At 43.5% G+C, this 144,179-nt stretch overlaps 1 protein-coding gene across 1 annotated transcript; it reads left to right on the top strand.

Annotated features, from left to right (window-relative positions):
• Nucleotides 1-45,270: 45,270 nt before the first annotated feature.
• LOC309563142 (neurotrypsin-like) lies at nt 45,271-117,787 on the top strand. The gene is made up of 15 exons (XM_082267468.1): nt 45,271-45,571; nt 69,162-69,207; nt 74,119-74,361; nt 75,900-76,038; nt 79,477-79,649; nt 79,792-79,939; nt 90,785-90,963; nt 97,727-97,868; nt 98,098-98,303; nt 98,935-99,076; nt 102,147-102,346; nt 105,742-105,820; nt 109,731-109,853; nt 113,082-113,359; nt 117,012-117,787. The coding sequence occupies exons 1-15, from the start codon at nt 45,500-45,502 to the stop codon at nt 117,320-117,322; spliced, it is 2,481 nt and encodes an 826-aa protein (XP_082123594.1). The 5' UTR covers nt 45,271-45,499; the 3' UTR covers nt 117,323-117,787.
• The last annotated feature ends 26,392 nt before the right edge of the window (nt 117,788-144,179 follow it).

The raw sequence follows: 144,179 nt of genomic DNA, 5'->3' as shown, positions 1-144,179 counted from the left end.
TGGCGGGAAGGAAGGAACAGTGTCAGGCGCCGCACCACCCCAAGGCCTGCCCTGTCCTGCAAGGTAAGTGAAGTGACTGAGTGACTACTATGCCACATTGCCACCAGCTGCAAAAAATAATCCCTATTTTGACAGTCAGTCACACAGATTGGCCTCTACAACAACGTTGTGTCCCACTTTGAAGCTCACTAGGATCTTGGGAAGAAGAAGTTGTTTAGCTGTAAAATTGCCATGAGAGCCTCAGCCTTGAAGATCCCAAGATCCTAGAATGGACATTGAATTCCCTGAGTGAGTACTGTCACTGATCCGATCCCCCCCAGCCCTGTCACTGATCCGATCCCCCCCCTCCCAGCCCTGTCACTGATCAGATCCCCCCCAGCCCTGTCACTGATCCGATCCCCCCCCAGCCCTGTCACTGATCCGATCCCCCCCAGCCCTGTCACTGATCCGATCCCCCCCAGCCCTGTCACTGATCCGATCCCCCCAGCCCTGTCACTGATCCGATCCCCCCAGCCCTGTCACTGATCCGATCCCTCCCCTCCCAGCCCTGTCACTGATCAGATCCCCCCCAGCCCTGTCACTGATCCGATCCCCCTCAGCCCTGTCACTGATCCGATCCCTCCCACCCAGCCCTGTTACTGATCCGATCCCCCCCCAGCCCTGTCACTGATCCGATCCCCCCCAGCCCTGTCACTGATCCGATCCCTCCCAGACCTGTCACTGATCCGATCCCTCCCCAGCCCTGTCACTGATCCGATCCCTCCCCAGCCCTGTCACTGATCCGATCCCTCCCAGCCCTGTCACTGATCCGATCCTTCCCCAGCCCTGTCACTGATCCGATCCCCCCCCCAGCCCTGTCACTGATCCGATCCCCCCCCCAGCCCTGTCACTGATCCGATCCCTCCCAGCCCTGTCACTGATCCGATCCCTCCCCAGCCCTGTCACTGATCCGATCCCTCCCCAGCCCTGTCACTGATCCGATCCCTCCCAGCCCTGTCACTGATCCGATCCCTCCCAGCCCTGTCACTGATCCGATCCCTCCCCAGCCCTGTCACTGATCCGATCCCCCCCAGCCCTGTCACTGATCCGATCCCTCCCAGACCTGTCACTGATCCGATCCCTCCCCAGCCCTGTCACTGATCCGATCCCTTCCCAGCCCTGTCACTGATCCGATCCCCCCCAGCCCTGTCACTGATCCGATCCCTCCCAGCCCTGTCACTGATCCGATCCCCCCCCCAGCCCTGTCACTGATCCGATCCCCCCCCCAGCCCTGTCACTGATCCGATCCCCCCCCCAGCCCTGTCACTGATCCGATCCCTCCCAGCCCTGTCACTGATCCGATCCCTCCCCAGCCCTGTCACTGATCCGATCCCTCCCCAGCCCTGTCATTGATCCGACCCCCCCCAGCCCTGTCACTGATCCGATCCCTCCCAGCCCTGTCACTGATCCGATCCCTCCCAGCCCTGTCACTGATCTGACCCCCCCCCCCAACACTGTCACTGATCCCATCCCTCCACCCAGCATGGCCACTGATGCCACCCACCACCAGCATTGCCACTTATCCCATCCCCTCCATGCTGCCACTCCTCCCCTCCCTCCACACCGACACTACTCCCCTTTCCTCCCTCCCTCCATACTGCCTCCCTCCACGCTGCCACTCCTCCCCTCCGTCCACACTAACACTACTCCCCTTTCCTCCCTCCTTCCATGCTGCCTCCCTCCACACTGCCTCCCCTCCCCTCCCCTCCACGCTGCAACTCCTCCCCTCCCTCCACCCACCCACTCTTCCCATCCCCTCCCTCCACCCACCCACTCTTCCCATCCCCTCCCATCCCCTCCCTCCACGCTGCCACTCCTCTCATCCCCTCCCTCCACGCTGCCACTCATCCCACTCCCCAAGCACTGCCACTGATCCCATTCAATTCCCCCAAGCACCCCCACTCATTTCGTCCTCCAGCACAGCCACTGATTCCACCTTCCACGTATTGTCACTCATCCTATCCCCCCCTGCACTGCCACTGATCCCACCATCCCTCCACACTGCCACTGATCCCATCCAATCCCCCCCAGCACTGCCATTAATTCCAACCCCCCCCCCCCCAACACTGCCACTAATTCCATCCCCCCAGTACTGCCACTGATCTCATCCCCCTCAGCACTGCCACTCATCCCAACAACCAACCAGCACTACCAGTCATTTCACCCTCCTCTCGTACTGTCACTTATCCTATCCCCCCACACTGCCATTTATTCCATCCTACCCTCCACACTGATCACATCCAATCTCCCTCGACATTCATTACACCCCCCCCCCCCCCAGTACTGCCACTGATTCCACCCCCCCCCCCCCCAGTTCTGCCACTGACCCCATCCCCCAAGCACTGCCACTGATTCCATCCCCCCCTCCCCAGCACTGCCACTTAATTCTTACCCCTCCCTCCCTCAGAACTGCCACTCATTCCTCCCCCCCAGCACTGCCACTCAATTCACCCCCCCCTCCCAGTACTGCCACTGATTACACCTCCCCCTCCCTAGCCACCAATGGGTTAGTGCTAAAAATGTGCAGTAACCTCTAGCAATCAGTGAGCAGTGACTGTAGCATGCTAAATAGAACTAAAAGAACTAAAAAATAAAAACATTGAGAAACTGGTAGCTGTCATTATTTGTAATTTGGTTTAAATAAAAAAAAAAAAGGCTGCTCAGTCTAAAATGCCCAGGCCTATTTTTTGTCCCAGTCCGGGCCTGTACTTATATATATATTATTATTTTTTCTTCTTTTTCCTTTTTCCTTTGTCACTCTGGAATGTTCCAGCCCTCTTGGCTAGCACATACTCTTCTTTTCGATCTTTCAATAATAATTATAGAACTAATATATTAACTGGTCCCTTTTTAAAAAACATCTATCCCTTCTTCTTATTTATCTAGTAAATATGGAGTGATTACCCTCACTACTACATGCTCATATAGGTGCCAAAATACGGTGCTTTCCACAAACGCACAACAGTCCTCTTCGTTAAAAAAAACTCCCCTACGGAATTGAGATTTATGCCTGACTATTACTGTACAGGTATGTATGTTTTCCCCCCCCTCTGTTTACCATATGTACCACTTCTTTATATCTTGGTGACAATGTAATTACGGGGTGGGTCCCCACATATGCCTCGCTTTTGGTAATCCCCGGCGCTTGATCTCCCCCAACCGAATACCTCCTTGGATGCTAGATGCAACTTAAGACTCAATGATATATTGTGTTGATATATCTATACAAAAAATATAAGGACCTATTTAAAATGCAATATATGTGTATATTTTTAACTAAGTGGAATAATGGACACGGTATTATGAAACATCATAAATAATGTTTTCTCTTACGTCCTCCGACAGTCGCCGCCCCTTCATATTCATCACCAATGGGTTATGTCCTCTTATCCGTAGGAGTAGCTAGGCAATAGAATATGTTAGTACAAAAGACTTTTAACATATCCCCACCCCCAGGGGGTGGTCCCCTCAGTACATAACCCTCCACTTCCTGTAACCAAACCAGTTTCATTTGTCTAGCTGTCAGGAGTGGCTGGATGTTTCTGTGCTGGGACACCTTGTCTCAGCTCTCTTTCCTTTCTTTGGATTTTATTTGAGTTTTTTCTCTCTTTCTTGTTAGCTGTTATTTTATCAGCGTTAGTTAGTTCTTCGGAAGAAGAGGATCATGCGGGCTGCGTCTCGGGCTGACCCCCCTGGTCGCAGGTTGTGGGTCAGTGGTTTCTCAGCCCGCCATCGAGCGTTCAGTCAGGTATCGCTCCTGAGTTTTCTGAACGACCCATCCCTGTGTCGTGCAGGGATGCCAGGTGGGGTGGCTACCTCACCGGACGCTGTGCGGTTTCTCAACCCACCTTCTGATGCGTCCTAGATGCGACTCTCCCTGCCTTATGTTCAGCGGTTTGTTCGCCTGTGCGGGTTCCCCACGCCATGTTAGAGGTAAGTGTATGTATGTGGGGACCTGTCTGTCTGGGGGGTGTCAGTCTGGGACTGTGTTACCTTACCCTGTGTTCACAATGTTCCTGTCTCCCTATCCCTCATGTTGCATGCTGTGGGCTGCAGGAGGGGGGGGTTGTGCTGCACTCTGTGTCAGTCTGTATGTGAACGGCTGTGTGCTGTGGGGCTTGAGTTTCTCATGCTTGGGGCACATTACAGCGCCGCTGCGGCGGTTTAACATGCTTCCTTTTGCTGGGCAATTTGGATGTTTTTTTACTTCACCCTCATGGGGTGTGGGAGCGGCGGTTTCGGCGCCAAACGGCGCCATTTTGGCTGCGATCGCTCCGGCCGCATGTTTTACATGCATGGTGGCCATTTTCTTGTAGCCTCCATAGGCTTTAATAGAGCGCCCTGTATACCAGCACTTCCTTTCCTTCAGGAGCACCGCAGGCAGCAGCAGCAGCAGCGATCTCCAGGTTCATTTCCCTCTATTCCCTGTATCCTGCCTAGGTTTAATTGTCCCTGTGGGGGTCCCTTGTGTGGGGTGTTTGTGTGCAGTGGGCTACGATCGCAGCGCTCTCTTAAAGGGGCGGTCACCCATTTATTTTACTGCTACAGGGGCATGGATTCTCAGGAAAACAAATTTCCTACAACTTTAGTGGGAAGCCAGGGGTCTGCACTCTCCCCCCCTGGGGGGGATTTGGCTGCGATTGTGGCTAGCCTTGCGACTCAGGTGCAAATGCTGGTGGCTGCTCAATCCACAAAAAGGCCCAGAGTTTCAATTTCCTCTGATTCGGAGGGTGATGGTGCTGGGGCTGATGTGGCTGGGGTCTCCTTATCGGGGTCCCGTTCCTCCCTGGACCTTGTCGGGTCGGAAATGGAGGCTGAGGTGGAGGGGGTTGATAATTCTCCCCCTGGCTCGTCTGAGGAGCTTGCACTCATGGATGAATTGGTTGCTTCTATCAAGCAAACACTGCGGTTAGAGGAAGAATCATGTCCTCCAGCTGCCTTGGCGGCTTATGGGACGCAGAAAAGGCGCAAAACGTCGCAGGTGTACCCCTGCACTGATGATTTCCAAAACGCTGTGAAAGAACAGTGGCGTAATATACGCAAGCCTTTTGCTGTACCTAGTAGGTTTAAGCTACGCTATCCCTTTACGCCTGCTACTGATGAGCGCTGGTGTATTCCACCGCCGGTGGATCATGCGATAGCGGTTTTGAACAAATCCACTGCGATTCCGGCTGAAGACACCCCGGTGTTCCGGGATGCCACGGACAAGAGGATGGAATCTCTTGCCCGTCACACCTATTCTATTATGGGTTCTATGTTAAAAGCCTTATTTGCTTCTCTTATGGCGGCCCAAGCGGTCGCGAGCTGGACGCAGGTGCTTAGGCGGGTCCTGGTGGCTGATTCTGCCCCCCAGGCGACTTTGGATATGGTGGATCAAATCCACCAGAGTGTCATGTACTTGTGTGATGCGGACCTGAATATGGTTCCGTTGGCTGCACGTGTACACAGTGTGGCGGTGTTAAATCGCCGCCTGGTTTGGTTGAAGTGTTGGTCTGTGGATCAATCTTCCCGTAAGACTTTGGCCAATCTGCCTTATGATGGTTCTCGCCTTTTTGGCGAATCCTTAGATGCACTAATTAAGGGAGTCACGGGTGGTAAGAGCACGCTCTTGCCCCAATCCCACAAGCCCAAGGCGGCTCCTGGTAAGAAGCATGCTTCCTTTCGACCCCATCAGGGGTCCTTTCGTGCCTTTCGGTCACACTATAGGGGCAAGCCGTCAAAGGGTCAAGGCTCCCACAAGAAGCCGTGGGCTGGTAAGCAAAAGTCCGGCCAATCCGGTTCTGCGGCCCACAACAGTGCGGCCTGAAGGGGCGCCCTCACCCGAGTCTGGGGTGGGGGGACGCTTGCTCGCTTTCTCTCGGCCATGGCTGTCCCGGGTTCGGGACAGGTGGGTTCAGGAAGTCGTTCGATCTGGTTACAAGATCGAGTTTCTCTCTCGGCCCGAAGAGCAGATTTTTTCCCTCAAATCTTCTGTTATCCCCGGAGCGTTTGCGGGACCTGCGTCTAGCGGTGCAGGACCTGAGGGCTCAGGGTGTGGTGGTCCCGGTGCCTCATCGGGACAGATTTCGGGGGTTCTATTCCAATCTGTTCACCGTGCCCAGGAAAGAGGGCAAGGTACGTCCGATTCTGGACTTGAAGGCGCTGAACCGCTTTGTGCGGGTGCGCAAATTCCACATGGAATCCCTGCGGTCGGTGGTGGCTGCCCTGGTTCCGGGGGAGTTCATGGCTTCCATCGACTTGAAGGATGCGTATCTTCACATCCCCATTTTCGAGGGTCACCAGAGGTACCTTCGATTCGCCATAGCGGAGGATCATTACCAATTTGTGGCTTTGCCTTTCGGTCTCGCCTCGGCTCCGAGGGTGTTCACCAAAGTGCTGGCTCCGGTTCTGGCCTTGTTGAGAGCCCAGGGCATATCGGTCCTGGGATATCTGGACGATATTCTGGTTCGGTCTGCGACCAACCAAGGTCTGGTGAAGGATCTGTCCGTCACGTTGCAGACTCTGCAAGAGTTTGGTTGGACGATCAATTTCCCAAAATCAACATTGTGCCCGTCAGTCCGCCTCCCATACCTGGGAATGATTCTGGACTCTGTCCAGGCGAAGGTCTTCCTACCGGACGACAAACTCAGGACTCTTCAGGAGGGAGTCAGGTCCCTCAGGGACAATCAGTTCTCGTCCATTCGGACGTGCATGCGGTGTCTGGGATTGATGGTCTCGGCTTTCGAGGCGATTCCCTTCGCTCAGTTTCACACTCGGGGTCTCCAAGCGGAGATATTGTCCAAGTGGGACGGGCGACCGCACTCTCTGGATCTTCAGATATCCTTGAGTTCTCAGACCAGAAGGGATCTTCTGTGGTGGCTTCGGTCCCCCTCAGTGTCGGGGGGCAAGTCTTTTCGCCCCCTTTCGTGGACGGTGATCACCACGGACGCCAGCCTGTCGGGCTGGGGTGGTGTTCTGGGCGTTCTGTCCGCCCAGGGTGTGTGGTCGAAGGAGGAATCCTCCCTTCCGATCAACGTTCTGGAACTGCGAGCGATACTCCTCTGTCTTCGTCGTTGGACGGACAGTCTCCACGGCTGTCCGGTCAGGGTGCAGACGGACAATGCCACGGCGGTGGCTTACATCAATCACCAAGGGGGCACCAGGAGTGCCCAGGCGGCTCGAGAGGTGGCTGCGATTCTGTCTTGGGCCGAGACGCATGTCCCGGCAATATCAGCAGTTCACATTCCGGGAGTGGAAAATTGGCAGGCGGATTATCTGAGCCGCCAGACCCTGGACCAGGGGGAATGGTCCCTTCACCCGGATGTCTTCCAGATGATGTGCGCGAAGTGGGGTCTTCCGGAGGTAGACCTGTTCGCGTCTCGTCGGAACAACAAAGTTCCACGGTTCGTGGCAAGGACGCGCGATCCTCGGGCAGACGCGTCGGACGCGTTGGTTGCCCCGTGGCATCAGTACCGACTGATGTATGCGTTTCCACCGCTTCAATTGCTGTGTGCAGGGGGTACGTCATCTGATCCCTCCTAGGAAGGACCCTCTACCCCCTTGGGACTTGAATCTAGTCCTGTCTGTATTGCAGCGTGCTCCTTTTGAAAGGATCAGGGAGATCTCGCTGTCCTTGTTATCCAAGAAGGTCGCCTTTTTGGTGGCTATCACTTCGGCTCGTCGAGTGTCGGAGCTGGCAGCCTTGTCCTGCAAGTCTCCGTATCTGGTTGTGCATTTGGACACGGTGGTCTTGCGACCTAACCCTTCTTTTCTTCCAAAGAGGGTTTCGGACTTTCATCTCAATGAGGATATTGTCCTGCCTTCGCTCTGCGCGAAGCCTAAGCATCCGACGGAGGTGCTGCTTCACTCCTTGGATGTTGTCCGGGCGATTAGAGTCTACTTGAAGTCGACTGAGTCTTTTCGCAAGTCGGATGCCTTGTTTGTTCTTCCGGAAGGTCCTCGGAAGGGCATGACGGCGTCGGCTTCTACCATCGCCAAATGGATCAGACAGACCATTGAACAGGCCTACGCTTTGAAGGGGAAAGTTCCCCCTGTACCTGTGAAGGCGCACTCTACCAGGTCTCTGAGTACGTCTTGGGCCTGTCGTCATGGGGCCTCTGTGGCCCAGGTGTGTAAGGCGGCGACTTGGTCGACCGTTCACACTTTCACAAAATTCTACAGAGTAGATGTTCAGGCATCGGCTGATGCTTCCTTTGGCCGCAAGGTTCTTAGTGCGGCTGTTCCCTAGAGCCCTTGTTGCGGGTTCTTTGACTGTTTGGGACTTTTGTTTTTTCCCTGGGTTTTCTTGCTCCTGTTGAGCGAGTGTTTTGTTCTTATGCCCAACTGGTTTCCTTCCTTTGGTAAGGTTCCTTTCTCTGATGGGGAGACGGCGTTGCCTTGGGCGCGGCTGCGTTCTTCCCACCCCTCATGTTTACACTGCTTTGGGACATCCCATTGGTGATGAATATGAAGGGGCGGCGACTGTCGGAGGACGTAAGAGAAAACGGAATTTTTGTAAAATCTTACCTGTAAAATTCCTTTCTCTGAGTCCTCCGACAGTCGCCGCCCCAGCCCCTCTTTTGGGGTTTTTCATGTACTCTCTACTGCTATTTCACTGAAACTGGTTTGGTTACAGGAAGTGGAGGGTTATGTACTGAGGGGACCACCCCCTGGGGGTGGGGATATGTTAAAAGTCTTTTGTACTAACATATTCTATTGCCTAGCTACTCCTACGGATAAGAGGACATAACCCATTGGTGATGAATATGAAGGGGCGGCGACTGTCGGAGGACTCAGAGAAAGGAATTTTACAGGTAAGATTTTACAAAAATTCCGTTATTTTCATGCAACATGTCTAAACAGTATTGTTCTTTACACAGACAAACGAAATGATATGCTCCAGATGAAGCTTTTCTCCTAAGAAAGCGAAACATGTCGAGCAAAGGTCAAATATTATATGGTGGAAGTTAATTCACACTCTCAGTTGATCCCACGGACCGACACCTTGTCTATTTTGGTGTCCGCCGGTGGTTTTTGTCTGATCGTGAGTGAATAGTCCTGAGAATGATATGACTACTAATTGTTCTGTACTTTAAGATGTATGTAAGCCATTGTTCTTAACTGTATGTATTAAGATACACCATAGTATAGACCATCTATGGGTCTGGTTTGGTTCTTAACACATAATTATATGCCTGTACTTTTCTTTGGTTTTAAATATGTTTTGAATAAAATAATTTGTTTTTTAAGAAAACATTTGTGCCCGAAATCCTTGTTTCCCAGTCCTCTCACTCACACAGCCATTAATGTCTAAACCGCTGGCAACAAAAGTGGGTACACCTGTAAGTGAACAAATACAAATTGGGCCTAGTCAATACTTTGTGTGGCCACCATTATTTTCCAGCACTGCCTTAACCCTCTTGGGCATTTAGTTCACCAGAGCTTCACAGGTTGCCACTGGAGTCCTCTTCTACTTTTCCATGACACCATGGAGAGCTGGTGGATGTTAGAGACCTTGCGTTCTTCCACTTACCGTTTGAGGAAGCTTCACACATGCTCAATAGGGTTTGCTCCAGAGACATGCTTGGCCAGTCCATCACCTTTAACCCTCACCTTCTTTAGGAAGGCAGTGGTCGTCTTTGGAGGTGTGTTTGGGGTCATTATCATGTTGGAATACTGCCCTGCAGCCCAGTCTCTGAAGAGAGGGGGATCGTGCTCTGCTTCAGTACAGGCGGCCCCCGGGTTACAAACAAGATAGGGACTGTAGGTTTGTTCTCAAGTCTAATTTGTAAGTCGGAACGGGTACATTTTTTTTTTAAGTGTAGCCCCAGCCAAAAGAATAATTTTTACGTTTTTTTTTGGATAGCATAGGGAAGGATTAACACCCCTGTACCATTTGTTTTGCTGTCTGTACAACTGTTCAGAAGATTTCACCTCACTTTCTGTCCCTATGATAGCTGAATTTTGAAAATTTTGGGTGGTTGTGGAAACAAGGATTAGTGATAAAGCTTCAGTGGAGACACCATTTTCCCCATGATGACTCTCACAGGGGTGAATTTCCCTTTCTAGGGCTAGATTTCTTCTCACTTCCTGTTGTCTCCCTCCGTTTGTAAGTAGGAGTCATTTGTAAGTCTGATGTTTGTAACCTGGGGACTGCCTGTATGTCACAGTACAGGTTGGCATTCATGGTTCCCTCAATGAACTGTAACTCCCCAGTGCCGACAGCACTCATGCAGCTCCAGACCATGACACTCGCACCACCATGCTTGACTGTAGGCAAGACACACTTGTCTTTATACTCCTCACCTGGTTGCCGTCACATACGCTTGACCCCGTCTGAACCAAATATGTTTTATCTTGGTCTCATTAGACCACAGAACATGGTTCCGGTGATCAATGTCCTTAAGCCCCGTACACACGTACCGATTGTCGGCCGAACGATCGGCCGTCTTTTGTCCGGTGCTGTTTTGTTGGTTGAAAAGTGCTCAAGACTGCACACGAATTTTGTCGGCCAACAACAACCAACTACAGAAGTGATGTCATGTTCTGGTCTACTTTTCGTGTGTTTTTTCTTCACTGAGCATGCCCAGTCTTGATCATCACATTTTTGTCGGCCGACATCTGTACTGACTGACGAACAATCGGCCGTTCTTTGTTGGCCACCAAAAATTTTAAAGCATGCACACCAGATTTTGTTCGGCCGAAAAGTCGGTTGTCGGAAGCATCATACTAACAAGCCGACAATCAGCCGATCGGAAGTTGGCTGAATATTTACGGCCAACAATCGGTACGTGTGTACGGGCCTTTAGTCTGCTTGTCTTCAGCAAACTGTTTGCAGGCTTTCTTGTGCATCATCTTTAGAAAAGGCTTCCTTCTGGCACGTCAGCTATGCAGACCAATTTGATGCAGTGTGCGGCCTATGGTCTAAACACTGACAGGCACACCCCTCACCCCTTCAACCTCTGCAGCAATGCTGGCAGCACACATACGTCTATTTCCCAAAGATAACTTCTGGATATGACGCTGAGCATGTGCACTCAACTTCTTTGGTCGACCATGGCGAGGCCTGTTCTGAGTGGAACCTGTCCTGTTACGCCGCTGTATGGTCTTGGCCACTGTGCTGCAGCTCGGTTTCAGGGTCTTGGCAATCTTCTTATAGCCTAGGCAGTCTTTATGTAGAGCAACAATTCTTTCTTTTTTTCAGATCCTAAAAGAGTTCTTTGCCATGAGGTGCCATGTTGAACCTCCAGTGACCAGTATGAGAGTCGTAACATAAAATTTAACACATCTGCTCCCCATTCACACCCGAGACCTTGTAACCCTGAGTCACATGACAACGGGGAGGGAAAATGACTAATTTGGCCCAAGTTGGACATTTTTACTTAGGGGTGTACTTACTCTTTTGTTGCCAACAGTTTAGACATTAATTGCTGTGTGTTGTTATTTGGAGGGGACAGCAAATTTACACTGTTATACAAGCTGTACACTCACTACTTTACATTGCAGCAAAGTGTAATTTCTTCAGTGTTGTCACATGAAAAGATATAATAAAATATAATATGCTGCACCTACTTATATTCTAATGCGCAAAATAATCCGAATTCCCCAGTGTGGAATGTGCATTTTTTTTTTTTTATTATTCTATACAGATCCAAATCTGAATTGAGCGCGCAGGTGGACGTTACTGAATGTGTTTGCATTAACAGGATAAACCTGAAGATTACAGGTGGTTCGAGTGTGTGTCTGAAGAGGTTCACTATACAAACACTTTCAGACTTTTTTTGTGTTTTTTTTTTTTTTTTTTTTTTTTTCAATTTTATTTATGGTTTGCATATGCACTCAGGATATGTATTCTAAGCACTGGCTATTGAGCTACAGAATATTAGTAGGCACACTGTGTAAGTAGCAGAGGGGGTTGTTCAGTTTCAGCTGCTTTGGTGTTAAAGAAAATAGGTGCACTAGATGGGCAACAATGAGACGACCACCAAAACAGGAATGGTCTTACAGGGAGAGGCCACTGACCCCCCACCCCCCCTCCTACCCTTTTTCTGACTGTTTTCACTAGTTTTGCATTTGGCTAGTTTCAGTGTCACTACTGGTGTAGCATGAGGCGATACCTGGACCCTATAGAGATTGCACTGGCAGTTCAATTCCTCCAGGATGGCACAGTAATACGTGCCATCGCCAGAAGGTTTGCTGTGTATCTCAGCATAGTCTCAGGAGCATGGAGGAGATTCCAGGAGACAGGCAGTTACTCTAGGACAGCTGGATGGGGCCATAGAAGGTCCCAAACCTAAGAAGGAACCCAGCAGCAGAACCAGTATCTGCTCCTTTGTGCAAGGAGGAAGAGGATGAGCACTGCCAGAGCCCTACAAAATGACCTCCAGCAGGCCACTGGTGTGATTGTCTCTGTCCAAACAATCAGAAACAGATTTCCTGAGAGTGGCCTGAGGGCCTGACATCCTCTAATGGGCCCTGGGCTTACTGCCTGGCACCGTAGAGCTCGATTGGCGTTTGCCATTGAACACCAGAATTGGCAGGTGTGCCACTGGCGCCCTGTGCTTTTCACAGATGAGAGCAGGTTCACCCTGAGCACATGTGACAGACCTGAAAGGGTCTGGATAAGCATTGGAGAACCTTTATGCTACCTTTAACATTGTTCAGCATGACCCCTTTGGTGGTGGGTCAGTGATGGTCTAGGGAGGCATGTCCATGGAGGGACACACCTCTACAGACTAGACCAGGGGTGTCCCAACTGCAAAGTATGTTCCTCCAGCTGTTCAGGAACTACAGTTCCCATCATGCCTAGTTATGTCAGTTTTAAAATGCCTCATGGGAATTGTAGTCCCTGAACGGCTGGAGGGCCATAGTTTGGACACCTCTGGGCTAGACAATGGCACCCTGACTGCCATTGGGTATCTTGATGAAATCCTTGGACCCATTGTCAGACGCTACACTGGTGCAGTGAATCTTGGGTTCTACCTGGTGCATGACAATGCCTGGCCTCATGTGGCAAGAGTATGCAGCCAGTTTCTGGAGGATGAAGGAATTTATACCATTGAATGGTTCCCCCCCCCCCCCCCCCCATGCTCGCCTGACCTAAATCCAATAGAACACCTCTAGGACATTGTTTCGGTCCATCTGATGTCATCAGGTTGCATATCCATCTGTTTAGGAGCTCAGTAATGCCCTGGTCCAGATCTGGGAGGAAATACCCCAGGACACCATCCATCGTCTCATTAGGAGCATGCCCCGACGTTGACATGCATACATACAAGCATGTGGGGGCCATGCAAACAGTACCAGTTTGAGTTGCTGCGATGAAATTTTAGCTAATTGGGCTAACCTGCTGCATCATTTTTTCACTTTGATTTTTTGGGTGTCTTTGATGGAAATTAAAACCTACAGAGAGCTGATTTCATACAATGTTGTATCCTTTCGTTCCTAACACATTACCCAGTCCATGTCAGTATAGATACCCAGCATGATATTTTTCCCTATTGAGATATGTGTTCCTTTAATTTTTTTGAGGTGTGTAGATAGATATCTATCTCGTTTGATTAACTGTTTTATTGTGGGAACACAAGTTTGTTTGCAGTCACTGTTTTATGTAATCATTGATTTTATTTTATTTGGATTCACACTTATGATATAAGAACATTTGTTAGAGGGAACCGTGGGATTGTCACAACTTAGTTTTTAACTTTGAGTTTAAATCAGTTAAATTATACTTTTCAGGTACATTAAAACAAAGGGTGTGTGAATGCATGCTATGTTTCTTTTCTTTCTTTTCTTTAGAATGTAACAGCCTGAGTAGAAACGCCCGTTTCCTGCCAGCATGCTGTTGGCAAGGACCTTTTACTCTGTTTGGAAGCAGTGGCTTCTCGGCATGGATCTGACACCCTAGCTAGAAATTGCCAATAATTTATGCTCATGCTCAATGCTGATTGTAGAACTCTAGCTTTTACTCAGATTTTTTTTTTTTTTTTTTTTTTTTTTTTTTTATCATGCGCTATAAACAAAAAAAGAGCGTCAATTTTGTAAAAATAACAATATTTTTCAAATTCTTTTTATATGAAATTCCCAAAAAAAAAAAAAAATGTAAAAATCTAAATTTTTTTTAACATTTTCGGCCAATTTGTTTTATGCTACATATGTTTGGTAAAAAAAATTGCAAAAAGCGTATTTTGATTGGTTTGCGCAAAAGTTATCGTGTTTACTAACAAAGGGAAAGATTTTTGTCATTTTTGGTGTTGTTTTTTTTTTTTATCGAGTAATGGCAGCAATCTGCGATTTTTGCGCGACTGCGGCGGACAGATCGGACCCTTGACTGACATTTTTGACACTTTTGGGGATACCAGTGACATTACTGCAGTAATCAGTGCTATACATATGCACTGTTACTGTAAAAATGACACTGACAGGGAAGGGGTTAACTGTATTGGAGAGGGAGGGGTTAAGTGTGTCCTAGGGGCGTGTTTCTAACTGTGATTGGACATGGCTATTAGTGTAAAAACAGATCAACGGTCCTACATAGTAGAACCGTCTGATCTCCATTTTTACACAGGGGAGAATGACATGCGGCTTGTTTACATTAGCCGCCTGCCTTTCTCCCTTCCCGGCGAATGATCGCGAGTGACCGGCGGACATCGGGTCCGCCGGTCACACGCACTGACTTGTTAGGGAATGGGGCGGGCGTGCGCCCGCTATTGGCTCACAAGCCAGTGACAGGCTAGTGACGTACCAGTACGTCACTTTGCCTGGCCGGGGCTGACCGCCACAGTATATGTACTTGCGGTCGGAAAGTGGTTAAGTTTGATATAATAGAGTTGGAATCTGCCTACAGTAATGACTGTTTTAGCTGCGCATTATGGGAATAATAAGTGTGTTTAAAGCAGCTGATGAAGGGATTATGTAGGTACCACTGTGTTTACCTACTTGCAAAATGTAAAACATTCACTTCCAGTCCAAATCCTTGTGCATCATTCCAACTTGAAAAGCATAAAGTAAACAACATTATAAACAGTATGCAAATTACAATGGTAAAATGACTTCTATTTTAACAAGCTTATTCTTTCTTTGGATTTCACAACTGCCAGCCTAAAAAAAAAAAAAAATAATCTTCCTTTACGAAATCCTAACTGACCAAACCTTTTACTAGTTGATAGAATCAAGGAAGCCTATTTGAGGTTAAAGCGGAGTTCCACCCAAAAGTGGAACTTCCGCTTTAGGGAGTCCTGACCCCCCGACAGGCCACATTTGGCATGTCATTTTTTGGGGGGGGGGGGAGCGGGTACCTAGTTTTGACAGGTACCCGCTCCCACTTCCGCTCGGAGCGCTGCGGCACCCTGAGCGGAAGTTCTCCTCTCCCCCTTCCTCCCTGCAATCTTCTGGGACACGTCAGAGGTCCCAGAAGATTGCTGGCCAATCACGGTGCGCAGCGCGACTCGCGCATGCACAGTGGGTACCCGACTGTGAAGCCGCAAACTGTAACAACCGGGTGCCCACAGCAGTGATGCCGGCGCCGAGGGAGAGGATCGAGGCTTCGGGCGGCCGCATCGCTGGACCGTTGGACAGGTGAGTAAATGGCTGGAACTCCGCTTTAAGGTTGGCTCAGGGATATTGGGTTAAAGATTGCCATGCTCGGCCCTATTGAGGGCTTCTTTTACACCAGCAGCATTTGGCAGCATAACCTAATGCATGAACAAGGCAATGTTGCCTTATGTCCTGTGGCTTCAGTTCACATTGCTGTGGTGTGTTGGAAAAAGTGTAGAACGTGTTGCATTTTTGCTCATTGGTCTGCTATAAGGTAATGCATTGCAACACGCTGCACATTATCTTTTTTTTCAACATGTAAAGCTTATGTGATTAACATCGCATTGAAGCACTTGAGCGTTATCAACCAGCTTATGTTTTTATAGCCTCTCCTTGGAAAATACTATTGCCAGTAATAGTATTACTTAATGGCAATTTATAATTTTGTTAATTTGTGTTGCTACCTCGCTGCAGATCTGTGCTAGCAAGCCAGGGGGCGCCACAGTAAGCAAATAGTCTTTAGTTATTCTGTCACTGGCATTTTTAGCAGTGACTGGACTGCTAGTGTGACATAGAGGAGTGAAAGAGCCACACGCAGTAAAAAAACAGTTTTTCTTTTCTAGATTCTCTAATCCTCTTTATTACTGCTCTATTGTTCAGGACCCACACGCTTGGTTTTCTTACTGAAATCCCAAATCGTAGGGATTATTCTATTTATTTACACATGGCACATCTAAGGTTTGTTTTTTATCTCCTAACCTGTTCCCATTTTGGATCCAATGTATAGAGGTCATTTTACTTTACCACCTCAATACTGGCCACTTTCACCGCCTTCCTTCCCAGACCAATTTTCAGCTTTCAGTGCTCTCGCACTTTGAATAACAATTACTCAGTCATGCTACACTGTACCCGAATGAAATTTTTATCATTTTCTTCACACAGATAGAGCTTTCTTTTGAAGGTATTTTATTCACCACTGGCTTTTTTATTTTGCTTTGGATATTTAGAAGCATAAAGAGTGAGAATTTTGGAAAAAGAACAATATTTATTTCTACTTTCTATTTAAAAAGAAAATCACATTTCGTCATAAATTTAGGTCAGAATGTATTCTGCTACATGTCTTTGGTATAAATAAATAAATCAATACAATAAGACAATAAATCAATCCTGAGAATAGGTTTGTGTGAAAGTTAGTCTACAAGCTAGGCTAAGTCTCATTGAAAATTTATCAATCCTGATAGTTTGGGTAATGGAAGATTTTTTTTTTTTATTTATTCCCCACAACATTGGCATATTAAGTTATTTCTTACACATGGCATAGATAAACTTGCAATTACATCCCAACATATATTCTGCTACTCCTCCTGGGTATGGTAAAACCCCATGAATGAGACTTTTCCACAGCCAGGCCACATAAATTTACACATTTTCATTTCCTAGTACCTATCACACTTTTAAAAGCCCTGGGACAGATGTGCGCCAGATGATCAAAGACAGATGCCGCAGATGTTCACTGTAACAGATTATTTTACTGGGACAGATGTGTGACAGGTGTTTTCACTGTGTTGAGGGACACTGTTGGGGACATTAGCTGGGTGATCAGTGAGTAAAAAGCAGTAAATTGGCTCAATACTCACTGATCCCCAGCTGGCAGCACAGATCCACTCTCCTCACTGTGTGAGGAGAAGCAGAGCTGATCGCTGTTACAACAGCTGTATTGACATTACATGATGGCTGTGATTGGACACAGCCGTCATGTGATCAGGAGGGCCAATCACAGAGCCCTCCTGCTGAGCGGCATTGCGCTGTGTCTGGGGGACACAGGCAACCGAGATCTTACAGCTGCGCAATCTCCCTCCTGAAGGACGTCTACTCAGGAGGAAGCTCCCACCCGGCCATTTATATGCATTGGCCGGGAGTTATATGCATTGGCCGGGTGGAAAGAGGTCAAGGCAATGCTACTGTTCACCTTGCTTGGAAGAAGGTGATTTACATAATCCAGTCACGTGCAAGCAAAAATGCGTTTTTTTTTTTGTTTTTTTTTTTAGTGTTATTGTTTTTTTGTTAAATAATCCCTGCATGTTATTTGGTATTCTTTTTTAATGTGAAATTTCACCAGATTCAGTAACCATTGGAGAAAATGCAAATTACCATACAAAGTAAACAGCCTATTTGCTTTTACAACCTGAATTCCATAAAAGTTGGGACGCTGTGTAACGTAAAATAGGGTTTTATGAAATTTGGAAGTCATTGTGTTTTTTTTTGTTTTTTTTTTTTTAATATCTGTAGATTTTACAAAGCTTTGCATTTAAGGTTGTAGTTAATCAACCCTGTAGGTTCCAGATTTCCCCTTCATATAGCAAGGAGATTTTCATTGCTTACTTCATTCATTACACACAAAGGAAGGACTACAAAGATAATTCGAAGCTGATCTTCACTCTCTCAATCAGCATTGATTATTTTTAATCCTTATGCTGCTAGCTTTAGTAGATATGTAGGAAAGTATATCATTTACTTGACATTTGAAACCTTAAAAAAAAAAAAAAAAAACCTTTCTTCAGTTACTTCCTAGTTTTCAGGCCTAGGTAAATGATGTCATACATGCCAGGAGTCTTTCAAGAGGGGGTTTTTCCTCAAGCACTACGGGTGGGCTTAAGCATGTTCAGATCATAGTCTCAACCCACCCGAGCAATACCACCAGTAAGCCCTAACTGCCAATTCTAGGCAGTTCCTAGCCCGCAGCTGCACATACACAAGCTGCCTATGATTAGCAGTGATGCCTTACTGACACAAGTGCTCAGATGTGTTGGAACTACAATCTGAACATGCCTGAGCCCATCCTCACTAAGCACACCCTTGTGCTGAATTCCAGGAAGTAAATGCTTTATGAATCCTCTGCCCATATTCAAGATGTCCAGAGCCAGAAATGGTGGGGGTGTTTTTTTTCAAAGTGATTTCTTAGCAAAATAAAGCATGGGGACATAGATGGATAAGTGAGTTTGCTTTGAATATTCACCACTTTAATACAGCACTACACCTGAAAGACTGCTGCAGCATGGCTCTCTTGTTGTGGGAGGGCGTCCATGGATGTCCCTCCCCCCCCCCCCCCCAAATGTGCCGCCCATTCTGCCATTGCTGTGTCCTTCGGATCCTGGCTTTGTTTGCTTGTCGGTTTGTGTACATCGCTGGCCTGAAAGTAGAGAACAACTTAAAATATAGTAGCAAAAGTTTGAAGGTACATTGCTGCAAAAGTGGAGAGCATGAAAGTCACATTAGTACAGTGATGCATCTTAAAATAATGCCTGTGAGTGTGTCTATTTAGGCACTTCATGTTGAAGTGGAGCATATGTGCTCAACCTGTGGCCCTCCAGCTGTTGAGGAACTACACTTCCCATCATACATCTGCCTTTGGGAGTCAAGCTTGTAATTGTCAGCCCTTAAGTGTGATCCAGTGATGTGCATGTCTGATAGCAGCTGGGGCCTGGGCCATCGAGCTGCGTGCTCGGTGTCAATAGACGCAGAGAGGGCAGCTCAGGAGGAGCAAGCACGCATGGCTGCCCCATGGAAGCCAGTTTTCCATGGGGGCACTTGCTGAAGAGGAGGCGCTTGGAGCATCGGTGCGAGACCCCAGAAGAAGAGGATCATTGCTGCTCTGTGCAAAACCATAAGTATGACCTGTTTATTTTAATTTTAAAAATAAAATGAAGCTTTAATATTGCTTTAAAGAGTGACTGTACTCTGTCCCTGTCTCCCAGTTGTGCTCCTACATTGTCGCCCTATCACGCAGGCTTTCCATGTGGACTACAAGTGGCCATGTCAATGTACATGATGCTCTATTGTTATCACCATCAGGAAACTAGACGTGGGATATGACATGCAGCCATCTCTGGAGTGAGTGCATATAAACAAAAAGCATCTGAAAAGAGAATTTAGGAGATAAGCAGTACAGATAGAGTTCTTGTTACTGTAAGATAAATATACTGTAAGATAAACATCCCAGCATTTATATCTAAATAGGTAGCCCCAACACCTTCATGCAATGGAAAGGCAGATAGTGTTGCAGTCAGTGGCTGCAGCACTGACTTTTGTGTTCTGATGGTGTAGTATTTATTAGACCATAAAAATTTAAAAACAACTACGATCCACAGAACAAATTGCTTGAGCCAATTTAAAATGTAATATGTAGCAGTGACTTATATCAAATTCCGCCAAACTCCAGGTGGAGGAATGGTGGCTGGACCTTCAATAAAGTGCAGTAGATACAAGTAGTCCATAAAGGTGCATAAAAACATAGGGCAGACGTCACTTACATAGGATGATGCCATGCTGAAATCAGAATGGGTGCTGGATCTCAGCCATGTAAACCAAACTCAACCATTCCTCACCTGCACTTTGGTGGCATTTGATGTAAGTCACTGCTACATATTCATGTTTAATTTGGCTCAAGCTATTTGTTCTGTGCATCGTAGTTGTTTTTAGATTTTTATGGTCGAATAAATACTACAGTTCAAGTACTTTCTCTGGCGTTGGTGATTTTCTTGTGTGGTCGGATAAGAGTAAGCAGTTCCCCTGACGGCCTCATCATAGAGATTGGGAGATCTATGGGAGATCTACCGCATCCTATCGATTGGCACTCACACCTAGAGAGGAAGATCAATGATAGTTGAAGGCGTTTTTGCTGTCCTATAATTTAGACGGCAATTGGCTCTGGTGAGTTTGCACTTGTTGATATAGTGGCAGGGCCGGTGCTAGACTATTTTACGCCCTAGGCAAGACCAGCTATTTGCGCCCCCCCCAAAAAAAAAAGAAAAAAAAATGGAAATGGTTAAAAACTCCTCTGTGTCATACCCAGTGACCCTGATCTGATGCTTCCTCCATGTTATGCTCTCATACCTAGTGACCCCCATATTCCTCCATGTCACACCCGGGGATCCTGACATCCCTCCATGTCACACCCAGGGACCCTGATGTTTTTCCATGTCACACCCTGGTACCCCAATATTCCTCCATGTCATGCGTTCATATCCACTGACCCCAATGTTCCTCCATGTCACACCCAGGGACCCCGTGTTCCTCCTTGTCATGCTGTCATACCCAGTGACCCCAATGTTCCTCTATGTCAGACCCTGATGTTCCTCCATGTCACACCTGGGGACCCTGATGTTTCTCTGTGTCACATCTGGAGACCCCATTCCCCCATGGCACACCCAGGGACCCCAATTCCTCCTGGCTCACCTGGTGACCCCGAACCCGTTACACCCGGTGACCCCTATCCCTCATGTCACACCTAGTGACTCAGATTCCCCATGGCACACCTGATGACCCTGATTCCCTTTCATACCAGGGATGCTCCATATAACACCCAGGGACCCCGATCCCCTGTTCTGGGCAGACTCACTGGGTGGTATGAAGAGAATGGCCCGCACTCTGCCCTCCTTCACTGTGATCCTGCTGATTCCTTCTCCCAGGACACTCCTCTCCTGGACCACAGTGCTCACCACAGCTCCAACTGGCTCCTGGTGGAGGGAAAAGCAGCAGTCAGAGAGCTCCACATTTATTTAATCGCCAACCTCCTCAGACCCTTCCGGTGCCTCGTAGCTTCTGCTCCAGTAAAGGTGCTGCCCTCCAGGGCCGAGCTCTGGCTCAGGTTCAGCTTTCCTCAGCTCCCTGCTTAATACCGACCCAGGGAAATGAATGGCTGCCCATCAGCTCAGTGCAGAGAGTCACTTCCTGCCCAGGGTTAAGGCCGCTCAGCTCCAGCCGAAGATGCACGAAGCCGAAGCACGCTGGTGGACTCACTTCCTGCCTCTTTGGGCCCCCTAACAGTGGTGGAAAGCCAGGGCCTGGTAGTTCCGCACTGCCCAAGACACCTGGCATCTTCCACTGCCCCTTCTTCCTCCCCCACGGCCGCCCCTCCCCTCAGCTCACAAGGATCATTCATGATGGAGAGAGAGTGCGGACTCATGGCTGTGCCCCTAGGTGGCAATGCGCCCTAGGCGGCTGCCTAGTTTGCCTAGTGGAAGCACCGGCCCTGAGTGGAGGCAAAATGCAATGGGTAACACTTGAGATTGTTTACTAAAATCTCATGACAAAACGCACTAGAATGTTCAAAAACGCTCAAATCTAGAGTTTCCATGCATTTCTAGCGGACATAAAAACAGTTCAAAAACATACCAATCTGCCAGATTTGAACTACAAAAAAAATGGTCCAGAATTTTTTGGAGCTTCAGTCCTTTGGCTTTGGGAGGATGGGAGTGGAATCATATTTTTTTTTTCTCCTCCAGCCTTTTGGAGGGGTTTTGGAAGATGCTACCAACAAAGAAAAGTAGTCTAAAATAAGGTGACCAGATTTTTAAAATTAAATCCATGGACATTTTTTTATTTTATTTTTAATTGCCAAAGGCACAGGACTGCATAATACACAGAGCGCTGGATGCTGGACTGCATAATACACAGAGTGCTGGGCACAGGATTGCATATAACACAGCGAGCTGGGCACAGGATTGCATAATATACAGCAAGCTGGGCGCAGGGATACATAATACACAGCACTGGGCACAGGACTGCAAAATACACAGCGCTGGGCACAGGCCTGAATAATGCACAGAGCGCTGGGCACAGGATTGCATAATACACAGCACTGGGCACAGGACTACATAATACACAGCGCTGGGTACAGGGCTGCATAATGCACAGAGCTCTGGGTACAGGCCTGCATAATGCACAGAGCACTGGGCACAGGATTGCATAAGACACAGTGAGCTGGGCACAGGACTTCATAATGCACGGAGGACTGCATAATACACAGTGTTGGGCACAGGATTGCATAATACACAGCAAGCTGGGCACAGGACTGCATAATACACAGAGCGCTGGGCACAAGACTGCATATTACACAGCGCTAGGCACAGGACTGCATAATAATCAGAGCTCTGGCCACAGGCCTGCATATTACACAGTGCTGGGCACAGGACTGCCTAATACACCGATCGCTGGGCACAGGACTACATAATATACAGGAGAGTGTTAGGCATAGAGTGCAGGGTTCAGAGGTTTGCAATGCACAGAGGACACTTCTGCCCCCACATCCATAGCTCACCTCTGTACCCTTCTCTCACAAATTATCTCTGCAGCCACCTCTTAGCCCTTCCCCTGCAACAGCTAAACTCTCCATCTCTCCTCGCAGCTGCATCAGCTCTGACCCCTGCTCCCCCACTGCCCTCACCTGTGTACAAAAAGACCTGCCTCATCTACTCACCTCCCAGTTCAGCCCTGCACACAGTACATTTTTGGCTCTGCCTCTCCTCCACTGAACAGCAGCAGGAGCGGCAGTGAGATCGTCCAGCAGGGGGTGTCTGCATCCGAGCCGCCAGGCTGTATCTTAGCCAGCATGGGATGCCCTGTCTACATTAATCCGGCCCTGAATCTGGGGATAGAGTTGATCCGGGGACAGTGTTCTTAGTCCAGTGACCGTCTGGTCAACCTAGTCTAAAGACAAAGAACACACACATATCAGGTGTGCATTTTAAGATTGTGGCTACTAAGATAGGCTTTTGTTTAAGTACCTACAAGGTCAAGAAAAACCACAGAACCATCAAACACATGCAGAACAAATGAAGTAATATAGTAATTCCATATGTAACTGGAGTATCAGAAAATGTTTAACAAGCATCACATCCCTGTGTCCTTCAAGACCAACAAAATGTGCAGTGTAGTGCGCAAGGCAAAGACTTGAATATCAGGAAGCTGAGGCTACCTCTCAAAAAACAAATGGCCCAACATAGGAGGGCAAATACTGCAGGGCATGACCCAGAGGTTTTCCTACAACTTAAAGTGGTGGTATATCCTTACATATACCCACTGAAGTGACTAGCCTCAGGAGATACAGAGATTAAACAAATCTTTTAAGGAAAGGGGACATTCTTTGAGCACAGTGAAATAAACATTTTGGATAGAGGGGACAACTGTTTCTCATATTGACATGAAAGAGACCATTTACGTAAAACTGATACAGCCATCACGGACTAGGGTTGGGGGCATTCAACACCATCTGTTATCCATTAATACTGCTGTTCTAAAATCTTTACAACAGCTGAGTTTTGACAACATTTCAAGCCAGGTCAGCAATGAAATTGAAGGGTTAATATTTTTAAATGTTCCTGTTGGCTCTCCAGTGAGAGCTGAGCAATCAAACACCACTGATCACTCAGTTTTCTCCTCCGCTCTGTGCAGAGAGCAGCAACAGTGCTTACTGGAGCGCAGGGCTGTGGCGGGGGCAGGAGCGGATCACTGAGATGCTGAGCCAGTTGTTGGTCCAGGACATCTGGGTGGATCCCGATTATATGGTGATATGGGAGTGACATTAGCTAACAATGGGCTGAAGGATGGAATTATGTAACTAGTACTGGGTGGTTTCACATTTTTCACATCTTCTATTCTGTCCATAGATGGATAATAACATCTACCTTTCCATCGTAATTGGATCAAGGTATTGATGCTACCTGATTGGACATACAGTGCATTCATAAAGTATTCAGACCCCCTTCACTTTTGCAATAAAGAGAGGTACAGTGCATCCAGAAAGTATTCACAGCGCTTCACTTTTTCCACATTTTTGTTATGTTACAGCCTTTATCCAAAATTGATTAAATAAATTATGTTCTTCAAAATTCTACAAACAATACCCCATAATGACAATGTGTACATAAGTATTCACAGCCTTTGCTCAATACTTTGATGAAGCATCTTTGACACCAATTACAGTCTCAAGTCTTTTTGAGTAGGATGCAACAAGCTGGCACACCTATTTTTGGGCAGTTTCACCCATTCTTCTTTGCAGGACCTCTCAAGCTCCATCAGGTTGGATGGGGAGTGTGGGTGCACAGCCATTTTTAGATCTCTTCAGAAATGTTCAAGTCTGGGCTCTGGCTGGGCCACTCAATGACATTCACAGAGTTGTCCCCTAGTCACTCCTTTGTTCTCTTGGTTGTGTGCTTAGGGTCATTGTCCTGTTGAAAGATGAACTTTCACTCCAGTCAAGGATGTCTCTACATTGCTGCATTCGTCTTTTCCTCGATCCTGACTAGTCTCCCATTCCTGCCGCTAAATAACATCCCCACAGCATGATGCTGCCACCACCATGCTTCACTGTAGGGATGGCATTAGCCAGGTGATGAGTGGTGACTGGTTTCCTCCAGACATGACACTTGCCATTCAGGCCAAAGAGTTCAATCTTTGTTTCATCAGACCAGAGAATTTTGTTTCTCATGGTCTGTGAGAGTCCTTCAGGTGTCTTGTGACCAGTGGCGGCTGGTACATAGGGGGGCACAGGGGCACCGCCCCCCCAAGGCCGAAAAAAAAAAAGGTGTTCCTTTAAATGCAGCGAGGCACCGGCCAACGCTGCTGCTATGGAGGGGGTGGGGTTTTTGTCCTCATGTGCTTTTTTTACTTATGCTTATTGGCGATGTGCCCCGAACACACGCACCTCTTACTTGCTGTCCTGCGTCACCGTCTCCTTCCCGCCTGAGCCGACCCAGACGACGGTCTTTTGTCTGCTGCAGCTTGCTGAAGGAGGACGCCGTGACCGTCGCTGTGCGAGAGGAGGAGAGAGGATCCAGAGCCTGCGTTCCCGACCCGACTCCCAACCCCTGCTGCCTGCTGTGAGCGCCTCAGCCAGCCTGACTGTCGTGTCTTCACTACTGTAAGTTCGTGTTTCAGCCAGAAAATAGCATCTTGCCTGATCGCCCACTGATCTCTCTGCATTGAAGGGGGCACACTGATCTCTCTCTGCATTGAAGGGGGCACACTGCTCTCTCTCTGCATTGAAGGGGGCACACTGATCTCTCTCTGCATTAAAGGGGGCACACTGATCTCTCTATCTCTGCATTAAAGGGGGCACACTGATCTCTCTCTCTCTGCATTAAAGGGGGCACACTGATCTCTCTGCATTAAAGGGGGCACACTGATCTCTCTCTGCATTAAAGGGGGCACACTGATCTCTCTCTGCATTGAAGGGGGCACACTGATCTCTCTCTGCATTGAAAGGGGGCACACTGATCTCTCTCTGCATTGAAGGGGGCACACTGATCTCTCTCTGCATTGAAAGGGGCACACTGATCTCTCTCTGCATTGAAGGGGGCACACTGATCTCTCTCTGCATTGAAGGGGTCACACTGATCTGTCTGCATTGAAGGGGGCACACTGATCTGTCTGCATTGAATGGGGGCACACTGATCTCTCTCTGCATTGAATGGGGGCACGCTGGTCATTCTGCATTGAAAGGGGGCACGCTGGTCTGTCTGCATTGAAAGGGGGCACGCTGGTCTGTCTGCATTGAAAGGGGGCACACTGGTCATTCTGCATTGAAAGGGGGCACTCTGGTCATTCGGCATTGAATGGGGGCACGCTGGTCTGTCTGCATTGAAAGGGGCATGCTGGTCTATCTGCATTGAAAGGGGGCACGCTGGTCACTCTGCATTGATAGGGGGCACGCTGGTCACTCTGCATTGATAGGGGGCACGCTGGTCACTCTGCATTGATAGGGGGCACGCTGGTCACTCTGCATTGAAGGGGGTACCCTATACCTTGATTACTGAAGGCCCCTTTCACACTTTTGTGACCTCAAAGGCACGCAATTTTTTACAGCGTTTTTTGCCGCAAAGCAATGCCTATTACATTTTTCTGTTTGCGCCCCCCCCCAAATTTTGAGCACCAGCTGCCACTGCTTGTGACAAACTCCAGGCAGACTGTCATGTGCCTTTTACTGAGGATTGGCTTCCGTCTGGCCACTCTACTATACAGGCCTGATTGGTGGAGTCCTGCAGAGATGGTTATTCTTCTGGAAGGTTCTCCTTTTTCCACGCTGGAGCTCTGTCAGAGTGACCATCTGGTTCTTTGTCACCTCCCTGACTAAGGCCCTTCTCCCCTGATCTCAGGGCGGCCTGCTCTATGAAGAGTCCTGGGGGTTCCAAACTTTACTTTAAATTTAAGAATGATGGAGGCCACTGTGCTCATTGGGACATTCAAAGCTGCAGACATTTTTCTGTACCCTTCCACAGATCTGTGCCTCCACAATCCTAATCATGGCAAAGGCTGTAAATATTTATGTGCATATGATGATTTAGTTTTCTATTTTTAATAAATTTGCAAAGTTTTCAAACAAACTTATTTCGCGTTGTGATTATGGGGTCTTGTTTGTAGAATTTTGAGGAATTTAATCCATTTTGGTTGTAACATAATGATAAGGCTGTAACATAGCAAAAGGTGGAAAAAGTAAAGCACTGTGAATACTTTCCGGATGCAATGTATGTGCCTTTTTTCAAATCATATGGAGTTAATTTAATTTACCACAGGTGGACTCCAGTCAAGGTGAAGAAACATCTCAGCAACAATCAAGAGAAATGAGAGGCACCTGAGCTCAATTTTTAAGTATTGTTGCAAAGGGTCTGAATACTTATGCCAATGTGATATTTCAGGGTTTTTTTTTTTTTCTTTTTTTCATACATTTGCAAACATTTCTAAAATTGTGTTTGCATTTTGTCGTTATAGGGTATTGAATGTGGATTAATGAGCAAAAATTGAATTTAAACGATTGTAGTAACAGGCTGAAACATCACTAATTTGAAAAAGTACTGAAGAAGTGGCTTGAGTAAGCTACAAAATGTCTTGAACATTACAGAACAAGTCCAGGGGAATGTAACTAGCAACCACTAGATAATGTATCTTGTAATTGATCTAAATTAGATATTTTAAGCCATCTAACATTTCTTGTCCAGGTGCTTTGTCTACTTTTGATGTATGCTAAATTAGGATAAGGCTGGGTTCACACATTTGCGGCTGCGGTTTGCAGCCTGAAGCTTGTGCGTATCTGTTCACCTGAACCGGACCCAAAAATGCAAAGGATTCTTTTGCAAACCGCCCCACAGCAGCCCCGCACATGTGTGCGGCTCCATTGAAAGCCGGTCACATTCACATGTTATGTGAATTGTATGCGGTTAAAAATGCACCCAATTCCAAAACTGTTGTCAAAAGTATTGGGACGCCTGCCTTTACAAACACATGAACTTTAATGGCATCCATGTCTTAGGCAGTAGGGTTCAATATTGAGTTGGCCCACCTTTTGCAGCTATAACAACTTCAACTCTTCTGGAAAGGCTGTCCACAAGGTTTAGAAGTGTGTGTATGGGATAGTTTGACCAGTCTTCCAGAAGAATGTTTGCGAGGTCAGGCACTGGTGTGGACGAGAAGGCCTGGCTCACAGTCTCTGCTCTAATTAATTCCAAAGGTATTTTATTGGGTTGAGGAATTCTGTGTAGACCAGTCAAGTTCCTCCACCTCACAATCGCTCATCCTTGTCTTTATGGACCTTTCTTTGTGCACTGGTGCGCAGTCATGTTGGAACAGGAAGGGGCCATCCCCAAACTGTTCCCACATAATTGGAAGCATGAAATTGTCCAAAATGTCTTGTTATGCTGATGTCTTAAGAGTTCCCTTTACTGGAACTAAGGGGACAAGCCTAACCCCTGAAAAACAACCCCACACCATAATACCCGCTCCACCAAATTATTTGGATCAGTGCACAGAGCAAGGTTGTGTTTACAATCGGATCATTTTAAGGAATTATGTGCAATATTGGTTTTAATATAACCTGTATTTGGGGAATGCATATACGCTCACATTTACTGTTTTCAATACTGAAACGTGTTATGTTTTTTTATATGTACCCTAAGGCCCCTTTCACACACGTGGACCGTTCATTTCATCAGTTCAGTCACGTCAAAATGGATGAAGTATTCATCAATTTTTCATCAGTGATCATCAGTTTTTCATTAGTGATCATCAGTCCAGAAGAGTTGAAGCTGTTATACAGTAGCTGCAAAGGGTGGGCCAACTCAATATGGAACCCTACGGACTAAGACTGGGATGTGCGTGTAAAGGCAGGTGTCCCAATACTTTTGTCGATATAGTGTATGTGAACCCAGCCTAATTGTAAAATCCAGATGCTATTTAATCCAAGTTAAGTAGCCAGAAGTACCTCTTAAACAGTTAGCGGCCATGAGCTTTCACAGGCAGTATAAAAGTCTCACTTCTTCAGAATTAGGAATTTATGGACATTGGCTACCTTTCTCTAGAGCTTTGTGCAGCAATGGACTAAGTAAAGTTTACCACATTTGAAACAGGCAGGTTTGTGAATTCTAACTTTGAAATGATGTGATTGTGACTCAAGTGTTATAAAATGTATACTGAAATTTGGTAAGAGTGTTTGTGAGAATTGGAAAACATAGGGTTACCCATTTTTCAAACTAAAAAAAAAAATCTTCATGCAAATTTGTCATGAATCATCATTGGGATAAATTAATACAAGGGAATTAATTCATCTACCATTGATTGTGCCATAAAGGATTTTTTTTCTACTCTTAGGTATGCTAGCTGCCTCACTAGCACACATAATGACTTCTATGTATTTTCTTTTTTACATTTGTTGCTTGTTCTATATTTTTTGTATTGTCTCAATAATCCTTTAGCAACTTTATGAAATGAAGAGCCACAGTGCAAAAATAGATGCATGATATCACAAATTGAATTGGAAAACCATTTCCACTATAGAGTCACAGTCACATTTTTTCTCTGTTAAAATGACCTTCATTGTCCATAGAATGAACAGAAATTTGTTATTTTGCATTTTACTCTGGGTTAAAGAAATTGCCTGAAATATAGCCATTCTGCGAAGGTTAAATGTCATCAATTTCATAAGTATGAGTCATTCTCAGTCGTCTGCTGCAGAAAGAAAATCTGAAACCCTTTGCTTAACGCTTGATTCAATCCCCTAAACCTCACAACTGAAGGCTACTGTTTTAGTGCTTCAGATACCAAGAGGTTTGAACAGATGCCTGTTTTGATTGTAATTTTTAATATTTTAATCAAGTTGAAATCCTTTTAATGAGTCACCGATTAAGAATGCTAGGAGAAGTGGTTATAGGTCCAGTCTGTTCATTCGTCTTCACTTTATAGAACAGACCTTTTTTCATTGAAGTTGCAGCTATTGCAGTTTGCTTGTGTTATATATTATATTATATATATATATATATATATATATAATATTAAGTATTATCTTAGTTAATAACCCTTTTTTATATTGCAGTATTAAATACAGCTAAATGCACAGCTGAAATACTATATGTATTTGTTTACTGACTTTGTAAACTTGCTAAAGAATTTGTGTACTTGTGATTTGCTTTCTTATGTTACTCTCTATGGAAAGAGCGAGGGGTGCCTCTTAAAGGGGACTTTAACGACCAATAATTAAATATCTAATGGTCCAATAATGGGGTCAAGAAGTATTTTGTATATATAAAAGATTAACCACTTGCCGACCGCCGCACGACTATTTACGGTGGCAGTCAGCCCCGCACAGGCAAAGTGACGTAGTACTACGTCGCTCGCCTGAGAGCCTCTAGGGGGCGAGCTCCCGCCCCGCTCGTTCCCTGACATGTCCGCGCGTGTGACCGGCGGACCCGATGTCCACCGGTCACTCGCGATCTCCCGCTGCAGAGGGAGAAAGGCAGGCGGCTAATGTAAACAAAGCCGCCTGTCATTCTCCCTGATCTAACTGCAGAGATCAAACGGTCCTGCTATGTAGGATCGTATGTCTCTGTGGTTACATCACTAGCCACACCCCTTTACAGTTAGAAGCACACCCCTAGGGACACACTTAACCCCTGCATCACCAATAAAGTTAACCCCTTCCCTGCCAGTGTCAATTTTACAGTAACCGTGCATATGTATAGCACTGATTACTGTAGTAATGTTACTGGTACCCCCCAAAGTGTCAAAAATGTCAGTCAAGGGTCCGATCTGTCCGCCACAATGTCGCAGTCCTGCAAAAAAAAAAATTGCAGATCGCCGCCATTACTCGTTAAAAAAAAAAAACAATAAAAATGACAAAAATCTTTCCCTTAGTAAAGGCAATAACTTTTGCGAAAACCAATCAAAATAAGCTTATTGCGATTTTATTTTTACCAAACATATGTAGCAGAAAACAAATTGGCCTACAATGTTAAAAAAAATAGATTTTTACATTTTTTGGGGGGGAATTTCATATAAAAAATATTTGAAAAATATAATTTTTTCAAAATTGTCGCTATTTTTGTTTATAGCGCAAAAAGTAAAAATCGCACAGGTGATCAATTACCACCAAAAGAAAGCTCTGTTTGTGGGGAAAAAAAGGACATCAATTTCATTTGGGTACTGCGTCGCACGACCGCGCAATTGTCCGTTAAAGTCACGAAGTGCCGAATCGCAAAATAGGGTCTGGTCAGGAAGGGGGTAAAATCTTCCATAGTTACATAGTTACATAGTTAGTGAGGTTGAAAAAAGACATAAGTCCATCCAGTTCAACCTATGATGTGTGTGTGTGTTTGCTTTTAACCGTACATTGTATACCCCTGTATGTTGTGGTCTTTAAGGTGTCCATCCAATCGTTTTTTGAAACTATCAATGCTCCCTGCTGATACGACTGCTTGTGGAAGAGAATTCCACATCCTTACCGCTCTTACAGTGAAGAACCCCTTACGCACTTTAAGGTTAAACCGCCTTTCCTCAAGTTTTAGTGAGTGGCCACGTGTCTTATTGTATCTCCTTTCTCTGAATAGTTTGTTCCTTATGCTAGGGTCGCCAGTACAGTATTTGTACATTGATATCATATCCCCCCTCAATCGTCTCTTCTCCAGAGAGAATAAGTAAAGTGCTTGTAGTCTTTCCTCATAGCTGATGTCCTCCATTCCCCTAATTATTTTTGTTGCCCTTCTCTGGACTTTCTCCAGTTCCAGCACATCCTTCCTGAGGACCGGTGCCCAGAACTGGACAGCATACTCCAGATGTGGCCGGACCAGAGTCTTATAGAGTGGAAGAATAATCTCTTTATTTCTGGAGTGAATCCCCTTTTTTATACAACCCAGTATTCTGTTGGCTTTGCTTGCGGCAGTTTGGCATTGCATGCCACTGCCAAGCCTGTTGTCTACCAGTACCCCCAGGTCCCTTTCCATCCTAGACTCACCCAGAGGTTCCCCCCCTAGTGAGTAGCTTGCTTTCTGGTTTCTGGCCCCCAAGTGCATTACTTTACATTTTTCTACATTAAATCTCATCTGCCATGTAGTTGCCCACCCCGTTATTTTGTTCAGGTCTGCTTGCAAGATTTCCACATCCTGCATAGAAGATATTGGCATGCCTAATTTAGTATCATCTGCAAATACTGAGATTGTACTAGATATCCCCTACTCTAGATCATTTATGAATAAATTAAACAGGATTGGTCCCAGGACAGAACCCTGGGGGACCCCACTTTCCACTCCCGCCCAATCCGAGTACTCCCCATTAATCACCACCCTCTGTACTCTCCCCTGGAGCCAGTTCTCTATCCAGGTACTCACCTTATGGTCCATACCTACCTTCCTTAGTTTGTACAGTAAGCGTTTGTGGGGAACGGTGTCAAAGGCCTTTGCAAAGTCCAGATACACCACATCCACAGGCTTTCCTTTATCTAGGTGGCAGCTCACTTCATCGTAGAAGGTTAATAGATTGGTTTGGCACGAACGATTTTTCATGAATCCATGCTGATTACTACTTATAATACCGTTTTCATTACTAAAGTCTTGTATGTGGTCCTTTATCATCCCCTCCAAAATTTTGCAGACCACTGATGTTAGGCTGACCGGCCTATAGTTACCCGGGATATATCTCGGCCCCTTTTTAAATATTGGTACCACGTTGGCTTTTTTCCAATCAGCTGGCACCATACCCGTCTGTAAACTATCCTTAAAGATCAAGAATAATGGTCTGGCAATCACCTGGCTGAGCTCATTAAGAACCCTTGGGTGCAAGCCATCCGGTCCCGGGGATTTATTTATGTTAAGTTTCTTCTGGGGCTTAAGTGGTTAAAAAAACACTTTAACCTCCCTGGCTGTATTCCCGAGTGTGGCTCAGGGTGGAATTTCAGTACCATTAGCGGTAACCCCGAGCCACACTTGGGGATACCGCCAGGGAGGATCGCTGGATCCTGGAAGAGGTTACTTACCTTGTCCCGGGATCCTGCGATGTATTCAAACAGTGTACGGCGGCTGGATCTTCTGCCTGATGCTGTGTGCCCTGGTTTCCGTTCCCTGCGAGCGTCGGGTCGCAGGGGGGTGGAAGCGGCGGCAAATTCAAAAAGTAAAAAACACAAACACACTGATACATTATAATCCTATTGGATTATATTACTAAATAAAATAAATTGACCTTAGTTTGCCCCCCAGTGCTTTCTCCAGTGCCCTTGCCTGCAGTTTTACTGTACTTTGTGTCTGGAAACTGCCACCTCAAAAGCGGTATATGACCTGCTGGAATACAGCGACAGCGATACAGAATCGCTTGCAGAATTGAGTGATACCGATTCGTGGGGAAGTTCCTCATCGGACACAGAAAGCAATTTCAGCGATGATCCTGCAACTGTGCCCAGCGATGTGCAGACTTGGTGTTCGAATGACTGCGGTACGGAGCACGTAGCGCCCCCAAGTTTCCCATTTACTGGAGCACCTGGTATCAAAGTGGATGTTGAGGATGACAAACCCTTGGCATACCTCCAACTCTTTTTGACCGATGAGGCTAATGAAAAAATTGTTACGAAAACAAATTGTTACCAGGAGAAACAAGCTACTGCGCATCTGAGGTTTTCAAGGAGCAGAAAGTGGGAACCAGTGACCAAAGAGGACATCTTGAAGTTTCTGGGCCTAATAATTCTTCAGGGAGTGGTGGGGAATCCCCTGCAGAAGTGGTATTGGACAACCAACAAATTACTAGCCACTCCTTTTTGGCACGGTCATGTCGGAATACAAATTTTCTCTCATAATGAAATATTTGCACTTTGCAAATATTGAAGAATTATTTATAGTTATTTATTATATTATAATTTATGATTTTGTGTTTCAAACTTTATCATACTCGAGATGTTATAAAGAAGAACGCACAGTAAAAAAAAATTATATGTAAATAGTTGGTTTGGGCTGCTCATCCTTAAGAATTACATGCAAAATAATGGTACCGCTTTCAGCACCTAAAATCTACAATAATCATACCGCCAGGGAGGTTAATACAAATTGCAATAAAACACTTTTGGTGAAGATGTCATGACTTTTGCCTAGAGCCATGGCATCATGCACAATTGTACTACATGAGCAAGCAAGATCATAAACATATGCCATTGAATACTTAGGTTGTTTCTCCACAATTTGACCCCTCTTTTTGGTCTTGCTGAACCCCAGGTGTTTATTTGGCCAGATTGGTCTTTGTCCTTACATCTGTAACTCTCAATGTAGAAAACCGCTTCACTGGCTGAGCAAACGAATGGAAATCCTTGGTTTTTGTTTTTAATTGTTTTGAGCTGATAATTCAGGTTTTGTGATTCATTGGATAAACACTGTACCCCATTTTTACTATGTACCCCTGAAGAAAGAGGGAACTCTGAAACGCATCTCGTGGTAAAATTAGGGGTTCTTCTTTGCCAAACAGTGTTTCACCATCAATATTCTGCTGTTGTAGTTTTATATATGGTCCTCTGTTTCAAAACCTCTGTTTGCATGTCAGCTCATGTGTGTATACATGTACAAAAAAAGTGTTTTATTACAGTTTGTATTAGTAAAGTGATTTTTTAAAATCTTTTATATATATACAAAAAATTGTTTTTTATTTATTTTTTTATACTTCTTGACCCCATTATTGGACCATTAGATATTTAATTCTTGGCCGTTAAAGTCCCCTTTCAGATGCACCCCTCCCTCTTTCCATACATTATTGGGATGTTGGCCTTGAGTTCCAATTGATCCCACCCCCACTCTGTCTTATGTTACACTCTAGAGCAAGAGTCTCCAAACTTTTTAAACAAAGAGCCAAGTTTACTGACCCTCAGACTTTTAGACGGGCCAGATGGTTGCCAGCAAAAGTAGAAAATATCAGTGGGAGTAAACATGCCCCATGTATTAGGCAAAGAAATAGTGCCCCATCTATATCTCCATTCAATAGTGCTCTTTTGATCAAAGTGACACTGATTGCCCAATGAATGCCCAATGAATGCCCAATGAATGGTCTGGGGCCAAAAACTTTGGTTGTGGTATTGCTGAATTATAAAATAATTATGCCAGCTGCCTTGCTGTGCAGTGTGGTAGATGTTTTGTAATTCACAAGATCTGGTGAAAAGAATTGTAAATTTGTGAGCCAAACCCATATACAGTATGTTTTTAAACTGTATGTTTAGCAGTTTGCCTGGACTTGCACTTTAGAATCCCTTTTAACCAATGGCTATTTTGTTTAGGTTAGGGGTCAATGGTGTTTGTAACTCTGTATGTATATTCGTTATTTATTGCTTAAAGGCATAGTTCAACTTTTGCAAAAATGGAATAAATGCACCAAATTAATAAAATGTTCATTTAATATTTTTCTGTATTGAAACCTGCAGGGAATTGCAGCCAGCTCTGCAACCATGATTAGTGTATTAGGGGGTTCAATTCACAGAGTCCTGCATTGTTTACATCCCAGCCCCAGGGTCATATGGAGATTTGTTTACTACAAGTATCGTAATGTCAATGCATTTGTGCTCCATTGCTATCTGTATGTCCTTCTGCGGTGTAGATTGGATCTCTGTGAATGGATGACATGACTCTGTGGGCTACAAAAAATGGGTGTGTGTGTGGGTAAAAAAAATACAGAATACTGCAGGGAGAAGCACCCTACAATTCAGGTAAGTGGAGGGGTGGTCTGAGAGTGGGGGTTTGGGAAAATTATTAGCCCTGTAGTCGAGGTCAAGCATTATAAGTTTCCTTTGGCAGTATCCTCCCCCGCTACTATTTTTCTTCATGACAAAGGATGCCCTAAAGTCAGTAGAGCTAATAAATCCAACAGAATAGCCTTTAGAAAGGTCATCAGAGGAACTTCTACACATCTGTATCATAAAGATAATAAATAACTTGTAAATCATCCACACCCATTTTCAAATGAATACTTTTAAGGCTCGTACACACTTGACGAAAATGGGATGAAATATCCTCCGATTTTTCTCTCTCTTGCTCAGCGTTCATTACCGTTTTTAGTTGACAGTGCATAATGTTCACAACATTTTTTGTCCGATTTTTCTTTTTTTTTTGTGGACGTTTGTTCGTAGAGTGTGATGTAAGTACGTATACGTGTGACCCCTGAGGTTTCTATATTCTGACATATCAACATTGGTGTATAGACTTTACATATCCCCTGTACACTGAATGTGTGGATAGATGGAGATAGATAGAGAGAGAGAGTCGGTGCTCAGTTCATAGTGCAACGAATATTAGATACGAATTATCCATTTCTGTTGTTTTTTTATGATAAACTTCCGGGTCGTCATCAACTTCCGATCATGCGCGGTCTTTTGTATCCAATTTTTAGCGGACGTACTGTGTACACATTAAATGGAAATTGGTCGTACTGGGGACGGACGATGAAAAGTTTGGGGTTTGTCCCTCCGTTTTTTTCGTTGAAAATGTCGGCATCAGCTGCTGAAAGTTGAGTACACACTAGCCGAAAATCGTACGATTTTACCTCGGACGGTAATTTTCGGCAGATTTTCTACTAGTGTGTACCCCACTTTAGGCTCATGGGGGGTCAATTCACTAATGTTCACCACCACGTGCAATTATTGTGAGTGCCGCCTTCTGCATGTCTGTGCTATTTGTTATTGGGCTCACCCCAAGTCTTTCTGTATGCTGAAACAAGCCAAGACCACATGACTAAGCCGCATCAACATTCCATACTTGCAGGCCTATTTGGCTACTCACCCTTCCCCAACTTTGTCCATTTTTGGTAGATAGTTGCACACAGGGGTTCCACACGGGGCTCATTTCATTACCACAATCCACTATTGAGTGAAAAAATCTACTGTCGACAGCCACAGATAAGGAGGCAGTGGATTGTTTACTCCAAGCTGAACTAGAGAAGGGTTTTATCATAGGGCCTTTCATGACACCGCCTTTCCACAACTGGAGAGTTAACCTGGTTGGTCTGGTTAGGGCTAAATTCTCCAATAAATTACGTTAATTTACCATTTGTCAGAGCCTCATTCTTCTCACGTGCCTAGTCTTAAATCCTTGCTCCTATCTGAGGCATTTTCATTCAAATATACGTCAGTTGATCAGGCTATCCAGTACATTATCAGTATTGGTAAATACGCATGGCTGTCTAAAGTCAACATTTCTGATGCCTTCAAGCTCCTCCCCATATTGCCTTCCCTCTGGCAGTGGCATGGTATCAAGTGGAGATGTCTGTATTATTTCGCTACCAAACTTAATTTCGGCTCCAAAAGTTGCCCTTTGCTGTTTGATACCTTTGTGGAGGTACTAACTTGGGTTCTCATGCATGACGCACACTGTCAGAGGGTTATTCATTACCTAGACGATTATCTTCTTATTGAAAGTCCTCAACAAGCCCCTACTGATCTACAGAAGCTTATGGCACTTTTTTCTGCACTAACGTCCCAGTGGCAGCTGAGAAAGTTGAGGGCCCGGCTACTGCACTCACTTTTCTGGGGGTTACGCTAGACACCCAGTCCGTGCAGGCTAGTCTGCCTACGGACAAATTAGTGACCATATCCATGCGTTTATGATCTCCCAAGCTTGTACCAGGAAGGAACTGCAATCACTGCTGGGCATGCTAAATGTTGCTATGAGAGTTATTACCCAAGGTAGGTCCTTCATTTCTAGGTTGCTGGCATTGTTACCCACAGCCCCCGACTCTGGTTCTCGGGTCAAACTAGATCCACCGGCCTTATCCGATTTACACATGTGGGACGAGTTCCTTCAGTGTCAGTGTCATCCCCCCAAGTTATTACCGATGATGCAGCCACGAAAGGCTATGCAGCAATTTTTGGCATTCACTGGTAAGCAGGACCGTGGCCAGATGAAAGCCTGGCAATTCCCAGGTTTGCACAATCATCATCACTTTTTGAAATTTACCCTATAGTTTCCACAGCACAGGTGTGGGGTCACCAATGGACAGGTAACACTGTAGTTTTCTCCACAAACAATCCGGCCACCTCTGAAATCATTAACAAAGGTAGGTCCAGTTCATTCATTTATCATGTCCCTTTTACGCAGGTTCATTTGGCTGTCCCTCCTATACAAATTCCATTTTCACTGCAAATTCATCAACTGTGAGGGATAATACAGTCGTGGATGCTTTATCATGATTTCATTATCCACTGTTTTTCCAGCAGGTTCTAGACGCAGCCACTCCAGCCCGAACTACTCACTGTTAACAGTGGATAAAATACTCACTGGGCCTGTGCGGTTGCATTGATCGACAAGTCAATATCAGCCAACACAAGAAAGGCGTACAATTCGGCTTGGAATACTTTCCAGTCCTTCCAGTCTAAGTATTCGGGTCTAAATTACTACAACATTAAATACCTGCTGGTTTTCGTAGCCTACTGCCACTCCCAGCTTAACTACTTGCCACATGCCAACTGTCAAATGGAGTGGTGCGGCTCTCATTCTGGGAGGGCGTCGTATGATGTCTCCACAGAACGGGAGCTCTTGTGCACCTATTGGGGCACGCAGCGCAGTGATCGCGGCCGCGCCGTGTTTCTAGGACACGGTGCGACCCTGATCTTGATAAAGAGCCAATGACATGGCTCTTTACCCATGTGATTGGCTGTGTCTAATCACAGCCGGTCCCATGTAAGTGAGAAAGTGCTATTTATCGGCGCTCCTCGCCCCACACTGTCAGAGTGTGTGGTGAGGAGCGCCGATCAGCGGCTCCTCCTCAAAGTTGAGTCCCGGACAGGTAATCAGGGTACAATGATCATCAGTGCCCTGATTGCAGTAAGGAAAAATCAGTGCCTGCCCATCAATGCAGCCATCCATGTGGCATATTAGTGCCTCCTCATCAGTTCCCATAAGTGCCACCTCATCAGTGCCCATCAGTACTGCCTCATCAGCTCACATCAGTGAAGGAGAAAAATTACTTATTTACAAAATTTACTGACAGAAATTAAAAACGTATTTTTTTTCAAAATTTTCTATTTTCTTTTTTTTTTTTTTGTAAAAAAAAAAAAAATTCCAGCGATGGTTAAATACCACCAAAAGAAATCTCTATTTGTGTGAAAAAAAATGATAAAAATTCCATTTGGGTACAGCATTGCATGACCACGCAATTTTCATTCAAAGTGTGACCGCGCTGAAAGCTAAAATCTGCATTGGCAGGAAGGGGGTGAAAGTGCCTTGTATTGAAGTGGTTAAACTTTCTCACAACACCATTAAGACATATTTGACAGGAATTCAGCACTTTGCATCCTTACTGCACCCCGGATAGGCCCTCTGTTTTTTCGTCACATTCCATTAAGGCCATATTAAAGGGGATTCAGAAGAGTAGTCCCCCTGCCTCAGCCTGCAGGCTCCCTATTACCGGGCATATATCCCGCAACATGTCCAATATGCTTACCAGGTCCCCCTTCAGGCTACTACCTAGCCTGCTCCTCAAGGCAGCCATATATCTGGCCTTTCTATCTGTTCTTAAGACCAGATGAGTTTACATGTACCAGTACTAAGTCCCGTATTCTCCTGATTAAACAGTCAGATACCCCAACCATTTCCGGTTGCACCTAGACGTCTGCTAGACACAGACTGGAACCAGCACTGATGTTCCGTTTTTTTGAGACCTATACCGCTTGGTGCCCGGTAGCAGTCCTAGACCAACTCTTGATGCAGTTGGCAGACAAACCCAAGAATAGCCTGCTCCTACCATTCCCAAGTACACCGCTTACTAAAGCACAATTCATTAAACATTGCTGCATCCTCCTAGTGAACCTAGGCTTACACCCAAAGTTATACTCTGGCCATTCCTTCAGAATAGGGGCTGCTTCAACAGCCTCCGTTCACATCATTAAGAAGTTTGGTAGGTGGAATCCATCCTGCTACTCCAGGTATATCCCAGATCCACATGTTGAGATGTCTCATGCATTTTCACACTTGGCTGACTAGTCTTATGCAAATTGTTTAATAAACTCCTTTTCTCTTTTATCCTTCTGTCTTTTTTTTGCCTCCTTTTAGGGATACTGTCCACAGGACCATGGCACACCCCAGATCACTATTCCCCCCCTTCCTCCTTTACCTTTCTTCGACTATTTCGAAGACACTCCAAGTACAAATAGGAAGGCTGACCACCTGAATTTGTAGGAGGAATCTCGATCCATGAATACCTGCACTCAACCCTCTCATCTCATCAACATTACCTTTCATGTTACCCCACCCACTAATCCCTTTAACTCTTCTTTTTTTCTGATTACTAATTACTTCTTTAGTAGTTAGTGCCCTTTTAGGCATACTGTCCATGTGACCACGGCACACCCCAGGTTACGATTCCCCCCCCCCTCCTTTACCTTTCCTGGACTAGAGACTCCAAGTACAAGTGTAAAGTTATGCACTTGGGGGCTAAGAATATGCATGTATCATACATACTAGGGGGAGTACAACTAGAGCAATCGATGGTGGCGAAGGATCTGGGTCTTCTGTTAGATCATAAGCTTAATAATTGCACGCAATGAGAAGCTGCGGTTTCCAAAGCAAGCAAAATCCTTTCTTGTATTTGGAGAGTTGTGGACAGCAGAGAGAGAGAGATATCATTTTGCCCCTATACAAATTTTTAATAAGACCTCATCTGGTATATGAGGTTCAGTTTTGGGCACCGATCCACAAAAAGGATATCCAGGAACTAGAGAATGAGGAGCTGAGCTATGAGGAAAGATTAGAGGAACTGAAGTTATTCTTTCTTGAGAAGAAGTGATTAAAGGGAGAAATTATCACCATGTATATAATAGTATAATATAATAATATATAGGTGGTCCATGTAGTGAACTTGGTGCTGGGTTATTCACTTTAAGGTCATCTCAGAGGAGAAGGGGGCACTCTTTACATCTGGAGGAAAAAAAATGTAATCATCGAATACAGAAAGGCTTCTTCACAGTAAGAGGTGTTAAATGTGGGAAAGACTCCCTCAAGAGCTGGTTCTGTCCAGCCTAGTAGATTACTTTAAAAAAAGGCCTGGATTCTTCGCTAAATGTACATAATATAACTGGATACTAACATTTATAGGTATCCAGGGAATATCCGATTGCCTCTTGGGATCAGGAAGGATTTTTTTCCCTTCCTCTAAATTAACTGTGGGTATAGGATTGTGTATATAGGATTGTATATATAATTTTTTAACCCTTTTTATTGGTTGAACTAGATGGACTTGTGTCTTTTCTCAACCAGACTATGTAATTATGTGAAGAGAGGTCTCTGTGATGGAAGGACCACAGATGTGAAGGGGGCTTGTGACATAAAAATTAGAACTAAAGGCAAAACTTTTTATTCTTATTTTGGATAGAGTAAGGGAGGGGTATAGCACCTGTCAGTTTTTTGCCATCTGTTTCCCAGTGGGGAGATTTACCTTCACATTCTGTCCCATAGTCAAAACAGGAATTGAGTTAAGTGAAAATTAAGTAGATCAATTGAGGCTCTCCAGGTCTGCAGAACCAGTGTCCCGATTGGAAGATTTCCCCTCTTACTTTCCTAGGGACAACCCAAACTTTGGGATTTTCTTTCACTTTCAGTGATAATGGTAAACCGCACAAACAGAGAGGGTAAACTTCCCTCACAGACAGCAGTAAATACCTAATAAGTGTTCTAATCCATCTACATTATGTCCAGGAAAAAAAAGGTTTAGCTGTTTAGTTATACTTTGATCTTATTAAGGCTCCGTTCACATGTAGGCGTTTTGGGGCGTTTTGGGGGCGTTTTTCTGCTCTAGGATCAGCTCTCAAAACGCCCAACAAGACAAATCCTATTAATTTCAATGGCCCCTGTTCACATCTGAGCGTTTTGACGCTGTGAGCAAAACACCAAACGCTCAAAAAAGTACATGAGCTTCTTTTTGGGCAGATTACAGGCGTTTTCCATTGGTCTCTATTCAATCTAAAAACGCCTGCACAAAAAACACCTGTAAAAACGCCCATAAAAACTATTGTAATAGCAACGCCAAGATGTGAACGTAGCCTTAATTATTCTAAAGTCTCGTGGTTTTTTTTTTTTGTTTTTGTTTTTTTTTTTAAATAACATGTTATACCTGTGAAAGAAAATAGGGTGCGCTAACCCTACAATTATGTGGCAGCACTGAAATGGGGAAAATAAATGTGAAAAAAGGTATAGTGCGCTCAACACAATTATAAATATTAAACATATGACATCTGGGATGACCCAAATATAATGGTGATCTTCATACAGTGTGAAAAACCATATGTCAAAATTCTTTATGTAAAAACATATAATTTGTAACAATCGTGAAAAAAAATATATATACAGTATATGTAAAGTCCTCCAATTGATCCAGATAATCTCAAATAGCCAAAGATCAAGCTTCCATCAATAGTGGATCTTCAGTCTTGCTAATCTTAGACCGATATGTGAGCGTGAAATAGAAGAAATAGCCTCTTACCAGATAACACTAAACAGTGAGCCTTATTGGTGAATAGGCACTTTCCACATGTGAACAAATGAAATCAAGTGAGGTGACACCTTGGTGGTAGTGCAAACTTCTTACCAGAAGTATGTAGAGGGTAGGCATAAACCACTGTTGTTTATACGGATGCACCAGATAGAAGGTATCCAATGGCGGCTTCAATGCTGCGCAAACTGTTGGCGCTATATAAATCCTGTATAATAATAGTAATAATAATGCGTGGGCTAAATTTTTCTCCACTCCACCATATCCAACTCACCGATGTGGCTGGCTATACTGTACTCTAATGTGGCTCCCCCATAAAAGATATAAAGTGCCAATAGTGCATTATCCTTTTAAAAAAACTTTATTAAAAAAGAAACACAGTTACATGGCAAATGGAAGGAACTGGGCTTAAACAATGGTTCCAAGTGTACCGAACGTGACCGTCTGCAGTGCGGAACACGAAGTGTGGCGTGACGGCGTGGCTACTCCCCTCGACGCGTTTCTCCTTTTCAGGCTTCAGCTGGGACTGGAGCACTTTTCATTTGTTCACATGTGGAAAGTGCCTATTCACCAATAAGGCTTACTGTTTAGTGTTATCTGGTAAGAGGCTATTTCTTCTATTTCATCCTCACATATCGGTCTAAGATTAGCAAGATTGAAGATCCACTATTGATGGAAGCTTGATCTTTGGCTATTTGAGATTATCTGGATCAAGTGGAGGACTTTACATATATTTTTTTTTTTTCACGATTGTTACAAGTTATATGTTTGAGGGGAGTCCCGGGCAGCCGAGATTCTGCTGCAACATCGCTGGATCTAGATGGGGCTCAGGTAAGTATTAAGGGGGCTGAGGGGGGCTGCTGCACACAGAAGATGTTTTTTTTATCTTAACGCATGGAATGCATTAAGATAAAGAAAAAAAAACCTTCTGCCTTTACAATCCCTTTGAGGCGATTGCATGCATTGTCCCAGGCTCAAGTTTCCTATTGATTGTAAGTACCATTTACATTTTTTACAGGCTGTGGTGCCTTGAGATTTTGCACACTTTTCAAGGAGCAGTGACTAAAAAAGGTTTGAGAAATGCTGCGATTTAGCATAGTAGCTAAAAAAAAAAAAATGATTCCTTAGTGGCTGTATTACCTCATACCGACAGCAAATGGTAAATACAGTAAACCCCCTTCCATCGCGGGGGTTACGTTCCAGACCCACCCGCGAAAAGTGAAAATCCGCGAAATAGAAAAACCCTATTAAAATACACTGTAGGCATGTTTTTTTTTTTACTGTCACCGTACGTGTAAAAGCATTTTGAGGTCTTTAAACACACTTTTAAAACAATAGAAACTCATTTAGTGCCGGTTCACACTTGTGCGATGCGGGAACGCTGCGAATATACAGCGTGTTCCCGCATCGCATCTGTACATCTGGCAGTTCACACTGCCATATGCGATACGCTGGGGGTGTCAATTAAAAGTTAACGACACCCCCGGTTGCGATCGCATATCGCAGTGCGATCTGCAAGTTCGCACAGAATCAGATCGCACAAGTGTGAACCACTGTGCAATCCGATTCTGATGCGGGTCAAAAAAAGCCTCATGTGCGAGTTTGCTGCGGATGCGCTGCAAATTCAGCCATACAAAGTGTATGGCTGAACTCCCATCCGCACATGAGATCGCATGTAATGAAGGAGCAGTGCGCTCCGAATTACATGCGATCTTGCAAACCGCACAAGTGTGAACCGGCACTTAAACACATAAAAGATACTGAGAGACAAAGCAAGGGCTATGAAAAACACAAAAATATTTACTTTTTAATGATTTCTATAGTAAAATCCCATTACAGAAAAAAATGCAATACACCGGGACCGCAAAAATTGAACTGCGATGGAGCGGGGGTTTACTGTATTACATTTAATTTTGCATTATTGATATATAATTCCTTTAAATAGTACGGCTACAAAAAAAAAAAAAAAAAAAAACAACTCCTTGTTCCTGCCCTGATGAACACTTCGATAAAGCAAAAGCCACTACTAACCAAATAGCATAGAGAGAGGATCTATTATTTTAAATAAAGGTACTTAGTCCTCATTTAATGTTACTAGGCAAACACCCCTGTAACAATGAAACAGGAATGCTTTACAGTTCTGTAGAAGAAGAAATGCCGTCACGCCTAGAAACATTTTTTTGTTTTCGGTGTAGTTTTTATCCTTGTGAGTTGATTGCTTGCTGTCTGTAAATTTTTTTATTTTTTATTTATTTATTCATTATTTTTTTTTTTATTTGAACAATTTTACATTTTAAGGACAAGCTTTCAGTGGTTTAGTAAGCCATTCTCAGTCCAAGCAAAATATTAAAACATTTTTTTTTTTTTTAAAAATCAGCAAAGGCAACAATCTTATCCCTGTGAGTGTGGCTGAGAACTTTGTACCCTGTCACGGTACAATGTGAGTGCAATTTTAAACCACCTACTAAGAAAACAATCTAGTAAATCCTACTCGTAATGTCAGCTGTTACAATTGCTGAATGGATGACATGGATTCCGATTATTTAGAATGAAAATCACAACAGTGAGATACGGACTAGGTCATAATGGATGGAGGGGGCTGAATATAAAGAAGCCTGTGAATAGACAAACCGCACCTAACCCTAACAGCAGACATTGTTTCCAAGCTTAACAATACTCGCTCTTATCTTCTCTCTTTTTTTGCTTGTGTACTGAAATACTTTGTTGTCCCCATAGCAAGCCAGGTCAACTGGAAAAAATGGTTTCATTTCCTTTCTTTATGTCTTGGACGTAGATGTATATAAACAATATAGTATTCTTAATAAAAAAGGAGCAGAGTGTTTTTCTTTTATATCAGCCCGGCTGTAAATGAATGGCATCATGGAATTTGAAACTTCCCATGCCAGAGATAATTAAAATTGTCAAAGGCGTGCATTTGCCAGGCTGTGTGGTATGGGACTGTCGGAAAATACAATGACAAAACAGTCAGCTGGATGAATGCCAATCTATATTTTGATAAAGTAGCACATAGCTTTACTAAGTATATGGATTGTCACTAATCCCTACTGATTGGGACTCTTGTAAAAGAAGAGGGTGGAGAAGAAGGATTGGAATACAAGGGTGGGTCAGAAGAAGGAGGTGGTTGCCTAAGAACTATAGTAGCTGTGTGGGTGGAACTGAGATCCTGGTACACTCTCACACACTCTGCTAGCCTGCACTTGCATATCACCTCTCTGGATAATGCTTCCAACTCTCTGCAAGGACCAAAGGCGCTAATTGTACAGGATCCCTCCATCAAAGAGCAGACCGGAGTATTGGGGGTGCTGCAGGACTTCAATGAAGAGCAGCCAGCTGATCCTGACAGAGGGAAGTGTCAAAGGAGAAAACAGCTGCATCCCATTGCTGAGCAACAATGAAACCTCTGCACTTGCATGGAGTGCTCATCCTTCTTATGTGCAGCTGTTGTATGTTCGGAGATTTCCAGGTGAGAATCCATGACACAGCTCTGTTCCTTATTAATAAGTCACAGGATGTACAGTATTTATCAGTCAGACTTTGCTCTGCTAATCACCATACTGCTTATCCAAGACTGTATAGCCTATTTGTTTTTGTAAAGAATATAGTAAAAAAAAAAAAAAAAGCAGGTTTTATGATTTCTTTACAAGACACAGAAAATCATGAATCAAGATTATGCTGCAGCAGAATGCTCTTGGGTTTTTGATCTGATGTGGTAGTCAGCAACACTGCAGTAGCAGCAGAGCTATTAGAGTGTAAAGGCCGTTACATATACATTTAGGCTATTTAGAATAGACACTCACCCTGGGCAAACAATATATCTGTATAGAGAACATGAAGGAGAGATCCCAAGACTGGAGCACAATGATGATGGTATAAGAAATAAAATAAGTAGAGCCAATACACATACACAGTTGTTTAATACATCTGAAATTTCAGATTTTTTTTTTTGCTTGTTCTTTGCTCAGGGCATCATCAGGAGCACATTTGTCTTTGACGGAGATGAACAGGCCCGGGGTTGGGTTAGCTATGGAATCTGAAAATTTCTCAGTCTTGTCATTCCAATTCTTTTATGTCTCCATCTTTCCAGTAATGCACTTGGCTAAATGATCATTGCATTTCTAGTGTATATACTAAACATGCATGGTCATTCTTTAAGAACAATCTTGAAAAGAAAAAAATTATATATACATGTCCAAAAAGAAAGTCAAGCTTGGCTCAATGGGTGTGGTTTTGCCCTTATATGGGTATTAGTAAGAAATTGAGTAGCGTGATTTACCTGTTCTGAATGTTTGCATGAAAGATGTAGAGATAGATGGTAATGTAAAATCAAATCATTTTTATTTCATGCATTATTTTTATTATTATTTTTAATTGAAAGCATATTTATTGCAAAATTAGATGAAAGGGTGGAAACCTTTCACGTCCTTCTAAATAACCACAGAAACCTGCTTCCTTATCCAGCTTTTGTTGCAGGCTGTTTTAGGAGTAGTGGACTAGGTGGTGGGGCAAGGATTAGGATGACTGATGAGAGCCTTTGGCCTCATGCACACAAGGCATAAAAAAGCCACTATTTACAGGTATTTGACTTTTTTTTGCCTCTAAATGCACCTCTATGTTAGCCTTTTGTGGTCAGGCACATATAGGTGTTTACAGGCATATCCGTAGATGTGCGTTTAAAGGCTGAAGAAAAAACCTCATTACTTGCACATTCAGAAGAGAAGCGTTTGAGCAGAAAAAATGCTTGATGTGGCGTAAACGCACCTAATCTTCTGGACAATAGAATTAATGAATGCCCAAATGCTTAACATGTCTAAATGCACCTCAAAACATATTCAAAATGTGGCTTTAGGTGCATTTTTTAACTACTTCACACCTAAGGGTAAAACAAAAATAAATGCCTAGGCACAATTTTGCAACTTTGACATGTGTTAGTAAAACCATACATATCATAACTACTTTGTACATCCAGGTGGATTTTACCTTGTTTTTTTTAGGACCAATTGGACTTTCATTTGGTAGTAAATGATTATGGATATCTCCTGATTTTTTTTTTTATTATTATCATAGGAAAACTGGCTGAAAGTAGTAAAAAGATTTGTATATTGCCATATGTTTCTTGTTACTACCATAACCTACCACCAAAGAACAACCCAAAATAAATGTTCCTGCTCTTGGAAATTGCAGCGATACCACATATGTGTATGTTATTTGTTGTTTGTACCCATAGTACAGCCCACAAGCAATAGTGCGTATTTTTCTTTTTCTTCTGTCCTGCCTAACACACACTAAAGCTTTTTTTAAAGAAAAATTAAAATCCGGCTGAAAACATACTGACTCTGATCTTGACCTTTGACCCAAACATTAACCCCGGCACTAACCTAGATCAAACCTTGATTTAGGTTTTTTTTTTTTTTTTACGCACACTTTTTTTTTTTTTTTACGCACACTTTTTTTTTCCCTCTCTGCAAGGAAAGAGAAAGATACATTGTATCTTTCCTCTCCATACACAGAGAGCGAAACACAGGGGCAAGCCTCACAGTGACTGATCACTGTGGTAGCCAATGAGAGGCTACCACAGCGATCAGGTGACCCAGAATTGGGAGTTCCGGGTCCCGATCGTTAGTACGGGGCCTGAGGCTTTCTGTGAGACCCTGGTCTCTGCTGGGAGTGCTCCCAGCACAAAGGGAGATACGCATATATGCAGCCCTACGCAAAAAAGCCCACTTCCATAAGGACGCATATATGTGTTATGTTGGTGGGAAGGGGCTAAGATGCTTTTTTTCATGCCAGGAGCAAAGGAGGCCAGGGGAAGAAAAAAAAACATCCTGTGTGCATAAGGCCTTTAAAAATAATTTGGCAATAGAAGCTTTTATGTTTCTTTCCTCCTTTTTCCACTTTAAGGCTTGCCACAATACCAGATTTCAGCCATAGTTGGTGCTACCATGATGCAAACAGGATGCAAGCATTGTCATTTAAGCAAATGTATCAAAGCAGATCAGTATAGAAAATGTTAGTATTGTGTAATGTAAGCTGTGTTAGGTTATTGGTACTCACAAGCTGTGCCACTGAAATACTAAAATTAAACATCATAAGAGAAGATTCCATGAAAACACAGGAAGAATACTATTATGGTCACCATAGATGGGTAATGAAATCTGCCAGTTTGTTAAAAGTGATTTTCGTTTCAAATTTCACCTTCACCCAAAGACTGTAAGAAATTCCCCACCCTCTGGAAAATCTATTCACATAACCCTTTTACTGGCATTGGTCACGACATGTCTCAGATACTAAGGAAAAGTCACAACAGTGATCATTCTAGTTATATTGCTTTTAAAAAAATCAGTTTACTCAGGTTAGAGTTTACTCAGGTTTCCTTTTATGGTATTCTATAATTGTTTTAAGAACAAATAATGCTTCCACTTCTTAAAAGCTTACCATGTCAGCTTAGCCTATAATAAAACACTAGAAAAGGAACAGCGCACAGGAGTGTCAGTCAGGTGTCAAAAGAGAATCCCCAGTCAGCAAACCAGGTAAAAAAGTTTAATTTGTTGGGTGAATAAAACCAAGAAAAGCTGGCACGTTACCACTGGTATGCGGGTGGCGGTGAGGGCATTGTGGGATGGTGAATGAATGCCAATGGTCACTGCGAGGAAATCCAACTCTAAACCTCTCGGAGTGGTGGAGGTGTACAACATACCGGGATCCCTATGGAGGAAGAGAAGATCCAAGCCGGTCGCCGCCGGGGCGAACCAGCCCTGTAGTGGAACCGCCGAGGGTTGCGTGATGCCTGGACGTGACGTCACTTGGTGGAAGACAGGAACGGCACGGCAACAGATTGACTTACGTTCCACGTTGGTTCCTGTATCGGGCCTCTTTCCACCAAGTGACGTCACTTCCAGGCATTACGCAATTCTCAGCGGTTCCACTACATGGCTGGTTCACGCCTGCGGTGACCGGCTTGGATCTTCCCTTCCTCCATAGGCATCCTGGTATGTTGAACACCCCCACCACTCCAAGAGGTTTAGCGTTGGATTTCCTCGCAGTGACCATTGGCATTCATCATCCCACAATGCCCTCACCTCCTCCCGCATACCAGTGGTAACGTGCCAGCCTTTCTTGGTTTTATTCACCCAACAAATTAAACTATATTACATGGTTTGCTGACTGGGGATTCTCTTTTGATACCTGATTGACACTTCTGTGCGCTGTCCCTTTTCTAGTGTTTTATTCCATTACATTTGCATCCCATGCTTGGGATCGGCAGCACAAGAACTGTTCTAGTGTGGATTTTCCAGTGTCCCAATAGTCAACCTCCTGCAGGGAGTTTTTGATTAATAGCGCTTGGACTTTTTTTGTATTTTAGCCTATACTAAGAAAGGCTATTTAAAAAAAAAAAAAAAAAAAAGTTGCCAATAAGGACCAATCACATTTCATCTTTTATTGACTGGAAAATGAGAAAAAGAATCTGATTAGTTACTATGGCTAACTTTTTGTATTTTATATGTAACTCCCAATCTCCAAATAAATGTTGTCTGTGTAGTAAACTTGCTTGCATTTAAACGAGGATGATTTTATTTATTTAAGGGAAGGACATACAAAGGGTATACTGCTATGCATTTCATTAGTGACTTTCCACACATTAAGAGAGCAGAATACGCTACTTATATGACTATTTAAAACATGCTATGTCCCCTGTTAGCCACTGGTTTATGGGTTGTTATATTTATAGCATTTCTTGTGTAATCTAAACATGTATAATTCGAACCTTGACTGGCGTAACTTGTGCCTGGATTTCTATTTTGCTCTGTCTCCAGTCCAAGGTTACTGTACACAGTGTTTATAGACATAACTGTAGCATACCTCACATAGAGGAAAGAAAGTACATGATAACGGAAGACGTTTAGTTTACAGAGAAAAAAAAAGGGTGTACTAGAATGACCCGACTCTCTTGTGGCAGACTTTGCATCTTACAGGAAGGCCAGCGCTATTTTTTCTGAACTGACCGCTCTTTGAAGGATTGTATAAAAAGCTGAGGTGGAAGTGACTGTACTCTGTTACACCGAGAAGAAGGTTGTGTCATGTGGCTCTTCTCTATTAAGCTTTTAAAGTTTAAATCTAGACAAAGTGGAAGACCATGGGCACTCAATATCTTCCCAATCTCTCAAGCACATAGTCAGTAGGAGGTCTAAGCTCTGTCAGCTGCTAAAGCCATTGTAAAGCCAAGCAAGGGGCTATCACTCCTGCTTTTTTTTTTTTTTTTGCGCTGTGTTTTGTAACCTAGAATAAAAAAAGGATCTATCAGGAAAAGTGTCTGGCGTGGACCCAGAATTTAAATGGCCAGTTTAGGTAGACTGACTTTAAGAAATTCATTTTAGGGTCAATAGCTTAGAGTGGGCGCGTCAAACTTAAAAGAAATACAGGCGGTCCCCGGGTTACAAACATCTGACTTACAAAGGACTACTACTTACAAACGGAGGGAGAAAACAGGAAGTGAGGAGAAATCTACCCCTAGGAAGGGAAATTCACTTGCGTAAGAGTCCTCATGGGAAAAAGGTGTCTCCACTGAAGCTTTATCACCAATCCTTGTTTCTACAACCCAAAATTTTCAAAATCCAATTGTCATAGGGATAGAAAGTGAGGTGAAATCTTCTGAACAGGGGCACAGACAGCAAAAAAATGTTACAGTGGTGTTAACCCTTCCCTATGCTATCCAAAAAAAGTTAAAAAATATTATTTTGGCTGGAGATACACTTGAAAAATTTACCTGTTCCGACTTACAAACAAATTCAACTTAAGATCAAACCTACAGACCCTATCATATTCGTAACCCGGGGACATCTTGTAGTAGGTTTAATTGAATTATATATATATAAATTCTTGGGTACCTACCATTATGACAACACTTGGGTGTTTACATTATAGTAATATCTGTAACTGACAACATAAAATTCTTGTGAATAAAACATTTTATAAAACATTTGGCTGAAAAATGATGAAGTGTAGCCTTCATCCACTAGAAAAAAAAAAAGTCTAGTCCCTCATTCAGCATGAATCCTTAAATTGGTTGAAGGCCACAAAGAAGAAGAGGGTCGCAGGTTTGATATGCAAAGCTTAGAGACAACAATTTAAAAGGTTGCTGTTCTCTAGTTTACTGCAACAATTTTGCAGATAATCCACATTCAAAAATCATGTAATTCCTCACTATCTCCATCCAAATACATATGGTAAGTCAGGAATATTACACAATTTTAAGGATTACATTTACATGGCACTGCCCATTTGCACCAGTTGCAATGTAAGATCAAACCAGTTAGGATACTTGAATATACCTGGAGCATAATATTTAATTATTTAAAAAATAGGAGTTTGACTACTACTAGCACTGCATGGATATCATGGATATTATCTTTTTCTTTTTGTTTTTTGCTTTTTTTTGTCAGTAAATGGGAATTTGAACAACTCTTATGGATCAGATGGCCATGAAGAAACTAGTGAATACTACCGGGCTGATGTACCAGGCAATTACATTGTTTTTTTAGAAACAAAAAAGTGGACCATGTGATACTTATTTATTTTTTATTTTTTTTTATATATGTTTTCAAGACATCCAGGCTTTCCCAGGTCAATATAGTACTGGGTCACAGAGGCAGAGCAGAATGTATAATCTATTACTCATATAACAAACTGTGAAGTTTGGGTAAAGTGAACAAACACATAAGGTCAGAAAAAAAGAAGTCAAATAAGGAGTTAAGAATGGGCTAAAGAATGGAGGGGATGCTTGGGATAGAGGTAAAATCACAGAGGTTTAAAGGGTCATAAAATATCAGATTGTAATTCAGAAAATAAAGATCAGTAGTAAATCCATCCAGTTTTGGATAGAATCACCAAAGGGTCTCTGTGTAAGACCAGTTTTTGGCCCCTCAGTTTACATCCAGCACCCATCTGACCCACATCTAGTATAAATGGGTCCTAAGTCATAAAGGGTCCTTGTGTAGCTGCATAGTCTGCATAAATAATATGTGCAGCTCTAAGTCCATTACCTTCTGGGCCTTGAGATCAAGTTTGAATATATAATTTTTTGATCCAGGTTTAAATACAAATTTTTTGAGCTAAGTTGGAATACATAATATTTGAGCCAAGTAGCGTTTTCAGACTTAAAATGGTTTTGCTTTCCTGCATGACTTTAAGGTTCATAGAATTGATTGAGCTATTGAGGCGTGGGACAGAAAAATACTCAGGTTCTGTTGGCACAAGAAATGCAAGCACACAACTGCATTGCCTGCCCGTTAAACTTTCCAGTTGCTAAGTTGGAGTATACAGTAAGTGAGCAGTTACTTGCCCCAGAGGAGGTTTGACTAAGTCCATGGTGCTTACACAGGAATGGGGAAATAACAATCCATTGCTGGAAAGAAAGCATTGAGGTACAATATTATACAACATATATTTAGGAATATCATTTTGTATTGTGTGCCTTCTCTGTCCTGAGCCCTGTTTACTTTTTGCCTGAAAGAGTGCCAAGTAGTTTGCCTGACTGTATTTTAGGCTGGTCATACACCATAACCATAACCAATTGATTGCCCCGTCCACGCTAAATGGAGGAACCTCCTCTGCCAGCTTTTGTATTCAAGCAGCCACAACACCCGGGCTGCCTGAATACCCAAAGAGAGACTGCATCTGATACAATGCAGTCTCTTTTCGGCTGATAGTTATTCACCTAGCTCAGTTGATTATAAAAAAGAGAAACAAAGGTGGTGGTGGGGGGATTGGTGATGAAATGGTGTTTTTTAGCCATTAACCTGTTTTGGTGCTTTGTGGTACTTTTTACCACAATTCTCCTTGAAGCCATGGGCATTCCTCTGTTTTATCTGTTCTTGCAAGCCATCTCATAAAATTATCAGCCACATAGGAATCTCTGTATACAGGAAATAATGATTCTTTTTAGTGGCTTTGTATCTATGAACTTCTCCTTGTTTGACAAGTACTGCAATGTTTTTGTGCCAATAAAGCGGTTGTGTACCGCTGGACTTTTTTTTTTTTTTTAAACCCTGCATAGTAAAGTCATAATGTGCTAGTATGTGAAGCATGTGCGTGACTTTAACGGACAATTGCGCGGTCGTGCGACGCTGTATCTAAAAGAATTTGACGTCCTTTTTTTCCCACAAACAGAGCTTTCTTTTGGTGGTATTTGATCACCTGTGCGATTTTTTTATCACGCGCTATAAACAAAAAAAAAGCGTAAATTTTGCAAAAATAGCAATATTTTTCAAATTTTTTTTATATGAAATTCCCCCCCAAAAAAATGTAAAAATCAAAATTTTTTAACATTTTCGGCCAATTTGTTTTATGCTACCTATGTTTGGTAAAAAAAATCGCAAAAAGCGTATTTTGATTGGTTTGCACAAAAGTTATCGCGTTTACTAACAAAGGGAAAGATTTTTGTCATTTTTGTTGGTTTTTTTTAACGCGTAATGGCGGCGATCTGCGATTTTTTTTGCGGTACTGCGACATTGCGGCGGACAGATCGGACCCTTGACTGACATTTTTGCCTTTTTTGGGGTTACCAGTGACATTTCTACAGTAATCAGTGCTATACATATGCACTGTTACTGTAAAAATACACTGGCAGTGAAGGGGTAAACTTTTTTGAAAGGGAGGGGCTATGTGTGTCCCTAGGGGCGTGCTTTCTACTGTGATTGGCTGTGGCTTCAGATGTATGAAGAGTGATCAACGGTTCTACATAGTAGAACCGTATGATCATCCTTCATACACAGGGGAGAATGACAGGCGGCTTGTTTACACAAGCCGCCTGACTTTCTCCCTCTCCCCCGCCGATCGCAGAGTGACCGGCGGACATCGGGTCCGCCGGTCACACGCGCGGGGGGGTCCGTGACCACGCAGGAGCGGGAGCGCGCCTCCGGCGGCGCGCGCTCGCTCCCTAGACCCTCACAAGCTAGTGACGTAGCCCTACGTCACTTTGCCTGTGAGCGGCTGACCGCCGACGTAGATAGTCGTGCGGCGGTCGGCAAGTGGTTAAGAGCACATGCACCAGTGATGTCACTGGCTGCATGTAATGTAAATATCTCCTAAACTGTGCACTTTAGGAGATATTTACACTACCTATAGGTAACCTTATTAGAGACTTACCCATAGGTAAAAGGCAGCAAAGGAAGTTTACTTCCACTTTCACCCATTTTGTTTTAAAGCGGAACTAAACCCACCAACCTAATGTTTTCCCAAAACAATTACATTCAAGGCATGCCGTGAATGATAACTGTCACAGTTGCTTGTGCTCTCAACTAAACTGTAAAACCATCAAATGTCTGGTGTCATAATTGATCCCATGTGCAGCACCATGACAATTGCATTTAAAACAGAGGGTAAAATGGAAGCTTCCTTGGCTGTAAAGAAAAGAAGGGTTTGGTTCCACTTTAAATAATTGTCAGGTCCCTTGACACCAGATTATCCTCCACTTTTATGCAAGCTGCATAGGCCAATATCATGCCTCCCTGAACAGCTTTGCACTAACATGTTTCTATACTCAGGATAGTAGCAGAAAAATCTATATTTTACATATGTGACTGTGATCTGTAAAGTGCAGCCATGTCAATTTTGTATTTCAGTTTTTTTAGTTTGTGGCATAAGGATAACAAAATTGTATGCAGGTAGTAGTGCAGCATCACTGTCCAAGTCCAATGAAGTGCGAATAGGCCCTACATGGTCCATCTTGATTTCCTAATTTAGCACCAGTGCTGATAAATTCCATTTCTAACACCATGGTTTCCAGACAGCAATATCTGGAGCAAGAACTAGAAAGCATTCCTTTTGTTCAGTTCTATGTGTTGCAGTAACACATATCCTGTAATGCATGAAATAAAATCTGGTGGTTGCAGTGCAATTTATTTCAAATAGCACTGTCACACACTGGACTTCGTGACCTACATTTATTTTGAAGGGCATCATTTATTAGGCATTTGCTGCCTAATAATTAAGAATGGCACCACAACGCCTTTGAGCTTTTACACGCCATAACATACAGATGGGATCCATCCCTGCTTGCTCTGTTCTAAAAAAAAAAAATGCTGAAGGTCTGTTCCTCAATGTGGTACATTATGAGACCAGTCAAAATGAATACCCTGTCTTATCACAAATTGTTAAGTTATTATTATTATATAGGATTTATATAGCGCCAACAGTTTCCGCAGCGCTTTACAACTTGAGGGTAGACAGTACAAATACAATACACTTTAATACAGTAGGAATCAGAGGACCCTGCTCGTTAAATTGGAAACTAGTGGATGAATCGACCCTTAAAATGTATTTATACCCAAAACTTTTTTATTTTTTTTAAATCTTGGATAGAATGGGTAAAAGTTAGAACCCCTGTCAGGCGGTACTGCTATCCGGGGGCCCTGTTAAAGAGATATCTCTTTCTTTCAGATCTAGGGAGAATGTTTTACTGGACAGGAAGTGAGGGAAACTCTATAGTTGAGAAATAGACATTCCCCCACTTAACTTTTTTTTTTTTTAACTTCTGTCTATTTCGCTGTTAGACCTCATACACACAGCTGCCCCGAGACCCATACAGCGTGAATGAGATGTTGGTTTATGCAGCTGGTGCAACCTGGAGCTGCGGCCAGGCAACGTATGTAACCCAAGTGAATGCAGAGGCAGTGGATTTACAGCCCTGAACACAAACAGTGCTGAGCCCCTGCACCCCTGTCAGATCAGGACATGCAGCTATGTCCGTACAGATGCCAGGTTTGCATTCTCTTGGGTGTAGGCTGCCTGCATATGGCTCCAGCGGCATAAACAAATACCTCATTTACGCTGTACATAAATGTGCTCTGGCACCTGTGTCAATGAGACCCTAGAGCAGTGATGGCGAACCTTGGCACCCCAGATGTTTTGGAACTAAATTTTCCATGATGCTCAACTACACTGAGAGTGCATGAGCATAATTGGAAATGTAGTTCCAAAACATCTGGGGTGTCAAGGTCTGCCATCACTGCCCTAGCAGGATTCCCCCCCTCATCTTGTCCTGGGGACAACCTTTTTCCTGACAGGACGTTAAAGCCAGGACTAAACCTGCATTCACTATATCTCGTTATCCACACTACACAGAACATGGAAAAATAATTGTAGCGCTGCCCCTGCAGGGACTGCTGGATATTAACTCTGCAGGCTCCCCTGGTTACCGACACACGGTTATAAGTAATTAGAGTTCTTGAATCCCTCCTTACTCCTGTTGGCTCTTCCCAGAAATTTTGTAATTGAGATAGGAGAAGGGAATAGTGGGATACTCCAACTGAACTATTCACATAAATGAGGACTTCTATCTTCGGAACTTCTTTAGTGATCAGGAACAGCCAGGCTGTTAATCCACACTGCCCCAAATGTAGATGGGGTTAAGTCTCTTGCTCTCTTTACTCTCTGACAAGACGACTTGAGGATTGATATTGTATCTTCAGGACACTCTCACTAGCATCCCCTCTCTGCTGACACCCATCCACTGACTATCCTAGGAGCTGGGGTGGCCCGCTCAGGTCAGGCCCCTTGACATGAGTTCCTGTACTCACAATACTGCAGAAACAGAACCTCTAGTGTCTCCCCTCTCAGACAGCTTCCCTGGACCTCTGCGTTCAGCTCCTCTCTGCTACTCTTCCGGCCCTCAATACGACCCCCTGAGGTGGCATGGCACCTCTACGGAGGAGGAGGCAGCTGCCCCCTCCCTCTGGGACTCTGCTCCCCAACGAAAGACCTTGAGCACATGTGCTCCTGGCTTTTATACAGTATCCCCACATGCACCGAGGTGATTTTACCTCTGCCAATCATCAGGACTGTATCAAAAGTTGCACTCTAAATACAATGAGCAGACCTCACTAAGAGATCCTGCTCTCAGGTAGGCAGAGAACAATATAGATTTAAACTGCTAAATACCTTTTCTCTTCAGCAGTATATAGCAGTCTTGTAATTTCTGTCAGTGTCTAGTTAAATCTTGTAGGAGGAATTTTCATTCTACTCTGACTGTCCTTTGAGACTGCAGGACCCCTTACCCTCTGTCTGGACAGTGTCTCATGTACCCTTTACACTACAATTACCAGATATACTGAAGCAGAGGGAGAGTGGTGGAATAGCTTTTACTGGACTACGCAAACAATATCTTCCTCTTGGCGCCGAGGGAGTCCATGTGAGCACATCTTGCTGTGTGCCCACATATTGGCAGGAGGCCAATCCAGCAGGGAAAGAAGCTTGAGGTCTGGGAGTGGAGACACCTGGCATAGAGTTGCATGTACTGCAACTATACCATACCTATAGTGCACCCATACGGATACTGAGTGCTGCATTACTAAGACTGTTAAGTGCACCAACGCTTCTTAAAAGGCCCAACTATAGCCGGTGGAAGAACAACATACAGGACTGACCCCCTTCCCCACTAAGCCATCCTACTAACCCCTGTTCTTTATTTATTTAGCGGGTACCTCTGCCCAGTGAGCCTAGCATAGTCACCAATAAGGCATCTTTGCAGTATAGTCCCCTGGACACAGTTATTTAGGCTACATTATGGTCCATTGCTGACCTCCGCTGACCTTGTTACTGTTTACACTGATCTGTCATTATGGGCCTGATTCATAGTACGGAGAAATGGCTTTTCGGCGGGATTTTGTGAACCGGAGAATTTTTAAGTCTGAAATTGGTATTCAAAGAACGGCGGGCGGAAAATAACTCCAACTGTGAGATTCATTAAGATCAACTAATGTCAGGACTGGACTTAAAAACAGTCCAGCTAAAAGGTGGACTAATTTTTTCAAAATCACAAAATATGGCAGGAAAAAAATAAAAAATGTGTGGGAAATATGTGTTATATGATTTTGAGCTAAACTGCTTTTAAACTGTGTGAAAATGTTAAGTAGAAAAAAAGATATTAATAAAAGTGTAAAATGCAAAAATAGCTCCAGAGTCAATTTCTGGCAGATAGCCCATGTGAGCATGCTCCAAACCAAAAACTAGGCTGAAAATAACGTTTTTGAAAACGTTAGTGGGAGTTTTATTGAATTTGCGGCAAATACCGCCGCAAATTCGCGGTAAAACGGCGCTATTCCGGCGCTAATAAATTTTTTTTTTTTTTTTTTTTTTTTTTTAAATTTTTTTTTGCACATATCTATGTATGTCTATATATATATATATCTATACATAAATATATATATATATATATGTGTGTGTGTATATATATATATATATATATATATATATATATATATATATATATATATATAAACACACACACATATATATATATATATATATATATATAGATATATATATAGATAGATAGATAGATAGATAGATAGATAGATAGATAGATAGATAGATAGATAGATAGATAGATAGATAGATAGATACCCAAAAATAGTTATATGTATATATATATATATATATATATGTTTTATTTATTGATTTGCCTATGTGTATATATATATATATATATATATATATATATATATATATATGAAAAGGAACACTAACACGGCTCCTCCCCGAAAATTAAACATTGTATATGTGTGAAATTAATATATTTTTGGATTGGTTAGATATAGAATGTAACAATAATATATGTTTTTTTGCATATGTGTGTATATATATATATATATATATATATATATATATATATATATATGCAAAAAACTATATATTATTGTTACTTCCTATATCTAACCAACCCCAAAAATATATTAATTTCACACATATACAATGTTTCATTTTTGGGGAGAAGCCGTATTAGTGTTGCTTGTCATATATAACAACAAACAGTTGTAGGTAGTTCAGGGATTCGAACACCCAAATACACTGTTGCAAGGCAGCGGTGCTAACCACTTAACTACCTAAAGCTAATGACATTTTTTTCAAAGCATGTGTGATTTGTACTTTAAAAAAAAAAAATTATATATATATATATATTCTATTTAGACCCAATTCAAGCTCAAATAATTTTTATTTATTAAAATTTTTTGATGGACTAATTGAATCAAACTATATTAATTTTTAGAGCCCATTCACATTGGCGCGACTTGTCAGGCAACTTGTCAGCCTGACAAGTCGCGGTATGTCGGGGTCCATTGAGTAGTACAGGACCCGTTCTAATAGGAGCGACACAAGTCACTCCGACTTAGAAAAAGGGTCCTGTACCACTTTGGGGCGACCTCGGAGCGACTTGCATAGACTTCCAGTATGTGAAGTCTCTGCAAGTCGCAGTGCACAGCGGTGCACGCGACTTCACAGGTCACCCCCCGAAGTCGTGTCGCCTCAATGTGAATGGGCTCTTAAGGTGCCAGTGCATGTATGCTTGGTATAAAGATAACAAGAAACTAAAAAAAAAAAAAACCTCAGAGACCACAATTCCCAAATAATTAACCTAGTTTAGTGAAACTGTATAAAATCAACAAATTTTTAAAAATAATCCTGCATGCTGGAAATTATATATAGGTGTTTAAAACATTTATTTCTGTGAAAAATTTGTATTTTAAACTTAAATTGATAGGCTAAGAAACTATCAGTGGCATATATTATGAAATAAATGTAACAAAGTGATTATGTTTGTGTAAATTGTGTTTTGCAAAAATGTTGCAAATATGTATTGAGCTTGAGCTTGATTAAATAAACTGACCAAAATATCCAAGTGGTTAGCACAGCTGCCTTGCAACAATGTATTTGGGTGTTCAGATCCCTGAACTACCTACAACTGTCTGTTGTTATATATGACAAGCAACACCCCAAAAATAAAACATTGTATATGTGTGAAATTAATATATTTGTTGAGTGGGGAGCCATATGTGTTGCTTCCTATATAGAGCCACATTACACTCTGAAAAATAGCAGTGTTTCAGCTTGCAAATCTGAGAATTTGCAAATTGATTGAACATATGCAGTGCAACCCCAGAACTCAGAATTCAACAACCCAAAAAAAAAAAAAAGATATATATATATATATATATATATAAAAAATTACTACATCAAGTCAACACACATAGGAAATGCTTTGAATAATCTCAGAATGAGCACAAAGTGGCTTTTTTTATTAAGACTAATGGGCCATACACACTATAAGATTTTCTGAAGATTTTTTCCTTTAGATTTACCAAAACCATATAATATGAGGTCAAACCTAAACACTTTCAATTTGTATGCAATCTGGCAGGCCCTTGCACTACATAGAAAAGATAAATCTGAAGGAAAAAGTCTTCAGAAAACCTTATAGTGTGTATGGCCATACATGATCCAATTTTCTTACAATTTTCTGTCCAATTTTCTTGAAATTTACCTTCAAGTATGTAGTACAAAGGCCTGCCTAATTGGATACAAGTGAAAGTGTTGTTTAGCTTTGACATCACATTATGTGGTTTGTGGTTAATCTATCAGAAAATTGTACAACAAAAATTGAACATGTATGGCCATACACACTATAAGATTTTCCGAAGACTTTTTCCTTCAGATTTACCTTTTCTATGTAGTGCAAGGGCCTGCAAGATTGCATACAAATTGAAAGTGTTTAGGTTTGACCTCATATTATATGGTTTTGGTAAATCTAAAGGAAAAAGTCTTCAGAAAATCTTAAGCCCCGTACACACGTACTGATCGTCGGCCGAACGATCGGCTGTCTTTTGTCCAGGGCTGTCCTGTCTGTTGAAAACTGCAAAAGACTGCACACTAATTTTGTCGGCCAACAACAGACGACTGCAGAAGTGATGTCATGTGATGGTTAACTTTCCCTGTGTTTTTTCTTTTCTGAGCATGCCCAGTCTTGCAAATCAGCCGATTGTCGGCCGAATTCTGTACTGACTGGCGAACAATCGGCCGTTGTGGTGTTGGCCAAAAAAAATTTTAATGCCTGCACGACAGATTCTGTTCGGCTGAAAATGCGCTGTCGGCTGTCGGAAGCATCATACTAACACGCCTACTATCGGCCGATCGGTCGTCGGCCGAATATTTACGGCCAAAGATCGGTACGTGTGTACGAGGCATTATAGTGTGTATGGCCCATTAAGCTGGCCATACATGTTCAACTTTTGTTGTACAATTTTCTGGTAGATCTACCACAAACCACATAATGTGAGGTCAAAGCTAAAAAACACATTCACTTGTATCCAATTAGGCAGGCCTTTGTACTACATACTTGAAGGTAAATTTCAAGAAAATTGGACAGAAAATTGTAAGAAAATTGGAACATGTATGGCCAGCCTTAAGCCTCGTACACACATACCGATTGTCGGCCGTAAACATTAGGCCGACGACCGATCGGCCGATTGTAGGCTTGTTAGTATGATGCTTCCGACAGCCGACAGCGCATTTTCGGCCGAACAGAATCTGTCGTGCAAGCATTAAAATGTTTGTATGCCGACACCAGAACGGCCGATTGTTCGCCAGTCAGTACAGAATTCGGCCGACAATCAGCAGATTTGCAAGACTGGGCATGCTCAGAAAAGAAAAAACACACGGAAAGTTAACCATCACATGACATCACTTCTGCAGTCGTCTGTTGTTGGCCGACAAAATTTGTGTGCAGTCTTTTGCAGTTTTCAACAGACAGGACAGCCCTGGACAAAAGACGGCCGATCGGTCGGCCGACGATCGGTACGTGTGTACGAGGCATTAGTCTAAATGAAAAAGCCACTTTGTGCTCATGCTGAGATTATTGAAAGCATTTCTTATGTGTGTTGACTTGTAAGAAACTTGGATCATGGATGGCCAGCCAAACACTCATTCATTAGTGAACTGGTGATTTTGGTTTAGGAACCGACAGACCCAATTAATTACTTTGCTGGGCGTTTCCTATACTGGGTGGGTGTAGTTTAACCAAGGTTATATAAAGGGATGTATGAGATCATATCATTTGGCCTGTGGAAGGGCCACAGGTCTTTATGTCCGAATTTGCTTTTGGGGGTGGGGGGTTTGCTGGCATGCCTAATGATCCATATTGCAGTAAGTGTATTCTTTTGGATGAATACTTTTCATGCTCTAACAGTTTGGTATTGTTTTTGCAAAGTGTGTCTTTATGTACTCTATACATGTTTTTTTTTTATTTTCATGCCTCTGTGTAGCTGTATGTTCTACTGATTTGATGGTATTTAAATGGAAAGACAGGCTCATGCAAACAATTAACATAAAAGTATGTTGGGTATGTTTAATGCTTAATACTAAGGTGTCTACAACTTATTTTGCTTGACTTTTGGATATTGTAAGCTCTATCTATCCATCATATGTTGTATCTTTTTGCACTGTAATTTGAATAAAAATTACTTGATTTGGGGGGCATTTCACATTTCACATGCTTGCTTGAGTGATTACTGATGTTTTATACATGTTCAATAAAGCTTATTCATTTGTACACAGCTCCTGGTTTTTTGTTTTCTTTTCTTATTTGTCTAGATGTAATTCAGATACCTTTTGTGTCTATTGAATGTAATCAATTTCTTGTATTTTTTGTGTGTGTGTGCAATGGCAGTGCAGTATGAACATGGGTAGGGTTTCTCCCTTTACTCCAGCAAAGTGTGTATGGGTGTGTGTGGGGGGTGTGTGTGTGGGGTGTGTGTGTGGGGTGTGTGTGTGTGGGGTGTGTGTGTGTGGGGTGTGTGTGTGTGGGGTGTGTGTGTGGGGTGTGGGGTGTGTGTGTGTGTGTGTGTGTGTGTGTGTGTGTGTGGGGGGGGGGTGTGTGTGTGTGTGTGGGGGGGGGGGTGTGTGTGTGTGTGTGTGTGTGTGTGTGGGGGGGGGTGTGTGTGTGTGTGTGGGGGGGGGGGTGTGTGTGTGTGTGTGGGGGGGGGGGGGGGTGTGTGTGTGTGTGTGTGTGGGGGGGGGGTGTGTGTGTGTGTGTGGGGGGGGGGGTGTGTGTGTGTGTGTGTGTGTGTGTGTGTGGGGGGGGGGGGGGGTGTGTGTGTGTGTGTGGGGGGGGGGGGGTGTGTGTGGGTGTGGGGGGGGGGGGGGGGTGTGTGTTGTGTGGGGGGGGGGGGTGTGTGTGTGTGTGTGTGTGGGGGGGGGGGGTGTGTGTGTGTGTGTGTGTGGGGGGGGGGGGGTGTGTGTGTGTGTGTGTGGTGGGGGGGGGGGGTGTGTGTGTGTGTGTGTGTGTGGGGGGGGGGGTGTGGTGTGTGTGTGTGTTGGGGGTGTGTGTGTGTGTGTGTGTGTGGGGGGGGGGGGGGTGTGTGTGTGTGTGTGTGGGGTGTGTGTGTGTGTGTGGGGGGTGTGTGTGTGTGTGTGTGTGTGTGTGTGTGTGGGGGGGGGTGTGTGTGTGTGTGTGTGGGGGGGGGGTGTGTGTGTGTGTGTGGGTGTGTGTGGGGGGGTGTGTGTGTGTGTGTGTGTGTGTGTGTGTGGGGGGGGGGCTAAATTTTAAGAAAAAATTAAAGTGTTTATGTATTTAATTTAGCTAAAAATATATAAATTAAGGAATAATACCAAATTTCCCTTCAGCCTCTGTGGATGAATGTAACCAAAACATATTATAAAAATCACTAAAAATGATTACTAAATAAAAGATTGCTACAGCGCTCACTCGCCTTTTTTAGTTGGCTTAGGTCAGTGATGATGAACCTTGGCAACACAGGTGTTTTGTAACATTTCCCATGATGCTCACCTACACTGCAGAGTACATGAGCATTTTGGGAAATGTAGGGCAAAAACATCTTGGGGGGTGGTTAAGGGTTACCATCACTGGCCTGGGTAAAAAATTTCCAATACATTTTAGTTGTCTGTGTGCGCCATTTTTAAAATAAAGCAAAATCTCTTTACAATAAATTGCAAATGGCACATTGGCGTTCGCCCTGGACCAGAAATGACACCACATTGGCTTGCACACATTCCAGCAAGTGGTCACAATCAACTGGCTAATCATGGTGAGGGCCACTTTCAGCTGTGAAGAAATGGCATTCATATGCAAATTAAGTGTGTGTGTGTGTGTGGGGGGGGGGGGTCTGTGCTTGTAATCAGAGCATTGATTACCAGTGCAGACCCTTGGGGGATGCCACTAGAGCCACCAGGGATGCCCACCCATGCCACCATTGATGCCAATCAGTGCTCAGGGAACCTGTTAGTGCCCTCCTCATCAGTGCTGCCCATCATTACCATCTTTCAGTGCTGCCCACCAGTGCCAATCATTGCCCATCAGTGCCACCTATCAATGCCCATCAATGCTGCATATCAGTGCCACCTATCTGTCTATCAGTGCTGCATATTATTAGTGTCTCATCAGTGCCTGCCAGCGCAGCCTCTTCAATGCTCGTCAGTGCAACAAAAAACATATTGATTTACCAAATTTTATTACATAAACAAAAACACATTATTTTAGGGGTCAAACATTTAGGTGTTCTTTTTGCCAATAGAAAAAAAACCTTGCAGTGATCAAATACCACCAAAAGAAAGCACTATTTTTTTAATGAAAATACTGTGATACATTTGTGTTAGGTACAAGGTTGCATGACCGCGGAATTGTCATTCAAAATGCAACAGTATAAAAAGCTGAAAATTGGCCTGGGCAGGAAGGGGTGTAACTGCCCTGTAAGGAAGTGGTTAACTATTGAAACATGGGAATAAATATTCCAGGGGTAATCATGCTCAGCTCAATGGTTCAGTGGTTAGTGTTCCTGGCTATAAACACTGAGAGCATGAGTTCAAATCCCAAGTGTGCCATCACCTTCCTAAATTTTAGACAGCTATAAATAAATACTGAAACTTGGCAAATGCATAATTGCACTCTGCACATATGCATGTTTGTTTCTTGAATATACATGGCCATTGACATGCAATTTTAGGTGATGTAGCCAATGTATTACTATGTGGCCAAAAAAAATTATGGCACACAGGGTGTTATCATGGTCTGGCCTTGAACTCATGACCTAGCAATCTTTAGCTGTGAGCTTAGCCCACTACACCAAAGTGCTGAATACAATCAGATATGCCTGAAAGTTTCAGATGAATAAAGAATGAAGACTGCTAATTAGACAGCTGTGTAGTCTGCTATTAGAAAATCTAAAGGTTAAAACACATTAGATACATAACTATACCTTAAAATTAAAATAAACCATAATAGATGACATTGCTGTGTAATAGTGATTCAGAATAGACAAATTTCCTTTTATGAAAAACACAAAGGGAATTTGGTTAACTCCAAACTCAAATTCAGCCTAAGTTAACTCCAAACCCGAATTCAGTCTAAGTTACCTCCAACTCCGAATTCATTAAAGCATCTAGTTGATGGTTTAACTCCAGCCACTTACCTAATTAGGATGCAATGAGTTTAGGCTGGAGTTATTTCTGGAGAAGTGAGCAGCTCTAATCCAAACTTATACTGAATTAGGCCCAAAGTGTCATCTTATGCCTAGTGCTACTGATTTATTTATGTCAAATTGTGTCCTTACTATTGCCAATCCATTTCTATGCTTTCTTTTGTTACTACCCATATTGTGTTACAATACATTAAGACTTGCTTTTACTAACTTGTTTAGTGTCTGCTTCTTGATATAGTACCACTATTGGGTATGCAGTATTTCCTTCTGTGATTTTCTGTGATATTATTATTATTATTATACAGGATTTATATAGCGCCAACAGTTTGCGTAGCGCTTAACAAAATGAAGGCAGACATTACAGTTACAATACAATTTGGAACAAAAGGAATCAGAGGGCCCTGCTCGTTAGAGCTTACAATCTAAAAGGAAGGGTCAATTGATACAAAAGGCAATAGCTGTGGGGGATGAGCTGATGGAGCAAGTGAAACAGTGTTATTAGTTAGTAGCCGGGTAGGCTTCTTTAAAGATAAGGGTTTTCGGGGATCGTCTAAAGATGGATAGATTAGGGGACAGTCGGACAGATTGGGGTAGAGAGTTCCAAAGAAATGGAGAAGCTCTGGAGAACTCCTGGAGGTGAGCACAGGAAGAGGTGACAAGGGAGCTAGAGAGCAGGAGGTCTTGGGAGGACCGAAGAAAGCGGCTTGGTTGATATTTTGAGATCAAGTTAGTGATTTAGCTGGGGGCAGAGTTGTGGATGGCTTTGTAAACTATTGTTAGCACTTTGAATTTTATTTGTTGGGTGAGTGGAAGCCAGTGAAGGGATTGGCAGAGAGGGATGGAGGACACTGAACGTTTGGTAAGGTGGATAAGTCTTGCAGCAGCATTCATTATGGATTGAAGGGGGGATAATCTATGTAAGGGTAATCCAATGAGGAGGGAGTTGCAATAGTTGCCAGGGCGTGAATTAAAAGCTTGGTGGTGTCATTGGTTAAAAAGGGGCATATCTAGCGATGTTGCGGAGGTTAAGGCGGCATGATTTGGACAGGGATTGGATGTGAGCCTGAAAGGACAGTGCAGAGTCCAGGGTTACCCCTAGCACCCTGGCATGTGTGGAAGGACTGATAGTTGTTCCATTGATCTTGACAGAGAATTCCGGGGAAGGGGCACGTAGAGGAGGAAATATTATGAGCTCGGTTTTAGATAGATTCAGTTTGAGGAAGTGATGAGACATCCAGGCTGATATGTCTGTTAGTAGATCAGTGATGCGGGAGGAGACTGATGGGGTGAGCTGAGGGGTAGAGAGGTAGATATTGCATGCTTTGTCTATTCAACCTGGTGTGTCAGTGGGACTAAAATTCTTAAACAGGTCAAGTCAAAGAACAGAGAACCAATTCTATCTAGTGGCTCCTGTGGGGGTAGCGCTACACTAATAGTAAACATGTCACATTGTGGGGGAGATTTACTAAAACTGATGCACACAAGATCTGGTACAGCTGTACATAGTAGTCAATCAGCTTCTAGGTTTTTTTTGTCAAAGCTTAACAGAACAAGCTGATTTTGAAGCTGATTGGTTAATATGCACAGTTGCACCACATTCTGCATGTTTGAGTTTTAGTAAATCCCCCCCTAATGTGTCTCACTGTGCCTGTTTTCCATTGCCTTGCAATGGATGGATGGATGGATTACACAACCGATCAATCAGCAGTGTTGTGGTTTCATCCCATACTACTTTACACAAGGGCAGGCTGTGGTTTCAGGATCTATAAGCTAAATGTTGAATGCATTTTTATTTTGAAGCCACAAGTGACATCGATTTCATATGGTCATGTACTTTTGGGTTCCATTAGTTACTGTAGGCTATGTATGTTAAAGGAAACCTGTTCTGGAATACATAGGCTGCTATAAAGATTTCCTTTTAAATATGTTTGACTGCTGGCTCTCTCTGACCGACCCTATTGCCTCCCAAGTCACTCATCTGGGACAAGCATGATCAAAAGCCAGAACTTCTAATCTGAATACTACTTTTAGATCAGTGGCTCAGAAGCAGTTAAACCCACAGATTCAGCACGGCAGCAGCCAGGCCACTAGTATTTCCAGGAGGAGAGCTCGACTCAGCAAATGGCAACTTCTATGCTACCCCAGTCGAAGGTTCTTTTAAAAAAAACTGCTTGAGGAAAAAGAAACACTGAAGACTTAACGTTCAGAAAACTAGAGGTAACTGCTCATACCTGCAGCAGCCTCCAACATCTAGTGGCTAGTCCTCCTACATACTCCTCGCTGTTGAAAGACCCGCGTTGTATATCTCAAGGTATAATGGGGGCTCCTCTCAGCTCTGGACTCCAATAAGGGATAATATGACCACAGGACCTTGCTCCAGGTAAAAAAATGTAAGGGCTCCAAGGGACATCAATAATAAACCAGGGTATGAAAGGAGGTATTCCAGACCATATAATAAAGGAGAAACCTCACATAGTGAAGTACAGTAAACCAAAAGCTTTTATTAGATTAAAAAGGGTACTCACATTCCATAGGAGTAAAACGAGCATTCAATGTGCAAATTAGAATCGGGAACAGCAGCTCCTTTGCGGTGTACAGCGAGGCTTCCGGGACGCCGTGCACTTCACCAAACCGGAAGTGCGTTCCAACCAAGATAGTGGATGTGACGTAGTTACGTCTTACGCGTTTCGTAATACAACATCACTGGCAATAAGGAATGCACAGGAGACAGAAAGAGTTCTGCTTGCCTGCTCATCAGTAAAAAATGTCTCCCTGATAGAACAGCTTTAAGTCTGATCATGCACTAGGCCAGCCTTTTTCAACCAGGGTGCCTTCAGGTTCTTTTAGGGGTATCTTTGCAAAATGCCTGAAATTGGCCCAAAAATTGTACACAAGCCAGCTTGTGCAGTAGCCACAACCTTCAGCACTGGGATCATGCTAACAAAGAGAGGGAAAGAAACTAAGGGAGAAGAGAAACACTGGAATACTAGTCGGTACCGGTGTTCAATGCTGGAGGAACAAATCCCCTCTAATGTTGTGTGGCTGGTGTGGATGTTGATGCATTATGTAAAACTATTTGTTTCGTTTTTATACATTTTAGAATAATAGGGTGTTCCAAGATTGTACATCATTTTAAAGGGTGTCTTGACTGCAAAAACGTTGAGATACACTGCTCAAGACTATCTGATTGTACATTCTCCTTTAGATCTACTAATAACTATGTATTGCATGATTGGTTACAAAATAATTTTGGTTGTTTAGTGACATCATGTAACACAGTTTTGGTAAATCTAAAGGAGATTGTACAGTGGGATTGTAACATTGAATTAAGGCAGAACTTTACTCACCTTCTCCCCAGTGCTGCCGTCTCCTGGAGCTCCCCGCCGGCTGCCGTCAACTTTGTCCAGATTTGCTTCCAGGTACCGATTGCATTTTCAATGGCACGGCTGTTATAATGTCACTCCTGTGCTTGCATGAGAGTTCATTTATCCTGGCATTGTCAAAATTTGTACAATGAACTTCTTGTGCACTGGGCATACAGGTAGGTAATGAAACTTTATTGCAGAAATGCTATATTATGTATCTCCTGCATTGAAATCCTTCCTGTTTGCCAAATGTTGATTTCTTACTTAAGGTTCTACTTTAATAAGACTTTACAGATCATTGTCATTGGTGGTTTCAGGACACTCACTGACCCATGTAAACTAGATTGCTGCAATATCACAAAGTTAATATGTCCAGAAATAGTAACTCTCTTTTACTAGCTTCTATTTTCTGTTTGCAAATTCCTAGGATATCGTAAATTCCCTGCAAGCACAGAAGCACCTGCTGAAAACAGGTAAGGACTTGACTGAACCCTGCATCACTACTAAGGCTACGATTTCACAACTCTCCTTATCTATCAACATTGCACAGCTGTGTTACACATAGCCCTACAAGCTGAACTCCAGTCAAAAATAAACACCCTTTAGGCCAGTTGAGTATTCAATAAAAATTATTCATGGTGTTCTTTACATAGAACTAGCGTTCCTCCAAATGCCTAGCCTCCTCTAGTCCCTTGCACTGCAGTACTCAGACTTTGAGAGGGAAAGACAGCATTCTGGGTCAATTAGGCTTTATTGCATTGTGTGATATAGTCAATCTATCTTTGTCAACATTCATAAGGGTGGGTAGAGCAGAGAGATGGCTTTATCAGTGTGCTGCTGCTACCACTGCTGTATTTTGGCCTAGGCCGACAAAGCCCAGGCCTAGGGCGGCACTTTGCGGGGGGCGTCAAAAAAGCCGCCCCTCCACATGAAAAAAAAAAACCCTGATCCATTCTCTGAGTCCCATCTGAGTCTGCTCCCGTGTCTGCCTACCGCTGCCCCGTGGATTGGCATCCCTGCTGCCCCCAGGAGCGCTCCCGCGAACCGACGTACCCATACAAAACAACAAAATATACAAGTAGGCACTTTGTACCCACTTTTATTGTACGGAGAGCAAGAAGCAAAGCTCTAAGAGGAAAAGGTGGAGCCTAAATAGGAAGGGGTAAGGTTTACAGATGACAGGGCAGGTCTGAAACAGGAAGGGGTGTGATTTGGACAAGAAGGAGAGGGTCATAGTTAAATTAGGGGGTGCACGAGTTTAGTCTGGCCTAGGGCAGCACAAAACCTAAATACACCACTGGCTGCTACTCATTTTGAATCAACAGTCTGGAGTAGGCCCATGAGCAGTCTGTATTGCTTACCAACATTGGAGAAAAGTACTGTCATCAGAATACCTTTAGGGCTCTTTCTCATGTGTGGCAGCCATTGTCACCCTTCTGAAAAGTTATCTGCGGTGGATCTCTTTTTAGAGGTTGGCTGAGAGGCCATTTGTTACTTCTACACTGCCTGTTTTAGCCCTAAAGAGGCCTAATCACCAGTTCCAGTGTGGCCTAATTAACTTTGCGGCCGGGTTCACACATAACCGCGCATCCAATTTGCATGACAGGAGAGTATCACCAGCTCTCAATGGAGCCTGTTCACACAGCTCCAGGGTGGCCGCAGTCTGCATTTAAAAAGGGTCCTGTGAGTCTTTGGTTCCTGATTTAACCACTTGCCGACCGCCCACAGTATATTTACTGCGGCAGTCAGCCCCTCACAGGCAAAGCGACGTAGTACTACGTCGCTAGCCTGTAAGGCTCTAGGTTGCAAACGCGCGCTGGAGGCGCGCTCCCGCCCCCGCTCGTTCACGGACCCCCCCTGTGCGTGTGCCGGGCGGACCCGATGCCCGCCGGGCACTCGCGATTGTCCGTTACAGCGAAAGAAAGGCAGGCGGCTAATGTAAACAAAGCCGCCTGTCATTCTCCCCTGTGTAAGAATAGAGATCATACGGTTCTGCTATGCAGAATCATATATCTCTGTTCTTACACATACAGCCACATCCAATCACAGTTAGAAGCACGCCCCTAGGGACACACTTAACCCCTCCTTCTCAAATAAAGTTAACCCCTTCCCTGCCAGTGTCATTTTTACAGTAACAGTGCATATGTATAGTACTGATTACTGAAGTAATGTCACTGGTAACCCCAAAAGTGTCAAAAATGTCAGTCAAGGGTCTGATCTGTCTGCCGCAATGTCGCAGTCCCGCAAAAAAAGTCGCAGATCGCCGCCATTACTCGTTAAAAAAAAAACCAACAAAAATACCATATATCTTTCCCTTAGTTAGTAAACGCAATAACTTTTGCGCAAACCAATCAAAATACGCTTTTTGCGATTTTTTTTTTTTACCAAACATATGTAGCAGAAAACAAATTGGCCTAAAATGTTAAAAAATTTTGATTTTTACATTTTTTTTGGGGAATTTCATATAAAAAAATGTGAAAAATATTGTTATTTTTGCAAAATTGATGCTATTTTTTTGTTTATAGCGCATAATCAAAAATCGCACAGGTGATCAAATACCACCAAAAGAAACCTCTGTTTGTGGGAAAAAAAGGACGTCAAATTCGTTTAGGTACAGCATCGCACGACCGCGCAATTGTCCGTTAAAGTCACGCAGTGCCAAATCGCAAAATAGGCCCTGATCAGGAAGGGGTAAAATCTTCCAGGGCTCAAGTGGTTAAAAAGGGTCCTGTGAATCTTTAGTTCCTGATTTAAGTGCAAATTCAATTCGCACCTAATTCGCACCTGAATCAATGAAGAGGAACGCACCAGACCCCATGCTGTGACCCGCGGCAACAACGTATGTGAACCCAGCCTAATCTATTGCATTCTACAGTGATATTACACGCCTACTATTCACTGGAGAAAATTGAAACTGTCAGCTTGTGTGATGAATAATTGCATCTGGGGAAAATGTCTTTCATTCACAAAAACACAAGCTAACAATAGCACACAGTGGCAATTATACTTGTCTGAGGCAGCCTAGTATAATATTTGGCTTGTGTTGTTGTCAGATTGTGTTTTTGTAAATTAAAGCCCATTGTTCCAATCATTCACTACACAAGCTGACAGTTTCAACTTTCTCCAAAGAATAGCAAGCAGCATTGAAAACTTAGGAGGAGAGATGAGGAGACAGAGTACTGCACAGAGAGAGGGTGGGACTGGCTGTAATTACCCCTATGGGAGTGCCCATATTTTAAGGCTACGTGGGGATAGGGCTACAGCCAGCAATGACTGAAAAAAAATATTTTTTATTTAACTTTTTCGATTTTTAATAGTGATATTTCATGATAGATCTGCTTTAAAGTGAACCCGTGTTTTGTCCATGCAGAGCAAAGAAACCACTTTACTTAACTCCCACCCTCCCCAACTGTCCATACCGACCTTCTTTTCATTTCCTCATACTTTCACCTTCCATCCAACCATCAGGTATGAAGAGAGAAAGCCTTGTGTAAGCTCTGTGTGACTTCATTGACTGCCTGAATACTGAATGGTCAATCAGTAAGCAATATCTCTGTCATGTGGAGTCAATCATATGCCCCCAGACGTATCTGGCACTGTGGAGGGCAGCAGTTAGGTGAACCATGCAAGAGGCAAAATACAGGTTAAGGGACGGAAGTCATTTTCTGTATTCTTGTTCTTGGCCAGTTATTTCGAGAATTGAAGCAATGTGGAGACTACCACTGCAAATTCCCATTTGAAGATGACTATTACCTAGCTATATCTGGTTTTAATTCTTTAAAAAGCTGACCAGAACAATCATGTAAATCAGGAAACTTGGAATACCTAATACTTATTTATTGGCTTATTTTAGAAACCTACAACCTTCTAAAGCCATTGCATCAACATGACAGCCAGGGAACTAGTATTTTCATTTTCATTTACAAATCAGTCTTTGCTGGAAATTACTGTATGAAACACTTGCTTTTTCTCTTAAAGGAAAAGTACAGCTCGTTTGGCTGTACTTCTCCTGTGGATCACAGTAGTGCAGTTCGTTCTGCACTCCTGTGAACCATTTTCAGCAGACATCACAGAGCCGGTCTAGGGTCGGGGAAGGTCGCGACCATACATTTGGGATCTGCCCACATGCCTGGACCGACACCCGGCTCAGCCTTAGTGAGCTGCTGAGAGCCTAAAGCCCCGTACACACGTACCGATTGTCGGCCGTAAATATTCGGCCAACGTCCGATCGGCCGATTGTCGGCTTGTTAGTATGATGCTTCCGACAACCGACTGCGACTTTTCGGCCGAACAAAATCTGGTGTGCAGGCTATAAAATTTTTGTTGGCCAACAAAGAACGGCCGATTGTTCGTCAGTCAGTACAGATTTCGGCCGACAAAAGCCAGATGAGCAAGACTGGGCATGCTCAGAGAAGAAAAAACACACGGAAAGTAGACCAGAACATGACATCACTTCTGCAGTTGGTTGTTGTTGGCCGACAAAATTAGTGTGCAGTCTAGAGCACATTTCAACCAACAAAAGACGGCCGATCGTTCGGCCGACAATCGGTACGTGTGTACGGGGCTTTAGTCAGCCGCTCCGACCCCTCCGCAGCCCAGCACTCCAGTGAGTGCTGGAGGGGCAGAGCAGACAGCAGTGACTGACAGTCACCAGCTCTGTGCTTAAGGCGCTCTGAGAACTGAGCAACTGTTTGATAACTCGGTTCTCAGCCTTAGAGTCAGCGGGGGGCAGATGCACCATCGGACCAATGGTGCATCCATCTAGGTAAGTATGATTCTAAAATAAAAAACATTCCCATACTTCTCTTTTAAGGTTACAAACCAGATAATTAGGAAGTCTCTTTTCTTCCAAAGTGGATTTTGGTACAATTACTTGGGCTTCTGATGACTTGTTCATGGGAAACCTAATTACCCAAACACTTTCTTCTGCCACACAGTTCTAAGGAGCGTTTCATACCTTAGCATTCACACAGCACAGAAGCTTTACAGATCTTGCCCAGAGTGTACAACGTAACCCTAAGAAGATGTCTTGCTCCTCCTTTACATGGATTCACATGTGCCTTACTATATATGACTGCTCCAAAGCTCTCTCTCTTCATACTTCAAACCTCTCTCCATTCCCAACATCCTATGTCCAAGCCTTGACTCCTTTTCCAAAGGAACTTGCACAACACAGCTTCAGTGTATCCCTCCCAGACATAACCACTGCATATCTTTAGCTGAAGGGGACAAGTGACCCCATAATCATTTAATTATTTAATTTCTCAATTATTAACTGTTCTTGTCATTTGACATTATTATTACTTTCTGTGATTTATGAATAATCTAAATTAATCATCTGTAATGTTTTTTTTTTTTTTTTTTTATATTCTTGCTGTTTGCAGGATACAGCCTCTGCTCTGATGGTGTAGCTTCTCTGGGATACTACAATGGCACAATTTCTGTCACGGAGTCTGGCGCAGACTGTCTGAACTGGTCTGAGTTTCCTGATTACATGCAGCAATACCCTAGCCGAGGATTGGGGAACCATAACTACTGCAGGAACCCTGAAGGAGGAAGGACACCATGGTGTTTTTATCGGCAACCCTCAGGGATAATAAGCTGGGCACATTGTGACTGCAGCCATGGTACTGGACATCTGAAATATATGCATTCTAGGATAGCTAATGAGAAGTATCTATATATACATTTTTTATGTGATATATTGTATGCTTTTTTTTTAAGAAAGGCATTACATGTTGCCCTGGTATGAACCGTTTTTTTTTCAGTGGAAGAACGCTAAAAAAGATTTTTCTTCATAGTGTTGTTATTTATTTATTTATTGTTTGGATTTTGTATTTTTTTCCACTTTTTTCACCAATCATCTGTCTACTATTTACAATTTTTTTAAACTGCAACTTTGGTGTTTCACAATCAAAACTTGATAAACATAGACTGGCCAAACATTATACAAATGTATTGTACAATTTTCTTTAGTTTTACCAAAACCAAATAATAGGAGGTTGAACCTAAACACTTTCAATTTGTTTGCATTCAGGCAGGCCCTCGCACTACAAAGTTAATGGTAAATCTAAAGGAAACACTATCCTCTTCTATGAGTGCTTCGATACATATTCCTTTTACCAGATAGCAGCTGAGGATACATATTTTTATGTGTTGCTGATTTAAATGGGAAAATAAAAATGGATTGTCTATGATAACGCCCAAGTGGGAGGGTGAAACGCGTTGACGTATTTCCGGTACGGCACCTTGCATTCGTCACTTCCGGTTCACTTCCTGGCTGGCCGTAGAATGCACGCCAATAGCGGCGTTCCCGGAAGCATCTGCAGATTTGTCTCGCATTATACTATACTATGTTTGTGGATATGTTTTTTTGGCTTCTATAATTAAACTTTTGAAAACAGGCTTCACTATCCCTGGTCTCTTGTTTTGGTATTTATCCTTTGGAGCCATTCAGGACCACCTTTTACCAAGAATATCCACCTAGCTTTTCTATTGTTAAGGAGAAGATTTGGTGCATAACAACATCCATTTATACACAGGCTTTCTTGACCCTAGTCAGGGTCCATTCGTTCTGGTGAGTAGGGTTCCTGGAGGGGTCACAGTCACCTGGAGCACAAATGTTTATGTTTGCACGGGAGCACCTTGCACCTTATTGATTGATCACTTATTTGGACACTATATTGGAATATGTTCCGTTGATTGAATCTTTTTGAACATTTATTATATGCATATATTTTTTGGGGACACATTTTGCACTTTATTTGTCAACTTTTTATTCACAGTTGATTTAACATGTTTTTATGCAAGCGCTTAGTTAATTTGGTTATATAAAAATGGATTGTGTTTGTTTTTTATCTTTGTTGTGGCACATTAAAATCTCCTTTTTCCCACTATACCTCTTTAGGGGTATATGGGAAGTTTCTTCATTTCTATGTAAACCTAATGGAAATTGAATAAGAAAATTGTATAATGTATGGCCAGCTGAAAGGAAAACCAAATGTGATTTTGCAGCATTTGGCTGCTCTGTTGTAATGACCCTGGCATTTTACAAGTGTGATAGATGAGTCTACCAAGCCTAAGCAGACATAACACTTTATCTGACAAAATGTACTTGTTGCTTGAAATATGTTTAGACTACACACTGATGACGTATTCCTACTAGGTGCCATTCGCCTGTTGGGGGACCATCCTAATAAAAGTGGTGGAGTACAGCTGTATTTAAATGGGGTTTGGGGATCAGTATGTGCAGACCACTGGACCGATTGGGATGCAAGTGTGGTGTGCAGACAGCTTGGAATCAGGTTAGTCTAAGCTATTTCTGACACAAGATACAGTGGTGTAAAGTATTGTGGTGTAACAACCAAGATTAATGTCATAAGTCTTTATCAATACATCAGAGGTTCTGTGATTAGTTAAAAACTTAACATGTACTACTAATAATGTGATATTCCAAACTTTACATTCCTCTTTAGAAACATTTGTTTGCCCCATACATGTTGAAATGGATTTATTGTTGTAAAACTGTTACTTAAATAAGCCTTCTCCAACTTAGTCCACCCATTTAGGGTGTCTGAAAAATAAGTGTGCAAAGTTTAATGTATGTTTTATTTATAAAGTAGATCCAGTTCCTTTAAAGCAGCCTGTCCCCCACCGGATCTGCAGGGACTCCATGGGTAAGCAATGGTCTCTCTGCAGGTGTCCAACACAAGCTCTCTAATATTAAAGGGGTTTGACTTTTCTAACAAGGGGGTGTTGGACTCCTAAAAAAAAGACCCCTTCTTTCCCACAGAGATCCTTATCTGAAGACTACTGGTGGGGTACAGGCTGTGTTGGGGGAGCTGGAGCTGTTTTATTAACAAAACACACTAAGACTTTGCATATTTTTGGTTTTGATGAAGCTTGTACAGATTTACAGCATTTAATTGGAAAGGTTAATTGGGCTTGTGACACATCAGAGTTATTAGCTCAATGGTATTGTCAAAACAGTGACTTTATTCCACGCAAGATATATCATTTTCAGGGCTTTCTTGCCCACTTTTATTAAAAAAAAATTCACATGGATATATCTTTCCATGCAGGGGGTTCTCACCATCAATACCAATCAACAAAACATTCAGCCTCCTGGCTCTCTTGTGGGAGCTTTACTGCTCCAAGTACCTCTTTAAGGTCTTCCCGACCATCAAACACATCCCAGTGTTTATGCTGCAGCTCAGCTCTGCATCTTTCTTCCTGCAGCTCCCTAGCTGATCTGGCTTTCACCTCTCTCCAAGGTGGAGCCCTCCTGACCCCTGGGCAATGACCTTCTCTGTCTGCTGGGATGGAGCCCTGAGCTCTAAGGCCCCTTTCACACGGGCTTTCCGATCACGCTCGCCTGTCAGTTTTTTCAGGCGGACCTGATCAGATGATCCGTGCACCTCTACGGAGCAGCGGATGTCATCGGTGACATGTCTGCTGACACCCGCTGCTATCCAATCTGATATGGTCCATGAAATCCAGACGGATGGAAACCCTATTTTCCATCCGTCTGGAGGATAGGATTGAATGTAAACCGACAGTCAGTTCGTTTTCATCCGATCTCTCATGGAGAAGAGTGGGGATCTGACAGCTCCATCTCTGCAAAGTAAGCGGAGACTGACCTGTTATCCGCCTGCTCAGTGGGGATCAGCGGATCGATCCTCGCTGAGCAAAACAGACTCCACCAGGCTGAAAGCCCATGTGAGAGGACCCTAACTCTAGCTATATTATGACTGCAGCACACATCTGCTTGTTTCCTCCAAAATCTGGCCCAGACTGCCATTTTGAACCATGGCATGGGTTTGACCTGCCACAGGCTTTAACCACTTGCCGACTGCTCACATTGAGCGTACTGCAGCAAAGTGGCTCATTATCGTCCAGCGGCGTAGGTCTACGTCGCTGGACTCCTCCCCTTGTGGGCGGCGTGCGCGCTGTCGGAGATTCGCTCCCGCTGTATTCAGACACAGCAGGAGTCCGGCCAGGGGAGGAGCGGCGGTGATAACCGCCGCTCTTCCCCGATCGTCGGCGATCGAGTGAGGAGATCTGCCCGCTTGTGTAAACAAAGCGGGCGGATCTCCTAAGTGACAGGCAGTCACAGATTACAGGATTCAGCATAGCTGAACCTGCGATCTGTGCCTGTGTCACACAGTCCCCTCCCCCCACACACATCAGTAAGCACCAGGCATACATTAACCCCTTGATCACCAATAAAATTTAACCCCTTCCCTGCCAGTGTCATTTTTACAGTAACAGTGCATATTTATAGCACTGATTACTGTAGTAATGTCACTGGTACCCCCAAAAGTGTCAAAAATGTCAGTTAGGGGTCCGATCTGTCCGCCGCAATGTTGCAGTCCCGCAAAAAAATCGCAGATCGCCGCTAGATTGCCGCCATTACTAGTTAAAAAAAAAACTATAAAAATGACATAAATTTCCTGTAGTTAGTAGCTGCAATAATTTTTGCGCAAAACAATCAAAATACGCTTATTGCGATTTTTTTTTTACCAAAAATATGTAGCAGAAAACAAATTGGCCTAAAATGTTAAAAAATTTTGTTTTTTACATTTTTTTTTTGGGGGGGGGGGGGGATTTCATATAAAAAAATGTGAAAAATATTGTTATTTTTTTCAAAATTGTCGCTGTTTTTTTGTTTATAGCACAAAAAGTAAAAATCGCAAAGGTGATCAAATACCACAAAAAGAAAGCTCTATTTGTGGAGGAAAAAAGGACATAAATTTAATTTGGGTACAGCGTCGCACGACCGCGCAATTGGCCATTAAAGCAACGCAGTGCCGAATCGCAAAATATGGCCTGGTCAGGAATGGAGTAAAATCTTCCGGTCTTAAAGCGGTTAAAAATACGCTCATTGAGAATTTTTTTGTCAAAGACATGTAGCTAAATACATTTTGGCCTAAATATGTGACAAAAATTGAATATATTGGATATTTTTTAACTGTCAAAGTAGAAAAATATTGTTATTTTTTCAAAATTGTCGCTCTTTTTTTATTAATATCGCAAAAAATGAAAAGCGCAGAGGTGATCAAATACCACCAAAAGAAAGCTCTGTTTGTGGGAAAAAAAGGACGTAAATTTAGTTTGGGTACGGCATTGCATGACCGCGCAATTGTCAGTTAAAGTCGCATAGTGCCGAATCGCAAAAAGTGGCCTGGACGTAAAGCAGGAAAATCCTCCGGTCCTAAAGTGGTTAAAGAAAACCTGTCACAAACCCTAGACATTAAAACATTTCATATAATAAAAATGTATAAGCAAAGGTTGCCTTTCATTAAAGGGTAGAAGTACATCTTGGCTTCATATAAATGTGGAGTTGGACCATGCTTCCTATTGGTCCTTTAATGTGTTGTGTAGCCTTGTTGACTGATAGGCTAGTCTTGGGTTGCATCCAAGGGTGGCATCAAACTCAAGATTTCCAGCAAAAGTTATGATTTGCATATAACTTGAGCTGCCTCTGTGAATTAACTGAACATTTTGACATGTGTTTTTCACTAAAGGTAACCTCTGCTTACACATTTTTAGAACATATTCGGCTTGAACGTCCCAGGTTTATGACAGCTTTATTTTAATCTAAAAATATTCTGGTTCAGGCTAGATGTTTTATTCAAAATCTCAGTTATGTGTTTTCTTGATAAATGTATGCTAATTGTTGTAATTCTGTATTTTCTATCTATTGTGTTAAATGTACATACTCACTTTTATTTTTGCATCAGTGAAATTGGCACAGGCAGAAAGATCTCAGACTATGAATCGTGGAATACCCCCGTACATCTAAAGTCTGCTAATTGTCGAGGGAATGAACATGCCCTACTACACTGTAGCTACAGCCAGGGCAAGGACTGCAGACACCGGATGGTAGCCGCAGTCACATGCTCTCCTCCTCAAGGTAATTCTTTATTGCTAGTTTATATTCAAAGTCAACTGGCAGGTATTCGTATGACTATGTAAAAGCATTTGACCAAAACAGCATTCGAGACTCAGAAACCTTCCCACTCATAAACTTTTATTTTTCCTTCTCTGAAGAGCAGGTTTAAAGCCGCCCCTCCGATTGGTGGGAGGAAAGGACCACTTTGAGGGGCGTGTTGAAGTGTTTTTTGGCGGCCGGTGGGGAACAATCTGTGATGACCGGTGGGATGACAAAGATGCTGAAGTTATCTGCCGACACCTGGGATTTAGGTAAATCCGAACCATTTTCTGCTTAGACATAGGACCAATATATTGCTAGGGTCAGTAATCATACAAGATAAAGTTACTTTAATAAGAAAGAGCTTCTTTTAATAGTTTCACATATAAATATAAAAGTTTTAGTATGTGTCTAGATTAGAATATGAGTTATTTTAAATAATGTAACTTTATTACAGTACCTTTTACTCTATGTTAGCTGACATGTGAAGAAAAAGTTAGCTTTCAAGACTGCTCAGTATGTTGTTTTTTTAGATGAATCAATGAGCAGTGGTCATATCTGGAGGGTGCTTGGGTCTTATACTTATACAATCAACTTTTACCAAAACTATGTAATATGAGCACATTTCTAAGCTTAACCAGTCCATTTATATTCAGTCAGGCATCTGAACTGTGACTGCTCTTACTAAGTCATTAAACTGGATTTGGCTGCTCTTAAAGGGACAAATATCATCAACTATACCTAAAAAAGGCAAACACAAGCTACACTAAACTGGGGTTTGGAATTTGAGATTTACAATGATACCTACATAATTCAGCTTTGTTGCTATATGTTTGGGTTTACTGCATCTCTAACCTTTCTTCCTAAAAAGTATTCCGAAATAAAATTACAGAGTAACTGGCAACCAACTTAATACCCTCACTCATACATCAAAGGTCCAGCTTTGCAAGTGGATGCACATAGGAGAGTAAATACTGGGGCTTTCAGAGACCACTCACAAATCCATTCATATTTTTTTTCACTTAAAGAAAATTTGTCACAACAAATACATGGAGTCTGCCTAGGCTGTGCTCTTCTTTTGAAAATGCTAGATGCTAAGACTCTGCACATCTTCTTACAACCATAAATGAACTTCTGACTTCAGTGTCACCCTTGAGGAAGGAGGACTGTGACCAAATTTTGGCTACACAAAGTCATTCTTCCTAGGTGTTACTGCCCTGGAAATTAACTATAAAGTGTTATTTCAATGATATTTAGTACCAACCAGGGCAAACAAGTTTGTCCTTAATTATCCATCCTTTTGTTTCCACTAGTGTACATATCTGAGGTCCCATGTACACATTTTATGTGCCTGCCTGATTGTTCACACATTGGCCAATTTCTTTTTTTTTTTTTTTGCAAAAAATGTGATCACATGGGCACCATTGGTTCTTGAGTAAACACCTTGCAAAAATTACTAATGTGCAATGTAGGCTATATATGCAAGCCAAACACTGAAAAAGCTCTAGACCAGGGGTGTCCAACCTGGACAGCTGAATGTGGCCCAACAATTTCATAAATGTACTGTTGATTTCTTGGGATGGGAATATTCAGTAAAAATGTGTTTACACTTAGCGAACACATGTGGCCGAAAAAACATTTGACAGTTGACTGACTCTTTACTGGACTTTTATAAGTTTTATCTTCCCAAAGAAAAATATCCCACTCTTCACAATCACATCTTATTCATGTCATTAGTTTTTGTCAGCACCTATATTTGTGAGCAAATATTTTCAAGGATGAAACAAATGAAAGGCAAAATTAGAACCAAAATATCTGATGAGCACCTTGAGAATTCATTGAGAATTGCTACTACATGGAATCAGATATTGATGTGTTAGTTTATCAAAAACACTGTCAAATATCCCACTCGTTTTAGTTGCCCCCCATTTACTTTTATCATAAAAAATATTACAAAAAAACGAATGTTTTATTACTCAGGTACGTTATGTATATCAGTGATTGTTAACTTTTGATCTGCTTTACTTTTTTTGCTCATCAGCTATCCTTATTTTTAGTGTGGTCCAAGACAATTCCTGTTCCTCCTGTGTAGCCCAGGAAAGTCAAAAGGTTGGACATCCCTGCTCTAGACTGTGCCTCACTGAAACCAAAAAACAGTATTACACAAAATATAATCCAATAAAAGATGGAAACTACTTTAGAAAATATGATCAATAAATATACCAAGTTATTGCAACTATGGGTAGATAAATATCTACCACCAGGCTTTGAGAGCACTCTACTAGAACCTTAAAAAAATGAGACTTCCGCTTTAAGGCCTCTTGACCCCCTGACATGCCACATTTGGCATGTCGTTTTTTTGGGAGGGAGCAGGTACCTAGATTTGACAGATACCTGCTCCCAGGCTTCAGCGGAAGTTCTCCTCTGCCCCTCTGACCCCCGAAGTTTTCTGGGACAAGTCACAGGTCCCAAAAGATTGCCCGTCCACTCAGGAAGCGCAGCGCAACTCGCGCATGCACAGTGCGCACCCGGCTGTGAAGCTGCAAGCTTTCACAGCCGGCTGCCCACACTAGAGATGCCGGCACTGCGTGGAGAAGAGGGAGAGAACCGAGGCTCCTGCCGGCCGCATCGCTGGACCGTGGGACAGGTGAGTGTGTGTTTATTAAAAGTCAGCAGCTACACTTTTTGTAGCTGCTGACTTTTAATAAACACAAAAATGGGTGGAACTCCTCTTTAAATATCTATTCTTTCACACCAAAATAGGCTGCGGCTGCACCACTAAACATTTAGATTAGGTTTTCCCTTATCACGCTCACCACTCTTCACTGTTCCAAAGCTCCTAAGAAAAATTTTTTAATGTCTAAACTAAAACGGAAAATTTATATCAATACTTACCGTAATTTTCCTTTCCTGATGGACTCCATGGCAGCACACGTATGGGTAGGCTCCGCCTCCTCTCCTACCCTATAGGACCCCACTCCCATAAATCTTTGCTCCATACCAGGAGCCGTGTTCCATAACTAGAACTACTCCAGCAGATGGGAGGGGACTCCTGCTGCCATGGAGTCCATCAGGAAAGGAAAATTACGGTAAGTATTGATATAAATTTTCCGTTTTCCTGACAGACTCCATGGCAGCACACGTATGGGAAATAACTAGCCATACACACCCGGGCGGGTAACTGCTGGTTTAACAGAAAAAGGTTTAATTTGCACCGTCAACAGACAAGACTTTTAAACCAAAGTTGACCGAAGATAAAGAAGCCGGTTCAACACAGTAATGCGACATAAAGGTATGAATTGATGACCAAGAAGCCGCTCTGCAAATCACGTCAGGAGCTACATGAAGAGAAGCTGCCCACGACGTAGAGATCCCTCTAGTGGAATGAGCTGTCACCACCTCTGGAGGAGCCAGTCCCTTGGCTTTATATGCCCACTGGATGGTCTGAACTATCCAACTTGCTATAGATCTTGAGGAAGCTTGTTTGCCCTTGTTTTTTCCACAGATGAGGACAAAAAGATGGTCTGACTGGCGGAAAGGAGCTGTAGTCTCCAGATATAGCCGAAGAGTTTCCCCCACGTCCAAAGGATGGATAGAATTTTCATCTTGAGATTTGAACGTGGGTAGGACAATTTCCTGGTTGACATGGAATACCGACATTACTTTCGGATTGGAGCCAAGCATCGGAACCAATACTACCCGATCAGGGAAAAACGTAAGGAATGGTTCCTTGTAACCCAAGGCACCGAGTTCAGAAACCCGTTTGGCCGAAGTAATAGCCACCAGAAAGGCTGTTTTCATGGAGATGTTTTTAAGGAAGAATGGATCCTTCTGATTCAAGGTGAGTGAGGAAAGAAACTCCAAGACCGTAGGAAGATCCCACTTAGGGAACCTGGGCTTTCTAGGAGGTCTTAACCTAGTAGCGCCTCTGAAGAACTGGCGAACCAGGGAGTGTTTCGCCCATGCAGTCCCAGTGAAGGCCGAAATGGCTGAAATTTGGACCCGAAGGGAGCTTACTGCCAATGACAGGTCCAGACCGGACTGGAGGAATCCCAAAATATCTTGGATTCCTGGGTCAGAGACAGAGATAGATCTGCTATCCACATAATCCTTGAACTTGGACCAGATTTTTTCGTAGACCTTGTTCGTGCCGGGTCTTCTGGCACTCATCATTGTAGCGATTGCCTCATTTGGACAACTGAGCGCTTTCAATCTTTCCCTCTCAACAGCCATGCCATGAGATGAAGCTGTGCTGGGCAGGGGTGAAGAATAAGCCCTTGGGACAGAAGGTCCGGCCTGACTGGCAGAGGTATCGGGTCCCGACAGCTCAGCTGGAGCAACAGAGGAAACCACGGTCTCTTTGGCCAGAAGGGAAGAATCGCTATGATCTGCACTCTCTCTGTCCTGAGTCTGTGAAGAAACTTGAAGATGACTGGCACTGGAGGAAACGCATAAGCCGTTTGAAAATTCCAATGATCCGTCAGGGCATCTACCCCGTAGGCCTGGGGATAACGCCACCTCGTGTAGAATCTCTCCAGTTTGGCATTGCTTGGAGATGCGAACAGATCTACCTCTGGACGGTAACCTAGAGACATGACCCATATGAAGGTCTCTGGATGGAGTGACCACTCGTTGTTGTCCAGAGCAGACCTCGAGAGGAAGTCTGCCTGGACGTTCTGGGCACCTGGAAGATAGGCGGCTGACAAGTTAGACAGATGTCTTTGAGCCCAATCCATAATTGGTTTCACTTCTTTCAGAAGAGAAGGACTGCGGGTGCCCCCTTGTCTCTTGATGTAGGCGACGGCTGTCGTATTGTCCAGTCTTAGGAGGACCGAGGCATCGGTCGCCAGATGCTGAAAGGCCTGGAGAGCACAGAACGCTGCCCGAAGCTCCAGCACATTCGAGACCACCCCGCATGTAGGGAAGTCCCATCTGCCCTGGGCCACCTCCGACAGGCAGTGCGCTCCCCATCCCGTCCTGCTGGCGTCCGAGGTCACGACCAACCAGGACGCTGGAACGATTGAATGGCAGTTCAAAAGATTCTTTCGCTGAAGCCACCAGGTTAAGCTGTCCCTCATGGACGTAGTTATCCGAATGATGACTTCTGGATTCTCGAAATTCCATTGTTGGAGGAATCCCATCTGAAAGGGCCTCATCTTCCACTGTGCCCACTTCACCATGGGAGCCGTGGAAACCATGGTCCCAATTATCTTCATGCACTGGGACGCCCGGAGATGAGAGGCTGATAATGCCGGACGAATCCTGTTGCGAATTGTCGGAATCTTCTCTAATGGAAGGGAGATAGTGCCTCTGGAAGTGTTGAAGAGGGCCCCTAGGAAGACCAACGACTTTGTGGGTTCCAGATGGCTTTTTTCCAAATTCAGGAGCCACCCGAACTCTTGAAGGGTGGAAATTACTTGAGATCTGTGAAGCAGAATTTGATTCTGATGTTCTGACAGAAGGAGCAAGTCGTCCAAGTAATGGTAAAGACGAATCCCTTTTGCTCTGATCAGGGCTACTACAGCCAGTAAGATCTTGGAAAAGATTTGAGGTGATGTGGTAAGCCCGAAAGGGAGACAGGTAAATTGAAGATGCACCTGACCCACTGCGAATTGGAGAAATTTTTGCATTTCTGCTGCGACTGGGACGTGAAAGTAGGCATCTTTCAAGTCTATGGATATCATCCAATCCTCTGGCTGTACCACTTGCCGAATTGTAAAAAGTGTTTCCATCCTGAACCTCTCTTTCTTGATGAAGGTGTTTAGGTGTGTTAGGTCTATAACCGGCCTCCAAGAGCCGCTTTTCTTCAAGACCATGAAGAGCGGAGAGTAGATGCCTTGGAACCGTTCCTTGGTTGGGACAGGCACTGCCGCACCCTGGGCAACCAGGGATTCTACATATGTAAGAAGAGTTGACTTCTTATCTTCTGAACGGGGTAAGGCCGTAGGAAGGAAGCGAAGAATGGGGCTTCTGTCGAAAATCCACACATGTCTGTGTGATACGGTTCTGACGGCCCATTGATCTTCGATCGAGGCTGCCCAGACGTGCGCAAACTGAAGTAAGCGTGCGCCTACCCGCACCGTCTGGACAGGCTCGATATCAAAAAGACTTCGTCGCCTCTCGGCTTGCTGAAGATTTTCCTTTGGAGAACTTCTGCCCTGTAGACTGAGGGCGCTTCCAGTTCTTCCTGAACTCACGACCGGGCCTGTAAAAACGGGCCTCTCTGGCACGATCAGGATTTTGTCTGTTTTGAGGTCTTCTCTGATCTATCAACCGGCGATCCTGGGGAAGGAAACCCGATTTACCACCAGTGGCACGGGTAATAGCACTGTCCAGTTTACTACCAAAGAGGGAGGAACCCTCAAAGGGAATTTTGCAGCAGGCCTGCTTAGAGGCAGGGTCAGCCATCCAGGGGCGCAACCACAAGGCGCGTTTGGCCGTGACAGAGGACAGCATGACCCGCTCCCACAAGCGGATTATATCAATGGATGCATCACCCAAGAAAGCCGTTGCCAGTCTCAACTCCTGAATGGCTGAACTCCTGGCCACCTCTTCGGAGACACTCTGAAGTGTAGCCTCCACGCTGTCTACCCAGGCTTCCATTGCCTTGGATGTGGCTGCCAAAGCCAGAGCCGGCTTACACGCCATACCTGCGGAGAGATAAATCTTCTTAAGATCTGTGTCAATCCGCCTGTCAAGAGCGTCTTTGAATGAGACTGAGTCTTCCAATGGCAAGGTCACGTGTTTCACCAACCTCATCAAGGCCGCATCCACCGTGGGAGCGGAATCTAGATGTTTCATCTTATCCTCCTTAAAGGGATAAATTCTGGAGACCTTAGATGACAAAGAGTTTTTCTTTTCAACTCCCTGCCACTCGTCTGTAATAATTTCTACCAATTCCCCTAGGAGGGGAAAATGGGAACGCTCTTTTTTGAGATGTTTGAAGTATTTCTTCTGTTTGGCTGGGGACTCAGCTGGATCTTCCCATTTTAATGCCTCCTTAACCGCCTTAACTAGCGGTGGGACCATAGCAAGTTCAAAACCTACATTCTGGTCTGCCAAATCATCTTCACTGTCTGTAGAATCTTCTGACAGACGACTTGGTTGTGAAGTACCTGGCTCCACTTCATCCCTTGGGAGGAAACCAGGAGCCTCTGAAGAGTGACCCGAAAGCCTGCTGGAATCCCAATCTCTAAGGGATTCTTTTACAATCCGCCTGACCATAGCCTCCACTGGTTGTGCAGTGTCTTGCTTTTCCCTCAAAACCCTGGAATAACAGGTATCACATAGGGATCTATTCTCAGGGATACGGGCTCGACAGCCCCAGCATGATTTCCCTGAACTGCGGTCAGAATGGCGGGATTGCCGCGGTGCGACTGAACTGGAAGTGTGCTCATGTCGTTTAGACCTAGAGCTAGACCTATGACCAGACTTTGATGAAGAATGCCGATGGGCTGAAGGAGAACGATCCTTTGATCCAGAAATAGGGCGTTGGTCAGACCTAAAAGGGCTGAATAGGGAAAGAAAAACACACTTAGGCTCCATTCCACCAGCCAACGCAAGCAGGTAAGGGTTAAGAAAAACTAGCTCACCTGTTGCGCAGGGACTGGCCACCGGGGGGGTGGTGAAGCATCCATTTGCAGATAGGAGCAAAAGCCTTCACAGGAAGAAAGTAAGCATACATGTACTGACTTTCGTTTCCACACCATCCCTTTTACCCCAAATGGCACCTGGTTCAAAGCATGACTCACCGCTGAAGAGCAGAGAAACAGCACTGGGAAGCCACCGCAACGCCCGCAGACATCCCATTGTAAACAGGAATGACAGCTGCTTAAATCTCCCGGGCGCCGCAAAGCCACGCCCCAAACGACGCAATAGCGTCATAGGAGATCGGGAGCGATGCGCGCGCATGCGCAGACGACACCAGGGCCAAGCCTCATCCTGGACAACCAATTGAAGGTCCAGCGAGGCAGGGGGAGGAGCCTAAGCGACGATCTGGAACGCAGGAGCGCTCCACCGCACAAACAGGAAATGCAATGAAACCAAAAGAAAGTTTTATACACGCATGGATGAATTCATGCGTGTGTGACAGGGCATCAGGGCCTATCCGCTCAATAGCAAGGACGTATTGGCCATCAATGCAGCCCACCTCTCATTCAGGATTTACGGCATCTTCAGCATTTAAAATAATATTGCCCGGGTCCATCCGATAAATATCGAGATTGCTGGACATAAAACAGGAGGCATCCGACATCAATAAGGTCCACACGCCACCAGCTCGCCTGAAACCGATAGACGTCCTATAAGGTAAGACTTCCTTCTCGCAGGAGGAGGACTAAAAAGGAACACGGCTCCTGGTATGGAGCAAAGATTTATGGGAGTGGGGTCCTATAGGGTAGGAGAGGAGGCGGAGCCTACCCATACGTGTGCTGCCATGGAGTCTGTCAGGAAACTTTTTTTTTACACTGGCCATGATGTTAATGATGGTTTTCCATGTAGCTTGTTATTACCGCACATTTCTACCACTGATCCCTGCAATGACCACCAAGCACAACTAGTTTTACTTTTTTTAATCACTCATTTTCTGAACAGATCTCACATTGGAACATTTCCATATATTTCTTTTGCAATATTTTGTTCTTCCAAATGCTTGTTTGCCCTTGAGCCATATATGCTTAATAAGCAGTGCTCCATTCTGTTGTATCTTATTAGAAGCTGCACTGTTTTGCAAGCATTCTAATGCTTACCTATTGATTTTATAGTAATATGGTCAGAACTAAAAATACATCTATTTTATGCTGTTTTACCAAATGTTATTGCTTGCTTCATACACTGTGTGCACAATTATTAGACAAGTTTTATTTTTGAGGATTCATTTCATTATTGGACAACTCCAGTTCTAACAGTCAATCCAAAGTGTTAATAAACCTCAAACCTGAATATTTTAGAAAGTAAAAGTGAGGTTTTGGCTTTCTTAGGAGAATATCTATGTGTGTACAATTATTGGGCAACTAATAGTGAGCACAGTTATTAGGCAGCTAAATGAAAAACAAAAACTTTCCCATCTCTCGTTTATTTTCATCTGTTACAGTGAAAAAGCTAAGCAAACAACTCAAAATTTACAAATAAACATTTCTGACATTTCAGAAAAAAAAATATCTATCTATATATATATATATATATATATATATATATATATATATATATATATCAGTGATCAATATAGCCATCATTCTTTTTAATAACACTCATACGCCTTCCATTCATGGAGTGTGTCAGTTTCTTGATCTGCTAATGATCAACATTTTGTGCAGCAGCAACCACAGCCTCCCAGACACTGTTCAGAGAGGTGTGCCGTTTTCCTTCACCGTAAATCTCCAATTTCAGAAGGGCCCACAAGTTCTCAATAGGTTTTATGTCAGGTGAGGAAGGGGGCCATGTCATTATTCTTTCATCTTTAAGGCCTTTACTGGCTAGTCACGCAGTGGAGTACTTTGATGTATGTGATGGAGCATTGTCCTGCATAAATATCACGGTCTTCTTGAAAGATGCAGACTTTTTCTTGTACCACTGCTTAAAGAAAATGTCTTCTAAAAATCAGCAGTAGGTTTGGGAGTTTTGAGTCCATCTACAACTGGAAAAGGTCAAACTAGCTCATCTTTAATTATATTAGCCCATACCAGTACACCACATCCACCTTGCTGGTGTCTGAGTAGAAGTGGAGCTCTGTGCCCATTACTGATCCAGCCACAGGCCCATCCATCTAGTCTGTCAAGAGTCAGTCTCATCTCATCAGTCCATAAATTCTTTGAAAAATCTGTCTTCAGATATTTCTTAGCCCAGTCTTGACGTTTCAACTTACAGTATGTGTCTTGTTCAGTGGTGCTCAGGTTTCAGCCTTCCTTACCTTGGCCATGACTCTGATCACTGTACACCTTGTACTTCTGGGCACTCCAGGTAGGTTGCAGTTCTGGAATATGACAGCACTGGAGGATAATAGGTAGCTTCATGTTTGATTCTTCTCAAATCTTTGGCAGTTAATTTGCATCTTTTTTCCCAACGTGTTTCTTGCGAACCTATTGACTATTTGCAACAAAATGTTTGATGGTTCTGTGATCACGCCCCAATATCTTAGCAATTTCAAGAGTGCTGCAGCCCTCTGAAAGACTTTTTTACAATTTTTTACTTTTCAGAGTCAGGTAAATCTCTTTTTGGCCCATTTTGCCTGAGGAAAAGAAACTTCCTAATAATTATGCTCACCTTGATATAGAGGGTTGTTTATCCCCTTAAGCCACACCCTCCCTCATTACACAAATACACATCTCCTGATATGCTTCAATCCAAAAGGCATTTAAAGCGGAGTTCCACCCTATTTTTATACTTACCTCCATCTTCTCGCTCCGGGTCACCTGAAAAAGAAATGGATAATCGCATATTTTTTTTTTTTTTACTTACCTCGTAGCGAAGAAAATATACTTACCTTACTTCCTTCTTCCTCCTTCCTCGGCCGCGGCCCGTCGTCACTTCCTGGCTCTGCAATGATTCCTGGGAGCTGGACGTCATAGCTCCCAGGAATCATTGCGCCTGCACCGGCCCCGACGTCAGTTCCGGGTCGCGCGCGTCATCCCCTTCTAAACAGCTTCTGGGCATGCCCAGAAGCTGTGGAGGGGTGACTCGCGCGACCCGGAAGTGACGTCGGGGCCGGCGCAGAGCATCGTGGGACCACAGAAGGCGGAAGAAGACGCCGAAGAGGACGCGCTGGCTTCAAGCTGCCCACATCTGAGATGGCAGCGCTGGACAAGACGTTTGCAAGGTAAGTATTTCGTCTTGCAGGTAAGTGCAACCCGGGACAGATCAGAGGCTAGCCATTGTGGAATGCACTAGCCCTGACTGTCCCGGGGGTATTAAAAAATAAAAAATAAAAAAATCCAGGGTGGAACTCCGCTTTAAGTTTATACAGCTTGGAGGTGGACAATATGCATAAAAATTATGATTCGGTCAAAATACTCACTTGCCTAATAATTGTGCACACAATGTATATCATTATGTAAGACAATAGATTTTAATCATGTATGGTATGTTTCTCATGTTGTTTTCATAATATATATATATTACAGGGGAAAGCCAAAAGCCTGGGTGTGGGCACACTATGGACAAGGCTCTGGTCCTATATTACTTGATGAAGTGGAGTGTCTAGGAAATGAAACCTCATTAGACCTTTGTAAGAAGAATGAGTGGGAACATCACAACTGTGACCATATTGAAGATGCTGGAGTTTCCTGTAACCCATATGTAGGTAGGTTGTGATTTTAAAGAAACGTGTAATGCTTCAGTTTTGTTTTTTTTTTTAGGCGTGACTGCACCTTTGATGCAATAACACTTCATTGTAGCTTCTGCTGCCCCCAGACCACAGAGTACAAACTGTTCACAGGAATGAGTGTGTAGGCACAGGCATGGCTCAGATGATTTTGACAATAGACCATGTAGCCTTTTTGGTAGATTTGGGAAAGATAAGTAAATCACTGTCATGAGGGCAGACGGCTGGGATAACAGTGGGAAAATCTTCAATGTAAGTGTACCTGCACTATGCCTACCTGCGTAGAGCTTCAGTCTTTAATCTAGATGTTGCTGCAACATACTAGCAAGCTCTAATACCCTTTGCTGCAATCTGGTGAGTCTAGAACCCCTGTCACTTACCTATTTGTAATGCAGGCGAGGGATTCCCAAATGCACCTACAGCAGACTCCTTGCTTAATCTCAAGCCTTGATGTATTAAAACATCAGATTTAAAGAGTTTCTCACAACCATCAGAATAAAAATCTGCATTAGAAATATGAATGTGATTGGTGATAAATCAAGCAAAGAGAGAGAACGTAACAAACTAAAGCCTTCTGGACACATTTGTGAGGGGATATCTGGAACCTGGCTACATGAACATAAACATGTACCACTTGCCTCACCCTAGTAGATTGTAAGCTTTTAAGAGCAGGGCCCTCTTAACCCTCTGGTATTTTATTGCATTGTAACTGTACTGTCTCCCTTTCATATTGTAAAGTGCTGCGTAACCTGTTGGCGCTATATAAATCCTGAATAATAATAATAATGATAATAAAACTCAGAATAGGTTAACCTCAGTAGACTGTTAAAGTGGTTGTTAACTTACCTATAGGTTGTACCTATAGGTAGGCCTACAATATAGCTTACCTATAGGTACTGTAAATATCTCCTAAACTTGAACCGTTTAGGAGATATTTACTGTATACTCTCATATACTGACGTATACTGACATTATCGGTGCATGCGCTCTGAAGAAACAGCCGCTCGTGCCATTTGTTCAGAGCCCTGTGCCATGACCTGCGGCTCCCGCATGCATGCGGCCTTCAGCAGGGATGACGAGGACTTTGTTTGCAGGTAACTAGCACATTATGCCTTTACGTTGCAGGCAAAGACAGCGCTGACAGGGGAATTCCTCCTGCCAAGAAGTTGTTTGCTCCTGGCAGGGGGGCGGGCGGGGGAAGCCTTCCCCTTTAGGAGAAGATAGTGATTATTCCTAGTGGCTATAGCAGTTGCTAGCAATAATCACAAGTGAATCCGGCAGGCTGGTTGTACCCAAGTTCATCGATCGGTCAACTTGGTACAGTCAGCCTGCCCACACACCGTTCGAACCTCAGCCGATTCTTGGCCTACCTAAGAGACTCACCTTCCTTCCTCCTATGTGATAATGCTGTTGCTCGGTGATAGGGATGAGTTTTGGGTTTGTTGCTACTATAGGTTTGCATCAAATCCCTGGGATTTATGGAGATCATGAAAAGCAAACCTTTGGCCAAGAAGGAACAACCTATATTAAAATTCATAGCCTTTGCTCTGCTCAGCTAAGTCAAATAATAATAATAATTTGAAGATATGGATAATACAGCCTGCTTTCCTTAAAAGGGTGGGCTCACAGTAGCCATATTGTCAATGTCAGCCATTCTGTTTAATGAGAGATACTTTTTGCATTTTTGGGTTTTCATTTTGGCATTGGTGCATGTCTTGCATGACAGTGCCTGGCTTCCCATGCCTTTTGTTTGACAATAGCTTGCTTATTAGCCCTTCAGTGGTGTTTACTGCAAAATTTGGGAACTCTAACCAGTCTCCGCTCACCCACAGTAGTTTTACTGCAACCGGATGGCAGCTACAGGCCAGACAACAAATCTGTATGTCACCCAGCACATGCCTACTGGCGTGTAACATGTCACTTCCAAGACCACTGTGATCATGGTAACTGGCAGCTTTGAGCAGCCAGAAGTCACATGATCACTATGCGATCACATGATCTCAGTATCAACACAACTGTTATGAATAGGCTTAATTTTTAACATCCGTGCTTAGTATTGTGATGGTGCGATTGGCCCACAGCTATCACATGGCACCTGGGCCAATCACAGCACCCTGTATCATGTGATTAGTTGTAGCCAATCACAGATCACTAGTATTCACAGCTATTATGAATTAAACCCATCCATGACAGTTCAAAACATTGCTGTTACAGTGATAATCACTGTATCTCGCTAATAATCACTATTATGGTGAGAGCAATAATTCTAGCACTAGGCCTCCTCTGTAACTCTAACCTAGTAACCTGTAAAAAAAAAAAAAATAGCAGACTTCCTCTTTAACTTTTTGATAAGATTAGCAGTTTACAGTTTTACTTGTTACCTAAAGTTGCTGTTCCACATTTCCCATCTTCCCCCACTCTATACCCAGGACTCCCCCATTCTTGCCACCCTCTCCCAGTTTGCCATCCCTAGTATTCACAGTCAGTGAATACACTTTCTCCACCCCTCATCTCCCTTTACCCAAAGCTGGCCATACAGTTAGTTTTTTTTGTCCAGCCAGCTAGCATTTCCCTGAGATATCGGAATCGGCCCCGGAGGTTACCGATATTTCGGGAAAGTGCTGTACCTGAATGATGCCTGCAGCTAGAGGCGTCACCCCGGTATCGGCATCCATAGCAGACGGTCGGCTGTCTTGTGATGACAACCGATGCGGCTGAGAAGCCGCTTGGCTGTCATTACAAGGAGCAGGAGACCTGGCCAACCAGCCTGCACGGCCGCGGAAGAGAAGACCAGATCAAAGCCGCATTCGCCTCTGATCGGGTCTCCATGTAAAAACCCGGAAGTGACATGACATCAATTCCGGGTACTCTGCGCCAAATTCAAAAAAATTACAGAATTCAAAACAGCCAAACCTGGCGTTTTGAATGCTTTTAAGCGTAGAGGAGGGGTTTGGGGTCTTTTAGATCCTCAGATCCCTCCACAAGAGTACCTGTAAAATAAATAAATAAATAAATAAAAAATTTTAATCTTCGAAAATATCGGCCAATATCGGCCGATACCGATATGCGATGACCAAAATATCGGTATCGGCAATAAAAAAAAAATGATATCGGTCGATCACTTATTAACAGCAAAGGAATATTGCGCTTATGATATATAAACAAAAATAAAGCTGCACCACTTGTGACATATTTTCCCACAATGAAGATTATTGCCAAAATAAGTGTTGTGCTAAATTAAAATCAAAGATAATCAATCAGAGCATCCAAGTGTCAAACTCATAACATAAGTGAAAATTCCAAGGGTTGTGATAATAGGTAAAGAAATATTTCTGTGCTCCAGGTTCAAATGGGTCCCCTTCACCACATACAAGATGTACTCTTACCAGAGAGCATAGACCTCCTATTACAGGAGGTCACAGTAGGCTACTGTGTATCATCCAGCAATATTGGCCGTTCCAACCCTCCAAAGACACGGTAACACTCCACTGGCCTCAGGCTGTCACATCCGGTAGTGTACACCTCTGTGCCACTTCTCTTTTCTTGGTGATCAGGATTGTCCTCTCAGGAATGTTCTTTTCTTCCTTGTATAGTCTCAGATTTCCTCTCAGACCAGAGGTGTGCATTTTCTCTCCCTTCCCCCGGGAACACACAGGGGCGCTGTGCACATACCGCAAATACCATGTGACATAAAAAATTGCAAAAATCGCCGTTTTATTCCCTAGGGTCTCAGTTTGCGCAGTGCTTTACAATATGAGGGAAGATAATACAGTTACAATACAATTCAATACAGGAGGGCCCTGCTCGTTAGAGCTTACAATCTATTGGTCAATTCTACTCTGACTCTATATAAGGCCACCTACTTGCCCTAAAAAGTTTCACAAAGTGTGGGACATCTGGATTGAAGCCCCTTCCTCTAACGCAGACCCCGATCTTTCTGACTAAGTAGCCTATCCCCTGAGTTTGTGATACGAGTGAAACATACAGTATGAGCCATGCCTGTTACTTTTTATGGGAAGTAGGCGTTTTATTTTTCTTTATTTCCTGACATTTTGCAGGTGTCCTCAAGGTTTTCTGAAGCGTACTAATGTTTTCGGGTGTTCTTTTTTGTTTTTTAGTGCCAGTTTAGGCACTAGTGTTATTGTTTGTTCTAAGCTGTGTTCATGTCTATGTTTCAAGCCTGGGTGTGTCCATTAGGCTCTGTTTTGTATCTTAGGGTCCTTTCACACGGCCGCTCCGCTGCTTTAGTCCGCTGCGGGACTTTTTTTTTTTTTTTTACGGAGCGGATGATATTTGTGTCATCCGCTCCGTGTGTCCGCATATCATCCCATCCGTTTGCGGATGATATGCGGACATAATGTAAGTCTATGGCATTGCGGAAGTCAGCGGATGACACCGCTGACATCCGATTTTCCTTCCTTTCCGTTTTTTACACGGATGAAAAAATAGGGTTCTGTTCCATTCCAAAAAACGGAACAGAACTGAAAGGAGGAAAATCGGATGTCAGCGGAGGGTATTCCGCTGACATCCGCAGTGCCATTCACTTACATTATGTCCGCAAATCATCCGCAAAAAATAGGATGATTTGCGGACACACGGAGCGGCCGTGTGAAAGGACCCTTACTCTTTTAAATACTCAATAAAAAGAATTTAAAAAATATATATAAAAGATGGGGTTGCATTGAGTGAATAGACACCAAATATGTTAGGCCTTAAAGTTGTGCTTGCCTGTGGAATCGCAATAAAAAATGAATGGTGGATTAGAGGTTATCAGGTTATCAGTTTAGAGTTAACCGTGAACTATGGCCCTAGAACTCTTTCTCTCACTTTGACATTTGCAAGGATACCTTACCTGTGCAGCGCAATTGATTTTTATATACACATGCTCGCCCTAGACTTTGCTTTTTATATGGGATGTGTAAAAGGTGGTTTAAAAATAATGCTTGTAATTATTTTTATTTATTAATATTTTTATTATTATTATATCATTTTTTTTTTTTTTACTTTATTGCTATCTCACGGGGGCCAACAAGCTCTTTGATAACCTCATTAATTTAATAACCACTTTTATTAGAAAGCTCTTTGCCAGCTCCTAAAGCCGGTACCAGGCTCACAGCAGCAGCAGAAACTGTCAGCTTCATTTCACCACTTTTTTACCATTCCATTTATAAATATACCTTGACAGACAAGAGGTTAAAGCTAAACTTTAGTTTTCTGCTTCTCAAATACTTTGATTGGACCAAGTTGGTCCAAACAAACTATTACTTTCACTAACAGATGTGCCCACTGTGAGCACTTTATAAACTGTATGCAGCATTAACTACATAGAGTATACAGCGCTGTGTTCCGGCTGCGGTATGGGGATTTCTCGTCTCATTCCTGGAACAAAATCGAATTAGGCTGAGTGATGCTCAGCATTTCACAGGTAACTTTGTATTTTATAATGTAAAGTCCCTGTCACACTGCAAGAAAACAGTGCTGTATACTGTATGGAGCTAATGCTACATACAGTTTATACTGCGCTCACGAAAGACACATCTGTTAGTAAAGGTAATAGCTTATTTGGCCAGGGCCGGGACAAGGGGTGGGCAGGAGGGGCAGGAGGGGCGACTGCACTGGGCAGTGTGGTGTCATGTGAGGTGGGGGGGTACCACGAGGAGATTGGGGGGAGGGGATTTGTGTTAGGAGGAGAAAATTAGTGGGGGGGGGGGCAGGGGGTAAGAATGGTTCTAGGAGGTTGAAATTCGGGGAGGTGTGCTTAGAGTGATGATTTAGGAGTATTTGTGTTGGAAGGGGGGAACAGGATTTGTACTAGAAGGGGGATTTGGGGGGGGGGTCTATGTGCTAGAAAGGCTGATATGGTAGAGGAGGGAAGGGATTTGTTTTAGAAGGGGAAATTGTATTTATTTTTATTTTTTTTTGGGGAGGAGGGGGAACCTTGTGCTATTATGAAAGATTGGGGGGTTTTGTGGTAAGAGGGGACCTTTGGACGGGAGGGATTTGTGCTAGTATGAGGAATTTGTTCTGGGGGGGGGGGGTGATTTGGAGTGAGGGTGGGTATTGGGCTCGGAGAGGACATTTGAGGGGTTTCTTCTAGGAGGAGGAAATTTGGATTTTAGCTGGGGGGGGAAGATTTTTTCTGGGAATGAGAAAATTTCAGCAGGGGAGTTGTTTTGTACTGGGAGGAAGAGGAGTTTATGCTTAGGGGATAAGCATGCACATTAGTGCTCAGTTTTTATGGAAAAATTTGGAATCTTTGCCCTGGGCTCTAGATGAGCTTGTCCAGGAACAAAGTTGGACTAGCTTGGTCCACAGAAAGCTGGAGTTCAGCTTTAATTCACTTTTGCGTATACTTTTACGTTATGGTTTGCTTAAATGCCTCTGAAACGTATACCTTTTTTTTTTAAGACGAGAAAGAGAGACAGAATTTTTGCACAAAGACTACACCCTAGCCGTGCCCCCCAGTTATGCTGACCATAAATATGAGTATACTGTTACTATGTGCATTTGTTCACCCCTCTTTCCCAGTATACTGGGTTTAAAAAAAAAAAACAAACAAAACAAACAATAATTGAATAATATAGAAGTTGGATAAAAGGTTTCACCTGTGCTAAATAATACATTCTGTTACCATATATCATGCATGTTGTGAGCAGTTTGACATGCATGTAAATGATCTAATAATGCACACGTGTTTCTTGGTTATAATGTATTTATTTATGTAACTGTACATTTATTTCAGATGGTGCACTGAGATTGACTGGAGGGAAAGAGGCTGGTGAAGGAAGATTGGAAGTATTTTATAAGGGAGACTGGGGTACAGTATGTGATGATGGATGGACTGAACTCAATGCCCAGGTGGTCTGCAGTCAGCTTGGTTACAGGTATTTATCACATGTCATCAATAATACAGTTCTAGAGGCATTAAAAGCTTAGCAAATATATACTGTATAATGCAGTGCATATGTTCAACAAGTGCTTGTTTGTATGTATAATATATACTGTAAATAGAAAACTGTTAAATGTTTGCTGGAAAACAGGGAGAAGTAAAATAATATTTCTTGCACACCCAGCAATATAATATTTTATTCCAATGAGTTATTTGCCTTGCAGTGGTCCTTCTAGTTTGGCATCAAAGTTGGAGTATGGAGCTGGAGAAGGGCTGATCCTTCTGGACGATGTGTCTTGCACAGGCAAAGAGCGCGCTCTAGTGGACTGTACACGTAGTACCTGGGGCCAGCACGACTGCTCTCATTCTGAGGATGTGGGAGTACAGTGCTCCAATGACACCAATGACATCATTGAAATATTGCCAACAGGTAGTATTCTACATTACTTATCAGAGAGATCAAAACTTAATTATTTTGGATAAAATAGACATGAAAATTCTATTTATACCAGGGCCTCTACTTTTTCTGTCTTTACTAATTCATCAAGCTGTGTACTTGTTGAATTGTTTCTATCACATAACAGATCATTCTGACTTACGTTTCTGCATTTTTGTTTAATCTCACTGCATAGTTTCCAAAAGATTTTTTTTTTTTTAAATGGTCAACATGGCAAATCACAATTGCATACCATCTATCTATCTGTCTGTCTGTCTGTCTGTCTGTCTGTCTCTATTTCTCTATCTCTCTATCTCTCTATCTAATCAAATCTATCTTATCTATCTATCTATCTATCTATCTATCTATCTATCTATCTATCTATCTATCTATCTATCTATCTATCTATCTATCTATCTATCTAATCAAATCTATCTATCTATCTATCTATCTATCTATCTATCTATCTATCTATCTATCTATCTATCTATCTATCTATCTATCTATCTATCTATCTATCTATCTACCATTCCTTTATAAATTATCCATCTATTGTCTTTATCTAACCATCTTTTCATTTTAGATGGGTTGTCAATGAATCTCTTAATATTATTAATGGTTTTAGGGCCTCCAGTTCGTTTGATGGATGGGGAGAGCACCAAGGAAGGCAGAGTGGAGATATTCCTCAATGGAGAGTGGGGCAGTGTGTGTGATGATGGCTGGACAGACAAGGATGCGGTGGTAGTCTGCCGGCAGCTTGGCCACAGGTGATTGGCTTGCTATGAACCATTTAGGGTAAAAACCCGACTCTTCAGGAAATGTGGGGCTGTAGAGCAAGGTATAGCAGAAGTTTATTTTCAGAGACAGGAAGTTAATTTCACAGCCTTGCCATAGTAGTCTTCAGGGTAGAAAGTTAAAAGGTCCCTAAAAGAGACACTGAGTAATAAAACAACATAGACTAAAAACGCTAACCTTTCCCTAAATAAAAAAAATAACTGGATTTTTATTTTAAATGTCAGTTCTGTTTATTGTTTTAATAAGATCTCTAATACAAATATATTGAATGACATCAGATTACTTGTATTTTTATCTATAGAAAAATAACCGTGATCCATATGGCCATCATCCATGGTTGCCTAAATAGAGAAAAAAAAAAAAAAAGAAAAAATTGGACTTTTGAGGCCACAAAAGGAGAAATAATAAAAATGGTATAAAATGCATACTTTTTATTCAATCCAAGAAAAAGATAAAAATCATTTACATAAAGACGAACCAATACAAGTTAAAAAATATTTCTATTGGGAATATTAGTAAATACAAGAGGTCCAAATGTGCACTACACATTTGGACCTCTTGTATTTACTACTAATATTCCCAATAGGAATATGTTTTAACTTGTATTGGTTCGTCTTTATGTAAATGATTTTTATCTTTTTCGTGGATTGAATAAAAAGTATGCATTTTATACAATTTTGATTATCCCTCCTTTTGTGGCTTCCAAATTCCTCCGGGATATCCCTCCTTTTGTGGCTTCAAAAGTCCAATTTTTTCTTTTTTTTTTTGTTTTGTATTTTTATCTATTTACTTCTTTCCTTATCTTGTTTAATATTGGTATAATTTAACAGCATGTGCAACGTTATTTAGTGTTTTTTATCTGACAATGATAAAAAAAAACATAATGCCAGAAGTGTATAGGCAACATATAGGGCCCTGGAAGAAACAAAATATTTTTCTTAGTTTACTGGCATTTAAAACCTATCCATCTGACATGATTTTGCATGGGGGCATTTGAAACATCTGTGCAGACACATTATTCCTCTCAATGCCAGAAAACCACATCTATGCTGATAGATGCACAATATATACTATACAGTATGTATCTACAATTTGCATTTTCTTGCAATGATAAACAGACTTTTTTTACATTCATATGGAGGTCCACATGTGGCACATCCAACACTGACCCCAAACATTATGAATTTATTGTACAGTAGAAAACAAATATATGGAAATAGACCACTCATGGAAGTTTGGGGACGCAACAAATAATATGCTAAGAAATCAGAAAAAATATATCTCATATAGAGACTGTCTTCTTCATAATAAACAAGAAACTAGAAGTTTAGGTGTAAGTGTCGGTTCACACTAGGTCGCTCCGACTTAGGGGGCGACCCGTGAAGTCGCGTGCGGCGCGACTTGCACGGACTTCATAAAATTAATGTCTATGCAAATCGCCTCCAGGTCGCCCCGAAGTAGTACAGGACCCTTTTCCTAAGTCGGAGCGACTTGTGTCGCTCCTATTAGAACGGCTCCTGTACTACACAATGGGAGCGTGACGGACTGCGACTTGTCAGGCTGACAAGTCGCGGTCCAAGTCGGATCAATGTGAATGCGGTCTAAAGGTTCGTCAGTCACCATGACGTAAACAGTAATTAAAATAACAAATATATATTTATGATCTTTATTAAAAAAAAAAAACACACATATGTATACCTATATCAATGTTTAAAAAATGATGGGACAGATTTACTAAAGACAAAAAGGCTGTTTACCTTGCAAGAGAACTTTCCATTAGCTTGGTGAATGAGGCGAAGCTCTGCTGACTTCCATCATCCAATCATGTGCAAGCAAAAATACTGCTTTTTTTTTTTTTTTGTTCATTTTCCCCGATATTTTTTGCAAAGTGAATTTTGTCACTAAGCTCCGGGGAAAATTCCCTTGCAAAGTGAAACTTCCTTTGAAAAGTGAACAACCGAATTGTAACCCCATCCAACTCCTGTTCATGTACTATTGGCTAATCTATAGCAAAAATAATGGGATATGTGCTCAGCAAGTGACAAGAGTGTAATGTAAAAACAATTCAAAAACTGCCCAATAACAGTAATTCACACATCTCTGCCAATAAGGTTAATCTTTAGCATTACACTGAGAGTGATTTCCCAATTTGCCTACATCACCCCCTTCATGTGCAATATCTGAGGCTTGCTATAGGCCAGGACCACTTGTTGGATTACTCCCTGCTGTGGAGTCGCCTCTCTATAATTGAAAGCCACAGATGGTGTATGTTTGTTTTAGCTATTTAGTACACTGTGGGGTTAATTTACTGAAACTGGAGAGTGCAAAATCTGGTGAAGCTCAGCATAGAAACCAATCAGCTTTAAATTTTGTTGTCAAAGCTTAAAGCGTGTTCCAGCCTCCCCCTCCAATAATTAAAATTTAGCAGCTGCACATACTGTAGCTGCTGACTTTTAATATTAGGACACTTACCTGTCCTGGAATCCAGTGATGTCGGAACCGCAGCCGATGTTTCCATCGGCTGTTGGGTGCTGCCGCCGCCATTGCCGGTGAGGGAGCCCGGATGTGAAGCCTTGCGGCTTCACGGCCGGGTCCCTGCTGCGCATGTGCGAAGCGCGCTGCGCTCCCTTACTGGCCCGGCAGCAGGGGAAGGAGGAGGGAGGAGAAGGCGCTGAACTTCTGACATACCACGCCGCGGCAAGGTCCAACGGGAGTGAGGGCAGGGTACCTGTCAAAAACAGGTACCCACTCCCCCTCCCCTCAAAAGGTGCCAAATGTGGCACTGGAGAGGGGGAGGAGACAGATAAGTGGAATGTCCACTTTTGGGTGGAACTCCGCTTTAATAGAACAAGCTGAAGTTAGAAGCTGATTGGCTACCATGCACAGCTGGACAAGATTTTGCTCTCTCCATTTTTTAGTAAATCACCCCCAGTGGTATTGTTCTTGCAAACATGGTGCAGCATTAGGTAGATAGCGCAACTGATGAGCAATGTTGTTTCAAGAGCAAAAAGATCTAAAAAAATATATTTTTTTTATATTTAGGGGGCCTGCCAAAGCCAGGACAATGGCTTACTTTGGTGAAGGACTAGGTCCTATTCACCTGGATAATGTAGACTGCAACGGCACAGAGAACACACTGGCAGAATGCAGAAAGCAGGACAGTGGGATCCACAACTGCTGGCACAGCGAGGATGCTGGTGTTATATGTGATTATGCAGAGAAGAAAATCATTGGACTGAAAGGTATAGAATTTTTCATTACACTATTGAGATTTATAGGCCAAGTGCCAAAGATTCTGCTGGTTAATACCTTCAAATGGCTCAAATTCCTAGAACTGATCTGAATTAAGTGAGGAGAAGAAAACCCAATCCCTAAAATTCATAAAGACTGGCACAGACAGATTTTGTGAACCCGTACCCATTTAGAACTTGTACTTGAATTTGGCTCATGCTGCGCCACTTTTAGAATGCACTCGAGACACTTTCGCAAAATCTGTCAGAGCCAGTTTTTCTCTCTGTACGCCAAAAGAGAGTTGATCTTAATTAGCTCCACTTTTAGGCTACTGGTTCGCATCAAAACAGCCTGCAAAATGCCTATGCATTAATGAATCGTTTTTGCTGCGCTTTCGTAGCATTTGTGGTGTGTTTTTTTAAAGGACGTATGACTCAAATGCTGCACTAAAAATGCTTAGCGTGTGCGTTTTTGAGGTGTTTTAGAGGCATTTTTGATTCGGCTCTCATTCATTTCAATATTGAGGAACGTTTTTAGTGCTACAAAAATACGGCAAGCAGGATTTTTTACACTGCAACGGAAGCGTGAACACATACGTAGAATTTAAAGGGAAACGTTTTTCTTGAGCTTTTCAGGCACTTTTTTTTTTAACACAAAAGCGATTTAAAAACTCCTCTGTGTGAAAGAAGTCTAAAGGCCCGTACACACGTACCGATCGTCAGCGAACGATCGGCCGTCTTTTGTCCCTGGGCTGTCGGTGTCTGTTGAAAAGTGCAAAGACAGCACAAGAATTTTGTCCGCCGACTACAGCCGACTGCAGAAGTGATGTCATGTAATGGTTAACTTTCCCTGTGTTTTTTCTTTTTTGAGCATGCCCAGTCTTGCAAATCTGCGGTCTGTCGTCCGAATTCTGTACTGACTGGCGAACATTCGGCCGCTCTGGTGTCGGCATACAAAGATTTTAATGCTTGCAAGACAGACTCTTGTCGGCAGAATGTGCGCTGACGGCTGTCGGAGGCACCATACTAACAAGCGTACAATCGGCAGATCTTTCGTCCGCCGACGTTTGTATGCCGACGATCGGTACGTGTGTACGGGCCTTTACATTTGGTGCATTCAGTGCAACACAATGTAAAAGTGTCACATTCTAGAACTACCTGAATTTGGTGCATGAGTCGCTGTCAGAAACAAAGTTGTCACAAATGCTTCATATATTTGGTGCAATACATTAACAAGAGGGATTAACATCAGAAAAATGGCACAGCAGCTTTATTGACTCCCCCCAATGTTTTCTTTACTTTGAGTGTCATGTAATAGAGGTCACCTAGTTTGAACGTTGAAGATTCAGCATAATAAATCAGAAATTACAGCACTTATCAATGTGCAGTAATACTGGTCCTCATTTATCTATTTTCTATATATTCTATATTTATTTAAATGTCTAAAATAAGAACCGTTTGTTTGGTTCTTTAGTTTAGTAAAACCTGCTATGCAAAATGGCTTTTTAAGATTGAAATGAAGAGTTTTGAATTAAAGCAAGCCAGGTATTTGAGACACATGCAAATGAGGTCATATTGTATATCCCAAACCACAGAGATACTTTCTTCATACACTATATTACCAAAAGTATTGGGACGCCTGCCTTTACACGCACATGAACTTTAATGGCATCCCAGTCTTAGTCTGTAGAGTTCAATATTGAGTTGGCCCACCCTTTGCAGATATAACAGCTTCAACTCTTCTGGGAAGGCTGTCCACAAGGTTTAGGAGTGTGTCTATGGGAATGTTTGACCATTCTTCCACAAGCGCATTTGTGAGGTCAGGCACTGAAGTTGAAGACAAGACCTGGCTCGCAGTCTGCACTCTAATTCATCCCCAAGGTGTTCTATCGGGTTGAGGTCAGGACACTCACTCATTAATGTCTTTATGGTCCTTCCTTTGTGCACCAGTGCCCTGTGAAGGGCCAACCCCAGTCCACCAAAAAAAAAGCTCTATTTGTGGGGAAAAAAAAGGACATCAATTTTGCTCGACCACGCAATTGTCAGTTAAAGTAACACAATGCCGTATCGCAAACAATGGCCTGGTCATTAAGGGGGAAAACCCTCCGGTCCAGATCAGTACAGTTAACCACTTAAGCCCCTGGAAGATTTTACCACCTTCCTGACCAGGGGGTATTTTGCGATTCGGCACTGCGTGACTTTAACGGACAATTTCGCGGTCGTGCGACGCTGTACCTAAACAAATTTGACGTACTTTTTTTCCCACAAATAGAGCTTTCTTTTGGTGGTATTTGATCACCTGTGCGATTTTTTGATCATGCGCTATAATCAAAAAAGTGCGACAATTTTGCAAAAATAACTATTTTTCACATTTTTTTATATGAAATTCCCCCCAAAAAAATTTAAAAATCAAATTTTTTTTAAATTTTTATGCCAATTTGTTTTCTGCTACCTATGTTTGGTAAAAAAAATCACAATAAGCGTATTTTGATTGGTTTGCGCAACAGTTATTGCGTTTACTAACTAAGGGAAAGATTTTTGTCATTTTTGTTGTTTTTTTTTTTTAACGAGTAATGGCGGCGATCTGCGATTTTTTTTTTGCAGTACTATGACATTGCGGCGGACAGATCGGACCCTTGACTGACATTTTTGACACTTTTGGGGGTACCAGTGACATTACTACAGTAATCAGTGCTATACATATGCACTGTTACTGTAAAAATTACACTGGCAGGGAAGGGGTTAACGTTATTAGAGATGCAGTGACTATGTGTGTCCCTCGGGGGGGGGTTCTTACTGTGCAGGGATGTGGCTGTGTGTGTAACAGCACAGATAAATGGTCCTACATAGCAGGACCGTTAGATCAGTGCTTTTACACAGGGAAGAATGACAGGCGGCTTTGTTTACATTAGCCGCCTGCCTTTCTCCCTTCACAGCGGACGATCGCGAGTGACCGGCGGACATCGGGTCCGCCGGTCACACGCACGGAGGTGTCCGTGAACGAGCCGAGGCGGGAGCGGCGCGCGCCCGCCCACTATTGGCTCCCAGGCTAGTGACGTATATATACGTCACTTTGCCTGGCCGGGGCTGACCGCCGCAGTAAGTAGTCATGCGGCGGTCGGCAACCGGTTAATCAGTGCAGTTGTCATTCAAAAACACAATACAAATACACTATAACCCCTTACATCACTTCTGCATTTTTATTCTGTCTTACGAGAATTTTCATAACTTTAGTAAACTCTTCATTTTTGAATATGAGACTAGCATGCAAAAAAAAAAACAGACGATCAATCACCCGATAATCTCATTGTGTGTACAAGGCATAAGAATCCTAAAAATGTTTCATTTTAGATAAAAACAGGAAAGTAATAAGGAGTGTCTTTATCAAATGTCTTTTTATCAATTAGATGCAGAATCTGCCCTATGTGGTATTAGTCTGGTGACTCGACGAAAGAAGAGAATTGTTGGTGGATCCAAATCCGTCAGGTATGTATGAATAGTAATGGGTCTGATTATATTGTTTGTTACAGGATGAGGAAATACCATTCTATCACTCCTCTTGATATCTCTGCCTACTGCCAAAGCGACTGTGTATAAAATCAGTACATGTTAATGTTATTTCTGCCCAGCACTTCTGCCCAGAATACAATTCGTTCTGGATTAGCACCAAACATGGTAAAATGTGAGGAGACCGTAAGACGCTGGTAAAATGAAGATGTGCCGATGGAGTATAATTTTAATTGAAAACATAAAACTTCTCAACATATTTGTATTACAGGATGATAAATAAAGGATTCTTTTATTATAGCCCAAAAGAATTATAAATTTAGCTTTGGACATTGCTCACTTGTTTTTAATTGTCTTGCCGTGTTGTATACTGTATGTCTTCTCTCCTTTTATGGACTAGATTCTAGCAGCGCAGAAGCCAAAAATTCAAGTGTACCAACAGACTTAAAGCAACAGTTTCCTTTGCCAATGTTTACAGAAACCTCTGCCAAGTATAAACCTATAATTAAATTGCTAGTGTATAATCAGTACAGGCGGTCCCCGAGTTACATACATCCGACTTACATACAACTCATACCTACAAACGGAAAGAGGAAATGAGAGGAAATCTACCCCTAGGAAGGAAAATCCACTCCTGTAAGAGTTATCATGGGAAAAAGGGGTCTCCACTGAAGCTTTAACACTAATCTTTGTTTGCACGACAACCCAAAATTGTCAAAAACCAATTGTCATAGGGACAGAAAGTGAAGTGAAATCTTCTGAACAGGGGCACAGACAGCAAACCAAATGTTAGAGGCAGTGCCCTGACAAGATTATTCAGTGCCCGGGGCAAAGTTGCCAAATTGTGCCCCCCTATTTTGTGCGAGCTTATGAGGAGAAGGGGAGAGAGAGTACAGCCTGCACCTCCTTCCGGCTCTTTCCTCCTCTCCTTGCTGCTTCCAGCACTGATAAAAGTGATGCAGCTGTCACTACTCCTGTTAGCCTTACAGTAGAAGGTACTTGCAGTGCCCCCTATCCCTACAATACACACTGCGCCCAGGGCAGACCCCTTCTGTCCACCCCTTGTCCCAGCCCTGGTCACAGGGGTGTTAACCCCTCCCTATGCTATCCAAAAAAAACTTAAAAATATTTTTTTTTGGTTGGAGTTACACTTACAAAATTTACCTGTTCCAACTTGCAAACAAACATTCAACCTGAAAACAAACCTACAGAACCTATCTTGTTTGTAACCTGTATACAAAACATAAGCCTGTCTCCAAAGACTTTTACTCCCCGCATTGAGCATCACTATCTTGCCTCTTGCCCAGCACAGAGTAGCTGAAGCCAGGCTGTCAACTACAGCCTGTCATTCCTCTGGTAGCAATATATAACTGCTCTTTGCATGTCAGTGCCCACTAGAAATGGTTAAAGATGGATGGGAGGGCTTAGCTGTTGACTTTTGACATAGTAAAGCCAAAATGTGCATATCGCTAACAGTTCTGTTTAGTCTTGTTTTGGGGGAAAGGTGGGGAACACATGGCCACAACTCTCCCATTCCAAACATTAGGTGGATCCTGTAATTGTTATATGGCACGCTGTGTGCACACCAAGAACAAAAAAACACTAGGATAATGAAATAACTACATTTCCTATGGAGTGCAGGCTGGATGGAAGTCTCATTGAGACCTGGTGAAACCAATAGTGGCTGCACCTTCTATGTTTTTAAATTTTGCCAAATTTGTTCTAAGTCTGATCAACCATAAGCAGCAAACAACAAGGTTCCATTTTCCTGAAGGCAGATCAGTGAAAGATACTTTCTGATTGGTTGCTTTTCACATTGTTCTGATTAAATACGTCATGAAGATGTTACATACGTTTTTATGCCACAGAGACAAAACCTCTTTTATATTATAAAAAAAACATTTTTTCCTAAAGATATGTTTTAATTGATTTTGGAAAAAGACATAAAAACATTATACAAAGTTACAAAACAAGAAAGCAAGAAACAACAAACACATGGGGGTTGATTTACTAAAACTGGAGAGTGCAAAATCTGGTGCAGCTCTGCATAGTAACCAATCAGCTTCCAGTTTTTTTTTTCAAAGATTAATTGAACAAACTTAACTTAGAAGCTGATTGGCTACCATGCTCAGCTGCACCAGATTCTGAGTGCTCCAGTTTTAGTAAATCCAATCCATGATGCCTCCAATGTCTCACTTGCTCACCGCAAATATGTGGAATTGAAAAACATAGTGAGTAACATAATTTAAAGAACAAACAGTACCTTCATGCAGAATGGAGCAATTCAAAGTTATCACTTAGATCCTGGATCTAGAGATGTCAACATAAGAAGGCTAGACACCCATTTAATCCATAGGCTATCAAAAAGTTTTGGTTTCCTTCTAATTTCAATTGTAAGCTTGTACAGAGGAAAGCTGTCGTTGATCAGTTTAAGCCAAGTGTAAGGTGAACCGTCCCTTTCCAGGATAAGAGTATTGTTTTCATAGCATAAAAACACAGCAGGGCTCAAAGAAAATAAAATCTGGCGCACTAGCAGAAAACAGTCCACAATTAGTATATGGGCTATCAGTACATGGATGGGGGCCTGTGAAAATCCAAGTATGCCCAGGTGCTTGACTCAGTGGCTGCCACTAATTGAAGAGCTAGAAGGAACTCTGTATGTGGATAAATGAGAAGCAGTGCCTTCTAATGCCTCGTACACACGCAACGATTATTGGCCGACCGATCGGCCGTCTTTTGTCCAGTGTTGTTGTGTTGGTTGAAATGTGCTCTAGACTGCACACAAATTTTCTCGGCCAACAAAAACCAACTTCAGAAGTGATGTCATGTTCTGGTTTACTTTCCGTGTGTTTTTCTTCTCTGAGCATGCCCAGTCTTGCTCATCAGATTTTTGTCTGCCGAAATCTGTACTGACTGACGGAAAATCGGCCGTTCTGTTGACGGCCAACAAAAATTTTATAGCATGCACACCAGATTTTGTTCGGCCGAAAAGTCGAAGTCGGTTGTCGGAAGCATCATACTAACAAGCCAACAATCGGCCGATCGGACGTTGGCTGAAAATTCACGGCCAACAATCGTTGCGTGTGTACGAGGCATAAGTGTAGCATAACAGTAATGGCTTTATTAAACAACAAAATGGCAACTCACAACAGTAAGAAGGAAAAGCACTCATCTAGGTTGCTCTGAATCCACCACAGCAGGACCAGACCAGCTTACCGCAGCGGTGTTACCTAGATGAATGATTGTCCTTCTTATTGTTGAAAGTTGCCACTTTGTTGTTTAATAAGCCAGTACTTCTATCCTACTTCTCATTCGTAACAAAGATTTAACATGCTTGGATGTGGTTAGTTTTCTAAAAACACCCAGTTGACAATTTTTAGGATGTAGTATATTGGGTAAACCCAGGACCATGGAAATAAAGGAGGTAACTTCAGATCAGAATGTTTGGACTATAGGAGAGGAGCAAAAGCAATGCATGAGGTAAGCCACAGCCCCTAAAACAATCATATGTGAGTGTATGCCCATTTTATATAACCTAACAGGCGTGAGATGGCTATGATTAAATATTCTATCCCTTGGAGAGATTGCTGAGTTTTTGTAGGCACTACAGAACTCAGACCAGTCAGAATCAGTAAGTTGTATATCTAGAGAGGACCAGCGGGCTTGGGCAGTAGCGAATCTAGGGTTAGAGTCAGCCATCAGAGTGGAGCTCAACCTAATGAAAAAGTCTTAGTATTAATATTCGCCTTCACTAAGGTTTTAGGTCATAGTGGGTTAGGTGCATGGGTATAGCACACCCTTGCTGTTGTTTCACTATTAGTATTATTATGATTTACAATAAAAAGACAGTCAATTTATTTAATATTTGTGTTGTGATTTCTTCCCATAGGGGGGTTTGGCCATGGCAAGCTTCTCTTAGACTTAAAGGATTTCACACAGAAACACGTTTACTATGTGGAGCAACACTGATCAGCAGTTGCTGGGCCTTAACAGCTGCTCACTGCTTTAAAAGGTTAGTAGAAAGCAGGGGACCCACAGACACAACACAAAATGTGCCATCTAATACAAAAGCAAAGTACATCTGATCAGTGCTTTAAGTGGGCCGGTATGCACTGGTACTCAGTACCGCCACTTCCAAATATGGCTCTTCTCTGTGCGCCTTAGCGTACCAGTACACTCATTTTGGACATCTGCGCCCTCAATTGCCCCCCCCCCCAAGAATATTTCCCACTCCAGAGCCAGATCAGTCACCACCAGTGAGTTCCCCTGCTCCGGAGTCCCAGTCCAGGCCAGGGGGGTGCTCTGTGGGGACCCTGATGTGGGGTGGGGGGCGACAAAATTTATAGGCTGTAATAGAGTACCGGCACCTCTTTTGGGCCACTTAAAGCACTGCATCTGATACAAAAAATATATGATGTTTCCCTGTTTAGAGAACAACCTGCATTTGTTTCACACGGTTCCAAAGCAAAAGGATACCCTGCCAAATGGGAACTTTGAGTGGCCCAAATTGAAATGCTGAACACCAGGATTGCCAGTTATCTGAAATAACTCCTAAATTACTTGACATAGCCTCTAGTTCCTAACCACAGGAAAACCACAAGTGCCTGCCGAGAAACCACCATTAGATTGTTGGTTTTGTTCCCTTTGTTCTTTGAGGTTCTCCGTCTATGAAGAGTTTTAGATTTGGCCTCCAAACACACCTGTTCAGCCTCATTTAGGTCTGTGGATAATTTTGTTCCTCAGTAGCTGAAAAATTGTTGAAGAAGTTGAGTGCCCAAATGCAAAAGCATTATACATATTTTATGTTGTATTTCAGAGCCGTGTATTCGCTTGCTGAGTGCTCTTCCTAAAAGTCTGAAGTCTTATACACTAAAATATGTGAAAAATGTAAATACACTTAAATAAATATGAATGTATCCATCCCTTTCTTTTTTAAATACATTTTGCTAGTCTCTTTTACTTCCCATGGTTTATGGAGTGAAGCTCTATTGTGTATTCGCAGCCTCTTCATATGTAGTACAGCAATGAGGCCCCAGTGGGGAATTGACAAGATATTACGATGCACAGTACTGCAGAATACAGAACCTCACAGCACCTCTAAAGGATACCTTTTTGACAAATGCTACAATCATTAGATGGCCAGTGTGAGTCTCATTATGGTAGTCTTGTGTTTAAAAGAATCACAGGTTAGTTTTATAATTAGTAGACGAAGTTCAGTAGTTTATTGGAGGAAAAGTTAGAACATGACAACAGAGCTCAGTGCAGTTGACTGTCGCTGTTCGTAATGATACCCAGTTTAGCAAGTACTTGATTAAAAGTGTTTAATTTATATACAGTATATCTAGTGGAGGATCTGACTATAATGTTTAGAATGGGTGTCTAGATCACAAGATATTCATTTTACACAAGCAGATCCTTCCCTTGCTCGATACAACACCCTCAGCTTACTGATTGGGCAGTGAAGGAGCAGAAATACACTGATAAGCAAGTTCAGTGTGTTACACTGACAGCATTTGTGCACTGTAGCACTATCTGCAGTGGTGTATTTTGGTTTTGTGCTGCCCTAGGCAAGACTAAAATTGGGCGCCCCCCTCCTATTTAAATTTGCCCACCCCTTCCTGTTTAACGGATGCAACGCCCTCCAAAATCGAAGGACTACAAGTCCCAGCAAGAACCACTGAGATCTCATGAGAGGGGGGTGGGATAGAGGGGGGGTGGTGAATGAGAGGGGGTGGGATAGAGAGGGGGGGTGGGTGAGAGGATGTGGGATAGAGAGAGGGGGATGGGTAAGAGAGGGGGATGAGAGAGAGAGAGAGAGAGAGAGAGGGGGGATGAGAGAGAGAGCAGGGGGGAGAGAGTGGGTGGGGGGGTGGGAGACCCCTAGCCCTGCATGCCGTCCCTCCTGTTCCCCCCTGTCTATGAGTAGGTGTATGTGACTCCTTTGAGAAGGAGTGCAGGCTCTTGGAGGCACCAGGGATGCTGCAACCACTGCTCCTTAGGACAGGGTAGTGCCGTGGCAGTGGAGGTCTTTTCCCTCGCAGGCTCTCAGTTCTAGCCATCTTCCAGGGCCGGCCGTCTTCCCACTCACTGTGTGAAGACACCGCAGCTCAGCAGCAGCAGCTGCTGTCGGCGGTGGATTGGTGGATTTTGCTTTGTTGCCCTGCATCCCACTGTCACCGGACCGGCAGGACTCTTTGGGCCCCACGAGCACTAGGTGTGTAGGAGGAGGAAGTTGAAATCCTCCTCCATTTAGAATCATGGCCAGGGCCAGGGAGTCACGGCCGTGACTTTACTGTTTGCTAGATGCCAGCCGGCTCTAGCAAACAGTGGCCAATAGACTTTCAGGTGGAGGTGGGGGCAGCTATTTTGCTGCCGCCCTGCAAAGTGCCACTCTAGGCCTGGGCCTTGTTGGCCTAGGCCAAAATACAGCACTGACTATCTGATTGGCTCTATTCTGGCACATTCTTTCCTAAAATCAGGCGATCTTTGCAGGGAATTACAGGAAGCTGGTATAAGGACAAATTTAAAGTTGAACTCCAGGAATTGTAAACACTTTCTCTTGCAGGAGGGCTGGGGCTCCCCCATGCTCCATGGCCTAAGGTCACAATGTCATTAAGACAGATGAAGGGCACCAGGGGACAGTCTACTACTCTTCCCTAGACTAAACAAGCAGTTAACCTTTGCAGTGAAGGCTCAAAAGTTTCAGATTTCCCAGAGTTGGGCATTGAGTACTAATACTAGTTGCACATAATGATTGTAATGATATCTTATGGATATATAACTGCATCTTTTTATGTTTTATGTCTGTCTGGAGTTCATTTTAAATCAATTAAAATTTAATATTTTTTTTTAAAGAACAGCACAAGCCAGAAAACGGGATTAGCTCTATTCAAACACATTAAACGAGAAATTGTTACTTTGCCCATTCAGGACCATCTGTCAAAACCTTCTGATAGCCCACCCCCAGCAAGATATATTGACTAAAAGGCAATCTCTAGGTCTGAACACAGTCATGTAATTTGGAGACATGATATCATCCAACCAAGTAAGCTCTGATACCATCAGAAACCAGAGTGGTGGTGTACTTCCTGCATCAGGAAAGGGGCCAGGAGGTGACTTGATATACAGGAGCTTAAGATCATAGAACATTTTCTGACCCCTAGCTATGTTTATCAGGCACACAGTCCATGAAGCCGTATGTGTATTCTGTTATGAATTTATGATTTCTTGAATCCCTCAGGTTTGGAGAGAAGCCACACAGATATTCCCTCAGAGTAGGTGATTACCATACTGGTGTCGAAGATGACTTTGAAAGAGAACTTCCTATACAGAGGATTGCAGTACACAAGAAGTATCATTCTGGCAGCAATGACAATGATATTGCATTGGTGAGAGTGCAGGGAAAGGAACACCAGTGTCTGGCCTTCAGTGAACATGTTCTACCCATCTGTTTGCCTGAGAGGAAGGAGAAGGCAGCGTATCAGAAGCCATGCTTTATCTCTGGATGGGGGGACACAGGTAAATTTGTCATAATGTCAAAGCAGAACTCCAATCAAGCAACTGTCCGCATAGTTTGTAAACTGATTAACCTGCCATTTTATTTTTAGTCTTAAGCCTAGTACACAAAGATCAGAAAATTGCACAGAAAATACCGCTTTCTTTCGACTATCTGATCGTTAGTACACAGCTTTCGAGAGCTGATCACGACAGTTCATCCAAAATTATATGAAGGGACAAACATGAACATTTTTCTTGGACGATACCAGATCGTACGATTTTCGTTTAATCAGTACAGTTTTCATCCAAAAATACAAGACAAATACATTGCCTTACATTACATCACTTCTGAAGTTGTATTCTGTCATACGAAAATTTTCGTAAATTAAGTAACCCCTTCATTTTCGATATGGAGACTAGCATGCAAACAAAATGGACAATCGTTCATCCTATATTCACATTGTGTGTATAACCCTTTATTTAGGCATGTTTGTGGTTCACACACCTCTAACACATTGCATGGTCAGCGGAGGGACAACAAAAAGCTTCCTTCTGAAGCTTTTTGTGGCACCAATCTGCTTACTATATTAGGGTTGCAAAGAGACCATAACAGATTACTATAATCTGATTTATAAAGTGATCTATTGCTTCAGGGGGAGACAAGCCAAAGCTGCTTCAGCTATATTGTAGTACCCAGATTCATAGGAAGTGCTGTGATGTCACATCACTTGCTCTTTTTTTTTTTTTTTATTGAAAAAACGAGTTTATTCGTGGTATATAAAACAAAGGAGCACATAAAGGGTACATCGTTACATATTACACATGAGTACATCTATAACGAAAGGGGACAAAACTGTATGGCATAACTGTCGAGAACGTGGTAAAAGCTGAGATAAATACGTGGAGAAGAAATGATGTGATCACAGGGAAAACATAATAGTCGGGGGGGAATGTCCCATCCATCCGATCAATAGCAACAGTGGGGCTAAGGCTATAATCGCCTCACCCAGGTTCCTGATCGCTACAGGTCTGTGAGAGTTACAACCATCTATTCCAGACCCTGTCAAATTTGGCAGAACACCCTCTATACCTATACAGCCTTTTATAACGAAGGGTAGAGTTTACTCCCACTATCCATTCTTTTACGGTAGGGGTATGGGCTTGTAGCCATGATTTAGCTATGAGTTTAGGTGCACTAAAAAGAGTCTCTTGTAGGAAAATGGCAAAAAATGTATCTATGTCAGCATCAGGTAATAGTCTAAGGACACAGGACCTAAGGTACAGCTGTAGCGGGGAGCCCATATGGTCATGCAGGAATCTTATGATTTGTATCCAGTAGGATTGGATTTCCAGGCAGGTCCAGATAAGATGTACAAAAGTGCGCAATTGCATTGGACACCTAGGACAGTGGGAGCCGAAGTTCGGACGGGGTCAAATAGGCCTTGTACACAGCCTTGTATACAGAGTTGGGTCATACGATTTGAGAGTTTAGGTGAAGCTATCTTGGGGCTGTCTAAGATATCATCCCACTCCGACTCATCTAGGGGGCCTGTGTCAGGTAGCCATCGAGATTGTAGTCTCTCTACTGTCTGGGTATCATCGGTATTGCGCAATTCGGTGTACAATGCAGATATCAGTTTAACGTGGGTGTCACCCAACACTATATCCAGTAGAGGTATGTCACAGAGAGAGGGAATACGGACAGAAAATTGGGTCAGTGGTGCATGTCTCAGCTGCAGATACCTAAAAAGCATATGCGAGGGGAGATTGAATTCTTCTTTCAGTGATTGAAATGTTTTTACACCCGTCGCACATAACACTTGACCTAAGTATAGTAGACCCCTATCCACCCACATGTTACTGTCTGGGACAGAGATCAACTCCCCCAGGCATGGGTTGTGCCACTGAGGAGTACGAGTATGGATGTGGGTGGCTTTCAGTTTTTGAGGGCCATGTCCCAAATCTGTCTGGTGCAGTAGCAGCCTGTCCCGAGCGGTAGTCAATGGCATTTGTCCCCGTCTCCATAAAAGTACCTGCATAGGGGTATAAGCTGTTTGGTGTGGCCTCTTATAAACAAGTGTTTGGTAGCAGAGTGCCTCCAGTTTGTGAAAATAGTAAAAATGGGAGATTTGGGATGCTATGTAGTATGATTGAAAGTCCGGCAACGCCACCCCACCAAGTGTGGTCAGATTTTTCAGAGTAGCCCAGGGCAACTTGTGACGCTTATGGCTCCACACAAAGGAATTCAGAATATTGTCAATGATTTTAAATAGTTTAAGAGGAATTGGGATGGGGGATTGCCAGAACACATAAAGAAGTTTGGGTAAGAGAACAATTTTAATGAGGTTTACTCTGCCCATGATCCCGAGGGGGAGCCGTGCCCAAGTCTGTGTTCGCTGCTTTAGAAGGGTAATAACTGGTTCTATGTTGTCCATAATATATTCTGAGGGCGTTCTCGTGACCGTGATTCCCAGGTACCGTATTGCTCCGACTCTCTGCAGCGGGAGAGAGTCCGGGACACAAGTGGGAGGGGAGGGGGGGGGGGTATCTGAGATTTGGACGAGTTTATTTTCAAACCGGAAAATGAGAACTAAATTCTTCTATAGCTTGCAGAGCACTTACATCACTTGCTCTTTTAACACATTGCAGAAGCAATAATCTGTGCGCCCACAGCTACAGGGCACTCTTTTGGCGTGACCTATAGCAGAATCGCCCTAGATCCCAGCTCTCACTTGGCAGCTATCAGTTCCAGCATTAAGCTGGCCATACACTAAGTGAATTTCTTTCCTGCAACCATGGGTTGCAAGAAAGAACTTTGCTTGATTCCCCCATCAAAACAGATAGTATTGAGGCGGAAATCCCTCCTGCCTGGCCATTGTCTTCTCCCGGAGGGAGGGCAGGGGAGGCCACCCCCACTGGGAGAAGACAGTGAATATCACTATCGGCTATCGCAGCTGCTAGCAATAATTGCAAGAGAATCCAGCAGGCTGGTTGTACCCAAGTTGATTGATCTTGGTACATTCAGCCTGCTCATTAACGGTTGGAATCTTTGTCAGTTCCTGCTGAACCGGCTGAGATTCGAACCGTGCATGGCCAGCCTTAAACCCCATTGGCATCTACAGCTGCTGATTCCTGGCGCTGTTTGAAATGGTGTATAGCAGCATAGCCTAAGGCCCTAGTTAGGGCTTTATTTTTCAGTCACAGTACATAGCATATAGGATTTGTTTATTAAAATAAAGCAAAACAAACTTTATTAAAGGGTCAACAAACATTGCAGTTTTTGGTTCATGATAGTGAGTCCTTCCATTTGATACCATTTGATTTAATTTATGACACCCTAGGGACACTATGGTCAAGATCTCTGAACTTAAGTTTCTTGATCTGAATACCTACTGTAGTCTCTATGTTATGTTCTGTAGAATACAGCGGGAGTAGTTGCAACACAAAAAGGTTAGATGGGAGCAGCCAAAATCTTCAAGAAGGATAGCCTGGACAGACAGGAATTTTGGCAGAGAGTATCCAAAAAATAAATAAACCCAGGACTGACTCAACCTTTAATTCTAGATAAACTTTCACATTCATATTTCATTTTGCATTACACAAATGTTGCCTAAATAACTTTCTTCTTTATATCTTTTCAGCCTAACCAGATTTGTACTTTTTTTTACCACAGGAACGTCCTACTCCAAGACGCTTCTTCAAGGTGCCATTCCAATACTTCCCAAGGAGTCCTGTGTTTTACGCTACAAGGGAAAATTTACAAATCGTATGATCTGTGCTGGAAATCTCTCTGAAGACAATCGGGTAGACAGCTGCCAGGGGGACAGTGGAGGCCCACTCATGTGCCAAAACACAAATGGTCATTGGGTCATTGTAGGGATAACATCCTGGGGTTATGGGTGTGGACGAAAGGGCTATCCTGGAGTGTACACAAAGGTAAGCAGGTTCACTCCCTGGATCAGAAGGGTTACAAAACTGAAATGAATAAAGGACACTTTTTATTTATTGTGATCAGTGCAATCCATGTTAGATACTCAGAAATTCATCATGAGTCTCATCATAGAGCAATACTTGTCCGCAACATGCCTTAAATTTCATTTGTGGGTCTTTACCATGTAAAAAGACAAAGCTGTGAAATGTCTTCCATGTTGTGCCTATGTTGTAAGAATGTATGACTTCTCTTCTTGCTTTATGATTGAACAAATTAGTACATGAACTGTTCGGTAAACGGACAAAGAAACACTATTCCAGGGTCCTTCAGGTCAGTGGGCATTTCATGTGCCACGAAAGTCAGAAGGTGCCAGAGCATTGACTTTAGTTGTTTGATGTACTAGGTGGGAAACTTTAAAAAAAGTTAAAAATGTGAACAAACCTAAGACTTTACCTCTGCCCTAACATTTAGCTATGCTTAAAGTGATTGTAAAAGGGAAAAAATGTGTTTTTAAAAACATTTCCAATTTACCTGCAACCTCGATTCTCCTCTTCTCAATTCCCCCACCGGCGCTCCTGGCTCCTCCACCCGGCTTAGTGTCTCAATAGTAGGCCACTTGCTAAGGGGAGAACTCGTGCTGGCTCGATCCCGAGCTGCGCTGTGTGTGTCCATTAACACACAGAGCTGCTTGGCCCTGCCCCTTCCTTATTGGATGGGGTCAATATCAGCAGGAGCAAATGGCTCCTGCTGCTGCCTCTGAGCCAGTGAGGAGAGGGAGTGAGAGTAGTGATGCAGCTCTCGGGCACAGTGCTAAATTGGGATCAGACTCAGGTAACTATAAGGGGGCCTGGGGGGAGTTGCACCTGAAGGTTTTTTTTTTTTAGCTTAATGCATAGAATGCATTAAGGTAAAAAACATTCTGCCTTTATTACCACTTTAACCCGTTTAACATGTTACAAGCTCTACAACTATGCAGGATTGTCATTTGGCTTTCTGAAACATAAAAAAGGAAACAAACTACCACATGTCTGTACATACTGTATGTACATCTGTCAGGTTTTACCCATTATATGTTGAAAATGGATATGGCTCCCAATTAGTGTCCTTAACAAAAAAGTTAACTCCACTTGTCCAGGCAGTATTCATTACAATCCTGAACAGGGCATTAGTACATGAACATAAATAATATAACATATTTTTTATTTTATAGATTAGGAATGTGGTCCAATTACTTCAAAATACTTTAGATTGGTTTCTGTTTTCTCTCATTATAAATTTGTGTTATGCTTTACCCCTGCCCTTGACCCAAGATCACCTTTAGCCCAAGTTGAAATACTGAGCTCTTATCCTGCGTGTACAGTTTGTCTCAGTACTACCTTCTGGTAAACAATGTTGCTTGTAACAGGTACAGAGCTTGTGTAATATTTGAACAAGACCATGTAATGTAATGTACAAGTTGCATTTTAATTGAAACCTGAAGTCTGGGAATGAGAGAAAAACTCTATCCTTGCAGCGGAACCCCCAAACTGGCCCTGCACTGCAACGGTCAATTGTTTGTTTAGTCTTGGGGTGCATAGATAAAGATGTATCACTTACCTGAATTTTGGCTCTGGGCAGCTTTCTCAATCTTTACAACCTGACCCCCGTAGCGTCCCCTCTAAGAAGCTTTGGGTCACGGTTGTATGCTTGCTTCCTCATGTACACACTCAAGTTTATAGCCTTGGACCGAGCGCGATTAAACAGAGGGGTCGCCCAATATCTGGAGCCTGCTAACAGCTCTGGAGCCTTCCAGAGCCAGGAATAGGGTAAGTAATGCACCTTAATCATGCACCCCTAAACTAAAGGAGTGTTTAATCCTTGCAGTGCATGGAGAGGCCCATTGCAAGTGTAGAGTTTGTCTCATTTCGGGAGTTCAGCTTTAAGCTTTGACAATAGTTATTCATTATTATATTTCTCTCTCAAGTACTTAAAGATTGGATGTGGGGTAAACTTGTTTCTGCTTTTCAGTTCCTGAAAAGAGAGTGTTGTACTATGGAAGAGCAAACTTCAGAGGGCATTATGTTACCACAATAACATTTTCTTGGTTTTAAAATATTAAAGGACAGTGAGATTGAAAAATCAGGCTCACTTCTGCATAGAAAGTAATTAGCTTCCAGGTTTAATTGCCAAAGCCTAAAGTGTTACTAAACTCACAACAGTAAAATCAGTCTGTATATGCAGTAAAGCATGCTTGTTATACTCACTGTGGAACCTGAGGGGTTAATCCGCTGCATTGTGTATAAAGGCTGTGTGATCCTGTCTCTCTGATCCTACTCTTCTTTAACTGACTCCAACTCATCTCCTGATAGAACAGACCATTAGGAGTCAGGCTGCATGTGATCAGCACAGGGCCAATCAGCAATGTCCAGACAGAGGATCAGGGGAGAATGAAAAGTCCTCCTACAAGCTTTACTAGGAACTGATACAAGTCACAAGGCTGCTATATACTGCTGATGAGCAAAGGTATTTAGCAGTTTATATATATATAGAAAATAGGAGTAAGTATAAAACCACCCACTCAACCCAGCGCTAATATAAAATAGAAAATCTAAATACAAAGCAGCCGCTATAAATTCAATTGATAACAAAAGGTGTATAATGAGAATCGGAAGGAGGCTCACACACACTAGCAGCGCTAATTAAAATAACTTGTATATAGAAACAATGAATCAAAAAATTATTCTCTGCAAATAAGTGTCCATTCAAGGTGATATCCGCAAATGCTGAAGGATAAAGTTCTTATATTGAATAGGATCCTGGAGTGCAAGCCCGTGAACCCTCAGTGTCACTTCCTGTTTAGATGGACCACCGTCACCACACCTCAACAAAAAAACGTGCCCCCCTAGGTAGTAAAAACTCACCACAGGATGGGAACAGAAACGCCTTGTATGGGGTATAATTCCACAATGTGGTACACGAATTCCAGGTAAACACTCTCCGGATTGCCCAAACTCTGATATCAAATCAGGATTTCAATTCAGCATAAACTGCACCAGACACCTCAGAACATGTATGGGAAAAGAAAGGGGGAGGACCCATAGTGTGATTCCATAAACAACACTTTATTAGAATTCCCAATCCCCCATATAGGATACACTCACAATGTTAAAATTGAATAGTAGCATGTAGAATAAATGTGGAGTCCGTCGTGTGCTGGTAAACTCACCGCTATCTGTTTAGGGAAAGCCAGAGCTGGCTTTCCCTAAACAGATAGCGGTGAGTTTACCAGCACACGACGGACTCCACATTTATTCTACATGCTACTATTCAATTTTAACATTGTGAGTGTATCCTATATGGGGGATTGGGAATTCTAATAAAGTGTTGTTTATGGAATCACACTATGGGTCCTCCCCCTTTCTTTTCCCATACATGTTCTGAGGTGTCTGGTGCAGTTTATGCTGAATTGAAATCCTGATTTGATATCAGAGTTTGGGCAATCCGGAGAGTGTTTACCTGGAATTCGTGTACCACATTGTGGAATTATACCCCATACAAGGCGTTTCTGTTCCCATCCTGTGGTGAGTTTTTACTACCTAGGGGGGCACGTTTTTTTGTTGAGGTGTGGTGACGGTGGTCCATCTAAACAGGAAGTGACACTGAGGGTTCACGGGCTTGCACTCCAGGATCCTATTCAATATAAGAACTTTATCCTTCAGCATTTGCGGATATCACCTTGAATGGACATTTATTTGCAGAGAATAATTTTTTGATTCATTGTTTCTATATACAAGTTATTTTAATTAGCGCTGCTAGTGTGTGTGAGCCTCCTTCCGATTCTCATTATACACCTTTTGTTATTAGTTTATATATATATTTTTTAAATTGCATTTCGAGTTCTGGTTACTGACCGAACAGATGTAGTGAATGCAGGGTCCTGGGTTTATTAACAGTTTAATTGAACAAACTGAGGTTATAAGCTGATTGGTTTCTGTGCAGATGTGAGCCTGATTTTTTACTCTCTAGCTTTAGTAAATAAACCTCAGTGTGTTTCAAAACAGAATGGAACTAACTATTGTAAATATTTTAATGTGACAAAGATCCCATAACCAAAGTTGCTAGAAATGTCACTGTATCATTTCTGATCATAAAAATTGTGCTTCTCTTTTATTAAATAAGGAATTTCTGCTTGCCTCATCAAGAACCTTTTTATTTATGAGTTTGATTGGGGTTCCCTGAGGACAGCTGAATTTAAGAATGGATCTATTGAAATGTTGACGTGTGACGTCAGAATATACCAGGGTTACAGTAAGCTTACACAGCTGAGTATGAAATCATCTTGACCTCATTTGGGGCAGTCAAGTACTGTACTGTATGTCATTATCCATAAATACTTGAGATAACAAATAAGATCATGGGACCATATATAGAAGGCAAAAAGCAACTAAAAGTCTGGGGTCCTGGAGACACACGGAGTAAGAAATACCATTACTGACCAACTGTATACACTTTAAAGATACAGTGAATATACAATTTTGAACAATTTACATACTTTTTTTCCTCCTCTTAAACAAACAAATTTTACTATTAGGTTTAAAAGAATTGTTTCTTAGTTATTAGGGGACCTTGATCAGTTATCGTACTTGGGCCCGTCACTATTATTTACAGTGAAATATAACTTTTAAAGTGAACCTATGCCCAAAGAAGGAGCAGTACAACATTTACATATTCTGAACAAGCAGTAAAAGATTATTAAAGGCATAGTCCACCTTTGGGATCATGGCTCATGTTGCACTCATGTAGTAACCCCCATAGTGTAACATAAAACATAGTCGCATTCCCCAATCGCTGCCCCCCAACCAACCCATCCCTCATGCTCTGCCTGCACAGCCATGTAATCCAATCACAGATCCTTTGTAAATGGGAAAACTACACGTCCCATCTGCCAAAGGGGCTGAGGGGCTTAGATCACACTGGCAATGATTGGTACTGCCATTGTAGTCTAGTATTTACTTCTTCTAGCCCCATAACAGAAGGTCCATATTGACCTGGGACTGGGATTTAAACAATGCAGAAGCCTGTGCATTGCCATGGTTGCCAGGAGCATATCCATGGTGGTTGTCATGCTCTTCAAGATTTGCAAAATTCTAAAAAATGTATTTTATTTATTATAATATTTTATTTTATTAAAGTGGATGCATTTATTAAATTTTGGTAAAAGGTGGACTATGTTTTGGAGACATCATATGCCTTCAAAATTCATAACAGACACTGAAATCTCAGCTCTTTTTTTATAGAGATCCGCTCTTGGCTGTATCCAGCCCTCTAATGTAAGGGCCTGAGACTGCTGCTGGACACTGCCATCTTGCTTTTGATGTCATTAGTCTCAGCAGACTTAGAGCTGTCACTCAAATGACACTCTATAGCACTGATGGCGAACCTTGGCACCCCAGATGTTTTGGTACATTTCCCATGACACTCAACTACCCTGCAGATTGCAGGAGCATCATAGGAAATGTAGTTTCAAAACATCTGGGGTGCCAAGGTTCGCCATCACTGCTCTATAGTATCCTCTTGTGGTCTCCTCATAGCTTCATAAAAGGTTATGTGGATAGATGAAGGGAGTGGTGGAGGAGCTGCTCCAGCACAGAGAATATTTAGACTCGAGGAAAAGGCTATGACGTGCAGGGATGGAGGTAGCCGTGCGAGTGAAATGACTTTTACTTTACTAACAAGTTCAAAGGCACATTGCAAGTGAATAAACTTTTTTTTATGGAAAGACAAAAAAAAAAAAAACACTGCAAGTAAGCATTTAAAATGATTGATTTTTCAATGCTTTGCTCTGCACTTTTATGGTTTGGTGATAGGGTCTCTTTAAAGTAGACTGGTTCTACACATTCAGGGCATAATAACAGGGTTGATATGAACACGTGCCTACTTTGCATGCTATGCCCTGGTGTCCCATTCATCTGCTGGAGCCCCACCCACACCAGTTTGCTATGTAAGGTGTGAACTAACATTGTAGAATATGTAGGCATAAGGACACACCCTATGTGACAATGCCAAAGCCAGGCAATTGGTCATGCAGACAGTGTTGTTTGAAAGAAGGAGAGAATCACCATGGCCTCCATACCTGGAAAGTGCCATGTTTTTCTTTGGCAGGCAAACGGGGCAGCTGGAGAGCAAGTGGAAGTTAAGTATGAGCCTCTTACCCACCCCTGCTGTAAAGAAAACCTATTACTTGGCCCTGAGGGGGCCAAGTACAGGTTTACTTTAAGCAGGCACCATATACACTTAAACACATGCAGTTTCCATTAACAGCAGTTAAAGTGACTGTAAAGTCTCTTTTAAAAACAAAGTTATAAATATGTTATACTTACCTGCACTGTGCAATAATTTTGCACAGAGCAGCCCCAATCCTCCACTTTTGGTGTCCCATGCCAGTGATCCTGGCTCCTGCCTCTGACTGAGTCACTTGCTATAGGGGCACTCAGGTAGGCTTGATCCTGAGCTGCACTGTGTGCGGCTATTGACATACACAGTGCTGCTCGACCCTGCTCCCTCGTTATTGGATTTGATTGACAGCAACAGGAGGCAATGGCTTCCGCTACTCTCACTGAGTCCAGTGAGAAGGGGGAGAGAGAGCAGTGCCGCTGCTCTTTGGCACAGTGGTGCATCAAGATCAGGCTCAAGTAAGTATTTGGAAGGGGGGAAGCTGTACCCAAAAATGGAAAATTGTTATCAAATATTTACCGTAATTTTCCTTTCCTGATGGACTCCATGGTAGCATATGTTTTGGGTTTAGCCCTGCTTCCATTCCTACTCCCAGAAATCTTTGCCTGTGCTCAGCATCTGTGTTCTATAACTAGCCTACTCAGGAACTGGGAGAGGACTCCTGCTGCCATGGAGTCCATCAGGAAAGGAAAATTACGGTAAATATTTGAAAACAATTTTCTGTTTTCCTGACAGACTCCATGGCAGCATACATTTTGGGAAATAACTTGCCGTACACACCCGGGTAGGCAGATGCTGAACAAAAAAAAGTTGAATTGACCACATCAACTGACAGTACTTGCACGCCAAAATTAACAGAAGACAAAGCAGCCTGTTCAACTCAATAAAAGGACAGGAACGTGTTGATAGATGACCAGGAGGCTGCCTTATAAATTACTTCAGGGAAAACATGTCTGGAAACTGCCCAGAATGTTGAGATGCTCTGAGTCGAGTGCGCTGTGACCACCTCTGGAGGCACCAAACTCTTTACTTTATAGGCCCACTATATGGTCAGAACAATCCACGCAGAAATAAATGTAAATGAAACGCGCATCCCTTTACTCTTTCCACAGAAGGGAATAAATAAATAGGTATTCAGACTGCCGAAAGGAAGCTGTGGCTTCTAGATACTGCTTCAGTCAGAAAATGTTCTTTTGAGCCCAGAGCTCAAATCTCTGAGACCCTCCTAGCCGATGTGATGGCTACCAGAAAGACTGTTTTAAGAGTGAGTTCCTTAATTGTGGGCGGCTTGTCCGAATCAAGATTTAGCTGTGAGAGAAAATTGAAAACTAGTGGGAGGTTCCATTTAGGGAACCTCGGTTTCCTCTGGGGTCTGAGCCTCCCTGCCCGCTTAAAGAACTGATGGCTAAGCATATGTTTTGCCTATGAAACTCCAGTAAATGCTGAAATAGCCGATACCTACACCTGGAGCGAGCTGACGGATAGGGACAGGTCCAGGCCTGACTGCAAGAAGCTCAGGACATCTTGGACTTCAGGAGCAGCACGTAGATTGCCCTTAGTGGACATATGGACTGTAAACCTAGACCATTTTCTCTCATAGACCGTTAGTGGTTTTCCTTCTGCTGTTCAAGAGTATGGGAATGACCTCCTTAGGGCAGCATAGAGCCTCCAGCCTTCCCCTCTCAAAAACCAGACCTTCAAGTGCAGATGAGCCAGGCATGGATATAGAGTAGAGCACTGTGACAACAGGTCCAGCCTGAGGGGCAGAGGAATCGGATCCTGGACGCTAAGTAACATCAGAAGAGGGAACCAGGGCCTGTTGGGCCAGAACGGATATATCGCCATTATCACTGCTGCTTCCATCCTGAGTCTCCGCAAGAACTGGAGAACCACCAGACTCAGAGGGAAGGCATAGGCTCTGCAGAACCTCCATTGGTCCATGAGGAAGTCCACCCCAAAAGCTTGGGAATCTTTGAACCTTGATTAATACTTTGGCAGGTTGTTGCAAGGGGTCGCAAAGAGGTCAACCTCTGGTGAGATCCCCAGGGTCAGAACCCACTCGAAGACTTCCTTGTGGAGGGCCCACTTGTTGTTGTCAAGCCGGACTTAAGAAAGAAATTCCACCTGCACATTCTGGTCTCCGGGAAAATACTGTAGATAGCCGACAGGTTGGATAGGTACTTCTGCATCCAGGTCATAATCTGCTGTTCTTCTTGCAGCAGAGAGAGACTATGAGTTCCCCCTTGTTTCCTTATGTAGGCCACCGTCGTGTTGTCTAACCTGAGCATCACTGAGGATCCTGTCGTTCGATGGCGGAAGGCCTGCAGCACCTGAAACGCTGCCCAAAGTTCCAGGACATTTGAGACTATCCCACGAGGGGAAAAGTCCCACCTGCCCTGTGCCATTTCTGAAAGACAGTGGGCGCCCCAACCTGTTTTGGTGGCATCTGAGGTCACGATGACCCATGAGACCAGGGCTTTGGAGTAGCAGTTGAGAAGATTCTCCCGATGGAGCCAGCAGAGAAGACTCCCCTCATGGATGGGGTTATGAAGATGCGTTGGTCCATGTCTTCTTTATTCCACTGCTGGAGGAAACCCCTCTGGAAAGGCCGCATTCTCCACAAAGCCCATTTCACCATGGGGGCTGAGGCAATCATGGTCCCGATGACCTTTGGACACTGCTGGCCATGGAGATGAGAGGAAGAGAGAGCGAGAAGATCCTGTCTTGGATCACCATAATTTTCTTCTCGGGCAGAGAAATGGTGCCTATCGCTGTGTCGAACTGGGCCCCGAGAAAAATGAGGCACTGTGTGGGATCCAAATTATTCTTTTCCATGTTTAAGAGCCACCCAAACTCCCGGAGAGTGGTGATGACTTGACCCAGATGCTCCACAAGTTGACCCTTGTCTTGAGACAGGAGGAAAAGATCGTCAAATTAATGATGGAGCTGAATACCTCTGAATCTCAACAAGGCTACAACTGCCAACAAGACTTTTGAAAAGGTCTGAGGCAAGTCTTAAGGGGAGATAGGTTAATTGTAGGTGAGACTAACCAATGGCAAACCGGAGATACTGTTGGAAATTCCTTGCAGCGGGAACATGGAAATAAGCGTCTTTTAGATCTATTGATGCTAGTCAATCTCCCGGGTGGAATGACTGCTGGATTGTTAGTAGTGTCTCCATCTTGAACCTCTCCCTCTTGATGAACTGGTTTAGATATGTAAGATTTATGATGGGCCTCCAAATACCGTTCTTTTTCTGTACCATGAAGAGAGGAGAATAGATTCCTTGCCCCTGCTCGTCCTCCGGGACGGGAATGGCGGCACCCTGAGATACCAGGGATTCCACGTAGGATAAGGGGTAGGGAAGTGGGGATGAACCTGAGCCTAGGAACGCTGCTGAAAGCCCAGGCATGTCTGGAAAAGACCGTTCTGATGGTCCAGTAGTCCGGGATTAAACCCGACTAGACATGTCGAAAGCTTAGCAGATGAGCTCCCACCTGACATGTCTTTGTTTCCGAAAAGAAGACTGCCTTGACTTCCAGTTCTCCTGAACTCCCTGCTGTGCTTGAAGCTACGTGCCTCCCTAGCACGATCTAGGATCTGTTTCCTAGGTTGAGCCCATTTCTGATTAAGTAGGCGTTGGTCTTGGGAAAGGAACCCTGACCTGCCACCCCTGGCCCGAGTTATGGCGTTATCTAACTTATTCCCAAAGAGGGAGGAACCCTCAAATGAGATATAGCACCATACCTGCTTGGATGCAGGGTCAGCTACCCAAGGCTGACGCCAAAGGGCACGCTTAGCTGTGACCCAGGAGTGTATAACCCGGGCCACCAGGCAGATAATGAAGATGGAAGCCTCTCCCTCAAGAAGGCAGAGACCATCTTCAGCTCCTGAATAGGAGAGCTTTTTCTAGAAACTCCTAAGGGTCTCATTCAAGTTGTCTGCCCATACCTCCATCGCTTTGGATATTACTGCTAGTGCTAAGGCCGGTTTGCAAGCCATGCCAGATGAAAGATAGACTCACTTGAGGTCAGAGTCAATCCTACTATCCAGAGGGTCTGTGAATGAAACTGTATCCTCCAACGGAAGGGTCACATACTTAACAAGCCTCATCACAGCCACGTCCGCGGGAGGCGGAGTGTTTCACCTCTTCCTCCTTAAAGGGATACAGTTTCGCCATCTTCGAGAGCATGGAGTTTTTCCTGTCCACTTTACTTCACTTATCCTTGATGACTTCTCTCAGCCTCCCAGGAACAGAAAATTAAATCGCTCTTTGTTTAGCTGCTTAAAGAATTTTCTTTGTTTAGGGGGAGAGACCACTAGATCCTCCCAGTTTAGGGCTTCTCTCACTGCCCTGACCAGGGGAGGAACCAGGCCAAAGTCAAAGCCCAGACAGGAATCTTCTGCCTCTGAATCACTGTCTGAGAACATGGCCGAAGGACAGCATGGTTGTGAAGACTCCAAGATGTCTTGACCCTGTGCCTCTCTGAACGGAGAGTGTGGAGGATCCAAGGCTGGATTCTGGACATGGCTAACTCCCAGCTCGCTTAGAGGACCTGTTTCACCGTGGATTCTAGCTACCTCTACCTCTACCGCTACCTCTTTCGCCCGCAGCCTGGGAAAAACAATGGTCACATAGAGATCTCCCATCAGGAACCTGAGAGCCGCATCCCCAGCACCCCTTCTTGTCCGGGTGAGGAGAGGATCCGGGTAAGGAGGCTAAGTCCCTACTGTGGCATCTGGGGCCAGAAGAGGACCTGCGCCTGGACCTTGAGGAGGAGTGCCGGTATTGGACTTTTGAACAACCATCTTCTTTGTGTGCGGTGCGTTTGGGATCAGACCTAGAAGGGCTGCAAAAAGAAGAAGAAAACACACAGAGGAAGCAAGGAACATGATACACTGACCCCCGCCAGCCGTACCCAGGCACACAACCCCACCAGATACTTGCTGCAAGAGAGCTGGCCACAGGAGGGCAATGAGGCTTTCATCTCTGGACCTTGACCTGCAAGAACTGAGGCAGACAACCATATCAGAGGGGGGGGGGGGGGGCACACACACATAAGGAAGCAAGTCCTACCTTGCTGCCACCTTCCTGGGCCCTGGGGAAGTCATCGCCAGGATCATTCCCACAGGCTGCCAGGATTGTATCCCCTTTTGAATTTTGCGCCCAGCTGATGTCATCAACGGTGCCACTCGGCAGCGCAATGCACGACAGCACCATTTAACCGCTATCTCGCATGTGCAACCAGGCCTCGTTCCCAAGATGGCCGTGCATGCGCAGACGGGACACGTGTGTGCGGCCTGGAATGCGGAAGCGGACCAGACTAGCACCAAGGAAGAAAGAAAGAGGAGAGAAGGGAGAACAAAAGAAAAGCATACATATAGCTGCTGCCATGGAAGGTATGATTTACCACTCCTGTGCTTATAATCCAGGGCCAGGGAGCTCACACCGGTCTTTGGGGCAAATAGGGCCACCCGCAGCAGCGGGGCTATTTGGTCAACAGTTAGCCTGCTAACAGGCATCTGGCACTTCTTCCATTGCCCACTCCATACTCTGCTAATAGCAAGAGCCTATCGGAGTATAGCAGCCTGTCTTCTTTGGCCGCTGCTTGCCTGGCCTTACTCCAAACTTCAGTTCTGGTAGGAGCAGGGCACCACTAAGGTGCTTCCAGAGAGGACAAAAAAGGAACACAGATGCTGAACAGGAGCAAAGATTTATGGGCGTGGGGTCCTATAGGGTAGGAATTGAGGCTAAACCCAAAACGTATGCTGCCATGGAGTCTGTCAGGAAAGGTTTTTTACCTTACTGCAGAGAATACATTAAGGTGAAAAAAAATCTAGCCTTAACAACCACTTTAATGTTTTGAATTTTTTAAATATTAACTTGAATTTATAGCTTACTTGTACAGAGCTGCAAAACAAATGTATATTAAGGATTATGTCCTTTTTATTTCTTTATTGTCACATAGTGGATCAACTGCAAGTTCATCTCTGCTAAATAAGTGCAATTATGTCATTTTTTCAGAAGATCTCATGTTCATGCAATTAAAGATATCAGAAACTTCCTGAATTGTTTTGTGTTTTATTAAATAAAATGTATTGATATTTAATGGGAATCTAAAACCAAAATCAACAGTTCCTAAATATGGTGGCTGCATTTGTTTTCTTTTTTCCGTTTTATTTTTATCTGGTGATCCTACCAGTAACACATTTCCTTTCTTATGGTGACAATGCTTGCTTACTGTACTGTATCCATGAAAGAGCGGAGTTGTCAGCCTAGGCTGCTCTTCTGATATGGGCTACAAATATCTTCCTCTCTCCACCTTCTCATTACATACGGGAGGTTGTTACAGTGAGGGAAAAAGTATTTGATCCCCTGCTGATTGTGTACATTTGCCCACTGACAAAGAAATAATCAGTCTATAACTTTAATGGTAGGTTTATTTTAGCAGTAAGAGACAGAATAACAACAAAAAAATACAGCAAAACACATTTCAAAAAAGTTATAAATTGATTTGCATTTTAATAAATGAAATAAGAATTTGACCCCTTTGCAAAGCATGACTTAGTATTTGGTGGCAAAACTCTTGTTGACAATCACAGAGGTCAGACGTCTGTTGTAGTTGGTCACAAGGTTTGCACACATCTCAGGAGGGATTTTGTCAAACTCATCTTTGCAGATCTTCTCCAAGTCATTAAGGTTTTGAGGCTGACATTTGGTAACTCAAACCTTCAGCTCCCTCTACATATTTTCTATGGGATTAAGGTCTGGAAACTGGCTAGGCCACTCCAGGACCTTAATGTGCTTCTTCTTGAGCCACTCCTTTGTTTCCTTGGCCATGTGTTTTGGGTCAGTGTCATGCTGGAATACCCATCCACGACCTATTTTCAATGCCCTGGCTGAGGGAAGGAGGTTCTCACCCAAGATTTAATGGTACACGGCCCTGTCCATCGTCCCTTTGATTCGGTGAAGTTGTCCTGTCCCCTTAGCAGAAAAACCCCCCAAAACATAATGTTTCCACCTCCATGATTGACGGTGGGGATGGTGTTCTTGGGGTCATAGGCAGCATTCCTCCCCCTCCAAACATGGCGAGTTGAGTTGATGCCAAAGAGCTCAAATTTGGTGTCATCTGACCACAACACTTTCACCCAGTTCTCCTCTGAATAATTCAGATGTTCATTAGCAAACTTAAGACAGGCTTGTACATGTGCTTTGCACAGTGTGTTACCAATTGTTTTTTGGTGACTTTGGTCCTAGCTGCCTTGAGATCTTTGACATTATTCAGTGTAGTTATGGGCTGATTCCTCACTGTTCTCATGCTCATTGAAACTCCACAGGGTGAGATCTTGCATGGAGCCCCAGACTGAGGGAGATTGACAGTTATTTTGTGTTTCTTCTATTTGCAAATAATCTCCCCAACAGTTTTCACCCTCTCACCAAGCTGCTTGGGGATGGTAATGTAGCCTATTCCAGCCTTGTGTAGGTCTACACCCTGGAAGATTTTACCCCCTTAATGACCAGGCCATTTTTTGCGATACAGCACTGCGTTACTTTAACTGAAAATTGCTCGGTCGTGCCACGTTGTACCCAAATAAAATTAATGTCCTTTTTTCCCCACAAATAGAGCTTTCTTTTGGTGGTATTTGATCACTTCTGCGGTTTTATTTTTTCCCTACAAACAAAAAAAAAAGACAATTTAAAAAAAAATAATAATTTGAGCTTTCTGCTATAAAACACATCCAATAAAAAAAAATGTAAACAAATCTATTTTCTTAATCAATTTAGGCCAATATGTATTCTGCTACATATTTTTGGTAAAAAAAAATCCCAATAAGGGTATATTTATTGGTTAACGCAAAAGTTATCATGTTTACAAACTATGGGATATTTTTTTTTTTTTACTAGTAATGGCGGTGATCCGCAATTTTTAGCGGGCTTATGACATTGCGGCGGACAAATCAGGCACCTAACTGACACTTTTGACACTTTTTTGGGAACCAGTGACAATATTACAGTAATTAGTGCTAAAAATATGCACTGTTCTGCACTAATGACACTGGCAGGGAAGGGGTTAACATCAGGGACGATCAAAGGTTTAACTGTGTGCCTAGCTGGTGCTTGGTAACTGTATGGGGGGATGCTCTGACTGGATGAAGACAGAGATCCGCTGGACCCGCTGATTGATATCCCCTGTGTCCAATCAGTGTGCGATCACGCCCCTGGCGGCACTCCCCCCCCCCCAGTGTCTGTTGCACGAAATGACGTACATCATTGAAATGAGGTACATCGTTTCGCGCAATAGAGCCAACCTGCCCCAGGACAGGTGTGGTAGGTGGTCAGGAAGTGGTTAACTTGTATTTCACCTAGAGACAAGTAGAGCTCACCCTATCTGCTCAGTGTTTTCGTTTTTCCGCCAAGTGGATCTGAGATCGAAGAGCACTGCTTATTCTTCTCCCACTCTGTCATTCAAGGACTGCAAGAGGCTGATACCAAGTTAAATTCAAGTACTTATACTTCATATTTGCATTTAAAAAATACATTTATTTCTATATTAATGATTAAAGAACTGCTCTAATTTGTACTTTTGATATCTTCCTGTTAAGAAGCAAAGAGATTTAATCACCACTGTAGCCCTAGCCTTACTATAATTAGACCATGACCGCCATACCTCTAGACTGCGTAAAGTTCATGCATTCAAGTTAGAAGTTTCAGGTTTGCTAACACCGGTTTTCAATTATAAATGAATCATTATTGAATGACAAATCTGCATTGCAAATATGCCAAAGATGAGCTGGGGTATTCACTAATTCCGCAAAACTGGACTAATCCATGCTTAGGCAAGCTATTTTTCTTACCACTTACACTTTGTGTTTTCAATGTATTTAGTGTCTGTAAAACACTTGCAAAAAGTTGAAGCCTTTTAAAAGCCAGAAAAAAAAAAAAGAAGAAAACAAGTTTGTTGCAGAATGTATGTATGCCCAACATAAAACATGGCATTCATCTATACCCAATATCCATGGGCATAGGCTTACTCACAGGGTGTGCCAGGTGTGCCGTAATCACCCTGTGTGGCAGAGATTCCCCCTGTATAAACCCCTAAAATATTAAAAAAATAAAATGGTAAAGAATAATAAAAAAATAAATAATAAAAATAAAAACTACTGATACCAATCTCTGCCCTACTGACAATGTTAGTATATATGCACATGCACACACATGTATGTGTTTGAGCTTTAAGGTGCACACCCTAATGCAATAGGCTGTGCACACCTATATCTATCACAGACAAACAGCATACGTGGAGTGTTGACCTTTCTCTAATATCATGTTTAGTACAGCTCTAAGTCACTGGGCAGTAATTTGGATTTCTCTATCGCTCATTGACAGACGTAGTCTTCTTGATTCTCAAGAGCTGGGTTATGTTGTCTCCGCAGGAGTAGGACTAGGCAGAAAGACAAAACGTTCTGGCTCCACCTTAGGGGCAGTCCCTGAGGGTATATCCTCCCTCTCTCTGCTACAGGGAATCAGTTTTTTTCTGTCTAGTCAGGAGTAAGGACCTAAGTTCCTTGCTGGGATCTTTTGGTCCTGGCAAGACTTTTTTCTTTAGAAAAAGACATTTTTTTAGGTAGTTTTTCTCCAGTGTTTTCCTGTGAGATCTTCAAGCAAAAATGCCGGACTGGGCGACACTTGTGGTCACCCCAGCTGGCCTACGAGCGCGCGCAGATCATGGCATTGCGCTTGGTCGGCCGCGACACATTCAAGTAAGTATGCGGGGCCGGGCGACGGGCTGGATGTTGAGATCCAGTGGTCACCCCGGTTTCTGCCTATGAGCGCGTGCAGACCAGAGCTCCGCGCTGGGTCGGCCGCGACGGAGTCCCAGTGGAGGGACTGACCTTGCGAGTTAAAAGTCTCGCTTGGACGCCAGGAACCAGAGAGTCGAGGCGTCCGGAGTGGTCCACAACCCCCCACCCCGGTGGAGAGGGTATTGTGAAGAGAGGGTGCCTGTCGGTTCGGTATGGTGAGTAAACGTTCCCTTTTTTTTTTCTTTCCTCGTTATGAGGCAGTATGAATTATGGGCCCCTCCATATATGGTCAGTATATATCTGATACTAATAAGTCCCCCTTGTAATACAGCATGTGTTTGTGGGAAGTGGACTTGGTTTGAGAGCTAACACTCTACCCAGCAGACTGTAACATTACAGCAGACATAGGAGGTATAATCCTACCTTATTTGTAGTGTATCTCCTGTAGATCCATATATCGCCTCTTAGCAGAGATGCAGGTGGATGTGCTGGGAAAACTATTTCGGCGGTCCGCCGCCATTTTGCCGTAGACCAAGTGCATGTATGTCCTCAGGTCACGCCGGCCGCCATGTTTTTGGAGTCTTATGTCTCTTCTATGGGGGCGGCCATGTTTCGTGAGCCCAGCTACCTCGTGGAGAGCTGGGAACGCCGGAAGGCGTACACAGGGGGCGGAGCCACGTCCTTCTACCCGGGAAAAAGCAACAGCTCCTTCCAGTCTGTGTAAGACAGACGCTGACTGCAGTTGGTTGGAAACTTCACTGCATCGGTTGGTGAGCCTTGGGGGTCCCTCTCTCTCTCTGTGGGATCGAGAAGCAGGTACTCTGAGGGGCGCTATTGCGCTAGGGGGAGACACACAAAAAAAAAAAAAAAAAAGATAAAGTTTTTTTGTTTTTGCTGGCAAAGGTGTCCTGAATTAACATGGACCCTGCCACTCATGTATCTCCTCCGGATCCCCTCGAGGGGTCTGCAGGATCCTCCAGCACCCCACTGACAATTGAATCATTGTCAGCTATTATGGAAACTTTTGTGTCCCGGGTGGAAGTGGCTTGTCAGGGACAGGGCGCAAGAAAGCGACCCCCGCCTAACCCCTTATTATCTGAAACCTCGGATTCAGACTCTGAGCCTATTTCTGCAGTTGCAGGTACTTCATCTGGGATTGGTGTCTCGGGTCCTGTCTCTTCAGACAGCGAGGAGGATGTTTCGGCATCAGCCATAGCCCGAGAGGAAGCGTTGGTAAACGCACTCATTGTATCTGTTCAAGAAACCTTAAGGTTACAGGGTATTCCATCGGAAATAGCTGAAACTGAAATCCCTTTTGGGACTAAAAAACGCATCAAAGTGGCGAAGGTTTTTCCATTGCCCAAATGTTTTGGCAATCCAATCGAAGAAGAATGGCGTCTGCCAAAACGCACTTTTACTATTTCTAAACGCATTATCCGTTTGAGGAAACCCTCATTAAGAAATGGACAGAACCACCTGTGGTGGATTCACCAATTGCTAGATTGAATAAAGCCACGGTTATTCCTCTAGAAGACGTTCCGTCTTTTAAAGATCCAGTGGATCGCAAGATAGAAGCTATGTCTCGCACCATGTTTTCCTTGATTGGATCAGCTTTCAGACCTATAATAGCTATTGGTCTGGTTTCGCAGGCTGTAACTGAATGGACCAAGTGGTTACGCCGGGACTTAGAAGAGGTCCCTCAGGCGGTATCAGATTTGTTGGAACAAATGATACAGGGGTTACAGTTTGTGTGTGATGCGGCGTTAGACGCCACTCCATTATTGGCGCGAGCATCAGTCTCAGCAGTGGTTCTCAAGCGTACACTGTGGCTAAAAGGTTGGTTAGCCGACCAAGGTTCCAAAAAATGTTGGAGTGGACAGGACCTCCAATTAAGGGTGTGAACAGGGGGAATAAAAACAAAAATAAAAGGGGTACTACGAGAGGTGGTTCCCAGGGAACGGGGATTCTAACCCACAACCAGTATCAGGCCTTGGCCAACAGATCTAATGGGGTGATGGATGATACTGGGTCCAAAACTCCACTGAACCCACCTAGACAGCCTTTTTTGGGGCGAGGCAGGGGCAGGGGGAGGGGCCGGAGTCGACCATACAACACCCAATACTCACAACCGGAGAGACAACTGTATCGAGAGAACACAGGCCCCGAAGAGGAGTACGGGCCGGAAGGAGGATACAGCTCCAAAAAAAGAAGGAGAGACTGGTAAATGAGGGGATATTCAATATTAGCAGTGTAACTCTAAATAAATGTGAACTCCATATTTTGGACCAAGGGCTAAAATGCGCTCCAAAAAAGCCCATCAATAAATTTAATACCTATATTGATGTACATAAGTATATTAGAAAAGTGAATTTGAAAAAACACTTTCTAAACAACCCCATCACATCAATCAGCAATAGGAATAATGGAAGGATGATAAATAGTGGTCTACGTAATAAATCCACTTTTAACCCACCAGTGAGTAACAACCACTGTGTGGAAGTATTTAAAAATCTAGTCCTACGCGACCTGCAGGCCTTGGAACCTGGGTTTGAAATAACCAAGAAGTATAAACATATACAGGAAGGCCTAGATTCGCTAGAATCTCGTAAAGAGATTATCATCCGCCCAGCTGACAAGGGTGGAGGAGTGGTGGTGATGGACAAGCAATTCTATCACGATCAAATCATAGCTATGTTAAGTGACACTACAACTTACACCAGATTATCAAAAGACCCGACTGGTGACTTTGTGAATGATTTGAAACGATTGGTAGAATCGGGTTTCAGGGACAGTGTCCTGACAAAGAAGGAACGCAACTATCTAACACCGAGCGTGTGCCGGATCCCGATTCTATACACGTTACCTAAGGTTCATAAGGACGCAACTAACCCTCCTCCACGCCCAATTGTGAATGGGATTGGTTCAGTCAGTGCTAGACTGGGCCAATATTTGGACCAATTTTTACAGAAAAGTGTGGTTCAAACCAAAGCCTTTCTGAAGGATACCACGGATCTTCTTCTCATGCTGGATGGTGTGGTACTTGGGGACGACTCGCCGGTCTTCCTTGTGACGGCCGATGTGTCGTCCCTGTACACCATCATCCAGCATGATGATGCTTTGTTGTCCTTAAATTGGGCACTTAGTCAGAGGGAGGATCTACCTCGAGAACAGAAAGTATTCATTGGTAGGGCTTTAGACTTTTGTCTGAGCCATAACTATTTTTGGCATCAAAGTAGGTTCTACAGTCAAAAAACAGGTGTTGCCATGGGCGCCAAATTTGCCCCCAGCCTGGCAAATTTGTTCATGTCGGAGTGGGAGGACAAGTTTGTCTATAACCAGGTACGGCATGAACTCAGGCTATATAAGCGCTTTATTGATGACATCATTTTCATCTGGCAAGGGGCAGAGGAGGATTTGGTGTCCTTTATGGAACACCTAAATACCAACCACAATAACATTAAGTTGGATTTCCATCATAGTCCTGACGAAATCAATTTCCTGGATGTCACTATTAAAAGAGAAGGCAATAGATTAACCACGAAAGTGTACTTCAAAATGACAGACAGGAACAGTTATTTGGCCATCCAAAGTGGACACCACCCTAACTGGCTTAGGAATATTCCTAGGGGCCAGTTCACCCGAGTCAGGCGGAACTGCACTTCTGTAAATGACTACATGGAACAAGCAGCAGTTTTGAGGGATAGGTTTATGGCCAAAGGCTATGATGAGACCAACTTAAATAAAGAAATCACCAGAATTGGGAATGCCCCCAGACCATTAAGACCTGCGGCTAAACCTGTTAGGTTGGATGATGATCCTAAACAATGGAGCTTTTTGTCAGATTTTTCTAACGACTACAAAAAGGTAGAGGAAATCTTTAGACACCATTGGCCTATATTGCAGATGGATAGAACATTATGTTCAGCTTTACCAGCTAAACCATCGTTTATATATAGGCGAGCCCCAAATTTTGGTGACCAAATTGTAAAGAAAGTACTAGACCCTCCCAACGTCTCCTTCTTCCCGAACATGAAGGGGTCTTTCACCTGTGGAAGATGTAGAGCCTGTTCATTTACACCGACCAATTTCAGGAGGAGGGACTCTTTCATGGTTCGAGCTATCAATAAATCCTTCAAAATCAAAAGCTTAATTACTTGTGACACCACACATGTGGTCTATGGACTGATGTGTCCCTGTAATTTAGTTTATATTGGCCGTACTAAGCGGGCCCTAAAAGTTAGAGTAGGTGAGCATATCACCAACATTTTGAAAGGAAATCGCGACCACAATGTGTCCGCACATTTCCGCCAATTCCACCAGAGGGATCCTAGAAGCCTCCACTTCTGGGGCATTGAGCGAGTTACCCCGTCGTGGCGGGGGTCAAATTGGGTGAGGGAATTATCCAAATGTGAGACCAAGTGGATTTTCCTCACCCAGGCCCTCGCACCGACGGGGTTAAATATAGAGTTAGACTTGAATTGCTATATTAGCGATTCATGATCTTGCCTTTTCCATTTACTCCTATAATGGTACTGGAGTATGATTGATTTGTCTCAATTTATATTTGGGATTCCATTGGTGTGCTTTTTTAATATGCTTTTTATATGCTTTTTATCATTTCTAATAGACATTATATTGGCACCTTCACTATGGGGGTACTGATTAGTGCAATGTAGATGGTTGTTGCATTTTTAATGTTTATCATGATTACCTGTTTTTTATGCAGAATGTTACTGGCAATGCTCTGCAGATCCATATCGGCACGGGGTAGAACCCCAAGAAATAACAATGTTATCCTTTTCACCATATTATAGTATCTGGATTGTTATTTATATTTCAGTGCCAAAGTGAATCTTTATGATATGGCAGGTTTCCCTATTGTTGTTATTGATGTCGGAAGTTCCGCAATGCGGGGTGCTGGTTCACTTCCGGTTTACTTACCTCATTGCCGATTGGACGCAGAGCGTTCCAGCAGGGCTATTTAGATGCCGGATGTTGTCGTTCAGGTCACGCCTCCAGTTGAAGTCGGACATGACGAAACCGGTCGGGGCGTGACCTGACGACACATCCGATTTTTCCCTTCCAATATCCGACTATCCCCGGATCGTTTAGAAGATCTGCGGAGAGCAGTCACAGATTTACTACAACAAGGAGTGGTAGTCCACGTTCCTTGGACAGAACGGTTTCAAGGGTTTTATTCAAACCTATTTACAATACCCAGGAAAGAGGGCAAAGTGCGTCCAATTCTGGACTTAAGGGCACTCAATTCTTTTGTCAACATAAGAAGATTCAGAATGGAGTCCATTTGCACAGTAGCAGCCTTCCTGCATCCAGGGGATGTCCTAGCGTCCATAGACATCAAGGACGCATATCTTCACATTCCCATTTTCGCAGGACATCAGCGGTTTCTACGCTTTTCCGTAGAAGAGAACCACTATCAGTTTGTGGCGTTACCTTTCGGTCTCGCCACGGCTCCGCGGGTCTTCACAAAGGTGTTGGCCCCAATGTTGGCACTTCTGCGCCAAAGAGGCATATCGATCCTTGGTTACCTAGACGATCTTCTGCTTCATGCAGAGTCTCCTCAGACCTTGCTACAAAACATAGAAATTACTATGATTTCTTTACAGGAATTCGGGTGGCTGGTGAACCAGCAAAAGTCATTTCTGGTTCCCACCCAGAGGCTCGAATATCTGGGTCTAATTCTAGACACAGTCAGGACAAGAGTTTTTCTTCCGGTAGGGAAGCTCCGAAAGATTCAATCAGCAGTCCAGTTGTTACTGTCCAACAGCTGGTCTTCCCTTCGGACTTGCATGAGGGTTCTGGGGTTGATGGTGGCTTCGTTCGAAGCAGTCCCATTTGCCCAGTCCCATACCCGAATTCTTCAGCAAGAGATTCTTCTCAGATGGAATCGGAATCCGGAATCCCTGGACAATCAGATCCGATTGAGCAAACAGACCAGAGAGTCTCTGGTCTGGTGGCTTCGGTCTCCGATGCTCAGCCAGGGAAAGTCATTTCTGCCAATATATTGGACGATAGTGACCACGGATGCCAGTCTATCCGGATGGGGAGGAATTCTCGGTCAGTTATCTGTCCAGGGACTTTGGTCCCCGGAAGAATCCAGGTTACCGATAAATGTATTGGAACTGAGAGCGATCAGACTTTGTCTGATTCACTGGACCGAGCAGCTCCAGGGCAGCCCGGTTCGGATCCAGTCGGACAATGCCACGGCCGTGGCTTATGTCAATCACCAGGGGGGCACCAAGAGTGTCCGAGCGGCCAAAGAAGTGGCTTGCATTCTTCGCTGGGCGGAACGATTTGTTCCAGCAATCTCTGCGGTGTTCATTCCGGGGGTGGAGAATTGGCAGGCAGATTATCTCAGCCGTCAGACTCTGGATCAGGGGGAATGGTCCCTCCATCCAGACGTTTTCCACCAGTTGTGCCTACGGTGGGGCACCCCGGATGTGGATCTGTTGGCATCACGATTCAACAGGAAAGTTCAGAGATTCGTGGCTCGCTCCCGTGATCCTCTAGCAGAAACCGCAGACGCACTGATCGCCCCGTGGGGGCAATACCAGCTAATGTATGCCTTCCCTCCTCTCGCGTTACTGCCAAGACTTCTTCGCAGGATAGAGGAGGAAGGAATTCCAGTAATTCTGGTAGCTCCGGACTGGCCTCGTCGAGCTTGGTACGCCGACGTGGTCAGACTGGTGGCGGACGTCCCGTGGAGACTTCCTCTCAGGGAGGACCTACTGTCTCAGGGACCGATCTTCCATCCTGCTTTACGATCGCTGGCTTTAACGGCCTGGCTATTGAGACCCAGGTGCTGAAGGACAAGGGATTGTCAGCTTCAGTTATTCCTACTCTAGTTGAAGCAAGGAAAGCGACTTCCAGAAAGATTTATCATCGCACATGGAAGTCCTACATTGCATGGTGTGAACCTTTGGGGTTCCATCCTCGGTCTTATTCGATTAGTCGAATATTAGCTTTTCTGCAACAAGGGGTTGAGCAGAAACTGGCCTTGAGTACTATCAAGGGTCAGGTCTCAGCATTAGCTATCTTCTTTCAGAAGCCTTTGGCTACTCATTCCTTGGTGCGGAATTTCATCCAGGGGGTGCGACATCTGGCTCCGCCAGTGCACGCGCCGTTACCCCCCTGGGATCTTAATTTAGTGTTGTCGGTTCTTCAGAAACCTCCCTTTGAAGATATTAGGGAGATTCCTCTACCTACGTTGTCCCAGAAGGTGGCCTTCTTGGTGGCTATTACTTCTGCACGCAGGGTGTCAGAACTGGCCGCATTATCTTGTCGTTCACCATATCTGGTGGTTCATAGAGATAAGGTGGTTCTTCGTCCGAATCCATCCTTCCTACCAAAAGTGGTTTCAGAATTTCATCTGAATGAAGAAATTGTGTTACCTTCCCTGTGTCCTAAGCCCAGTCATCCTCGGGAGTTTGCTTTACACTCCTTGGATGTGGTCCGGGCGATCAGGGTATACTTGAAAACGACAGACTCGTTTCGCAAGACGGATTCACTTTTTGTGATCCCAGATGGACCCAAAAAGGGGTTGCCTGCATCTGCCGCGACCATTTCCAGATGGATCAGACAGACGGTAGTACAGGCTTATTCTATTAAGGGTCGGGAGCCCCCGTTCCCTGTTAAGGCGCACTCCACGTCATGGGCCTTTCGCCATCAGGCGTCAGTGGTCCAGGTGTGCAAGGCGGCTACCTGGTCGTCGGTGCATACCTTTACAAAACATTATAAAGTTGATGTAATGGCATCGTCTGATGCCTCGTTTGGCCGCAAGGTTTTGCAGGCCGCCATTTGAGGAGACCAGTGGTCTACCTCGAGGGTTTTTTCCGTTGGAATTTTTATTTGAGTCTCATTCTTTGTTTATAATGAGCCTTTAAAACTTCTAGTTTGGCACCGGTTGGGCCTTCTAGATTGGATTTGATTTTGTCAATCCCACCCCTCATTTGTGGCACTGCTTCTGGATGTCCCAGCTCTTGAGAATCAAGAAGACTACGTCTGTCAATGAGCGATAGAGAAAAATGGATTTTTGTAAGATCTTACCGTAAAATCCTTTTCTCTTAAGCTCATTGACAGACGTAGTACCCGCCCCTCTATCAATGAGTTGGGTTGGGTTAAATTCTCTGTTACTGCTTTAAAACAGAACTGATTCCCTGTAGCAGAGAGAGGGAGGATATACCCTCAGGGACTGCCCCTAAGGTGGAGCCAGAACGTTTTGTCTTTCTGCCTAGTCCTACTCCTGCGGAGACAACATAACCCAGCTCTTGAGAATCAAGAAGACTACGTCTGTCAATGAGCTTAAGAGAAAAGGATTTTACGGTAAGATCTTACAAAAATCCATTTTTTCAATTGAATTTACAGTCCTCAGATCAACAACCCTACTTTTATAAGGCAATACTAGACCAGCCTTTTTCAACCAGGGTGCCTTGAGGTTCCCTCAGGGGTGCCTTGGCAAAATGTCTAAAAATTGCCCAAAAATTGTATAAAAGCCAGCATGTGCATGAAGCCTGCTTTTTAGGTACACTAAGCCACAGGTTTTCATTGTGCACCATTACAACCTTCTAGCTGCCGGCATCCTAACAACCAATGGCATTGTCAGTTGATTAGGAGGATGTCTGTCGCCTTCATAGCATCCTTGTTTTATCCTCCCCTGCCCCTCTTCATCGGCATTGGGGTCACATTAGTGATGAGTGAGGGAGAAGAGAAACATTGGAATACTAGTCAGTACCAGTTTTTAAAAGTGTATTTGCTTTGGAAGAATAAATCACCTCTAACGTTGGGTATCCTACTGTACTTGTGTGGATGTTGCTGCATTACGTAAAACTATTTGAATAGCTTTTACATTTTAGAATGGAGTGCCTTGAGACTGTCCATCATTTGTAAAGGGTGACTTGACTGAAAAAAGGTCGAGAAAGACTGTACTAGACTATTTTTATAGTAGATGTCCAGTGACGACCTAAACCTATCCTTGTTCTAAACAGTTGGACAGGGATACACAATTACAATATAGGAACTAGCTGTATTCCAAAGAAATGCTTTCTGAGAAATGTTCACATAATTATCAAAAATTTTCACTTATGGTGGCTAATAAATTATTGATTTATTTTCCAATCGATCTCTCCCAACTTATTTGATCAATATGCTACACACGGGGAAGTGGATTTTGATCAATAGTTAGGAAATTATTGTAATGTATTGATCGCATCTCTGTTTCCACCGTGTAATTTCATAATCTGATCAATCAAAATATCCTTGAACAAAGTATCTCAGTGCGCACAATTGATGCAAAATTATCAATACATTTCCACCCTGGCTGATCAACTCAGTTTGATTGAATCCAATCTAAATCGAGTCTAAATCGATTGGAAGGGAGGTTATGGCAATTTTTTTGCAGTATTAATTGTTTTGAACGAGTCACATACCAACTGGCTAATAAAATAAAAGCTTGTGTGACCACCATTAAAGGGTAACTGAGGATAAAGGTACCATTAAAGTCGGGTTCCCTCCAGAGTCTGGACCGGCTGAGTGATGTCAACCAACAGCAGAAATTAGCTCTCGTCTGAGTCAGGGTCACCTGAGTGCAGAACTAAGTGCACTCATGTGACCCACAGAAGTAGGGCCAAAAGAGCTTTGGCCCTACTTCTCCTTTAACCACTTAAGCCCCGGAAGATTTTACCCCCATTCCGACCAGGGGGTATTTTGCGATTCGGCACTGCGTGACTTTAATGGACAATTGCGCGGTCGTGCGACGCTGTACCTAAACGAATTTGGCGTCCTTTTTTTCCCACAAACAGAGCTTTCTTTTGGTGGTATTTGATCACCTGTGCGTTTTTCTGATCACGCGCTATAAACAAAAAAAGAGCGTCAATTTTGCAAAAATAGCAATATTTTTCACATTTTTTTATATGAAATTCCCCCCCAAAAAAATGTAAAAATCAAAATTTTTTAAAATTTTCGGCCAATTTGTTTTATGCTACCTATGTTTGGTAAAAAAAATCGCAAAAAGCGTATTTTGATTGGTTTGCGCAAAAGTTATCGCGTTTACTAACAAAGGGAAAGATTTTTGTCATTTTTGTTGTTTTTTTTTTTAACGCGTAATGGCGGCGATCTGCGATTTTTTTTGCGGTACTGCGACATTGCGGCGGACAGATCGGACCCTTGACTGACATTTTTGACACTTTTGGGGTTACCAGTGTCATTTCTACAGTAATCAGTGCTATATATATGCACTGTTACTGTAAAAATACACTGGTAGTGAAGGGGTTAACTTTATTTGGGAGGGAGGGGCTGTGTGTGTCCCTAGGGGCGTGCTTTCTACTGTGATTGGCTGTGGCTTCAGCTGTAAGGACACTTATCAACGGATCTACATAGTAGATCCATGTGATCAGTGTCTTTGCAGCGAGGAGAATGACAGGCAGCTTGTTTACACAAGCTGCCTGACATTCTCCCTCTCCCCCGCCGATCGCCGAGTGGCCGGCGGACATCGGGTCCGCTGGTCACACGCACGGGGGGGTCCGTGACCACGCGGGAGCGGGAGCGCGCCTCCGGGGGCGCACACTCGCTCCCTAGACCCTCACAAGCAAGCAACGTAGCCCTACGTTCGTTTGCCTGTGAGGGGCTGACCGCCGACGTAGATAGTCGTGCGGCGGTCGGCAAGTGGTTAAAGAAGGAGTATCACTTTTTTACAGTATTCAGTTCCTGATGAAACAAATTACATATTTCAAATGTTCTATTATATTGGCTATGCAGCACACAACTAGTCAGCTACCTTTACCCCTCATTATATAGGGTATATACCCAAGGGTCTAACCTGCTGCTTAGTACATTTTGAATAACTGGTTAAAGTATAACTGAAGGGAAAGTTTTTTA

This window comes from Pelophylax lessonae (assembly GCF_965119305.1).
Source record: "Pelophylax lessonae genome assembly, chromosome: 9".
NCBI lineage: Eukaryota > Metazoa > Chordata > Amphibia > Anura > Ranidae > Pelophylax > Pelophylax lessonae.
Note: the sequence above shows the minus strand (reverse complement) of the source record. Positions and strands in the feature narration are given on the sequence as shown.

Coding starts and splice junctions, on each gene's coding strand:
- LOC309563142 (XM_082267468.1), top strand. CDS start 45,500: ATGAAACCTCTGCACTTGCATGGAGTGCTCATCCTTCTTATGTGCAGC. Junction 99,077..102,146: donor TGCCGGCAGCTTGGCCACAG/GTGATTGGCTTG, acceptor TTTTATATTTAG/GGGGCCTGCCAAAGCCAGGA. Junction 105,821..109,730: donor GGTGGATCCAAATCCGTCAG/GTATGTATGAAT, acceptor TTCTTCCCATAG/GGGGGTTTGGCCATGGCAAG.